This window comes from Mirounga leonina, unplaced genomic scaffold (assembly GCF_011800145.1).
Source record: "Mirounga leonina isolate KUSES-001 unplaced genomic scaffold, KU_Mleo_1.0 Mir_153, whole genome shotgun sequence".
Taxonomy (NCBI): Eukaryota; Metazoa; Chordata; class Mammalia; order Carnivora; family Phocidae; genus Mirounga; species Mirounga leonina.
In genome coordinates this window covers 2,293,180-2,406,169 of record NW_023270387.1, presented here as the reverse complement: position 1 = coordinate 2,406,169, position 112,990 = coordinate 2,293,180, and the positions used below count along the sequence as shown (strand labels likewise).

Sequence of the window (112,990 nt, the reverse complement as noted above, 5' to 3'; positions counted from 1 at the left end):
CATGTGCACACATACATACACACAGATACACATACGTGTGTGCACGCGCACACAGAGAGACACACACAAATACACCCTAGAGGAAAATGAAGACAAACTGGCAGGAGGACTTTGCTCCTCTTTCTATCCTGGTGCAATGCTTGGGTATCAATTAAGAGAAGCAGCTGGGCTGGATGAGTCACTTCAGCCACTTCATTTGACTCCCCTCCAACAGCTCCTGCAGAAGCTTCTCCTCCCCCTACACACACCAATCATCGTGGATATGGGCTTACTTAAGAGAGGAAAACAAGAGCGGGGGCAAGAGAGGCATGCCCAATATAACGCTGGAAAATTAAGTTTAACCCAGAAATCTGTTTTCCACTTTCCATTTGCCTTGCCTTCATGATTTTGATCTATCCGTACTTTCTTTTATAAAGAACTATACAGACAGTTCTTTATAAAATTGTGCACTTGCACACACATGTGGGCCCTTTAAAGAACATTAAACACATGCAAGAAACCCCTTGAAAATAGTATGTCTACAAAGAGCCTGGATTCAAAGAGCACCTCATCGACACACAAGCTTCTCGTCCTGCAGGAGCTAGTGGTCCATTGTGGAGGGGCAGGTGTTCTTCCAAAGTAAGGAAGTATAGTATCAACCCGAGCTTTACATGCCCTGTGAAAGAGATTCAAGGCAGCCTTCTTCAGAAGGACATTGACAAGAATATTTTTATCATGATGGCATTTAATTTGATATCTAGTGGTTCATAAATGTCTAGACATTATGTAATCCCTATAGGAAATGCAGGGCCCTAACAGCTGGGATATGAAAGGTCATGAAACATACACTTTACAAAGTATCTTTTTCAAACAGATACTTGTAAACATCTGTATGATAAAAGTGATAGATAAAATAATCTCTATGATAAAAATGATTAAAAAAGCATATACTTTTATCTAGTCACAGATTTTACTTGTCTAGCTCCTGGGCCTGGAAAATCCAACTGACCTATCACTGTATAGTAATTTACTTAAATAGTTGTGAACATGAGCTAACCTTTATTTTAATTTTTTAATAAAGATTTTATTGGGCACCTGGGTGGCTCAGTTGTTAAGCGTCTGCCTTCAGCTCAGGTCGTGATCCCAGGGTCCTGGGATCGAGCCCCACATCGGGCTCCCTGCTCTGCGGGAAGCCTGCTTCTCCTTCCCACTTCCCCTGCTTGTGTTCCCTCTCGTGCTGTCTCTCCGTCAAATAAATAAAATCTTTAAAAAATAAAAAAATAAAAAAAATAATAAAGATTTTATTTATTTATTTGACAGAGAGAGAGAGAGCACGATCAGGGGGAGGGGTAGAGGCAGAGAGAGAAGCAGGCTCCCCGCTGAGCAGGGAGCCTGACGTGGGGCTCGATCCCAGGACCCTGAGATCATGACCTGAGCCCAAGGCAGATGCTTAATCGACCCAGGCGCCCCAGCATGAGCTAATTTTTAAAGAAAGCTTCAGTGGGACAGACTTGAAAGCTCTGCGCAGACTGAGCTGAGCAGGGATGTTCAAAGGTATGTTCCCACTTGAGTGGACACCACCAACCTTGATTGGAGGGCTACTCTCGTGATTCTACAGAAGGCTGGGTCATGGCCAAATTGCAAAGTGCAAACAAGCTCTTCTTACCTTCTGTACTTATCCAAACATATCCGTTTCTGTGGTGCTATAAATGCTCTCATTGGAAAACCCCCAAATTTCAGCCTAACACAAAAAATGTTAATGCTCTGCTCACTTGAGAGACCAATGTCAGTGTTTCTTCTCTGCAGATGGCTCTTTCCATCTTTCAGCTCCACTACTTCTGAGAACCCCCGAGTCCACCACACCAGTGGGGCAGGGGGGTGAGCAACACGACGGACATGCATGAAACGTTTATAGGGTTCATAGGGTTCAACCTGAAACACGGCACACATCACTTCTGGGCAACTTGCACCAGCTGGAGTGTGTTCATATGGCCACAGCTAACGGCCAGGGAAGCTGAACAAAGGCATCTGGTTATGGGACCAGTAAGAAGAGGAGACAGGACTGTGAGCCATTAGCAGATTCAGCAACACAAAGTACTACACACCTTTCCCTAAAAATAACTCTCTGATGATAATTCATCATTGCTCAACCATCAAAAGGAATGAGATCTTGCCATCTGCCAACATGGCCAGACCAAGAGGGTATTATGCTAAGTGCACTGAGACAAAGAAAGGCAGACGGCATGTGATGTCACATGTATGTGGAATCTGAAAAAGAAACCAGATACATAAAACAGAAACAGACTCATAGATACAGGAAACAGACTGCCGGTTACCAGAAGGGGGAGGTGGGGAGGATGGTTGAACTAGGTGATGGGGATTATGAGATACCAGCTTACAGTTATAAAGTAAGTCATGGGGATGAAAAATACAGTACCGGGAATAGAGTCACTAATATACTAATACCTTTTACATGGTGATAGTGGTAACCAGACTTAGCAAGGGATCATTTCATAATGTAGAGAAATATCAAATCACTGTGATCTATACCTGAAACTAATAGGATATTATATGTTAATTATACCTCAATAAAAAAAAATTATGCTTGGGATCTTAAGACATTCAAATGCAATAATTAAATCATGTTTATATTTAATGTACAGGAGATAAGTACTTGTAAAAGGGGGAAACAAGAATTCTTTTGGATAATAACAATTACATTTTGCTTTATTATTTTAATTTTAGCATTCGAGGACAGTATGTGTATTTCTGGAAGGCATTAAGTGTTAAAAGAAAGACAGCTGGATCTCTTACACCAGAATTCAGGACCTGCATTTACCACTGTGGCAGGTACAGTTTGGCCCTCATGTCCCCATTGACAATCACCTTTTCATTGCTGTCCTTTATCGTGGACCCTGAAAAGTTAAACACTAACCTTCCCAGGATCATCTGAGGCTAGAGATTGCAATGTGGCCCAATCATGGTCGGCTAGGTCTCCACAGAAGTGTGCTGGAAAGTTCAGAAAAAGACTTTACTTCCCTGATACTGGAAGCATTCTTTCCTCTACTCCTTCTTCTTTATGCTGCCAGGAAGACAAGCATAAGGGCTGGAGCTACACTGCCACTTTGTCGCCAGGAGGAAAAGGAACAGAGAGTCACAGAGAAGTCAGCCCTGTTATTCTCAAGCCGCCAAAAGGCAATGCCAGCAACTATCCACATCTGTACTGTTTTCTCTGAGAAAACTGAAGCCCCTGTGGCCATTTAAACCCAAACACATCTTCTGCTGACAGTCACACCACTGCCTTCAATAACCACTAATCACCATTCTGTAGTCCTGTCTCCTTGGGAGTGTCAGTTAACCTCTGTGAAATCCAACTCTACTGTCATCTTTAAAGTGGACATAACAATATCTCCATCACAGTGCTGCTGTGGAAGCTACATGAAGTGAACATATGTTTAAAAAGCATAAAGGGGAACTTCAGTACTCTTTATTTTCAGCACTGTTATAATCATCAGTACATGAAGAATATCTCCACTGTGCATCTTACCAAAATGTTAACATGATAAAATAAGTAATATTAATTCCTTCTGTTTTGTATTCTAAAATTTAGGAAATGAAACAGACCACTCAGCTTCATAGCTTGACTATTAAATTTACACTGTGTTGCATATATTCCTGATACTACTGCATTGTGGTATGAATTATTAAATATATGTTGTCCTCTTTTTATCTTGTGCTCTAAGAAAAAGGACTCAAATGTGATTTCGAAGATTTTATAAAGGATATAATTTCACTTAATATTTACTTGTCTTTAAATAAAAATGGAGAGAAAACCTAGATTACCAAGGTACAGCAATGACTTTTATTAGATACAACACACCAAAGGTATGATCCATGAAATAAATAACTGATAAGATGGACTTCATTAAAATTAGAAACTTCTGCTCTGAGGAAGTCAACGTCAAGAGAATGAGAAGACAAGCCAGATACTGGGAGAAAAAATTGCAAAACGCACTTCGGAAAAAGGATTCATTCAAAATATACAAAGAACTCTTGAAGTTCAACAATAAGAAAACAAATAAGCCAGTTAAGAAGTAGGCCAAAGACCTTAACAGACACCTGGCCAAAGAAGATACACAGATGACAAATAAGCATATGAAAAGATGTTCCACATCATCTGTCATCAAGGAAATGAAGATTTAAGTAACATGAGATGCCACCACACTCCTATTAGAACAACCAAAACCCGAACACTGACAGCACAAACCCTGGGGAGGATGCGGAGCAACAGGAACGCTCATCCGTCAGTGGTGGGAACCCAACATGGTACAGAGAGTCTGGAAGAGAGGTTAGCAGTTTCTTACAAAACTAAAGATGTCCTTACCATCTGGTTCACAATCACCCAAAGGCACTGAAAACTGATGTTCACACAAAAACCTGCACACAGATGTTTAGAACAGCTTTATTCACGATTGCCAAACCCTGGCGAGACGTCCTTCAGTAGGTGAGTGATACATCCATATGATGGAATATTATTCTGCACTAAAAGGATAGGAGCTACAAAGCCATAAAGACACAGAGGAAGCTTAAATGCATATTAGGAAAGGAGCCGATCTGGAAAAGCTACATGCTGCGTGCTTCCAACGACATGACCTTCTGCAAGAGGCAAAGCCATGGAGACAGTAAGAAGCTCAGTGGTTGCCAGGGGCAGAATGGGGGGACAAACAGGAGGAGCAAAGAGGATTCTTAGGGCAATAAAACTACTCCATATGATACCATAATGATGCATAGGTATCATTTACACACTTGTCCGAACCCACAGAATGTACAACCCAAGAATGAACCTTAGAGTAAACCATGGACTTGGGGTGGTTATGACACATGAACGTAGATTCAGCTGTAATACACTTATGGCTCTAATGGGGGATGTTGATAATGGGGAAGTCTATGCATTTGCGATGTCTTATATAAATCTCTGTACCTGCCCCTCAATTTTGCTGTGAATCTAAAAGTGCTCTTTAAAAAACTGTGTTAAAAAATGAGTATCTTTTTTTTTCAGCCAGAACTGGAATTTGTCCAATTAATTTGGAAAATAAATTATTATCTGCACACAAGTCTAAAAATAATTTGGCAAAACTAATGGCTTGACAAGTAAAGAAACACTGGGGACGTTATTCCCATGAGTTCTGGGGATTATTACTTGCTAGCTGTAATTCTCAAATGGCTTACCGCTTAGGAAAAAAATTACGGTCAAGGGAGAGCATCAAGCAAGGTTTTAGAAGAGCAAATGGGCCAAATATTGGTGAATGGCAGAGGTGGTGGGGAGCCTCAGGAGGAGAAATAAAAAAAAATTAACATTAATCTTTTATATTTTCCTAGATTGCTTTTATATTTGGTAAAACCTAAATATTAAAGATATAATCCTTCTTAATTAGTTTTTTAATACTTCCAAAGGCTGAGCCATACTATCTTTGCCTTAGGGTATAACATAGGAATTCATACAGCAGCTAATCACTGTCCACATGATCATTCCTTCCATTATTGTGATGCTTCTAACAACTCAAGTGATTAGTATTCCCTTTTAGTGATTATGTTTTATAAGGTGTGTATGTGTGTTCAGTACCATCCAAGGAAAGCTCAGAAAAATATTCAGAATTTAGTAATGCACCCCTAATTCTGAACATTTTGTGACCCGAATCATGACGTCGTGAACAGGCATGGGCCAGGCTTTCTTTCCACCATCATCTCCTCTGACCTGCCCCCCTCACTCAGGTAACACCCCCACGTGTCTGCCATGTGCTAGGAGCGTGGGACTCCGCACAGGACACGGGGATCTTGAGCCCGCTCTCTCGGAGCTACCATTTAGCCTCAACTGAAAAACAGCTCCGCAAACAGACCATCCTCTTCCCAAATCCCTGTCCTCAGTCACTTAGAGATAAGACACTCATCCTTCACAGGACAGAAAGTGAATGGCCTTTTTTAAAAAGATAAAAGCAGCTTTATAAATGCTGAGGGCTGAAGCCTAGCTTCCAACCTCAAAGATCCTATTCTCTCTACCTAGATAAAGAAGATTAAGTCACCCCTCTCCCCCTTGCTAGCACCTGTCACACCACCACACACACAAAACACTCTAATGGCTAAGATCACAGAAGTCAGAATCAGAAACTCTCTAATCTTGCTGTGAGCTTGAACACCTTATTTAACATTCTGATTCTCAATTTTTATTATGGAACTGGAACAATAAGAGTATCTGTTTCATAGGGATCTCAGAAAAACTATAAAAGATACCTAAAGGGAGCGCCTGGATGGCTCAAGTGGGTTGAGCGTCTGCCTTCGGCTCAGGTCATGATCCCAGGGTCCTGGGATCGAGCCCCGCATCGGGCTCCCTGCTCAGTGGGGAGCCTGCTTCTCTCTCTCCTTCTGCCTGCTCATGGCCTCTCTCTCTCTCACAAACAAATAAAATCTTTAAAAAAATTTTTTTAAATATTGTTTTAAAAAAAGATACCTATGGCCTCAAGAATACTGTAAACCAGACACCTAAGATCAAAATAAACATACCTCTTAAACTTGATCATACTTCTGGGTTAATAGATAGCTTGGCATAAGGAAAAGGGAAAATACAATGATAACAGATGAAGAGGGAAAATTAAAAATAAATTTTACAAAATGGAATGGTGGATTACATGAACTGACTAGAATATGGAAGGATGGTGATGAGTCCTGTTGAAAAGTGATAGGGTACTATTAAAACCACCACACGTGGTTCATCTTGAGACTGTTCACTGTTCGCCCTGGTTTCTTGGGTCAGTGGTGGGTCTGATGGTGAAGAGCGTGATCCTGTTGCCAACAAAGAGCAGAGAGTTCTCACAAGTGCTTTTTATACAAAGTTCAGTGGCACCCTTTTGTCATGGCCACAATGACCCATCTCTAATCAAATTTTCATTCCCGACTAAAATGATTCCTTTGGTAGAAACAGCAATTTCTTCTGCCAGGGTAAATAGAAAAAAAGGAAGACGACAGGATAAGATAACTCGAGCAGTTTTTAAAAACAACTCCACACAATTCTAGCTAGTCAAGGTATCATCATCATTAACTTTGTCAGTAATAATGGAGAGACATGGTGCTGAAAGCTTTTAAAGGTTGTGTTCTCTTGGCCTGAGTGGGAGATTACCCAAATAGCTGAGTATTAAGATGTTTTTTTCAAATGGAATTTCATAAAGAAGTGCTTAGTGGACATTTCAAATTTTGATTTAACATAGTTTTCAAGTTTCCCAGAATACTAAAACCTTAAAAACACAGTCATTCCAAAACAGCAGAATATCATTAAAATTCCTGGGTTTAAAGACAAAGCTTCCACTGTGGAGACAAAAGTAAAAGAAATGGATTAAATATGAAGGTATGCAAGAGGATTAGCAACTGGCCTTTAGCAGAAAAGAAAAAAATGGTAAATTTGAGAGATTATTTTTTAAATGTCATTACTATACTGGGTATAAGTAAGCAAATGTGGTAGGTACGCCCATGGTATGATTTATGAGGCTCTGGAAAAGCTGTTCTGTTAAAAAAAATATGGTTTTCTACTTTGAATATCTGGAATATTACAAAGTCAGAAAGCTTCTCATTTCTCATTGTGACATGTCAATTCCTTTTTGAAAACAGATACATCAAAAATTAAGTTATTGTAAGAAAGTCTGAGCCCTTTACTTAGAATGCAATGAGTTTAATGTGTGGCTTCCCCTCTAACAGCTCAGCGGGGAAGTAGGTGAGGAAAAAGGAAAAGAAGGAATTGTGGTGCAGACTCCCTTGGAGCATGATAGGAGAACTGCAATCGGAAAAGCACCTATCAACAGCACTGAACACCTGCACTGGGAATGCTGGGAGGAGGGCAAGGAATAAAAACAAACACAGAGAAAAAAGAGAAACATTAACAGCCCAACTGCCCATCCACAGCCACAGGTCCTAAATGAACTTTCCCGTTCTTCTTGGTGGAGTACAGCAAAGATGGGTACAGTTGATCCATTATAGCCTTGGTGGCAGTGGCCAAGGCAAACGGTAACTACGGGTCTACTCGAAAGAGGAAGGTGCGTGGTCATACTAAATTTTGAGCCACATTCCTTGCTCCTCTCGCCTGGAACCCTGTGGTTCTTTGGGTTTACAGGACATATTCTGGGACATAAGATTTGCTTTGATTTCATTGTTTCCATGTGGACTGGAAGATCTTAACACATGGTCCCAGGCAGCAGAAATAGAGAAGGGATGCATTTAACAGTGAAGCTAAGATTCTGGGCTTCAGGGCACACAGAGGCACAAGTAAACTACCATATTCCAGAACAAATCTGACTTTCCCAAGCCTAGACTCCAGGATCAAGAGCAGTAAAACCCTCTCATCATCTACCACTTTGACAGATGAGGACACCAAGACACAGAAAAGTGCTGTGACTTGCTTAAGGTAAGACACCTAGACCACACAGGGCAGAACTCAGCATCTACTGTCCCAGTCCATGGCTCACGAGCTAGCTGACCTTTCTCTAAAGGCTGCCAGGAAAGGGGCCAGAAGAAATCTTTGGCAGAACATCTCTACAGAACGTAGTTCTATCTAGTATCAAACAGAGGGCTTAATCATCTTTTGACATATTTCAAGTATTTGGATCAGTCACTGACGTTCTTAAATACAAAATATTTACCTTCCTGCAGATAACCAGAGTAGCTTGTCAGAGTAACCAGGGACACAATATCCAACAACAAAAAGACAAGGAGTAAAATCACAGTGAAGTTAGAAGCCAGAACCCCAGAGTCCAAGAATAATATGAAACTGACACATCTTGAAAAAGCGTATTTTACTGGAAAGGGCTAAGGATATTGAGTCCAGAGATAGATCTTTATGCCAATTCAATATAACCAATGTAAAAGAGAACTACCTTAGTCTCTTTCTCATGAAGACTTCTCTCTTTACAAAATGGTGATAATAATAACAGACCTCATTTGTCTATATATGTTCCTCTGAGAGATGGAGGGAAAATGACCTGATAGGCAAGTTTGTCAACAGACCAGCACTTGAACTGGCTTCCAAGGGCTGGAACTAAAAGCAAACCATAAGACAAGTCCAAGTCTGTGGCCATGAGCCAAACTCCAGGAAGGCGAAGTATAAACACCACAGGGCCAAAAACAGAATGAGAGCTAGATTCCCAGTGCTAAGCCAAGGTTTATAGCCACATAAAGACTGCAGAGGGAATGCAGTATGAGGGAAATATGAGAAGAATCCAAGGAAATTACCTAGTAGTTTCTATAACTTTCTTTTTCTGTTGGTGGGTGAAGGTTCTGTGGTTAAAAAGGAAGGAATATATATATTTTATTGCATTATATTTTGTATTTCCAACATATACTTTATTCATATTTTTATATATTATATAATGGACATTTAACATTGTCCTAGGAACTATATTTCATTGTGTCAAAATTTATCAAAATGGATATGCAATATTAGCTGATAAATTCCAATTAAACATTTGGTAAACTGTGTGGGATTCTTATATTATCAACACAGAGGATGGAAAGAATAAGACAATAAGGTACAAGTAAACACAGTAACCTACTGGTAAGCCATTAAAACAAGGAAAACACTGACATACCTCTTACCACATCATTTCATTCCATTCAGTTACTTAAATGCTGAATCCTATGTGAGAATTCATTTTCAGAAAGGTGCTAATACCTCTGTGCACAATATTAACTAGTGACACTAACAGCAACATTTATAGAAAAGGTGAAAGAAATGTCATTTGCAGGACTCCTTACAAATCCTTACAGAGGATTTTACCTTGAAGACCACAGCTAAGTGCTCACTGAGTTTAGCACTTTCCACCAAAAGATACCCAGTTTTCAAAACACAAGGATGTGAAGGGCAAATGTTCTATTCCCAATGACTAATAGAAGAAAGACATAATATATCTAAACATTTTTTATCTTTTCTTCATGAAATTAATAACATAGTTATTGGATTCTGGCAAAGAAACCTTTGAAGCAAATTCACCTCTAATATCCCTTAGATATCTGTGGCATTTACAAGTTGTTATGAGCACATTACATATTTGAAGTAGGTAACTACTCATTTAACAAATATTTTTTGATCATTCTCTGGATGAAGCCATGTCCTCAACATTGAGTAGAGACAGGGATAAATCATTTTTAAAACTTAAACAATTGTCTGAGTCCCTTTGGGTTGCTGTAACAAAATACCATAGACTGAGTGGCTTAAGAAAGACAGAAATGGGGCGCCTGGGTGGCTCAGTCGGTTGGGCGACTGCCTTCGGCTCAGGTCATGATCCTGGAGTCCCAGGATCGAGTCCCATGTCGGGCTCCCTGCTCAGCAGGGAGTCTGCCTCTCTCTCTGACCCTCCCCCCTTTCATGCTCTCTATCTCATTCTCTCTCTCAAATAAATAAATAAAATCTTAAAAAAAAAAAAAAAAAGAAAGACAGAAATGTATTTCCCGCATTGTGGCGCCTAGGAAATTCAAGATGGAGGGGCCGGTAGGTTGAGGGTCTGGTGAGGGGCTGCCTTCTATTGTCCTTCTGTTGTGCCCCCGTAGCAGAACGGGCAGGGGCTCTCTCTGGGGCCTCTTTTATAAGGACACTAATCCCACCCACAAGGGCTCTGCCCTTCAGGACCGCTTCACCCCTCGACACCTAGTATCACCACGCTGGGGATTCGGATTTTAACATAGGAATTTGGGGATTCAGACCACAGTAGCAATGTACCTACAAACAGATATTTAAAGAACAAATACAAAGTAATTCTGAAATCTACCAGCAAAATTAAATAAAAATTTATAATGCAGTTTTTATATTTAGATCACATACTGTGACTCTGGAATGATTTTTGGCTAAAAATAAGTGAATTACAGTTTCCAGCTTTAGATAATCACTGAAGTGATTTATTCTTTAAAAAAGGTATTTGGTGGCACTAAAATATTAACCATCTCTAAAGCAATCAGTCTTATAATTTGATGGTTAAAAAGCATTCTCACATATATGAAGGAATGTGCCCATTAGCCCTGGACTAGCACTACAGAGATCTAACACACCTTTCTCCAAAATGTATTCTTTTTATTAGGAAAACAATTAAATTCTCTCCACCTGCTCAAATGCTTCATGGCTCATTGACCCAGACAGTAAGTGACACCCTTAGACACGTGAAATGTGATTTGGCTTCTCCAAGACACCGCTCCCTACTCTCGCGGTCTAAAGACAGAGGGGGCTCCCTCAGATGAATCTCTCTCATTAATTGTTAACATACCAATTCGTTTATTTTTCACAGTTATCTTAGATAAGCACTATAAATAAAATACAGCCACGTCCCAGTCACAGCACAGTCTGGACACAATGATGACTGAAGAGTCACAAGACAACAGTAACTAAGGGACATTCTACGGTTCTCACAAAGTGCTGTCATTGGGTGTGGTGGCCAGACAGGTGCGCTCATCAGAAATGTGAACCTGCCACAAGGGGAGCCATGACTGAGAGTCTCCAGATGTAGCACCTTCAAGATCTACTCTAACCTCCCCCCCAAGGCCATACAGAAAATGCCTGTCTGCATCTGGTGTTGGTACCAGGCTTTGGCCATTTCTCCTAAAAGTTGACTCATCTACAGGCAATCTCAGGCCAAAGCTCCGCATTGGGCTGACTGAGACTTTACCCACTCTGCTCCAAGGTCTGAGGCTTTCCCTCCCCAGCCCTCCCCCTACCCACCCTCCTCCTCCCCGCCCCTCCTCCTCCCCAGCCTCCTGACCCCACATCATGGTCCAGTGTTTTTCCCTACCTACTCCTGCTCCCCCTCCCCACTGCCCTGCATCTTTCACAAGCCACATCCCCAGTGAATCCCTTATACCTCAAACACCATCTTTAAACTGTGCTTCCTGAACACATACAGTTTTAGGCAGCATACTATGGTGGAACCTGAGATGTTTTATGTATATATAAGACCACCCCTGAACTCAAGCAGCCGAGAATGAAGAATCATCTAGACTAGTACAGTTTATGTCATGCCATGTCCGCTAAGATAATTTTTCCCCTTGTCATAGAGGATTATTCTGAATAATCAGGTTGACAAAATTTAGAATTTTCATGGGAAGGAAAGGAGCTTGTTTCTCTCCAATATTTTTTCAATTGTCTATCATGGTATCATATTCTAAAATTGCTCTAAATAAGATAAATTTTAAATATTTTTTGAAGAAAAATAAGCTATTAATAGTGGCTATCTTAGTATCTCTCACACACACCAGCTCTGTAACTTTAGAAAATTTTATCTCTTAGAGTTTGAAGAAATACAGCAATTGGTACATTATATACGTTCGCTAAGTGGTCAGTAGGATTATGATAACTCTACTTACCCCAGACACTAGGTAACCAGAATTACCAAAGAAGTTAGTTCTTTTCCTTCATTTATAAAAATATTGTCATAAGCTTTTGATATGTTTTTAAAAAGCATGAGAAGAAAAGGCTCTCCACAGACAAGGAAATATATAGAAAAAAATCCAAATTATTCTGCATGTTTTCAGCATGTTCGTTGATTTATCTACAACCTTATGCACATGCACATGAATTAAGGGGATTTTGCAACCTCCACAATAGATAACATTAGCTATTTATGAAATCTATCCTAGATAAATGGGTAAATATATCCACCTTCCCATTTTTTTTCTCATTGGCTTCTGATTATATTATCAAACTCAAAAAAATAACTATTTAAACATTTCCTATTAATGGGTACTTAGGTCATTTCCAACTTTCCCTATTAGAAGAACTGCTGTGATTAAACATGGGGGGGGCAAATATGTAATTTCTTTCATAGAGAGGGAGAAAGAAAACTCACATTTTTTATTTTAATAAAATTTTTTTTTTAAAGATTTTATTTATTTATTTGAGACAGAGAGAATGAGACAGAGAGCATGAGAGGGAGGAGGGTCAGAGGGAGAAGCAGACTCCCTGCCGAGCAGGGAGCCCGATGCGGGACTCGATCCAGGGACTCCAGGATCATGACCTGAGCCGAAGGCAGTCGCTTAACCAACTGAGCCACCCAGGTGCCCCAATAAAAAATTTTTTATTCCTTTCTAAACAGATGTGATCAATATTTGAAAGTTACAATCTACTTTTGCTTTTGTTTCAACTCAAAGTTACCAGGTATTTTCTAACTTTTAAAAATGGGATGATTAAATAAAATCTTAATCCTATTACAATTCATGTATCTGTCCCTCTAGGTCAGTTTGAGAAACTTGTCATTTTCTGTGAATAGTTACAGCCATTGCCTATTTTGTTTTTTGGTTTTTTATTGTTGTTGTTGCTACTGGGTGGTTTATTTTTCCCTTATTGATTTAAGGAGAAACCCTCTCTAAAGGGTGATCTTAACTCACCATCTTTTCTATAAGATAGAGAACTTGGTTGTTTGTTTGTTTTACTTCAGGGTATCTTTCTTCCTACAAAACTGCTTAAACTTATACTTACAACCATGATTTTGAAAATATATCTCTTTATGCTCTGTTTTTTAACCTGCAAAAGGCCTCTCATAGCCAAATATTGTGGGTATATCCTTCTAGTTATTTTTTTATAGTTAGTTTTATGTTGGTATGCACTTTTTAATATTGTATGAATCACAAATTTGTTTCATTCAACGAGATCAGCATTTGCCCCTCAATATCCAATCTTTTTCCATTGGTTCAAAATTGCATTTCTCTGAAAACATGTCAGGAACTCCATGCATTGGATAGGATTCAAGAGGCTTTCATCTGCTCTCATTGTTTAGTCCCTTTTGTTATTGCCATGCTGTTTCCATTACTTCAATTCTGTAATATGCCTCAGTATAGGACCATCTTTGTTGCTCTTTGTTTGTTTTACTTTGCTATTGTCCCCCATTTCCTCCTCTACACGGTCTAGAGATTTAGTGTGACTGGGATTGCATTCAATATACAGAATAATTTAAGAGAAACGGATCATAATATTGGAGATTTTCACTGATTAATCTGTATCTATAACCTTTAGTAAATTTTTAAATTTCTTCTATTATTTCTCCACATTTTATGTTTATCCTTTGGTATGTGATATTTTTGGTTGTTATTATAAATGGTAATTTTGTCATATAGATCTCAACTAATTATTCCTAGTAAGGAATGAAAAAAAACTATTGATTTTTTATGTTGATACTATTTCAAAATTAATCCATTTCTAAATTAATTCTAAAAAATTATTCTCTAAGTTTTGTAGGTTTTTAAGATTATAATATCTGGGACTAAGCTTACCTTTCTTTTTCAAATATTTATAATTCTTGTTGATTTTTCTTGATCTATTACAATAACTCCAGCTCCATTATACAGTTAGACAACCCAGTGCCGCCTGGACACAGCTGTTTTGTTCATGACATTACTGAGCATGCTTCCAGTATGTAGCCAACAAATATAAAACTAGTGGCAGATATATATATATATATATTTACAAGAGGTAGGCTATTTACAGCTTAAGAATAGCTTGAGGTTTGATTTTTTAATTGTTTTTTGAGCATATGTGTGTTCAGATGGATTTTCTTTTTAATTCAATGCAATAAATCATATTAATAGATCTCTTAATGCTGAACCATCTTTGCATTCATCTGATAAAGCATGATTAGTCATGATTTGTTAATATTTAAAGCACTATACATACTAAACACAATTTGCTAATATTTTACTTAATACTATGGATCTATACTCATGTGTGAGTCTGTCCTATAGTTCTTTGTCCTTAGCAAAACCATTAAATATTCTTTTTAGGTTCCACATACTCTACAAATGCTCCAATAAGCCCTTTAAATTTCTGCAAGTTTGATTTTAATGCAAGGTATTATTCCAGACATTCTCAGTAATTAAGTTAACCAAGTTAACAGTTCATTTGGTTGTCAAGCCTTCAGAGCACAATCCAAACCATCTTAGGATAAATGAGTACTAAAATTTACCAAAATGTTTCAGCCTTTCCTAATGTCTCAAAAGACACTTCAATATTTTTCCAAGAATCTTAAATCCAGAGTCCCAATGGAAAACAGATGGCAACACTTAAATTAGGTTAATTTATGAAGCATTTATTTATGAAGGACTTACTAGAAGGTTCAGAGCAGGGGTAGAGGAATCACATGGGATAGTTAAGGATCCCCAGGACTAGTAGCAAAGGACCAACTCCTGCCTCCAGGTTTCAAAGGCTGAGGGAAGGGAAGGTTATAAGGACTAAGAAAAAGAAAGTCATGTGGAACAGGCCATCAGGAGAAGTCTGTGTGTTAAGAGACAGTCAGCCTAAGGTAGCCCTTCAGAAAGGCCAACTAGCAGCCAGAGAGTGCAGGTGCTAGTGGATGCAGTCTACAGGGGTCAGCTCCTGGATGGGACAGCACAGTGGGAAGGGGTGGACAGCAGGTATGGACAGGCAAGGAACAGAGTCAGCACATCTTTCCAAGGAATCAGAGATATCTGTGTTTTGTTCTTCTTTGTATTCCTACTGATGAGAATGGTAGATATTCAATAAGTATTTGCTGAAAAAATAATGAACAATGAAGTCATAAGAAACATCCAGTGGACAACTGGTTAAGATGGTTTACAAAAGCATTCCTACCTGGAAACATTTTCCATTTACATGTCATATAATTTCCTAAATCTAATTTGTTAAAAGACTGATATTAAAATGTCCAACTTAGTATATTCTTTGTATCTAAGTAAATATAAATTAATAAAATTTTATTTTTTAAAGTAATACATCAGGTGCTTTCTTACAAGATCTCAAATGAACTAAATCTCTCCTCACAAAGCTCCTCTGTTCCCCCCAAAATACAGATTCTGCTGCCTATGGCCCATTCAGTACTAACGGCCAGGGGACAGCCCCACTTCTGGTTCTACGGCTGAATCTGAATTCACCGAGAATGTGATGTTTGCTTGCAAGTCCTGTTGTACTTGCAGTTTAAGTATATAGTTTAATTTAAATGGATGTAAAAGGTGATATGCAATACCAAGAGCTGTTGTGTCTATGAGAATTAAGTTGAATCCTGGGGAAAGACTGAAACTGAGTCACAAATAATGGTCCTGAATTGGGTGTAGAAAAAGAACACAAATCCAGATGCCTCTGCATAATTACTGATTTTCAAGTGTTTTTTAAAGTGTTTGTTCCATATTAATTTAAACTGAAGATCATTGATGACTTATTCCAGAAAGGTGATATCAAAATACAGTCATATTCAAGGAAAATCTATAGAATCACTCAACCAAGCCCTCTGATTGTTTATATATTAATACAATATTATATATTAACATTATTACAACTCCTCATTGGATATGAATTTCTAATCATGTCAGTTAAGAACTCTTCTATTAAACCTGCACTTTTATATAAAACAAATCCAGAAAGCATTACCCGACATGAAATTCCATGGCAGGAATGTGTTCTTGACATCCATGTCCTATCCATGTTTATTCATCACATATTTACTAAGGACCTACTACTATGTTCACATCATGTTACAAGCAATGAATACACAGCCATGAAGAGGTAAACAGATCCTTCCCCCTTCTCTAAAATTTACTTGCTAACAGAAAAAGAGAGATGAAATTATGTGCATACACAAATACATATATACATATGTGTATACCACACATATATAAACAAACAAGTACTGAATGGAAGGAAGGAAATAGTATAATCTCAAATATATGAAACATTATGTAATAAGAGAGCACGACGGGGGTGGGATCTCTTTTAGGTGAAGGCCTCTCTGAGAAGGTGACATTTGAGCACTGACTTCATTACAGAGAAGGATCCAACAATGGGCAAGAAGAGAGCCAAATACAACCAAGTTTTATCAATTTGGAAGCCATGCATGGCATTCAAAAAAGAATGTAATTTGTAATGTGAGGACATGCATGTAATTGTGAGGACAAAACCCTGATTATTGGAGGTGGAGAAGAGAAAGTAAGGATGTGGAAAGGGTGAAAACAGATCACTCTAATGAGATGAACATGGAATCAACACCCTGATTCTACCAACTGCTCAGTTTATTCATCTGGGAAGATACAAAGATAGGGGATCCTAACCGAGTTCTGTACGTGGGAAGGACTTCTACGCCAGGAGATGCCAGTGAGAATGTATGATCACAAACTAGTAAACACCGACCCTGTCACATCCCCTTCCCATTTGTTTCTTTCCATTTCCTTAAAGATGTTAGGTGAGAAAAGGCCGGACCTCACCTACAACTGAGAAGCAAGAGGGAGTAAAACCAGTGTACTTTGGGGTAAAGTTGAAGTAGTGAGTCCCAATGACCTACTTTTCTATGGAGGGACCTCAAACCATGTGTGCAAGTAAACGTCTAGTCACTTGACTCGAACATTCCATTTCATAGGTACCTCGTTTTTGTCATGGTCTAATGGCATGTGATGTCTATTAAAAACACAGACTGAGAGAGCAAGTCTGATTTGTGTTCTTCTGAGAAAGCGGCTCCACAGGGTCACTCTAACGTATTCCCCTGGAAAATGCAACTGAAGCAGGGGACATCGCTACGGTGTGATTTATAGCATAAATTAAAAAGGACTCCCATGTTAAAGAACACCAGGCCACAGAACATCAGTGTCTATTATTATCTATATTTTCCTACGTGGCATAACCCAATCAATATTCTCTTTTTATTCCTTGAAACAGGTAAACCATTCATGTTTGTTCTGTTTCATAGTCCGTTTTCATGTTTCCTTGCTCCTAACTCTAATCCTTCCCTACAGGCCTGGATGAGAAGGAACGGCAAGACATAATCCTCATCAGTGCCAAGTGCTCGTGGCATCCTTGCCTTGCCTGTCGTGGCGGCACTATTTAACCAGGAGGGCGGGCAGAAGACTTACAAATAAAAGCCATCCTTCATAATGGAAAGACATCAGTTTTAAGGATTATGCTTTTTTGTCCCCCTGCACGATTCCCGGGGTAAAAACAGGATACAATTAGTGATAAATAATTCAGTAACATGGTCATAAGAAAGAAATTCCAGGAAATAAAAATGTCCCCAAATGAATGGGTCACTATTGTAAGGTGTTGAGTTCCCTCCTTGACCATTGGCCAGTTTTCAAGGACTTATAGAAGAGACATGGGATCTGCTCCCATGGAGGGTTTATAAAACTCTCTAAGGCAACAGGATCCTAAGACAAACTATCATGAAAATGACAGCAGCACCTTTTTCTCCACTTTGTGGAAAATTGCTAAACTAGGAAGTGCTCATAGTCTTGTTTCTATGGTCTCAAAATTTTCCAATAGAAAATGTCTTGTTAAGTACTCCACTGACAAATGTCATTTAGTTCTGGCTGTGCTTTACTTGACATAACCTAGAATACAATAAATCATGCCCACACATGGGGTTAGGCTCCACAGTTTTCTGTTTTCTTCAATCAAGACAAATTTCACTGCATTTATTTAAAAAAAAAAAGCTTAAGAGATCCACTTGATATCCAGTCTAGAAAGCTTAGTCATATTAGATAATATATATAGACAAAAATGAAAGAAAATTCCTGGGTTTTCAAGCATATGAAATCATAAATGCCTTTGAGACAAAAATGAAAATAATTGCACGAACATGTTAATGGTGTCTAAATGATATCCCGGCAGTGATGGGTAATAAAGGCAATTTATGAGTAAATAATTTCCTTTGAATATTAAATATGGTAGACCGAATAAAACAAAAAATAGCTCTGCCAAGCTTTCCGAAGTTCTTTGTTTTAAAACCAGCTCATAGAGTATGCTAGTTAAGCACATTGGTGATGTTAATAATCATATTCATCAGATTATTCTCAGAAGTGTGAGAACAAAACATCACAGTGCACCTCTTACTTTATGGTCAGAGAAGCTTAAAATCATAAATACGATGTCAGACACAGAATCATACAATTTTATTAGAGGAAGGAATACAGAGGAAAACAACATGGTATTGTGAAAAAGCCACTGGTTTCAGAGACAGGCATGAGTCTGAATGCTGGCCCTATATCTGTGCATGACAGAAGAAGACTCTAAAACAGGAACGTGGCCCCCCAGGCACTTCTAACTGACATCCGTGGTGGGAGTACCAAGTCTGTAAAACATACAGGCAGGTGTCTGCCGCTAGCAAAGCAAGATCACAGAGACAGTGACAGACCCTAAGGTCAAGGGGGTCGCACTGGCAGCATCCCGCTAGGGTGACCTCGAACATCTACAGAGCTTCTGAGTCTCAGGTTCTCCACTCACGACAGAAATGACAGGATCTTCCTCTGTCATTACTGTGATAATCTAGGGACAGAGGGGAAACACCTTCCACTCCATGAAGGTAACAGACCTTCCAGATGTTTCCATGCCCACCATCCTGGGGCAGCTTCTCCACACCTCAGTCCAGCCCTAGATTAAATTATGCTTTTCAGTCATTTTCCACCAATGCACAAAAAACTTCAACTTAAAAAATAAAAATACATGAAGTACTATTTAAATCAAGCATTGGGTAAGATTTTTTTTTTTGTACACTAAATATAAAGTAATTGCATTTATTTCTATAAAATTGTCCATTTTAGTCTATTAATCTAGCCTTTCATATCATAAATATCAGATTAAATTCATTTGCTTTTTTCTTTTTTCCCCCTCTCCATTTGAGGGTTTCTCTTCTCCAAATTTTCTATTGCTCCTGTTTCTCCACTAAGATGAACGGTCAGCTAGGTAAGTCAGAAATGTATCTCATGTTCTAATTTTCACAAATACCACTAGGTGCTATCCAAATGAATAAAAGTTCCCACCACTATCTCCTCGTCTGTCATGCTTCTTTCCTCATGGGCAGCACTAACTGTGCACCAACATGGGGCAATAAAGAAATTTAACAGGGAAAATACTACAGTGGGGAAAAGCTTGACGATGTCACGAACCCTAGTCCGACTAGGAGGATGGTTTACAGCATTGGAGAACTTTCCGAAAGGCAGCTTGGTCTATTTTCATACTTTAGATAAGTCACTTAACTGTTCAATAAATTTAACTTAGTTATATTTTTTGGATTTACAATGGAAAACTTCATTGTTTTATCCTGTACCACAAATATTTCCAACATTAGCTATGGGATTTTAAAATATTATCGTATATTACAAAAAGACATATAATTCAATAATGTTACTATCATTGGTATGCATAGTATTTTAATAGGAAAAAGAATTTTGAAGAGGAAATGACTAGGGTCAAAAAGCACAGAAATTCAAAACTTCATTGAAGAATAAAGCATATAAGTGTTTCTATTCTTTCCAAGAGAGATCCACCTGTAAGGCAAGACACTGATAGACCTCGAAGCTCTCTTTGGCTCCCTATTATCTTGGCAGCATCCAAAATTCACAAACATTAGTTACAGTAAAGTAACAAGAGAGGAAATGGCAACAGATGGCTTGGTGTTCCACTCTCTTGAATCCTAAGGTATTTACCTTTAAGGTTAAGTAAGAAGTAATTAAACAGTAAGAATAGCTTATTGTCTTGTCATTTGTTCTAACAAAGACTGTCATCATCATTAGGACTCCTGTCAATTAGCTTTGCTAAGTGAAAGCCTATTACCTATCAGTACTCAGCTTGGGTAAGTCATGAGGGTTCCTTGATAAATCTTAAAAGCAAACTGGTCCATTACAAAGATATGGCAATGAATCAAGAACTCAGTCGGCAAGGAAAAGCACTAGATTGAGCAGAAAATGAGTTGGGGGAAAAAATGCACCATGAGTTTTGAAAGGAGATTTTTATTAGTGCCAGAATTTTAGTTTTAAGTATTTTAGTATTTAAGTATTTTAGTTTTTAGTATTTTGAATTATTTTGTGGAAAAAACAGCATTTTTAAAATGTAAATTCTTAATTCAGAATTAAATACATTCTTTATTATAACTACATAATATCCCATAATATTTTATGCCAAAAATCTATTACCTCAAGATTTCATAAAATGTGTCAAAGGTTATATACATCTTAAGTTTGAATACTTACAAATTCCTTTCCAAAATTCCTGCAGGACTTTACATTCCCATAGATTATTTGTGATAAGGCTCATTTCTATACGCATTTGCCAGATTTGGAAATGACTTTTTTCTCCAGTACAGTGGGTAAAATATGTCATGAAATTGTTATTTGATATGTCTTTCTTAACTTCTCAATGGTCATGCTTATCAATTAATTTCTTCATTTATTCAAGAAGCATTTTGGGGGATCAATTTTCAAGCATTACAGTTATTCTAAAGGACATTTTGTCCTACACTGGCACCTAGTAAGGTATTACTGAATAAATATATGAAGTAATAGCATATAAAAGACATATGTTTTCCCTTGTAAAGCTAAGGAGTTCATATACATTTGATAACCCTGAGAACAAAAATCCAACTTTCTACATGTCAAAATAACAATAATTAAAAAAAACTTTAGTTACCCTATAATATTAAAAATTAAGCTGGGTAGGGGCGCCTGAGCAGTTCAGTCAGTTAAGCATCTGACTCTTGATCTCTGCTCAAGTCTTGATCTCAGGGTCCTGAGTTCAAGCCCCACCCTGGGCTCCATGCTGGGCATGGAGCATACTTATAAATACATACATACATACATACATACATACATACATACACACATACATAGATGGATGGATAGATAGACAGATAGATAAGTTCAGTATACTTTCTTCTCTAACAGCAACCCAATATCCTTAGGTGAACTGCATTATGTTTCACTGACTATCAAGGTAATATTAGTAATTAATTCCTAATGTTAATTACTGAATAATTGGCAATTAATGCTAACAATACTAACATAAAATTAATATAAATCTCTACTGTATTTCCTGACAAGGAATGAGAATGTACCATGAGAATGGTACATGATCATGTGGGTATGAGCACTCTATTACAAATACATTCAGGCATACACATTTTTAATAAAAATTAAATAAACTGGGCATTATTGATAATGGCTTCCTGCACCCTTACAGAATGGTCTTTGCCACAGATTCTCTAATCTTTAATGTTCTTAAAAGGCATACCTAGAAATTTCTTTCCCTTTGTTCCTACTCAATTTCAGTATCTCTATCTTAACCTACGAAATTACAACATGTTCTTTTCAAAAATAGATAGAAAAGATACTTCCTCATGAAGCCTGCTCTCATCACGCGCTCAGAGCTGGCCTCGCCCTCCTGTGAATCCCTCAGTCTTTTACCTATTACTGTTCTCGTCACAGTCCACACTGGGTGTATATACATATGTATCTGTCTCTCACTCATGTGTAAACATTTAAGAACAAGTTTTATATGGTCAAGAAATATGTTTTGTGTCTTAATTGCCTTAGAATCACTTCAACATGTAGCACTTCCCAGGAATTCTTACCGAATTATAGTTAGAAGCACTTCCTTCTAACTTTCCAGGAATTCTTACCGAAGAATTAGAAGTTAGAAGCACTTCCTTCTAACTTCCCAGGAATTCTTACTGAAGAATTAGAAGTTAGAAGCACTTCCTTCTAACTTCCCAGGAATTCTTACCGAATTATAATCACTTCAAGTCTCTGTCAGTCTTTAGCACAATAACTAAACAACTAGGTGTGCAACAATGTGTATTTAACAAGTGACCCTCTAATAGCCGGTGAACTGGGACACGGTGTGGTCTGCACTGTGGGGCTTCAGTGTGTGATGAATAATGCCCTTTAAGATTCGCTTTCTTCCTACTGCCTAACTTGTCTCACTTTAGAATCTAGAACTTCAAGTTTTTTGAATTTGCTTCAGGGTTGCTAAAAGCAAACAAACAAAAAGCCCAAAGAGCATATTTATTCCAGGGGCTGATCATGGAGACACCTGCTTCTACAGCAGGAACGCAGATGCAGTCCTGGTTTGATAAAAGCTCACAGCATAATATTAAAGCAGATAACTAGCTTTTAAATGCAATATGAAAAGAATCTTTATTCCTGAGAGCATGTAGCCTAAACATGTTCCATAGGTCGAGTGGGACATTCAAGTTCAAAATCTTCCTACTTTATTACATGAGTACAGTTCTGAGTTCCCAGCTCCTCACAGTAATTGTTTAGTTGAAAACAATTCATAAGGAAAGAATTTTTTAACACTACATTAGATATAGGTGACGTATTGATTTTATGGCCCAGTATTATTCATTTAAGAAACATTTTTCTATCTACTGTGCTAGGTGCTGGCTGCTAAAGAAAAAGATAGAAAGCCAGTGAGCTCACGGGGTGCCTTCTTTATGTGGCAGGGGAGGGTCTCTTACAAGAAAGAGGACAAAGAACACCAGAGTTGAGGCATGAGGGTGGTATGCTTTGGACAGATTGATCAGGGAAAGGTCATATGATACGATGGCATTGGAGCAAAATCCAGAAGGAAGGAAGGAAGGGAGGGAGGGAGGGAGGGAGGGAACAAAGGAGCCACAAGATACCATGAATAGGGTAGGGTAAGGGTAGGAAAAACCAGAGGTAGGAGATAAGAGCCATGCAATGACTTTGCTGTAGAAGTGGGATTGATACGAACATGAGACAGTAAGGAACCCATTGTAGTTAGAATAAAATGGGCGATGGGGAGGAAAATGGCAGAATAAAAAGACAAGAACACTAATAGGACCCACACCTCTTAGGATAATACGGGTCTGGTGAGGATCTCTAATTCATTCTGAGTGATATACGAAGCCACTGGAAGATTCTGAATTGAGGAGCAACATGAGCTAAGTTAGAGCTTCAAAGATCTCTCACACTTCTGTGTGGAGTATGTTCTGTAGTGGGGCAAGGATAGAAGCAAGGGGATAATTTTAGAAGGCTATTGGAACTTCTAGGTTTAGAGATGAAGGTGGATCAGTCAGAGGTGGCAGGGAGTGGTTAGAAATGCTACGATGCTGACTACATTCAAATATTTTTTCCTTGATGGTTTGAGTTTGGACTGTGAATGAAAAATGGAAGTCAAGAATGACTAAAAGTGTTTTGAGAATGAGATGGATGTTACTAAAATAAGAGGTGTGAGAAGAAAAAGAGTATAGGACTAGAATTAAGAGTAGATGAAAGTCTTCAGCATAGCTATGAAAGGGAAATCTTTGAGGCTGGAGAAGATCTCTCAGGAAGTGAGAGCAGACAGAGAAGACAGGATGTCCAAGGACTGGCGTTGGACTATTATGATATTTAGGGGCTGGGGGGCACCTGGGGGCGGGCTCAGTCAGTTAAGTGTCTGCCTTCAGCTCAGGTCATGACCACAGGGTCATGGGATGGAGTTCCGCATCCTGCTTCTCCCTCTCTCCCTGCTCATGCTCGCTCTCTCTCTCAAATAAATAAATAAAACCTTTAAACAATATTTAGAGGCTGGCAAGATAAAAAGAATGGAGAAGACAAAGAGTGGCCAATGAGGAGGGAAAAACAATCAAAGCTAAATGAAGAAAATGAGTCAACAACTGATCAACTGTGGCAAATGCTTTGGATGACTTTAGTAAGACAAGGATGGAATATTGGTGATTGGATTAGATACTACATGGGTCATTAGGGATTACCAAAAAAAAGATAGTTTCATGATGGAGAAGGAAGAATCACTGGGCTAGATTCAAAAGAAAAATGAGAAGATAAAGTAGATACAGTAAGTATTGGCAGGAAAGGAAAGGAAAGGGAAGGGAAGGGAAGGGAAGGGAAGGGAAGGGAAGGGAAGGGAAGGGAAGGGAAGGAAAGGAAGAAAAAGAAAAAGAAAGGCAGAGAACTTCAGTGGCAGTCATTCAACTGGGTATTTGGTCACATGTTTTAATATCTCTCATAGATATTAGAATATATTTATACAATGATAAGCATTATCCTATTCAGGGAAAATGATAATCATGCAGAAAAGATAGAAAATAATTCCAGGATCAAAGTCTTTGAGTAGGCAAGACTCTGGGACCCAATGCTCATTCGAAAGGGCTCGGCGCAAACACAAGAACAGATAACCCATCCATCAAAATAGGAAGAGAGAGTATATGGTTTCAGATATAAGTGTATTAGTAGATTTAGTGAATTAGTAGATTTAGATTACAGGCTCCAATAACTTGGAAGTAAGAGCTTAATGGTGGCATCCTAAGCAGACTATTTCTCTGACTGGATCTTGCCCCCAAACCTGGTTCTGGAGCATTCAGATAAATACCATGATCTACTCAACACCTGTTTTATTTTTTGTGCAAACCAGAAATGGTTTCTGTTATTTGCAACTACTAACCCTATGTAAACTGGCAATCTTTAGTAGGAGTTACTAAAGAATCATGGCAAATATCTAAGCCCTAAAAGAAATTTTGTCATAAATCAATAAACCATAGTCATGTGTTTTTTCACAAAGTTTTCTTAATCCAATTAACTGGACATTCTTTTCAGCTAGATAATTTCCTAACATAGCCTGTGTCTAAGTGCTTCTAAAGCAATGGGTATTACCAAGGACATCAGGTGGTACATTTATGAATTTAACCATGGCTGTTAGGCATGGGATGGAATTTTAATCAAATCCTACCAGAGAATATTGTAAGTAGGTCAAGAAAGAAACATACTTCCCTCTAAGAGCTGTATCATATAAGCCCCTCCCAGAGATCATATAAGGAAAGGCACCCTTGAGAAGTATTAGCTATTACTCTATAATATTCCACAGAGAACTCCTGAAAATTGAATCACTTGTAGTTTAAAACTGAGAAAAGCAGGGAAGCTAAATCTGATTCAAACCCACAGCCAAAACACAATCAGGAATAATAACATTTTCTTAAGGCTGGACTGATCTCCAGTAAACCCACAATACTGTGTCTGTTATACAGAAGTATCAGTAACCAGCTCCTAAGAACATATGTCTTTTATTGTCCAGGACAATCCAGATGCCCTAAATTTTATCCCATCCCCCCCCATATTTCCCCTTACACATCAAAAATTGAAAGGGTCTAAAAATGTCTGTACCTGTTACATCAAACTGTATCTCCAAGACCCTCTGCAAACCAGAAGAATACAAAAATGTTTATCATATTTTGTTATTCAATTTAAGGATCTGAAAAAAATGTGATATTTTTCACATAAAGATATATTTTATTTAAAAATGCATTGGCACACGGGCGCCTGGGTGGCTCAGATGGTTAAGCGTCTGCCTTTGGCTCAGGTCATGATCCCAGGGTCCTGGGATCGAGTCCCACATCGGGCTCCCTGCTCCTTGGGGGCCTGCTTCTCCCTCTGCCTCTCTCTCTCTCTCTGTCTCTCATGAATAAATAAATAAAATCTTTAAAAAAAAAAATGCATTGGCACACATCCCGCTCCAGTATTCAACAGTGGCGCTGTCATCATCTGTCCTTAGCAGAATTTACTGGGTCTTCAATCATACTTTTTTGATATCATTATTTTTTAAAGATTTTATTTATTTGAGAGAGAGAATGAGAAAGAGAGCACATGAGAGGGAGAGGGTCAGAGGGAGAAGCAGACCCCCCCACCGAGCAGGGAGCCCGATGCGGGACTCGATCCCGGGACTCCAGGATCATGACCTGAGCCGAAGGCAGTCGCCTAACTGACTGAACCACCCAGGCGCCCTAATAATCATTCTTGAATGAGTATTTGTTTTCAGGCTTCTCCAAAAGGAAGGTGATGGCCTTTTTGGTTCCATCATTTAAAATTGTTTTTCACTTATCCCCAAATCCATTTTTATTTTGCTTTCTAATTATAAAAATGCTTATTTCACCACAAAGGACATCTTCACTTGAAGTGCAATCAATAGAATATGAATTTGACTTCAATAATTTTCTTTCATCCTTTCTGAGCAAAATTGCTGACAGCAAAAGACAAAACTGGGCACAGGCCAAATTGAGAAATGGAATATAATTTGATTCTAGTGTGGGTCCAGGGCTCAATCTGTGACTCCCCCATGGCTAGTGGTTTGGGGACAAGGCTGCCGTATTAACGATTATCCCTCTCAGAGCAGTGGCCCAAACTCCAAAATTAAGATCTCTTTCTCTATCCCCTTCTTACCCGTTCAAGTTAGGATTTCAAATGACTTTTTTTTTTTTAAGATTTATTTATTTATTTATTTGAGAAAGAGAGCGAGACGGAGATAGTGAGAGAGAGAGAGAGAGAGAGGGAGAGGCATACTCCACACTGAGCAGGGAGCCCGATGCGGGGCTCGATCCCAGGACCCCGGGATCATGACCTGAGCTGAAGGCAGACACTTAACCCACTGAGCCACCCAGGCATTCCTGAAATGACTCTTTAAAATAAAAATGATAATTGCAAATATCGCCTTGTCCCGAACGAGGCACCCCAAGTATGTTACATGAACCAGCTCCCTGAATGCTCACAACCACCAGGGACGTAGGTACTATTATTCCCCGGTTTACACATGAGCACTCTGTTCTAGTTTACAAAACTGAATTCAGGGGAAAAAAACACACGATTGTGGTGTTTTCACAGTACAGTATTTCTAATACTATTTGTAGATTTAAAAGTTTTGTAAATAAAGATACACCATGAGTGTATCCCAGCTTTTTTGCTTAAAACAAATGAAGGGGATTTTTAAGAGTTAGAAATAAAATTTTCTGCTAAGCCTACTTCTTTACAGAAATGGTAATTTTAGTATTTCTCTGAACCATTCTTAAGAAAATATATTGCTTCCTTTTTTTCCCCCCAAACTTTTGTGGTCAAAAAGTTTCCAAGTGTTCAAACACTAGAATGCCATGTTCAGACTGAGTCCCCCTTGCAAAGTTCTTTCTATCTAGGGTTTATGTAGTTTGCAAATAGGTTGATATAAATGGAAAACTCACTTTCTAGCCAGGATTTTCCTTTAAACGAGGTCACCTTTCTTTAATCCTCTGCAGATAAAGCCTCAGAAGACTATATTTGGCCAGGCCAACTCAGACAGCAGACCAGAAAGGAAGCCATACAGGACAGCCTGATGGGGTTGCCAAAGCTCATTTCAGGGCTGTGCACCTACGTCCTGCCCACCGGCTTCCTCACAAAGAAAACCCACAGGGAATCAGGTGAGGGGAAAACACACTATGGTCTCTGATCACTGGGTCTATTTTGTATTAGCCTAAGCTAAAGTTTATTTTTCACTCTTCCACTAAAACCTTTACCAGCAAAACAGTTTCTCTATTTCTAATGTACATTTGATTTTGGCAAGGGCTGATCTAATTTCAGGTATTCCCATTCTGACAGTAAAATTTTGGAAGATACAATTACTGCTTTCTCTGAAGTTACATCTGCTCAGTACAAAACATAATCAGCTACTTCACATGATCAGGTTAGACAAATAATTTAAATAAACAAGACCTAAATATGAGTATTTTTTTTAAAGATTTTTATTTATTTATTTGAGAGAGAACACATGAGAGGGGGGAGGGTCAGAGGGAGAAGCAGACTCCCCGCCGAGCAGGGAGCCCGATGCGGGACTCGATCCCGGGACTCCAGGATCATGACCTGAGCCGAAGGCAGTCGCTTAACCAACTGAGCCACCCAGGCGCCCGAGTATTTTGTGTTTGTAGTTGTTTTCCATGATTCTCTAAATTGAAACGCTGCATGACAGAAAACAATCAATCAAAATGCAACAGCTAACTTACCCCTTCTCGTTACGCTAACCTGAGCAAGGAGCTACGCATATGAATACAGAACCAGCTACTGTGTAGCATGAATCTTTGTGACAACAAACTGCTGAGCAATACTGATCCGGACATCCTGTCACGTGGACGGCGAGAGGACCAGCGTTTTTGGCGTACAGATACACTACGAGAAGGCTTTATTCACTTCACTAAATATCACACTTTCTTCAATCAGAAACACAACAGCAGAAGCATTTTCTGCAAGTACCGATGTGGTAAGAGACTAACCTTTATGGCAATCTTCATAAAACAAAGAATGTGGAGCCATGATCTTCCCTCTTCAGATAGTTATGAAGAACCACAACTGGATACTCCCAGGGGAGGCAACGGATCAAATGGAAAAGATTTTGTAATGCCAGACCTACTGGTTTCCAAAGAGTTATTCATGATCTTGATTTGTGGTTTTCAGAGTCACATTATCAAGTCGGGATTCATGCTTCTGTAGTAGTCACCTATCCTCGAAGAATGAATGTGGGTTTTCTATCCCTCTCACTATATAATGATTCCATAAAAAGAAATATGTGACATCATTATAGCTTAAAGGTCTAAATAATTTGACACATAGTTTATTTGATTCTATAATTTGGTGGTAGAAAGAAAACCTTTAAGAAAATCTTTAATAGGGGCATCTGGGTCGCTCAGTCAGTTAGGCATCTGCCTTGGGCTCAAGTCATGCATGATCCCGGGCTCCTGGGATCAGGCCCCGAGTCCGGCTCCCTGCTCAGCACAGAGTCTGCTTCTCCCTCTCCCTCTGCCCCTCCTCCCCTGTTCTTGCTCTCACTTGTTCCCTCCCTCTCTCTCAAATAAATATAATCTTTAAAAAAAAGCTTTAATAGATGCATGCATTTAATGAGACAACCTCCCTTAAGAAGAAAGTTTGAATAATCTGAGAAGAATGTGCAATTATAAAAACATTTGGATTTGTATCTTATTACTATCTGTAATATCCCCATATATCCTGAAAATAGCTTTCTCTCACAATATACCTTTACTTTTCTATATACCCTTTCTCCACGGATATGCAGAGCTTATCACCCTCCTATTTTTGAACTAAGTAAAATAAGCCTAATCTTTATTCCATCACAAAAGCCTTGATTTAAAAAATCTTGCTTTCCTAAATGAACCACTATTAAAGCTGACGAGCAATACTAAAGTATAAACTAATTTGAGAGGGGCATTAGAATAGTTTTTTTATGCTGTTTTTAATTGTTCCTGAGGGCATAATAACATGCAGACATGTTGGAAAGCCACTGAACTAGAGACATCAAGCACACCTAGCTGATCGAAATGATTGTTTAAGTGAAATCACAGATCTACTGTAACATCTATGTTTGTCTCTAAATCATAGTTAAACAAGGTAAAATACATTTCATTAGAATCTGTAATTATAAATCAGTGTCAAAGGTTAAGTACCCATGAATATAAACATTCCTATGTAATGGGCCACTATATACCCACAGATGTGCAGAATCGGAGAGAAGACATTCATTTCCTATGATTCTTACCTTTATCTTCTCTCATGAATCCTTATAATCTACATGATTAAATCTGGAAGAATAAATGTATCTGTAATATTAAAAACATCTAAATTTCTTCTTTTTCTTTAAATGACTTTCAGAAAATAAAAGTCATATAAGCCCCTTAGCAAAGCCTCACTTAAGATGAAAAAGGAATCTCCACAGAATTTGTGCACAGGTCATCTATGCGACTGTACTTAGGCTCGTGTGCTTTTTTGGCTTATAATTAAAAGTAAGCAACAAATTTACGAATTAGAAAATACTGTCGAGACTGCGAAATCTGACCAATCAAAACCTTCTCTCAACCTCTTAATCCCCACACAGTAATTCTCCTCCTCCCTCCTTCCTTATCACACACACACACACACACACACACACACACATTTGATTCTCTTCCTTTCAGTTCTTAATCTCAAGAAACAAACTGAGGGTTGCTGGAGTGGAGGGGGGTGGGAGGGATGGGGTGACTGGGTGATGGACATGGGGGAGGGTATGTGCTATGGTGAGCGCTGTGAATGGTGTAAGACTGTTGAATCTCAGATCTGTACCTCTGAAACAAATAATGCAATATATGTTAAGGAAAAAAAAGAAGAAGAAGAAGAAGGTAGCAGGAGGGGAAGGATGAAGGGGGGGAAATCGGAGGGGTAGACGAACCATGAGAGACGATGGACTCTGAAAAACAAACAGGGTTCTAGAGGGGAGGGGGGTGGGAGGATGGGTTAGCCTGGTGGTGGGTATTGAGGAGCATGGAGCACTGGGTGTTATGCACAAACAATGAATCATGGAACACTTCATCTAAAACTAATGATGTAATGTATGGGGATTAACATAACATAATAATAAAAAAAATGATTCTCTTCCTTTCATTCTATCTTTCTACCTGGGAATTCTCAGCTGGGCTCCAGGATAGACAATCCATTCTCTGTTTACAATATTATTATTCCTCTTAGTTCAATTAACATAGGTTAGAACTGTCCAAAGGGAAAATAGCTATCAAGAATCAAGACAGTGGAATGAGAAGAATATATGATTAATTCCTGGCTCTCCCTTTTCACTTGATGATCATGGGTAAATGAAATAAAAGTGCTGAATCTCTATTTCTTCATCTATAAAGTGAAGCTAAAATTAAATCTCTCCCTACCTTATAGAAATTGTGGTAATAACAAACGAGATAATTTCCCTGTGAATTTCAATGTGATGGTAAATTTTTAGTTACAGTTCAAATTTTGAAAAGAGGTATAATAATGGAGGCAACCTAAATTTTAATTCCTAAACTGTGCGTGTGTGTGGGGGGGGTGTGTGGGGTACACAGTAAAAGCAATTCAAATATTCAGATCACCCATAGTTCATACCTACAGTATAACTAGGATAGAGTTTGCTGTGATAATAAATTTACATGTAACACGGGATATAAAAGGCCAAGAGCAACAGAGCAAGCTCCGAGAGTCAGGTAGAACCTGCCTTTAATAAGGGAAAGTGTGGCAAGTTTGTGGTTTTATAAGAACCACTAAGTAGAGTTTATTTATACCCAGAAGCAGAGGGTGCCATACTGAGTGCTATCATCAAAACCTAAAACTTGTGTTCTTTTTAAGACACTATGATAAAAGTAAAAAGGTAATTCACAGGGCGCCTGGGTGGCTCAGTTGGTTAAGCGACTGCCTTCGGCTCAGGTCATGATCCTGGAGTCCCGGGATCGAGTCCCGCATCGGGCTCCCTGCTCGGCGGGGAGTCTGCTTCTCCCTCTGACCCTCCTCCCTCTCGTGCTCTCTGTCTCTCATTCTCTCTCTCAAATAAATAAATACAATCTTTAAAAAAAAAAAAGGTAATTCACAGATGGCGAGAAAATATTCTCTCTCATATATTTATAAACTTCTAAGCTCTCTCTCTACACACACACACACACACACACACACACACACACACACTTATCAGTCCAAAGACTTAACCCAGGATATGAATAATCACAGGAGGACAAGCAACCCAATACAACATGAACAAAGATTACAACAAGTATTTCATTAAAGAAGATATATTAATGGTCAATAAACACATACAAAGCTGCTTAGCATCACTGGTCACTGAGAAAATGAAAATGAAAAGTACAATGTGATACTACCGCACACCTATCAGAACAGCTGGAATTTAAGAGCCTGACAAAACAGGTGTTGATATGGACATGCAGTCACGGTGACTTTTTTTTTTTTTTTTTTTTTACATTGGAAAAGATATAAAATGTTTCAACCACCTTGGAAAAGAAGCTTCATAGTTTCTTATAAAGAAAAATATATGCTTGCTGTATTACTTGGAAATTCACTCTTAATTTTCAACCAAGAGAAGTACAAATGCATATAAAGACATATATATATATATATATATATATATATATATATATATATATGTATGAATATCCATAGCACTTTCAAGATTTTATTTATTTGAGAGAGAGTGAGAGATTGAGAGAACAAGTGGGGGGAGGGGCAGAGGGAGAAGCAGGCTCCCCACTGATCAGGGATCCTGACATGGGACCGGATCCCAAGACGCTGGAATCATGACCTGAGCTCAAGGCAGACACTTAACCGACTGAGCCACCCAGGCCCCAATCCATAGCACTTTTATCCATAATAACTAAAGGCTGGAAATAACCCAAATGTCCATCAAGAGCAGAAATTTACGAGCAGAAATTGCAAGAGATGCAAGGAAAAGAATCTAGAATAGCACCAATAATTGTACTTAACATGCCACTCAGTCCGAGACACATCACATGGACAAAAACAGTAAAAACATATAGAAGTCACAAAGCACAGAGTAAGGAAAATAGATATTATGAACATATATCTAGCTTTGCATCCTATGATAAATTATAACTTTCAAATCCATACTAAATATTTTAAAATTTTAACATTTATTAGGGTTATTAAAAAGCCCCAATAACTATCATAAATTAAAAATTATAGAAATCTCAAAGAAACAAAAAAAAGAAACCATCTTTCTTAGAAATTTATATGCGTATATGTGTTATGCATGTGTGTATTAGCTTGAGTTAACAGAAGTATAAAAACTTACATGCAGCCTTTCTAGAAAATAATGATAAAGGTAATACATAAATCATAATATATGGAATAAAGTTAAAGCAGTGATATACAAGAGTCATAATTTTAAATTCATAATTTAAAATACTCAAATCAAGAGAAATTAGGAAGAAATAAAAATAAAAATAAGTTATATCTTTTTGAATAAGAAGAAAGAAAGCATAAGAGAAAAAATAAAGATAAAATAATAGAAAGCAGATAAGCAGTTAAACAAAAAACCCAATCAAATAATTAAGCCACAAGGCTGTTTCATTTAAAAAGTCACTGAACAAGATAAACAGGTAGAAACCTCATTAAAAATAAATGGAAAAGATTCTACTGTCAGAAACAAAAATGACAAGGAAAATAACCATTGAAACAAGATTTAAAAGTCTACACTGCACACAATCTATTCGAATATACTTGCAAACCTAGATGAAATGTTAATATTATAGAAAATTATAGTTTCCCAGAACTGACCTAAGTATGGAAGGAAAGTATGAAGAGACTAATTTCTATAGGGAAAAAAAAATTAGAACTTTCTAAAAATCTACAACACTAGCCCAGGGAATTTTACGGTGGAATTCTATAAAATCATCAACAACCAGATAATCCCAATGTTCTTTAAACTCTTCCCACCAAAGAAAAAGAAATTTTCCACAAGTCTTGTTGGTAACTAACTGAAACACCAATTCAAACCTGATAAATACTGTTAAATATAAATATAAGAAAAAATGAAAGGCCAATCCAAATTGTAAATACCCATGTAATGATAAAAACACGTAAAATTCTAAATAAAGTGTGAGCAAACAGGACCCATTAGTGTATATTATCACATTACAAAATAATACATCTTGATTTGATGGGGTTTATTCCAGGATTACAAGGATGGCTCCATATCAACAAACCCTATACTTCTAAAGTTAAAAACACTATGATTACCATAGTCAAAGGTCACTGAACAAATTCAACACCCATTCCCTAATAAAAATAAACAGATTTCCTTACTTAATGCTGACACAGACAGAACTTCTGCTAAAATCAGGAAGAAGACAAAGATGTCTGGTAACACTACCTTTTTTCAGACATTTTATTAGAGATTTTAGTCAAAGCAATCAGCAGAAAACAGAGCATTTTTACTAGAAAGGAAATGACGCAGTAAAACCAGGTGTACTCACAGGTGTTACGATCCTATACCTGGAAACCCCACAGATTCATCAGACAGAAGAAATAATGTCCATTCTAATTGTTAGCAAGTTGTGTCTCCTTAACAACCAGCAGTATGTGAAGCCACATAGAATAAGTCTGAATCTTCTTCCATGTAACAGTTTTTTTTTTTAATTTGATAAAAAAAAATTTGCCATTCCCCAAAATCTGTTTTTTTTATTTGTTTGTTTGTTTTTTAAGAATGCCTGAATCTGGGGCACCTGGGAGGCTCAGTTGGTTAAGCGGCTGCCTTCGGCTCAGGTCTTGATTCCTAAGGGAGCCTGCTTCTCCCTCTGCTCCTCACCTCGCTCACTCTCACACACTCTTTCTCTCACACTCTCGCACTCTCTCAGATAAATAAGATCTTTAAAAAAATAAGAATGCCTGAATTTTTCAAATAGTCCTCAAACAGTTATCAGTCTTCTCTCTCTCTCTCTCTCTTTTTTCTTTTTGATGGACTATTTGGTTAAGATCCCTCTTAAAATACTGCCATCAAACTCAGCATAAACTAAGAACTAGCCTATTGCTCTCCTGAATCTTAACATAAACACATAACTTATATCTCAAACTGTGACACTTTCAAGATTGAGAGGCGATGTTATAATAATTATGCTGGGACAACAGGAATGAGATGAGCCTGTCCTTTTCAAACAGGGATGTCTACTCCTCCACGATGAATCTGCATTCTGTATCCCTGTTCATGGACCCTGCACTGCGCTTCCCCATTGATGGGAGGCACAGGATTAGAGGCAAAAGAATCCAGTCAAGCATATTGTGTGCAGACAAGAGTGCATGACCCTAAACCAGTCTCATTGATCTGAGCCTGTTTTCTTACCCATAAGATCTGAAATAAATTTCGAAGTATTTGTGAAATACAAGCTTCATATGAAAAATTAGAAACATAGATTTCCAATGGCCCGATATCACTGATTTCCATCTAACGAATGTGTAGTGCATGTGGGCAAATTGTTATTAGTAAGAGTAATGGAGCATCACCATTGGGGACGGTCTGCCAGGATCTCTGTCATCTCTAGTCCTCACGAGGATGCTGAAGACAACAGGGGACTGTCCACGCTCTAGCTGCTGGAGAGTAGTGACAGCAAGTGACACCTGACATTTTTGTGCATCTTTTTTAAAACTATGAGATAACTCAAATATTCAAAAATAACAGACAATAATATAATAAGCATTAACGCACTGGCCATCCATCTACAATGAACCCTACAATGTTACTGCGTTTGACTCCGTTATATTTTTTTAACACACACATAGTAGGTACAGATAAAACCCCTCTGAATTTTACCTAAATCGTACTCATCAGCAGCTTTCCTAAAAGCACCCGCCTATCTCTATTTGTTCCTACTCGTTCCATGAACGTCTGCGCAGGGTTATTCAAGGTTTGTGATGTTACATAAGTGAACTGCACTTCACACGCCCTTTAGCAATTTGCATTTTTTCAACTTTCTATTTTTATGTTGATCCACTTGACACATGAAGCACTAACCTACTCATTTTTTTCCGTATTTCTCCATGATCTTGTTGAACATTTAAGCTGCTCCCAGTGTTTAATAAGTGGAAACAGCGGCAAGGTCAATATCCACGTACATAGTCCCTTCTTGTACATGGGTCAGAATCTCGGAGCCGTCACAGACCTGACATAACCCTTCTTCACTCTGCCTTGCATTTCAGGAGCTGGGACCCCAGGCCTCCATGTCAGCTGGCTTTCTCAATTTCTGCCAACACAAGGAAGTGGCAGATAAATTTGAAAGGGAGAGGAAAGAGGAACGGGGGACATCCTTCCTGCTTTGAGGTGAGTCCTGCATCTCTCCAGCAGTGGAGGATGGGAGCAGGACTCCAGTCTCAGACTCCTTTCCATCTCCCCAGCTGTGGGCAGAAGCAGCCGCTCCGGAGAGCGAACCAGTATGGTACTCTGGTACCAGAATGTTCATCCCACCCATCGTGGGCAGAAGACCAGCCGTGCCGTACATCAGAACACCAGCTGTACATCATCTCTACCGTAACGGAGGTCACTCCGGATCCACAGACCTGTACAGACGCACGCAGGCATGTGCCCCTTACTAGGTCCCGTAGTTCTCAATATTTCTATGAGGGCCTTATTAAGAAGTAGGTAAATTATTTGATCAAGGGTATACTCAAGATGGAAAATTACAGGCTTCTGTAAAATGAATGACCTAAAAATTCAATACATCAATTTATGGAAATTTCCTTTACTATTCATTGCCTGAGTGCTAATGACATGCAACAATGAATATTTTTATTTATTTATGTACCTAATACTTCACACCCCTTGAAAGTATTTCAGAATATTCAGAATATGACAGGCCCATTAATTAAAATGGTAAAGAACATTTTCTGCATGCTGATATTTTAAAAGGACTTCACATCATGAAATGTGTGTTATTAGCTTTGTTATGGAATCAGAATTAAATTGTTATTTAAAAAAATGATTGCTGAAACAAAGAGTGCTATTTAGTTTTTTTGAAAAGTAAGCCAATAATAGGATATGAAGTTTAGAGATGAGTAGAGTTAAATAATAAAACAAAATGTCCTGTAGAACATTACATTTATGATGGTTTTATTATGACTTTGTAAATATGCCATGAGTGCTGAAGTTTGAGAGGGGTTGTGATGCAAAGCCGTCCACAGCTCAGTGTCTCCCCCATTAGGCAGGGGCCCCCGCACCTGTCAAGGGCAGCCTGCAAGACATACAGACGGTCCTACCTGCTCGGTCCAGGTTCGGTGAGAATGACACAGAAAATCAGTGCTAAGACCTCACAAGAACACAAAGCTGCCAGAAGGAGTGGATCTTCAGTGGGAGATTAAAGAGATGTGAGTTCAAGAAGTGGCCAAGCAGAAGGCTCCTCTGCTCTCCTGCTCTTGCCAGGCATGCTCATTCACACACTGGATCACTTACACACTGGACCTCTGCGTACTGAACATAAACCAACAGTTCACAGTTCTGTAATGGGATCACGGTCCTGTCTGGTACCTGCCTCTGCTTCGCAGTCTCATTCCCCAAAGGAACAGGTTGTTTGTTGAAAATGTAGGGTTTTGGTTATGGCGAAATCAGTGTGTGCGTGTGTACGCACCCGTGCACGAGTGGGAGGTGGAAAAAGGGGAAAACTTCACTGTGGAGTGTGTTAATCCATGTTAGTTTTCTACTGAGAGGGGAAGACAGGCCTGGATGAACACATATTCCCCAAGGCGCTCATCAAGAGTAACATGTCAAAGCACACCTACTCATGACATCAAAAATAAAGGTGTGGGAGACTTGAAAGAATCAAAACGAAGTATTTGCAGAGTTTGTCCTTTTAACAAACATACCTCTTAAAGAACATCTGCTCCATAGTGAATAAAAGGAGGACCAATGAAAGGAATAAAACAGAGGAGAAAATGCTCTGCGTTAAGAGTGTCCTGGGTTCTAATTCTAATTCTTCCCTCAAATGTCAATGGGACTTTGCAACGAGTCACTTGGGTTAACTTCCCTAATCTGAAATACAAAGCAGCTAAAAGAGGTGGTTTCTAAAGATTCTCTGCTCTGACACCATGAGACCACTAGCACCTAGATATTTCTTTTTGTGTTTGGGCTCAGGATCAGAGTCGGTACGCAGGAAATCTGATGAAATGTACGTATTTTATACTCTAGCCGAGAAAGGATAAGTAACAACCACATAGGAAACATTTAGTTGCCACAGGCTAACTACCACTGAGCATCCCAGTATGGCCACATTTTTATATCCACCCCACTGGCCTCGAGACTTTTTAGTTCCTAACTTCCTTTCTAGTCAGTGTAGCAGAAGAAACTGAGAGGCTGAATATTTTATTTAAATCCTAATCAACCTAATGCAAGATGATATTTGGATTTTGCCTTATCACATATCCTTTCGTTCAGTAAAAACTCATGAGATTTTAGGAAAAAAATATTTCAGTGGTGATTTACTTCACATTAGATCATAATAACCTCAGCTTAACATTTCAGATGATTTATGAATGTAACCAAATGATGTGAGAAAATGAAGAAGAGATTGATGGTTTGGAAATTTCGATGCTAAAACACTTTCTATGAAATATTCTCTCCTGAAAATCTCTCATACAGACCGAAAAGCTGTAGCTCATGAGAAGAGATTATACTCAAATTGAGAGAGCTTTAGGTTTTATTAGGAAATCATTATTACACTTCAAATATATAAAATATGTTTTTGAAGTTCTTTTCATGCTCTTTAAATTTTATGATAATTTCATTACTGTGATCTTTCTTTACTAATTAATGATTGCAATTTCTTTAGGGTGATTAACAGTTCTTTTTAAAAATTCTGGCTACCTTGAGTGCTTCTGAAAATATGGTTATATTGTCTTGACTAGTATGCAATGCAAGAGTGGAAAATGCGGACAATGCCCATTGCACCATCACAAAAGTCAGGCTTAAAATGACCCAACAAGTTGTTGTTGTTGTTTTTCCCCAGCTGGTGCAAGACAGATTTCTAATGATACCTTAATATCTGAACTTAGTTCTTTATGATGGCCCTGCTACATTCTGAGAAGAGGTTGTGAAGCTTAGCTCAAGATGATCATTTAAAACATTTTGTTACAGAGATGTCTTGCAATCGTTATTTCTTCATGAGCCCTCATGTACCCATCATGTAGATTATCAACATGATTCCTTCTTTACATCATCAGGATTTTTTTTTCCATATGGAATTTCACATTTAGATCCTCATAAAGAACAAAATAAATGGGATTTTGAAAGAAAGGCAGAACATTTCCCTCAGATGTGCTCAGGTCTAGGTAATCAACGTAGCAAGTACCAAGCTGTGGGAGGAACAGGGTTAGAACAGTTAGTTGACAGTATGAGGGCCTACATGAATCCATAACATCTCAGTGTTTTTACCTCAATAATGAAATAAGAGTAGGCATCCTACTGACCTCACAGAGGGTTGTGAAGGTAAACGGACTTCAGAGCATCATAGGAATATCTTCAAAATAGTGCTTAGCAAATGACATTAAATTGCTTTACTTACCTGCTTTCCCCACCAGGCTGAAAGGTTCTCGGGGCCAGGGATTATGTCTCATGCTTCTTCACAACCCAACACATTGCCTGAAACACAGATGGTTTGATAAACAGCTGAGTGAATACATGAACCAAATGGGTTCTATATAGCAGGCTACTGAAACTCTGAAAGGGAAACAAGTGATCCCCTAAAGTAAAAGCTACCACTCCTGAGTTCTGGGTGCTGGGTGGTCAGCCAGGCTTCTTCACTTACAAAATTAAGGAACAAAAGTGAAGACAAGCAAAACAATCACTTGGTGCAGGAAAAAAGTATTAGAACTTAAATTTTTTTTCATCCAAATTTTAAAGACAAAAGTTTTGTGACATTTAATATTCTGATTGAAACATGAATCCTCTGTTGGTTATTTCATGTGAACACACGCTGGTAATTTCGGAAAGAGTGGTCATTCCTGGAGGTGTGGATGACCTCACACCTCCACAGGTTTTGAGCACATGGCTACGCATTGTAACCATCACACAGATTTATGTATCCTTTTGTCAGGTTTCCTGAAATTAATCCTCCAAAAATGGACAATTAGCTTTAAAGTAACTTTGTAAAGAAACTATACGTTAAAAGTAATTCCTAATAATGCATATGAAAGCAGGTAAGAATTGATGCTCTTTTTGTCCTAAAATGAGTTTTTTGTCAGCCCACGTTATGAAATGAAGACAATAAATATCTAAACACTCTATAAAGAAGTTAAATAAAAAGGTTCTAAAGTACCTAGGGCACCATTAGAAATAGAAATTTACACTCACTAGTATTAAATTATGTACCATTAATATATAAAACTTATTAATTTAAAAATATTATTCATCTATATTTTGATTGTATTATATATTTCATGCATTTATAATATATGTAATATACTGGTACAATATAATTTTTAGAGTAGTGGTACTAACAATTTAAAGATTATATATGTTAGGACCATGTAAAGTGTTTTGGTTTTTTTTTTAATTAAAGATTATATATGTTAGGACCATGTAAAGTGTTTTGGTTTTTTTTTTTAAGATTTTATTTATTTGACAGAGAGAGAGATAGTGAGAGCAGGAACACAAGCAGGGGGAGTGGGAGAGGGAGAAGCAGGCTTCCCACGGAGCAGGGAGCCCAATGCAGGGCTCGATCCCAGGACCCTGGGATCATGACCTTAGCCGAAGGCAGACGCTTAATGACTGAGCCACCCAGGCGCCCCTGTAAAGTGGTTTTTACCAATAGAGTTAAAAACTTTAAGACCTCTGAGAGAAAAGTGACAATAACAGCTAAGATTTACTAGTCATACTATATGACAGTATAAAATAATTTCCCCTATTATCTTAGTCCTCATGAATTTCTAAATATATTATCACTTTATTTTTTAAATATGTAAAATCTGACATATCAAGGGCTAGCATCCAAGATCTATAAAGAACTTATCAACTCAACACCCAAAAAATAAATAATCCAATCAAAACTGGGCAGAAGACATGAATAGATACTTCTCAAAGAAGACATACAAATGGCCAACAGACACATGAAAAAATGCTCAACATCACTCAGCATCAGGGAAATACAAATCACAACCACAATGAGATACCACCTCACACCCGTCAGAATGGCTAAAATTAACAAGTCAGGAAATGAAAGATGTTGGTAAGGATGTGGAGAAAGGGGAACCCTCCTACACTGTTGGTGGGAATGCAAGCTGGTGCAGCCACTCTGGAAAACAGTCAGTTAAAAATAGAGTTACCATATGACCCAACAATTGCACTACTAGGGATTTACCCCAAAGATACAGATGTAGTGAAACGAAGGGCCATATGCACCCCAGTGTTCATAGCAGCAATGTCCACAATAGCCAAACTATGGAAGGAGCCAAGATGTCCTTCAACAATGAATAGATAAAGAATATATGGTTCATATATACAATGGAATATTACTTAGCCATCAGAAAGGATGAATACCTACCATTTGCACCAACATGGATGGAACTGGAGGGGATTATGCTGAGCGAAATAAGTCAATCAGAGGAAGACAGTTATCATAGGGTTTTACTCATATGTGGAATATAAGAAACAGCACGAAGGATCATAGTGGAAGGGAGGGAAAACTGAATGGGAAGCCATCAGAGAGGGAGACAAACCATGAGAGACTCTGGACTCTGGGAAACAAACTGAGGGTTGCTTAAAGCAAGTGGTTGGAGGGATGAGGTAATAAGGTGATGGGCATTAAGGAGGGCAGTGATGTGATGAGCACTGGGTGTTATACACAACTGATGAATTATTGAACACTACATCTGAAACTATATGTTGGCTAACTGAATTTAAATTTAAAAATCTGATATATCACTTGTACACCTTTTAGGTAAGTTATGAATTATAATAATTAAAGTACCATTGTGAACTCACAACCTTAGAAAAAGAATACTACAAATAACCTTTAATCCACTGTTGTGCTACTCCCTTGGCCTTGAACCCCAGATGATCACCACTGTGAAATTCAGTATTGATCATCACAAAGCCATCTCTGAATCATAAATGTGTGTATCCTTTACTGCTGGGTTGAGTTTTGTGTGCTAGGATGCTGGGTGCAGTCTTCTGTGACCTGCCTTTCACTTAAGATGATGCTCCCACACTTACGTCATAGATGTGCCTCATTTACTTGCAGCGCTCTATTATGTGTGGACGTACCAAGGGATTTTTCCTTTATTTTTCTATTTTCATTTACATTCAGTACTGCTATGAACATTTTTGCACATTTTCCAGTACATCAATATGACAGTAAACTTAAGGTGTATTTTTAGTAAAAGAATGACCAGAGAGTAAGAAATGCTCATGTTCAATTTCATTAAAAAAAAAAAAAAAGTGCTCAAGTATTTTGCAAACTGGTTAGGCGAATTTCCAGTGACTAACAAAGTCAGGCGCTTTAGTTTTGCTTATTGAGTGGCATCTTGCAGTGTTCTTTATCTCATTCCTTTGCACAGTGATCAAGTTCAGTGTCTGTTCATTTATGTCTCATCAGTTCACCATAAAAACTTGACGGAGTCGTCTCTATAAATTGTACCAGTAATTATTTCTAATATTCTTTTCCTGTCTCTTTCTCTCTCTCCCCACATGCCTGGATTCATTTTAACAAATTTTGATTTTTTTTTTCTTAAGTAACATTGATTTCAATTTCACAGATTTCGGTCTTAAACTTTATTAACCTGTCCTAATTTCTCTAGGTTTATTATCCTATGTTATTCTTATAGAAATGACTTCATTTGACAGGCAGAAAAGATGTCCTAGTTTATGATGACATTTCTATGAAACACGTAGAACAGGTGAATCCATCGAGGCGGAAAGTACATGGGTGGCTGCCAGGGCCTGGGTGGAGGGCAGAAGGGACAGGGACTGCCTATGAGGAACGGGGTTCTCTCAGGAGTCACGGAAATGAGGAGCAGAGGGAGAATGGAGTCTGGCAAATCCAGGAAGGTGCTCTGCACCACTGAACTCCTCACTTCACAATGATTATGTCCCTGTTACATGAATTTCACCCCAACCAAAAATAAGTTAAGCCATAAGTTCATTAATTTTCAATTTTTATGTTTTCTAATATGGCCCTTAATACTATATATTTCCCCTAAAAATACTGCATTGCTTTTATCACATAAGTTTGAAATGTATTACTTTTAGTATCATACAGTTCTAAGTACTTTCAAAAATTCCTTTACGCGTTATTATTTGACCCATGCATTTAACCACAGAAACATTCTGCACACCAATAAAATGCTCAGGGATTTTCATGCAGGAGGTTCTTCAATTTCTGAAAGAACCCTATGGGATAAGTGTCATTGTGTCTGTTACGGATGCCAACATGGAAGGACCTCCTGTCTACACATATTTAAGCCCAGATGTCTTACATTGTCCAGTCCCAGAGCTCTACCTACAGCAGTTACTGAGAACCTAAATGAAAAGGAGTGTTACAGTGTGACCAGAATATGCATTTTCCTAGCATAAAACTGTAGTCCCATTACCGTAACGTAATTTTTAAATGCTATCGAAGATGCCTAAGAAACACTTCTCAGCTATGTTCTTAGATCCACTGGATTCATCTTTCCTATAACCAGTTTAAAATGTATCTAATACAGTGTAAGTGTTCAATAAATTTGCACTGAATTTATTAGGTCAGGGGAAAAGACTTAGAAATGATTTTCCACTCTGAAAACTAAATGTCGATTGTTCAGGTTTAACCGTTAAAACACGAGACCCTTAAAAACAAAAGTAAAATCAAAATTTAAAAACCCCCTCATTCACCCATTCTTCCATATTTGCAGTTCATGGGACACTCAGTTTCCTTGACAGCAGGGACTGAGAGCTTTCAGGACTCCTCAGGAGGATCCGTCTTTGACTCTCACCAGAGATCCTCTGCTGCCCACATTGCCTCTGACCACGGCCAATGACCGTCTGATCCCAAGTTTGCCTTTGCATTTACTCCTCCTGACTGCTGATTTCTTAAGTGCAAATTTTCTTAACCAGATCATTCATTTCTGTGGGTGTAAGGCAAACATCTGGAAGAACAGAACTAGGGTACTTACTTCAATAACTACATTTTTTTCTCTGTAAGAAGTTTCTAAAAGTATTGATTTTAGCTTTGGATATGGTTATGACTCATTCCTCTTCACAGCTAATACAGATATTGGATTGTTCAATGAGTGGGAAATGGACAAATTCCATATTAAGTCAACTCAGATAACATGAAGAAGAGAATCATGAAGATGGTTTTCTAAATATTCCAAATTCAGTGTAAAGCAAATACTACAAGTTAGATTAATATCTATTCAAGAAAAGTAATTTAATAAATGTTTTAGAAAAAAACTGGTTAAATTTCATTCATAACCAGGTATCTAGTTTCATTTATTTACTTTTTTATGTTTTGTTTAGTGGTAGATATACTATTCTAGTAGGAAATAAAAATGTTTTAAAAAATATTTTAATTTATTTATTTGAGAGAGAGAGAGCATAAGCAAGGGAAGGGGCAGAGGCAGAGTGAAAAGCAGACTCCCCACTGAGGAAGGAGCCCGATGCGGGACTCGATCCCAGGACCCTGAGATCATGACCTGAGCCAAAGACAGATGCTTAAGCTACTGAGCCACCCAGGCACTCCAGCAAATAAAAACGGTTTTAAAAATTGCTTTTTTGAGAAATTAATTCTTTTTTTTTTTTAAAGATTTTTTATTTATTTATTTGAGAGAGAGAGAATGAGAGACAGAGAGCATGAGAGGGAGGAGGGTCAGAGGGAGAAGCAGACTCCCTGCCGAGCAGGGAGCCTGATGCGGGACTCGATCCTGGGACTCCAGGATTATGACCTGAGCCGAAGGCAGTCGCTTAACCAACTGAGCCACCCAGGCGCCCGAGAAATTAATTCTTAACTGCAAATCTATAATTAATGTTTGCTAGTATGTAAAATAATGTTAGTAATGACTAATATTGGTTTTGCTTCTAGAACAAAGAGTAAGAAACACAGCTACTCTACTCAAGTCACTGTGTTAAACATTGCACTGTCTGGTCAATTTTTATATTCATTTATAGAAAAACTCCTTACCTGGAAATGTGTTTATTCAATACAGTCTACAGCTTAGAGAGCTTCATGTTTTGTAAACCTGTTTATTTGGTGTCACGTAATAAAGAACTATTGTTTGTAACTACTTGCTCTTTTTTCACTTGCTTTTTCCAGTGTTTGAAAATATCAGCATTGCCTATGCCCGCAAATGACAGCATATATACTGGTGATTTAATCTGAGAGCCATATACTTACAAAAGCAACTTCCAGGCACAAATGTGTCTAAAAACAAGCCCCAAATGAAGAGAACATCAATGTGCTATCAACTTTAAGGTTTGAAAAGTACCTTAGAAATGGTCAAACCAAATACTTTCCTCAATCTATAGATGAGGAAACTCGTCTGTATCATATTACTTGTATAGCCAAAGATAGGGAAATCTCAAGCAACACTCATCCTATGGCATCAAATTTTTTTTTTCTCTTTCTCTGAATGTCTTAGTTTAGATTGGGAAGGTATTTTCCCATGATAATTACAAACACTGAAAACGTAGAGTTGGAATAGAAAGAGAAGCACAATAACAACTGATACAAATTTCGTTGGCACATTGTAGAATTACATGTGATGCACACGATATATCCACAGATATTAACAAACGGATGAGAGAGAAGAGGGAAAAAGAGCTAATACATAAATGCAATTCACCAATCTGAACATTCAAGATTATAAAAGCATACTCTATACCGGTCACTACTGGTCTACAGAGGTTCTGTAAATGGATAGAGATAAGCAGTTTATGAGATACTAATATGGAAGCTATGATGAACTGACAATATGTACAGGAAATGCACTCAGCTGTGGGATCTTCCACTCATTACTTGCTAAGTATCCTAAACCTCAGGATTACTTTTTCATCTTGTAGGAAAGGAGTCTGAGATCCATTATCCACTGATGCTCCAGGGTGTTAAAAAAGTTAAGGTAAGGGCGCCTAGGTGGCTCAGTTGGTTAAGCGACTGCCTTCGGCTCAGGTCATGATCCTGGAGTCCCGGGATCGAGCCCCGCATCGGGCTCCCTGCTCGGCAGGGGGTCTGCTTCTCCCTCTCCCACTCCCCCTGCTTGTTTCCTCTCTCGCTGTGTCTCTCTGTCAAATAAATAAATAAAATCTTAAAAAAATTTTTTTTTAAAAAGGAGCTCTGCTATGTCAGGTTCTGGGAAACAACAATGAGAAAAGCATAACACCGTGCCTTAAAAATGCAGAGTTCATTGTGTGCAACAGATACCCAGACGGTTCCCGACAATATTATCGAAGTGTGCCCTAAAATCAGCGTGTACAGAGTGCTATGGGAACAGACTTTGTGTTGCCCCTCTAGAAGGTAAGGTGCTCTGTACTCAGGCATTGAGCGGTACCCTACCACACACTTGTTATTCAATAAATGTTTGAGAGCTTAACAAATCTACAAGTCTCCCTCCTGGTAAACACTGTAACAACAAAATTAGGATACATATGACAAAATATTCGCTTGGCTGAATCCAGTTTATATGTTCAAATAAACCAAACCCCGTAAAGTATCTGTAACTCCATGTCCTTGCTGAGATTATACGCAAAGAGAGTGCCTTTTGTAAAACAAAACAAAACTTATATTTAGTCGTTTGTCCCTCTTAAAACTAAATTTTAGGATTTAGCTTTTTCATTCTTTGGAAGCCTTTCAATGCTTTATAAACTGTATTTTTCAATTTGAGAGACAGAGTTAGCTGCTCCTAAGCACTGTGGTCCTTATTGACAATTGGAGGTTTTCTTTTCCCTTCTTCCCCTAGTTTTCTTTACAAGTATAAAGGTCACTCCATACAATTTTTAAGATCCTCACCCACCACAGTATTCCCTAGAGAAATGTAACTCTCACAAGCAGGATGAAGAATTCTTTACAGGTATCAGGACTCAAGCACACAGTCTTATTTTATAGATCCTGATAAAACCCTCTCTCCCTCCAGTCAAATGCCTCCCTCTCTTTCTATCCCCCTATTTTGGTGCAGGCACTCAGTCCAGCAAACACAGCAGGACATTTTCCAAGAGCAGAAGGGGGTTTTACACACAAGCTCTCTGGGATTCAATGCTTAAGGTTAGAAGCAGTTCCTTCTGAATCCTCCTCATCCTCATTATACCTTACTCTATTATTACCCTGTCCCATGCATGTGCTAAGCATTCTGCATGGATTACCCCATTTAGTTCTGACAACAACTCTAGGAAGCTGGTAAATATTTTAGACCCAAAGGGTTAAAATCACATGCAAGTCCAATGAAAAATACAAAATAGAATTGGAATTCAAACTCTCCATTTCAGCTTCAATATCAACTGCTCAATCCCTATGTTATACCAGCTCCTTACTAGATCATGGAATCTAAATCACAATGTTAAGAAAGTATCATGGACTTATGGAATAAACCTTGCTTTAGAACAATACTAGGATATTTGCTTATTTATCCCTTATGCAATATCCCTCAGGAGTCTAAACCTGATTGATGGTCACAGGAAGGCAGGAACCTCAGTTAGGCAATGCCATATGACTCCTTTCCCCTCTTATCACCCATGTTCTTTCCTGTGCTAAGCTGATTAGGGCTTTAAGAGGACTATATTAGTTAATACCATGATGAGAAAAGAGGAAAATCAACAAAAATTGTTCTAGGCTGATGAATCTAACAAAGTCCCTGCAAACTAAACCAGTCAAGGGGCGCCTGGGTGGCTCAGACGGTTAAGCATCTGCCTTCGGCTCAGGTCATGATCCCAGAGTCCTGGGATCGAGTCCCACATCGGGCTCCCTGCTGAGCAGGGAGCTTGCTTCTCCCTCTCCCTCTGCCTCTCCCCCTGTTTGTGCTTACTCTCTAATAAAAAATAAAAAAATCTTAAAAAAAAAAAAACTAAACCAATCAAGCCTATCTATAAGGTAAAAAGTGATTTAATGTTACGATGCATTCAGTTAGATACATTTTCAAACAAAAACATTCTATGAGTATTGACTCTTACACTGCATAAAGACCCAACTTTGAAAGAAAACAGAAAGTATATGTTTACCTCCTTTACATTTGCTCTGTAAATAAAAGTATAATTCTTAAAATCAAGAAAAGTCATGAAAGCAGATGTGCGGTATCTGTGTTAAGGCCAAATAAAAGAAGTGTATTTGGATGCTGTTCACTTAGTAAGTAGAATTTACAAGAACACGGGTGGTAGTGTTGAGTAGCTGAAATAGCAAAGCGAGCACACCTTTCAGGTGCCTCAATTCCAAGGTTGTTCCAAAGCATACTGCACAATTTTATCACAAACTAAGGACAAACGGTTCCCTTTTGGTGTTGTGAAGAAAATATGAATGCTTTGCTTCGTGAACAGTAAATCTTTTCCAATTACCATTCTTCTATTTTTTATTATGCAATGTTCCCTCATTAATACAAATCACATGCAAAATATTATTCTAGCTCTCTATAAAATTCTGATATAGAATGGGGTCAGATATATTTTCCTGCCTTACTTATAATATATGAGCGAGAAGAGCCAGCTCCCAGAATCTGTACATGAAAGGGATATAAGTCAAAGCAAATCTAATTGGAGGGGTATATGCTGGACCCAGAGTCCAACATCGTTAGGTGATCTGAGTTCAAGGCCTGGCTTTACCGCTTACTAGATCTGTGATTATGGATATGTAACTTCCCTTATGGGGCTCCAGAAGGGACAGATGATCTCTATGGTGTCTTACAACACTAGAATTTCACAAATTCTGAATATTTGGGGCTTGTATAATTGAGCCCTGCTTGTCAAGTTATAACCCAAGTCTATGTGTTGTGACATAGTTCCCAAATATGCTGTGTTTTCAGTAAACAAGACTGTAACTGTGAAATCTATATGGAAATCAGATTTGTGAACCAGATACTTAGCTTGTAGAACTATCCTACAGTAGATTAATAATCCTCACTGGGGAAACAACAGTAATTGGATTGGCATCTACACTTCCAGGCAGAAACGAAGCCTGCCCTGATATTACTAAGCAGAGTAATTAGGAAACCTCTAGATTTACAGAGAATCCACAATCATGTATATAGAGTACTTGAAAATGAAAAGTTTTTTAATTAGACTTGGCATTTATGATCTCCCAGCTGCTCCTTTTTATTCCCTATAAAGTGACTTGATTTTGATACCAGGAGGACAGGAGTCTATAATACAATTCTGGAAGGAAGATCTTATTTGGCTACGAACAGAATTACTAGCTTGATCAGAATAAAAGCTTCCCTAAGGCACAGCTCAAGACTCAGGTAAAAGTTTTAGCTGGGGGTGGAGGATTGGGGGCTGGGGCATGGGGGTGGGGATTCAATTTGGTTAGATCAGTGTTAATGGAGTAGAATTATTTGCACATATCGTAATAAAAGAAGGTAAATCGTGAGCATACACCATAGGAAAAAAACAGGAAAAGTGACTGTAAAATTACCAAACATAGTCCAGAATGTCAGAGGTTTTGCAGTAGTTTTAAGGAGGCTGAATCAGGCCTTAGCTAAGCACACCAATGGTTTTTGCTAGTACCTGAGCCGGTTAACAGGAGGTGGGCTGGCCAGATTAAAGACCCACATTTAGGAGACCACAAGCCACCAAAAATCGGGGGGGGGGGGAGGCAGCACAGAATCACAGCTAAAAGACATTTTATATGAGACTTCCAAAGAGAGTCAAAGGAAATTAATCCCATTTACATGGAAGAAGCAAGAAAACCAAAGGAACTATGTGAATAACTTGCAAGGAACGTTCCAAATCTATGCTCCTATACACTGTCAGTAACTGTGCGGATTGAAAGATAAGCCCTGAATTATACTGTGAAAATGGGGAGTAAAAACAGGCAGTGAATCACTGTCCTAGGTTAATGGTTCAGGACTGTTAAATGGCTAATCAAATATTTATTCAACTAACCATGCGCAAATACATAAAAAGAAATGAAAAGAAGCCCATAAAAATGTTTAAAAAGACTTATTTTGGGGGGTGCCTGGGTGGCTCAGTTGGTTAAGCGTCTGCTCGGGTCATGATCCCAGGACCCTGGGGTCTGGCTCCCTCCCCACTGAGAAGTCTGCTTCTCCTTCTCCCTCTGCCCTTTCCTCACCCCCCACTCCCATTTGTGCACTCTCAAATAAAATCTTTAAAAATAATACATTTTTTAAAAAGACTTATTTTGGAGTAATGGGAATGGGATTTTTTTCTCTATTTTCCAAGTTTTCAAACTTTCTATGGCAAGAGTTTGTAATACAAAAATATACTTTGTATCTCAAAATACGTATCAGCTAATTTCCCAAATAAAGGGGAGAACACAAGAACTGACAAATGAATAAGTCCTTTCTATTATGTTCTATGCATTATATTGGGATGAAAAATAAATGTTAAGTGAAAAAGAATGCTAAGAATAAAATCAGGCAGAATGACACTTGGGAGTTTTCTCTGGACTCTGATGCATCTCAAACAGTCTGATTTTATTGCTGAATTTCTGAATCTGAAAAAGCATACTTCATAATGATCTCTTGAAGATACACTGTATGCTCTTCACTATTCCCAGGACTTGACATTATTAATTTCACTTCATCTTTACCCATAGTGGAAGGTAGGGACTGGTACCCTGGTGTAAAGATGGAAACATCTAGATTCTAAGAGGTTAAGTCACTTGCCCGAGGCCACCCAGCCAATGAGCTGCATGGTTAAGGGTTAGGCCCACGCTCCTGGACACAAGTCTCCACTGCGTAAGGAGAGAGTAATGTTTTATCTAATCAAGATGAGCTTGTTTATGGAGAGACCTAGTTTAAGTTTCAACAATTTCTCAATTCTCTGTGGTTTGTTCTGAGTAACATGCACGCACAATGTCCAAATATGATTTTCTTTTGCAATTCAAAAATTCATATAAGTAGATGATTAGAGGTCCCAAGCAGTTTTATTCTGGGTTCTAAGCTGTATGCTTTCAAGTTTCATAGGGGTATTTACCTTCAAAGACTTCCAAAGCAGATCACTGTGGTCTAATAAAATCTTGGTGGTACCCTTAAAGTCCTTCACAGCATCCCTTTGAAGCTGAATTCAATTTCTCTATGCTTTTACAATCAAAATTGCTATTTCATTTTTTTTTCTGTTACGTCAGTGCATTGGGTTTTGGAATTACTACTTTATCAGTGTATTTTTCTGAGACATATGAAATTTTGTTCACTTAAAGCCATTTTGGGAAATGTCTATAAAGTCACTATGGATGTCAATAAAAGGTCAATTAACAATTTATTTCCTAAACCCAGCAACTGGAAGAATCTATTCATTCATAAGTGACATGACCAAAGTTACAGACTTGAACTTCTTATACTATAACGGGGACATCTGCATTTCCATCCTAACAGTAAGGCATAGGAGTTTTGGAGTCACAGAGACCTAGGATCAAATCTCAGTCCTGGAGTTTATAAAACAAGTGGACATAGGCACATTTCCTTATTTGTAGAATGGGGGCAGCATTCATTACCTTACTTATTCATTATATATTAACTGAAATTAACTTAACTTAATCTGAACTGAAATTAACTTAACTTAATCTGAACTGAATTAACTTAAATCATTATTTAAGTGATTAACTACCTGCCTGACACCCAGACTCAAGAAAGGGTCACCATCTTTGTTATTGTTATTGTCGTTATTAGTACTGCTGAAGGACTGCTATTCCATGTATACTTTTTCACATGAAATGACCCTAAGTGAAGGTTTCAGAATAAAATAGCTGTGTAAAAGGCGAAAGGTTTATGCGATCTGCGCCCCCAGCTGTCACACCTTCCTTCCACATTCCCTCAATGACTTCAAAGTATGGCTGCTTTTCTGGGGCTGGGATATCATTTGCATATGAGACAATGAGCCTGTTTTGAAACCTGTGGAAATGGTTTCCCGGCTGGGAATGGAAATTAGGAAAAGAGTATATCCTGCTCCTTTGTCAAGAGGACAAAATACCCTCCCACTCCCCAGACAGCAAAGTGTCAGGGAAAACTGTTGGGCCGGTGAGCTACATGTCAGGAAGCACCTGAGCATCAACAGAAGTGCAAAAGGGGCCACGGCAAAGTCACACGGCCGGGGGCTCCTGAGAGAGAGGGCGCATCACAGGCTGCGCGCGGAACGAGAGAACACGAGAAACGCACACGCGGACAGGGCTACGGGAGTGGAGAACTATCTCCTGGGTTGGATTCAGGACTAACTGTGTCATGTCATTAATTTCAAGTGAACCGACGAGAGCTTTCAGAGTGCAAGTACGCTTCTAAGGATGTCAGCAAAGACAGAAAAACTCTAATGATAATAAAATAACGAAGAACTGTCAGGCTCTGTGGCATATATGTGTATGTATGTTATTGCCAGTTACTGTTTATAGACAAATAGTTATTGTTTCTTGTTTACCACACTCTTGTCAGATAGATAAATGGCTCCTAGCTTTATTTTAAATGAAGAAAACAAGCTTCATAAAAATTGAAAAGGATTGTGCAGCCTCCAAAGTGAAAAGCATGGAAACTAGCATTTAAACATAATTTCTCAGGCTCCAGACCACCATCATCCCTAGAATACAACTGAGCAATGAATAAGCAGCTGGAATACTGAAGGACCCTGAAACATTCCTACCAGGGACAGAGAAAAAGACACCAAGGGAGCCTCGGCAGAACCCGAGATACGACAGGGACTGCTCTCATAATCAGCGGCTGCTACTACCTGATCACCTGCTCCTCCTGTGGACGGAATAACACGTGGTTTTCAGCCTGTCAGACCCAACACCCTTTACCGTGTTAAATATTTCATGTAATATTTTGTTTTACTTACTTTGTGCAAAAATGAAGTTAGCATATAACATAACTTAAATACCCACTTAGTTTCTTTAAAGGACAATATTATGCTCTTACTATAACTTACAGGAGAAGTAAATGAAAACCATTTAGAAAAAAAATATGCATTACATTGTATAAATTATCAGGCATGACTATCCTAGGTAAAATGATGGACTAAGCAGATTCTTGCCCCTCTAAGTAGAATCACGGGGATGTGAGAGCTTCAAAGACAGAAAGGTATGAGCGAGCCTTATTGGCATCCTAAATGCCACAAGCAGTTTGCGATCCATGAACAACACTTAACAAAACTCCAGCCCCTCAAAAAAAAAGCATGCTCTCCCTTCCAATTTGTATGGTGATTGCATCCTTGAAAATTTAGTGTATATTAAAGTCATGCAAGAAACTAAAACACTGTGCGCATACATGTAAGGTGGGATTAGGCTTTAGGCTCCGATAAAAGTGAAAACATTTTCACCTTCATGTATATCTGAATTTCAAAATTCAGCAGGTCATGCGGAAGCTCTTGGTTGGATGAAACTGTCTCAAGAAGTGCAGGACATCCAGCACCCTTGCCAAACACTCCCCCTACCTCCACTTCCACCAAGAGCACCAAGTACCAGGTGCACCCCTCATAACCATTGCCACAACCAAAAAGTCATCTATGTGTCTCCAAATCACCCCCCAGGGGACGAAAACCGTCATTAGTACTTCATAAAACAGTTCACATAGCCTTTCGATGATTTGATTAGCCTCATGTTTCATTGATCCCTAATTGAGATGGACAATGGACTCCAGAATGAGTCGGCCCTAAATGTGAACCCCAGCTCTGGAGCTCCCTGTCTTACGATCTTGGGCCAGTAGATTCACCTTTCTGGACCTAAATTCCCCACTGAGAAATGAGAATAATGCAACTGTCTCACAGAATTTCTGTGATGATTAAATAACACATAATATACTGACCGGTACAATGCCTACCGCTCCGAACGTTAGGATTATTGCTATTATTTGATATATCATTAAACATTCCAATATTTAACAACAAAACTCGGCAACTATCTTCGGTTAGCACGTCGGGGGAAGCTAGACAGAGGGTTTGGAGTCGCTTCCGGAGGTGGACTGGAGGGGTGGTCTAACCTGAAGCAGGGGTAACGAGATCGTGAATTTCGGTTCAAAAGTTACAATAAATCAACTCTGTCTATATCCCATAACTGTTTAAAAGCCAGCATATGACTGACAAAGCTTGCTAGTCACATGCCCCCTTCTCTTCAAGAAGAAAAATTAGTTTTGGAACGCAGCTGCTGTTTTTATTATGATGATGATTTTTCTTGAACTCGAACAATTTGATCGGGGATTAGAATACATTTTGAAGTAGAGAGTTATTTCCAGAAACAGCAGGATTGGACACGTAAAATCCATGAACCACGGACGAGCTTACAGACACAGGGAAATACCTAATAATTGTTAAATTGTTAAAGCCTTCAAAATAATCTGGTAAACTGTGCAATCAAATTTGCTGTTTTACTTTATAATTGGCTTTAGGATGAACACCACAGCCTTTATTTCTTCTTTTCTCATTCCTGTGAAGATTAGCATTTTTTCCATCCCAGTGGAAATTTCCATTATTTTTGTTTCGGGTCTCAATAGTAAAATAATCAATAGAAACAATAAGAAATGATTTCTTATATAAAAATAGGCAGCTAAACTAGGAGATAATGAAGAAATAACTGAAATAGTCATATCTGACTAAGTCAAACAGTTTCTAAAAATGCACTTCAGTAGAATACGCAATATATGATAAAATGATTTCCATGACAATCCAAGGTATCACAGTATTAAAATGCTTAGAAGAAATAAGCAACACAGGGTGATATTAATTTCCTAATAATTCATTTTATTGTTTTAATATGTAAAAAATTAAAGCAATCTATGATGGGGAAGTAACATTTTAGTTAAGTAAGCCATTTGGAAAACGTTTTCTTGAAAATATCTCCTAAAGGATCCCTATCTGAGATAACATAGTCACTGTAGCTCATTCACGGGAGTGAAGGGGGCAAGACTGAAGGTTTGGGGAAAATCTTAAGGATGGTACAGGACAGAAGAAGCCACACTCTGCACTTACCTCCTGAGAGTTTCTATTCAACACAGCATGCGTTCAAAACTAATTCCAATTCATCAAAAATGGGGAATTCCAATTGCAAAAAGTAATTCTTCAGCTAACTTTCATCCCTATCACATGTTATTTTATAACCAAAGGCACAGGTATGCAGGCAGAATGTGTCACGCAGCATCAGAAATGTAAAACGTACATTTCTACTTAATTTCTTTGCCTAATGCAACATTATTTGTGATTGTATGTGAAGCCTGTAGACAGAGCAGTCGTACGCTGTCAGTAAGAGACCTAATTCCCACACTACGACGTCTGCCTCAGGCTAAGGCATAATATAAAATATATTACATACTGTAAAGCTTAATAAAGCTTACCTGCCTGTCTACTTGGGGCTTTTGTTCAACCTTTGAAAACAGGAATAAAATCTATGAAAGGCATTTAAGAAGAGAAATAGGTTGTAATAAAGATCATAAGAGATTGCTTTGGAACTCACAACAACGTGAAAATTAAAATTAAAACAATTTAGCAACTAGCAATATTTTTTTTACTATAGCTTGATGCGTGATTATTTGGGCATTGCTTTCTCCAGATTTTTCTACATAAGTGAATTAATGACAAAACACAAATTTCTAATGATCTTCAAGCCGATCTTCAAATGTACTAATGTGTTTCCTAAATTATTCAATTAACATCTCCACAATTTCCTAACAGGCCTTAAAAAAGAGAAACAGAAACGCCTCTCAGTATACACGCTGCATACTTTAAAACTGAGTGAGCTGCATGAAATCCAAGAATGTTACAGAACCCAGGTTTTAGCCCCAAAGAGGAAGTCTATTCCAATTGTGCACACTGGCAGCTCAGGTAACCTAGAAAAACTGTAGCGTTTCCGTGTGTTTTATCGTTTCTGCTGCTGCAGTTGGGAACGATATATTTTCTACAACAGATTCTTAGAGCTACAAAGGAACTGTAACACTACACAGAAGAAACAAACTCTTTCATTATGAAGAATGGAACTTCTTTCACACTCTCAGCTCAAACTTGGGAGGCACAGATAAAGGACCCCGGCTAGCTCTTTGGTTCCAGAACGTGGAGACAGGAGCCCTGCTGTCTCAGCCTGACTTGACTTCTGACTAACTGCTCAGTCCAAGAGAACTCAATTAACAAATCTGGGCCTCCGTGCTTCCCATGGAGAAGGAAGAGCTTTTTTAAGAAAAGGCTTTTAAAGACCTAGACAAACTCTTTTTTTAATTTTTTCTTTGGCACTTTGTATTTATATTAATTTTTCCATGTATTTTAGATATGTAGAGAGAACGTCTCAGAACTTTATCAAAATATGAACTATCAGTTATCAATCTAGATTTTACCAAGTCAGTAACATCCCAAGGTTTTCTTTAGTTTATGACTTTTCTATCCGGCCTCCCGGAGGACAGCTTACACAAAAGCAAGCCCTCCTGGGGCGTCGGGGACACAGGTGACAAAGTATTTACTCAGTAAATTATACTAATTAGGGCGCCTGGGTGGCTCAGTCGGTTGAGCGACTGCCTTCGGCTCAGGCCATGATCCTGGAGTCCCGGGATCGAGTCCCGCATCGGGCTCCCTGCTCGGCGGGGAGTCTGCTTCTCCCTCTGACCCTCCCCCCTCTCATGTACTCTCTCTCATTCTCACTCTCTCAAATAAATAAATAAATCTTAAAAAAAATTATACTAATTAATGGGTATTGTCAAACAAATTAAAAGTCACCTTGTAGTCATCAAAAGTTTTAAACAGTCAAGTAGAATCACAGTCCTAAAATATGTGAAAAAATTATAGAGCATGATTAGAATAGGGCGACAGACGGAAGAAATAATGTCAGTTAATGATCTAAGCAAGCGAGGCTGCTGTCGAAGCTAGAGCAGGAAGAAAGTCAAGTCAGATGGGTGAGGAGCCCCCGTTTCCAACAGACACATAGTAAAGCAAAAACGGTATCCATGGCAGCACCAAGCTGAGAAGATTTGTGTCTTCCCATATTTACCATAAAAGATGATGTACGTCACAGGGCCCTCCCCGATACTCTGTATGTGACACCACAGAGTTGATCTGCTGAAGACTTTCTTTGGTAACCTGGCTCTAAGTCTGGGGGGCCCTTTTCATGGTTCCTTTAAGAAACTCAGCAAGGAGGAAAGAACATCACCTGTAACGGTAAAGCACAGCAGGAGAAGGTGGTCCCGGGAAGTCACGGTTGCATCTAACACATACTGAGCGAATCTCTTCAGGTGTGTCCCTTCTGGTCTATTTGTTGTGTTATCAAGAGTTTTAACCACAGCCACATCTCCAGCAACCATGTTGGATGGACCCCAAGAAAATGACCACTGGAGATTTTCTCTGGAATCTCAATTCCTTTCTTCTAACCCCCAACACAGCCTTTCCACACTGGTCATTCAAGTCTGCATTCATAGGCTAGAATCCCGAAAGCCCAGAAGCCCTCAGCATGGAACCCTACAAAGGACTCTGGCCGGAATCAGACCCCTCCTCCTTATACTGGCATGTTCTAGCCTGCCATGATCCTGTCAGATCAAGGCTCCATGATCACCACAATTTTAAACCTGGTAGACTCTTCAGGATCAGGACACTAGGCCGTCCAAAAAATGCTCAAAAACATCTGTCCACAAAAATGTACTGAATCCACCTTGCATCATTTCACTGCCTTGCCATCCATGTCTCCCAGTTAACTTTTGCCAGATTTTTTACCTTAAATTTTATAAAGGATCTAACTTTCACAGGTGTCATGCACGAATGAGGTCCCAGCATCCCTAAGACTCTAATCATCCTTCCCAGACTAAATGTTGGTGTCGTGACCAACACTTTGTATCTGGCCCTCACCTATGCCTATGACTTTACTATTCCCTACTAGCAACTGAAAATTATGAAGACCTTACTCTGCTACGTAAGCATCATACCCTGTTGTCTCCCTGACAGAACTCTGGGATCTAATCAGTTAAGATGGAGGAAAAAGATTTGTCTATTAAGTCTTCCAAAAACATCTCCTTGAATATTTAAGTTGGAATTCCTCATGCAATGGGGACTACCTGAAGTTAATGACTCAACAAACAATTATTGAGCCCCAAGATGGTGCCTACAATTATTTTAGACACTGAGAGTGAAAAATATGAGACTCCAACCTGGAAAAGAAAACACACACACACACACACATACATACATGAAAAGTAGATATATGACAATTACAAAAATAGTAGTGAGAACCAACTATTGGGTCAAAAGAGGACGTGCCTAATCTTCATGGTCATGGAAGACTCCAAGAGATGACAAACTGAGTTGAATCTGAAAGGAGGAGAAGAAAGAACATTCCCAGCAGAAAGGACAGTATTATTATGGATACTAAAGCAAGAGACAGCATAGAACTTATGGAAAATTCTATACAGTGTCACTGGGAACATAAAGTGTAAGAGAGAGTAAGGAATGGGGTGAAAAAGGACTAAATCATGGAGAATTATGGTCTCAAAGGGACTTAGTTACAGCAATAGCAACAGAAAAACAGAACGTATAGTTTCCCACTTGGCAGTGTTCCTTAGGCCAACAGTTAGGTTATCCATGGCCTCAAAATCCCCTCTCTGCTAACTGTTCGTTCTGGTGAGACTAAACGTTCTGGTGAGGCTATAATTTTAAATCCTGTACGTCTGTAATTACCTTTCTGTTGATTAAATTCAAGGTATGATGTACGGTCTGCTAATAATAATTACAGTGGGATATAACCTCCCCAAAGGCATGAAACAAAGTTGGATTAAGTGAACATTTTATGCAATCTATTTTACTCAGGAATGCATGACAAACCACAAGGATCCTAAAAGCTGGTCTTACAATATGCTTCTAGTCCTTCAGGAAATTCTTCCAGCTCACTGGGCTGTGAGCATCCTCACAAGTTCCTGGACCGTCATTTAGGGACTGCTGATTGCTTAGGACTATGCTCTGGAAACACAAGCTCAAGTAGATATCAGGCCAAACATATGTAAAAGTTTACTAAATATTTGAAATATTGATATGCAAGAGAAAAAGAAGACCTCTATGCTAAGTCAGCACAATGCGATGAAGTACAATGAACCAGAAGCAAACCAAGGCCAGGCAGTAGCTTTAAGTTTCACCGGAAGACCTTTACAGTGTGTAAGGATCAGAACACCCTTCTGATGCATTATTCATACTGTTAATGCACTGCTCAAGATCCCATCCTGAATTTACCCATTCTCATAAAATGGCAACTTTTGAGCCTAGAATTTAAGATCTTTATTAACCTTCTTTCTGTCAACTGGGTCCTCCCTCCAGTCTAACCAATCATTTACTTACAAAAACTCACCTAAAATGTACAATCATGCCTACATGGGCATGTGTACACACACAGCTAATTCCCACCACTTTGGCAGACTTCCTGCTCTAGAGTTCCCAGGTATCCACTTGCACAATTAACTCAGGCAAATATAAGTGCTTTCACTGAGCTTGCCTTTTCTATATGTACATGAAGTTGTATTACTGAAAGAACATAAGAAATCCTGAATTCTTTTGCCATCTTCATTTATAAATATACCCTAATTTGGGTCCTGGGAATGTTACTTTAAACGAGTTGGTCTATTTTTCACTTTCTATAAAAGAAGACTAACAGATTTCATCCATGGGAAGACTGTGATGAGGACTAGCTGGGAAATGAGCAAGAAACTGCTTACTACTAGCCTTAGAACAAATATTCAAAAAATGCTAGGTGAATAGAAAGGTACTATCTTACAGAAAATGTGTGTTCATTCAGTTGATAAGCATGTACTGAGTGTGCTTATCCTATATCAGGTACTACGCTAGATGCGAGGGATGGTGAAATAAATGGTAGGACTCCTGCCCTCAAAATAATTGACCTCTTTGGGCTCATTCACTTAAAAAAGAAAACACGCATGTATATTTATGTTGTCCACAGATAAAAGAGAGATCGGAAATAAGAATATTTTTAAAACTGTAATAGTCTCAACTCTGACCCACTGATACCGAGAACTAATATAAATTGAAAATAGTCAAGAAAAAAAATCAGAAGGTAATACTGCTTGCATTTGATTAAAATTGTTCCACTAAGGAATTGTCTATTATTGTTTGCCACAAACTGCCAGCTATTAGAAATTACAAGTCAACATAAATCTCCTCTATTGCTCTGTTCACCCTGCTTCACCCTATTCCAATGGCTACTAGGAATAACATCAAAGAATCTTCATCCTAGTGGACCATGAAATTAAAGCTCAGCAACCTGAAACAGCCAGTGGGTCTCTTCATTGGGTAAAGCCCAATCTGTGAAGTCAATAAAGAATGCAATGGGAAAGACTAATGTCTCTAGGAAAATATTTAGGTCTTGATATCAGGAGAGTCTGATGCTAGGAAGAGGTAGCAGGCCTACTCAGAGGAGAGCTGTGGGATTTTGAGTAGGTACTCAGAGAGCAGAGAAGAGAATGTCTACCCGGAGATTTCCCTGCCTTTGTTCATATTAAATAATCAAAAACAGCTCCTTCCCAGAGGAAGAAAAAAAGAAATGAAGAAAGTCTTTTGAATATGGACTCTGTACGTGTTCTGGTCATAAGGAAATCTCTTCTAATCCTCCCATGATAGTAAGAACTTGAAACTTTCATATATATGTGTAAGACCATAACATCGCTTATCATTTTCCTTTTATTTACCAATTCAATTTTACAACAATAGAGAATTGTCTAAAAATTTATTATTTATTGAGCTCTCAAAATAGGCCAAGCCCTGTTCTAATCAATGCACATGTATGGATTACTGTTTTTTAAGATTTTATTTATTTGAGAGAGAGAGTGCACACTAGTGGGGGTGGGGGGCAGAGGGAGAAGCAGACTCCCCACTGAGCAGGGAGCCTGACGTGCGACTCGATCCCAAGACCCTGGGATCATGACCTGAGCTGAACCCAATGATGTAGGCATATAATTATCTTTATTTTACCAAACGGGAAGTGAGGCACAGGGACGTTAAGTAATTGCCCTCTGGTCACACAGCTAGTCTACGAGCAAACCAGCATTTAAACCATGGTAGGCTGACTGCAGAGTTTCCACTCCTAATCACTGCATGGCACGTATCAAGCACACTACATACTAGGCTGTGTTAAGTGTCAAAGATCCACAGATGAATAATGAAGTATTTGCCCTTTAAGATATGCAGGCTAATAGCAGGAGACAATAGGTAAATTGTAAGGCGTGATAAAACGTGAAATGTGCTATCACGGCCGTATTTGCCACATCAGATGGGGCTACATGGAGAGAGCGGTTCCTTCTACCTCGCCATGGAGATAGTCAACAATCTTGAGCTAAGTCTCCCTATTAATATCCTCTAGGAGTAAGAGACAATAACATTTATTAAAAGTGCCCCGAAGTCACACATCACTCTAAGCATTTCACATGAATTAGCTCAATTAGTACTCATAAAACCGTATGAATTCACAACTATTTTCCCATTGTACAGCTGAAAAATTTGAGGCAAGAGTGTAAGAGTAACATGACCAAAGTACAAGCAGGTGTGGCCTGGAATGAAACTCAGGAGGTCTGATTCCAAAATCTGAGCTCTTAACTACCGTCCTTTTAACTGCACCTTTGGGACCAAGAGCCTATGTGCAGACTGTGTCAAACTCTAAGAGGCAACAGGGTCCTGAGAACCCCCAGGACAGCATGGTGATTAGGCAGAAGAACAGATCAAATCTCAAGTTTTGCTCTCCTTGATGCCAAACTCTATAATGGCCTAAGACAGTATTGAGAAAAAAGACCAATTATTGTTTTTCTCTACCACAGTATAGGGGAACGGACAGGCAGTCGCTAACAATCCTAAAAATAGTCATAAATGAATAGTGAGGAAGACAGTATTTATTGGGCATCTACAATGTTTCAAGTACTGTACACATTTAAACAATCTAATTTAATCCTTGCAAATAGCTATCATTATGTTATATAGAGGACATATGAAAACAATTTACAAAGGATCACAGCTAATAGATCGAGGGTTCAAATACAAGTCTATGTGACTCAGAAAAATCTTTGATTATTCCATTATACCATACTTATACTTCTTAGACATCTAAACACTGAAGGCATCAGAATAAATTCTAGAATTGTTCCCAAAAGTCTTCTGTGTTTCTAATCAGTATGAACTGAAGCAACACTTAATATATCCTGAAGCACGAAGAGATGGTGCAATCTCTCTCCCTGGGAAAGATCTGTCAGGAACAACTCAGCTTCCAGTCCCCTCATGCTCACCCTTGTAATGGACTGGATAATGGACTGGATAATCCACTGTAATGGATTACTGCACTGACCTCACAGAGGTATCTAATAATTCACAAGTCCTCAAGGTTCAAGGTTGTTTATGTATTTTGGCTAAAAGCAGTGTCTTTAAATCACTGTTTAAATCTTTGGAGTCAAGAAACATGAAATTTATTTGCATTGTTTACTTCAAATAGACCAAATCCCAAGCCATATTATAACAGGGGCAATTAAGAAAAAAGAACTGGGGAATAAAAAAAAAGAGAGAGAGAAATAAAATGGGACTAAAGATGGCAAAATAAATTAGTATTACAGAATTTTCTTTCATTAAAACATTGATGGGCAGATGGAAGGATGAATGGATAGATTTTTTTTTAATATGTGCAGCAATTAAAGAAAGGGAAGAAACATTATTACAGAAGATTTGTAACTGAAAAAATTCAGAGTTTTCGTTGAATTTGCTCCAATTTGTAGATAGGCCAAGGGAAAGAATAGGAAATTCTAAAACACTAAATCAATAAGGCAAACCCCTTGGGGCGCCTGGGTGGCTCAGTCAGTGAATAGTCTGCCTTCGGCTCAGGTCATGATCCCAGGGTCCTGGGATCGAGCCCCGCATTGGGCTCCCTGCTCCGTGGGAAGCCTGCTTCTCCCACTCCCACTCCCCCTGCTTGTGTTCCCTCTCTCACTGGGTCTCTCTCTGTCACATAGATAAATAAAATCTTTAAAAAAAAATAAGGCAAACCCCTTAATATACATTAGAAGGCCCTACATGTCCTAGAAACATCTTAGTAGTAAAAGGAATGCTAACCAGGACTCGCCAGTTTCCAGGGCCCAGCTCCCAGAGCTGAGGCCTGATGAAGCACTGTGTGGAGTCACACCTAACAGGATCTCAGAAGAGAGAGCCAACACCAGGTGCTCAGTCAGCCGAGCACCTCCTCTGCCCCTCGCACACCCCCACACTGCAGAACGGCTGGGTCTAGCGCCTGTGGCTCAAAAACAGGATGATAAATTGATCACAGCATAAATGGGGGCTGTGTCGAGGAGAATTTACCTATAATCTTACCAAGGAGAGGGCTAGAATCAGAGCAGAAGCAAGATGAGAAGAAACAGCATGCCAATTACACGCATGGCGCAGCAGAAATCATAAGTCAGAAGAGAATGACAGACAAAGGAAAAATGAAGAACCAGTCCGGGAAGAAAAGATAACTCAAGCAAGAGAAGTTTTTTTTGCAACTGCCTCATGTTAGATAACTTCCCAAAAATGTAAATGTAACAAACAAAATCAGATCTCAAGAAAGAAAAAAGATAATACAATGGGAATGACAAGATAAGTAGTGGACAAGGGAAAATGTTGAGAGCACGCACAGCATTGTGTCCTACCTAATAAGTGACAATGAGAAACAACGGACACTCCTAAAAATACAATCAATGACTGCTTCTCCGCCTTTTGGCTAAGCTCAAGTCTAAAATCAAATCAATGAGAAGGAGAATCAGTAAGAGTAATCTCAGTAACTACAGAGGCAAAAAATGAAGTAAAATGAATGAAAATGATCGGAAAGATGACAGAGAATGACTCCACATGAACGTAATTCTTATATTTTAAATAAAGAGTCATGAACACACGTCCCAGGAAAAGTGATCACAAATGCCCACTGACGCAAGGGAGAAATGAAGCTGCAAAATACAACAAAACACACCAATCAGGATTAATTTCAAGATATATTCTGGTTAAATCACTGAGATGAAAGGAGGAAATACTGGTGAGGGGGAGGATAAAAAAATGAATGGGAATGTTAATCAGTTCACTTCTTGGAGCAAGTAGTTTAAAAGAGACATTAAAAAAATAAAGATTCTGAGGCACCTGGGTGGCTCAGTCGTTAAGCGTCTGCCTTTGGCTCAGGTCATGATCCCAGAGTCCTGGGATCGAGCCCCGCATCGGGCTCCCTGCTCGGCGGGAAGCCTGCTTTTCCCTCTCCCGCTCCCCCTGCTTGTGTTCCCTCTCTCGCTGTGTCTCTCTGTCAAATAAATAAAAATAAAATCTTTAAAAAAAAAATAAAGATTCTAACATGTTAATGATTTTTATAATCTCTTTTCTTAAAAGAAGGGTTCTTTGTTAAATATTAACTGGTGTTGAATAACCATTTATCCGAAGTTTGCCAAGTCCATCAATTACACTTTCATCTATTAAATTCAAATAAAATTGTATTTAATGCTTTTTGATTTTTAAAAACCATGTGCAATAATACGTCTTATGAAGTTGTTTTCCTTTCTAGGTTGTGATCTATTATTTTTATACATATTCAGAGAAAATTCTGAAATAATGCTTCACAGAATGTTATATCTTGGTGATGAGATTTTTTTCTTTCAGTGTGTGTAATTCATTGCTTCCCTCTTTATAATTTTCAGGATTGTGAGAACTTTGTTCACTGAGAATTTATTCATTTCCCTGTTTTATTACAGGAAAAACATTTACATAGAGTTTACGATGTTCCAAGGATTATTCTAAGAGCTTTACAAACATTAACTCAATTTTCAGACATACACCATAAAATACTGCTATATCTATTTTTTTTTTTAACGAAAGAAGAAACCGAGGCACAGAGGCTAAATAGCGTGCTCGGGGTCTTACATGTAGAAAGCAGCAGAGCCAGGATTCAAGCCCGGATACCTGGCTCCGAAGACTATGCCCTTACCTACCATACTGCGCTGATGCTAATTGATCATATTAATTAAATTTTTATTTCTGAAAAGTAATATAAAAGCCTACAATAGGGAAAGTCAGCATTTAAAAATTCTGATGAAAAGAACTATAGTACTAATCAGTCATCTTCAACACCCTGTGACAATCATTTCTTTTGACATAGCCTTTGTGAATAACTGTTACCTATAAATTCTCACGATTTGCAAAACTTAACCCTGGTCAAATGGTAATTCCTTGATATAAAGTTAAGATACAGTTTGGGAAATAATAAAGTGACCTCATAACCAGATGTATCCTAACTAAAGACAAGTATGCCTATATTCTGGAGGGGGTCTATGTATACAAATCAAGTTGACTCAATTCTCATAAAATAATTGATTTTTAAATCCATTTAAATTTAATTTTTTGCATGGGTATAATGTAACAACTGAATAGTTGTATTTTTCCATTTGGTATTTTGGCGTAGATACAACCTGATAAAGGGAGAAAAATAAAGCGGCTTTGACACCTCATCAATCAATTACTATTTATTAAGTTCTCACTAAATGCAGTGTACTGCACTAATTTCACCCATGGCTTCAGATCCTGAAACAAGAATGCACTCCTCAGAATACCAATGAAGGTAATGACTTTATTAAGGATTATTATATGAACAGCAAAAAAATCTTCACCTTCTGAAATACTTCATATTTTTAAAAGACTTACGTTTTTGTGCAAAATTAAAGCATATTGTCAAAACGTATATTCCTTGATTCTTGTATTTTCTCAATTACCTAGAAATTGTCTTGATTAGTGATACCTCTCAACTTTTAACAGGAAAAGAGGGGCACCTGGGTGGTTCAGTAGGTTAAGCATCTGCCTTGGGCTCAGGTCATGATCTCAGGGTCCTTGGATGGAGCCCCCACATTGAGCCCCACATCAGGCTCCACACTCAGCAGGAAATCTGCTTGTCCCTCTCCCTCTGCCCCTCCCCCTGACTCCTGCAGGCTCTAGCACTCTCTCTCAAACAAAACCTTAAAAAGAAAGAGCAGGAAAATAATGTATACTTCATTCCATGGAGTGTTCAAGATGCTAGAAAGTTATTTCATTTAATCATATAAAAGATATTACCACTGAATAAGGCTCTTTAGATGTCAACTTTAACACTGGAACTACATCTAATATTATTTGAGGGCTTTGGGTCTTTGTTTTATTTTGGAAAGTCTGCAAGTTAATCATAAATTACTTTTAAAATTTCAAAATAGCAATGTATGGGAAAACAACAACAACGTATCTAAATCAACATCTGTCCTATACGTAAAATTGAAAATGTAACTGTATACTTGTTAGAGTGACCCAGTATGCTACTGGTAACCAGGAAATGAAAACACAGTAGCAATTTTAAACATTTGTGGGATTTGCCTGTGGTCCCCCTATAGATCAGTGTTATTGCAAAAAAAAAGTTACTTCTATTACATCACCTAACATAAACATTAATGGTCAAAAGCAGCCCCTGGGGCACCTGGGTGGCTCAGTTGGGTAAGCATCTGCCTTTGGCTCAGGTCACGATCCTGGGGCCCTGGGATGGAGCCCTGGGTGGGGCTCCCTGCTCAGTGGGGAGTCTGCTTCTCCCTCTCCCTCTGCCCCTCCCCCTACTTGTGCTCTCTCTCTCTCTCTCTCTCTCTCTCTACCCCCCCTCAAATAAATAAAATCATTAAAAAAAAAAAAAGAAAGAAAGAAAGAAACAGCCCCAGATACCCTGAATCCAGGAGATCCAGAGACCCAGGATTCTAGGAACCTTCTGGAATCCAGAAATGTATATCCAAAACAAAACTTTTGAAAAATACCGAAGAGTTAAAATGAGAATAGATGTTCACTCACCATCAGGGAAATACAAATCAAAACCACAATGAGATACCACTTCACACCTGTCAGTACGGCTAAATTTAACAACACAAGAAACAACAGATGTTGGCGAGGATGCGGAAAAAGGGGAACCCTCTTATACTGTTGGTGGGAATGCAAGCTGGTGCAGCCACTCTGGAGAACAGTGTGGAGTTTCCTCAAAAAGTTGAAAATAGAGCTACCCTATGACCCAGCAATTGTACTACTAGGTATTTATCCCCAAAGATACAAATGTAGTGATCCAACGGGGCACCTGAACCCCAGTGTTTATAGGAGCGATGTCTACAATAGCCAAACTAGGGAAAGAGCCCAGATGTCCATCGACAGATGAATGGATAAAGAAGATGTGACACACACACACACACACACACACAATGGAATACTACTCAGCCATCAAAAAGAATGAAATCTTGCCATATGTAATGACGTGGATGGAGTTAGAGAGTATTATACTAAGTGAAATAAGTCAGAGAAAGACAAATACCATATGATTTCACTCATAGGTGGAATTTAAGAAACAAAACAGATGCACACATGTGAAGGGAGAAAAAAAGAAAAAAAAGGAGAGAGGGAAGCAATCCATAAGACTTAACTGAGAACAAACTGAAGATTGATGGAGGGAGGTGGGTGGGTGATGGGCATCAAGGAGGGCACTTGTGATGTGCACTGGGTGTTCTGTGTAAGTGATGAATCACTGAATTCTACTCCTGAAACCAATATTACACAATATGTTAAGTAACAAAATTTTAAAAAATGAGAGAGACTGGCATGAAGAGTTAAGAATACTCAAAGGGAACAAGAGTGAAATGTGAACAAGTTAGGACTAATCAAGGAAAGTCTGGATAAATTCTAAGTATGCTGAAACATCAGTTACCCAAGGCTCAGTTTAAGGATTCTCCATGACCTGATACATGAGTTTATCAGGATCTTCAAGATCGTAAGGTTTATACAGACACCCCCAAACCCACTCAACACTGCTTCTTTGCCCCTACCCCCACTCAAATCCCAAATCACATTCACACCATATTCAAGAACTATATAAAATCTCTTGCATTTGACCGAAGAAACTAGTTGTTCCATGCCTTTGCGCTATGAGCTGTCCTCCAAGTTTAAAGTTCTGGCAAACTGATGCTCATTCTTCAACAGTCTCCCAAAACTCCCCACTCCTGATTTTCAGATGCACCCCACAGCACTGTCACCTGCATCTACCTTTTTCTTATATCCAGCATCCCATGGTTACAATTACAACTGCCTCCCCTACCACTCCCTGAACTCTTAGGTCACATGTATTGACCCCATTTCCCTTCACAGCGCAGGTGCCTGGGCATGACTTGGCACGGGAGTCACTCCATGCATGACAGGAGACCGAAGGAGCACACGTTCTAAAAACCCATGGGGCATCCCACTGGACTATTAAATGCAAAGGAAAGTATCCCTGTTCACCGTCCAAAGTACGCACCGAACTCTTCGGTATCCTGACCGGTAACAGGTTGAGATACACACAGAGAGGGAGGCTGGAGGAAGTCCGCGAGGGGACGTGGCCGCGGGATGACCATGCGCTGGACTCTGGCAATCCGAGGCTCCTCCCCGTCCCGTCCTTGCTGTGTTGGCTTCGTCCAGCGTCCCTACACCGGGACTGTCGCAAGCACACGGCCCTGGGAGAGGAAGGTGCTCACGAGACCATCTGCGTGGCAGACGAGCCGGGGACGGCCTCTGTGCAGGCCCCAAGATCCCGGGGCGCAGGAGGGAGGTCTGCTGTGTTGCAGGCGCCCAGGACCAGCCGCGCACGGAGTCCCCACGGAGTCCTCGTGCTTCTGGCCCATGCCACCTACCGAGCTGGGCGGTCCGGCTCCGTCCTCAGTCTCCCCGGCGCTCCAGGAACCGGGAGCAGTGCGGCCGCCCCCAGGGCTTGCAGACCCTCAGGGGTGAACATACAACCGCCCCAGGGGCCCAGCTCCGCACGCGGAAAAAGCCGCAGTTACGAAACCGTCGGGGGAACAACTGCGCGCAGGGCGCTGGGCTGGCACGAGGGGCCTTAACGCGCCGCTCCTGGGGGCAGGCGCCGCAGGACGGAGCCGCGCGCCCCGAGGACGGCAGCGCCCACCAAGGGGACCCCGGGGCGCCTGCAGACTGTGTCCTCGATGCGCCCCTCCGGCACGGTCGCCGAAGCTGGGCTGGGGCCGGTTTGCGCCCGCGGCCCCCTCGCGCTCCGCCGGCCCCCGGCGCCCCTTCCAGGCCTTGGTGCCGGGCCGGGCCGCCCGCGCGCGGGCGCACCTCACTGCCGGGCTGCTCCGAGTTCCGGCCACAGCCCTTCTCCGCCCGCCGCCCCCGCCGCCCCCGCCGCCGCCCAGGCCGGGCCGGGCCCGTGGGCCAGGTGCCCCACCGACTGGCTCTGATTGGGGCTTTAGGCGCGCGAGGGCTCCGGGAGCTGTGAGGTTGCTCGCCGGGCGGGGCGCGGAGCCTGCGAGGAGGCGCCCCTGGCACCTGGCCGGCAGGTGCTCCCCGTTGCGGGCGTGCGGGCTGGAGACGGCCCGGCCCCGCGGAAGCCGGCGTGCCCCGCAGGACCGCCGGCTGCGGCGCCTCAGGCCTGACCGCCCCGCTGCGCGCTCGGCGCCTCCGCGCCCGTCCTCCGCGTGGCCGCCAGCGGGACGCGCCCGGCCCGGCAGCCACGCAGTGCGGCCGGCCGCGCTCGCTGCGCCCGCGTGCCTTCCCGGAGGCGCAGCCCGGGCCCGGCCGGCCGGCGACGCTGTGTCCCCAGGGGAAGGAAGGCCGGGCCGGGGCCGGCCGGCCCTTCGCGCAGGTGCCCAGGGCCGCGCGCCGTCCCAGGGAGCCGATGCCCCGCGGCGGCTCTTGCGCTCTTCCAGCAGAGGCCGAGGGGCGCCCCCGGGGCCTTGCGGACCCCCTCGGCTGCCAGGACGGACGCCTGCCGCAGGGTGCCCCTGCCCGGGGCCCGCTCCTTCTCCTTTTCGGCTTTCTTTCCCTTTTTGTGTTGGGGGGGGGGATGATGGAACACGGGTTTCGATGGCTTCCTAGGAAAGGATGTGTGGAGGCTAAATGGAGCCTTGCTCCTCTGCACAAGGTCCAGTCGGTCTTTACTCGCACTTAAATAGTAGTTTCCGGTGAACAAAATACCTTTTTGGAAGTAATTGTCCTTCGAGAATTTGAAGCTATGTCTTTTTTAATGTTGCAGCTTCCAGTGCAGAGTTGACCTCTGGAGCCAATTTGATTCTTGACTCTTTCCATGTAGGCTGCTTTTTCTCTCTCTGGAAAATTTTGAGAATATTTCTTTTTCCTCGGGGCTCTAACATTTACCTCCCATGCGCCTGGGTGATCGTTTTATGCATTGTGCTTGTCCTCAATGGCCCCTTTTACTCTAAAAATTCAGAAGGTTTTAATTATTTCTTTGCCGAGTTTTGCTTTGTGTCCTCTGTGTTCTCTCTTGGAATGCCTATCATTCACATGTTTCACCTCCTAGAATTAGCTTTTAACTTTTATATTTTATCTTTTCCATCTGCAAATATACATGAATATATTCTATTCTGTGGAAAAACTCCACAACCTTACTCATGAACTCTTTACTTGAAATCTATTTTTTTTTTTTAATGTGTATAATAGGGGCGCCTGGGTGGCTCATTCGGTTAACCGTTTGCCTTCAGCTCAGGTCATGATCTTGGGGTCCTGGGATCGAGCCTCCAGTCGGGCTCCCTGCTCAGCGGGGAGTCTCCTCCCTCTACCCCTCCCCCCCCGCCCCCGCTCGTGATCTCTCTCTCTCTCGCTCATGCTCTCTCTCAAATAAATAAAATCTTAAAAATAAAAGAAATAGTTAATGTTAAATGAGGTCATGAGGGTAGGGCCCTGACCTGATAGGATTAGTGTCCTTAGAAGAGGAGACCAGAGACCTTGCTTCCTCTCTCTCTCAAATAAATAAATAAAATCATTAATAAAATAAAATGTGTATATTTTTAGTTCCAAAAGTTTATTTTTGCTCTCTGTTGCTATTTCAAATAGCATCCTATTCTTATTTTAGAGTTAAAATATCTCCTTTTATTTCACCAGACAAATAATGAAAAATGCAGGTGTTTCTGCTTCCTTAGTCTGGAAACTGGGCATGAGGCATGTGGCAAAATTTGCACTATCATGGTAATTTTTTTGTAAATCTGCAACTGTTATAATAAAATTGATTTAAGATAGTGAAATAATCTCTTTTTATTCATATGAGTTCATATGTACATAATATATACATAAACTATGTATGTTGAATTAGTACATATGTGAGTTCATATGTACATAATATATACATAAACTATGTATGTTGAATTAGTATCATTGAATATAGTTAGGAAAGGGATAAACACAAGTGGCCAGTCCACTCTCCTTACCTGGAAACATCTGATACTCAATTTTAATTCATCTTCTCTGTGGATCTGTGATAATGACTGTCACTGGATTGCCTTAAACCCAAGCACAGCCTCTTCTGTGAATGATAATGTAGGGAGGGCACGAATCAGAGTACTGAAGAGAGCCATAGTCCATGGATGGGCCACACCAGGGCATGGTAAACCTACCGTAGCATGTTGTAAATTAAATGAGAATTCTGTAGAAGCTGGAAATCCAAGCCGGAAGTTGCTAGATGGACCAAAAATATCCAGAGATTTTTTTTTTAAGGGGGGGGGGTGTAGAAAAGTGCAGATTATTGGGTAATAGTATTACATCTTGGGTGGGCATTTAATATAATTTCACTAAAATTCCAGGGTTAGGGGGAACCTGGGTGGCGCAACTGGCTAAGTGGCCGGCTCTTGATTCAGGCTCAGGTCATGATCTCAGGGTCCTGGGACTAAGCCCAGTGTGTCAGCCTCTGTGCTCAGCATAGAGTCTGCTTCAGATTCTCTCTCTCTCTCTCCCTTCCCCCCACCCCTATCCTCTCTCTCTCTTTCAAATAAGTAAATGAATAAATCTTTAAAAACTAGTAAAATTTCAGAGGCACCTGGGGGGGTCAGTCGGTTAAGTGTCTGCCTTCGGCTCAGGTCATGACCTCGGGATCCTGGGATGGAGCCCCATGGTGGGCTCCCTGCTCAGTGGGGGATCTGCTTCTCCCTCTGCCTCTGCCTCTCCCCCTGCTCATGTTTGCTGTCTCTCTCTCTCAAATAAATGAATAAAGTCTTTTTAAAAAATAAAATAAATTAAAATTTCAGGGTCAAGATGACCTTGCTGTGCTAAAGTGTTGTAACACTCAGTTCTTGTAATAAACTTTTTGAGGATAATGACTGTCTTCTATTTCTTTTATATGATTTCTCCTGTGCTTGATACTGAGTTTACAACAAAACGGATATATTAAAAATCCTTCTGAATGATAAATGAAGAAAATGTTCCTAAAATTAAGAATGTGCTGTGTACTTGTCCTGCCCTGACCATAGTTGAATATCCTGTCTCCCCAGTTTTTGCTAGGAGCACCTCCATCCAATGAAAGGACACATGTACCAATGACTTCTGGAAGTATTTTTTTTTTACTGGCAACTGAAAACTGTCTCACTAATATCCAATAAAAAATTATTCTTACACAAGTAGTACAAAATAATATCCTCAGAATGACTTGATACATTAGCCTAGAATAGCCAGGAGCGCAACAATCCAATAGCAATTTCAACTCTCTTTCATCTTAAGACAAAGAAAGTCCAATGTTTTATTGTGACGCTGACCAGAATTCCAAAAGGCACATTTAGCACCACTGTATAAAATAGGAAGGATTCCTAAAGATACATTCTATTTAACTTTTCAAAAGTTAACTGTTAATTATCAGATACTTCTGTTCTAGATTCAACTTTGCAGTTTCATGATGCATTTTGCTGTATCATACCCTTTGATTACCTCCATGATTCCAATCTCTTCTGTCCCTTTACTCTAGAAGTTTGTTCTCTCCTTCATTCTGTCAATATACATATGCACGTATGTCACAGATCAAGACCCTTTGTTTACCACCAATTACTCCATCATTTCACATCCACCAAACCATCCTCTTCCCTTATATTCACATCTAAACTCCTATTTTCTTCATTTGGAGAATCTATCTGCATTAGTTGTCTCAACAGAGGTTAAGATTTTGATTGATCAAAGACAGAACACATTCTTTTCACAGTTTAAGACCATAAAAGTCCTAAAGAATATGTTTTGTTACTCATATGATTATATTTAAAGTAAGGTGAAAAAAATAAGGTAAAGAAAAAACAAGTAAGGTGAAGGAACTAAGGCATTTTTTTTCAACATATGATATACTTAATACCTGGCAAGTTATAAATGTATGAATGGATCTTTATAGTCCCAGCATATGTTGGTACTAAATTACTGTATATACGTTCTGCCCTAGGCCATAGTTAATGTTCCTAATCCCTGTTTTTCTCTAAGATATACCTTAATACGCAGTAATTCAGGAAAATTCTAAATCTGGAAGAAAATATGACCATATATGTATGGCCATTTGACCCACTGGCCAAGGTAACTTTATGAAAGAAGAGTTTTTTGAAATAACTTAGAAGGCACTAAAGAATTATGAAGTAGGATGGGATTCTACGTGGTCATATTTCTTTATGGCACTGACTAAATTATCCCCAGAATCTTCCATCCAAATCTCACCAGCTGTGGAACTCCTGGAATCAGGGGCTACCAAGGGTTCAGCTCCCTGCTGGTGTCTAAGAAATCGGGCCTCAAAGGAATGGTAGGTCGTAAATGGCTCTTTTTAGCTTTAGTTCTAGCCTCATCTTCAGGGATTTGTAGGAGTTGAGTCATTATTTCCCTCTCTGCACTCAGAGACACATCTGCTACTCATCAGTCAGAATTGGTCACATTGAAACCGAGGGTTCAGAACTGCCCACAAAGAAGCAAGTCATTCCTGGCAAATTCAAAGACAAAAAAAGTAGCAGAATTTTAAGCAGAAACAAGTATCATTGACTAAGTTCTCCTCATGGGGCAGCTCTCGGGAATAGTTTCCTATATCAAACATGTACAACAACTTTATTAAACATAAATAATTCCTATAACTTTTACATTATCTAATATGATTTACTGTGTGAAGTTCTGTAAATATGCGAGAGACTCTGGAAGTTCCAACAAAGATAAAACACATTATTGGTAACAATTATTTACAGTATGAGCATACAGAGTTAAAAATCATCAGTATAAATGATGGTGTGAGCATTTCAAGAAGGGAGTGAGTCAAGTCTCCCACGGGCTCAGTGTCAACCATAAAACATGGCTTTCTGTATACAATGACATTTAATAGTCAGAGCTATCCCAAGACGTAAGAACTGTACCATTTTGCACACGTGGAAGTAGTTTTGGAGAGGCTAAGTAGCCCTGGACAAGTCAGTACAGTTGATTCTCATTATTCATAGTTGTTATGTTCTAGAAAGATCCTGTGGCCACTTAGCAAATCAGGAACTCTTCCTTGCTCCTAGGGGAAATATAGGTTTATGTTCCTGCAAGCCTCTGGCCACAATGTTTTTATTGACTGACCAATACTTAACTTTGTTTTGTAAGTGTTTCTGTTTAAAGATAACTTATTTAACGTATATTATTGATATGTTGACAATGAATTCGTGGCAAACAAGGACTCATGCTTGAATGAAGCTTATCTAACACATGTATTTTCTCTGTAAGGTACATGACAGCCTTCTTGCACTTAAGAATGCTAGACACCATTTTGGCTCTATGCTCAGGGCCAAACAGAGAAGTTACCAACAAAAAACACAAAATGATAAAGACACGGCACTAAAGAGACCACAAAAAGGACAGCTGTTTACACTACGAGAGCTGAAATAAGAAGACAAATTGTCAACTTGTTCACTGTCAACTAGGAACATGCTCTTTGGGCAGCTCAAATATTTCACCACCCTGCACGTGTCTGTGAGCAACTGGGAAAGTGTCTTGAGAATTGACTTTGGGGTAACAAATAAATTTTAGCATATAGGCAAATTTGCAAACACAGGATCTATAAATAATGATGATGACTGTATTTGATATTCTATCTTTTGAACACCAATGCATGCCTACTGTCTGTGTTCCTTGTCTCTTTCTCTTGGTTATAAGAGTAATGCATTCCATGTAGAAAAAGAGCCATACAAAAAATTTTGTCCAAACAATTTTTAATCAATGAAAATCATATCATCATAAGTTAATGTCATCTTTCTATATATATGTAACTATGTGCATATCTACATAATGCCTGTGAAAACATCATCCTGCTTTAATAATTCTGGAGAAGGGTAATTATAGACCTCTTTCCCTTAAGTATTAAGTATACTTAAACATCATCATTTTAGGGCACCTGGGTGGCTCAGTTGGTTAAGCGACTGCCTTCGGCTCAGGTCATGATCCTGGAGTCCCTGGATCGAGTCGAGCAGGGAGCCCGCTTCTCCCTCTGACCCTCCCCCCTCTCATGTGCTCTCTCTCTCTCATTCTCTCTGTCTCAAATAAATAAATAAAATCTTTAAAAAAAATCATCATTTTAAATGCCTAACATATTTTCACTTGTCTCCTACTGATGGACATATAAGTCACTTCTAATATGTGTCCATTTATCTATTAATGTTTATCTATTTATCCTGAACTGTGCTGAAAATTCTCAACACATCTCTGTGTATGTGTCTGATTATTTTTGCAACAATTTCTTTTTTTTTTTAAGGTCTTATTTATTTGAGAGAGAGACAGAGAGCACAAGTGGGGGGAGGGGCCAAGGGAGAGGGAGAAGCCACTCCCCCCCACTCAGTGGGGTGCTCAATGCGGGGCTCAATCCCAGGACCCCAAGATCATGACTGGAGCTGAAGTCACACTTCACCAACTGAGCCACCCAGGCATCCCTAGTTTTTCAACAATCTCTTAAAAGTACAAGTCAGATTTAAATGCCTATTAAACTGCACTTGAGAAATGGTTTCTCTAGTTTCAGCCATGTTCTATTTGCTGTCCCATCTGCTGCAATGTCATTTTTCCTTTTCGGTTTGTTTGTTTGTTTGTTTGTTTGTTTGTTTGTTTGTTTAAAACCTAGGCCTAAGAATCTTAATGATTAAAGATTTATTTATTTATTTGAGAGAGACAGAGAGAGAGAGCAGGGGGAGGGACAGAGGGAGAAGGAGAAGCAGGCTCCCTGCTAAGTGTGGAACCTGACACAGGGCTTGATCCCAGGACCCTGAGATTGTGACCTGAGCCAAAATCAAGAGTCAGACGCTCAAACGACTGAGCCACCCAGGTGTCCCTCAATTTTCCTTTTAATTTGATGTCAGGACCTCTTACCTAAGTGAACACCATACTCTGTCGCTGTGGGCAAAGAGATGATCACATCTCATGATTCACAACCAAATGTCCATAGGTGACATGGTACTAAAAAATAAGCATCTGAAGAATTGCAAGAATATTTAAGTTAAGGAGCCAGTACTGATGGATTGTGAGAAGGCGACAGTGGTGGTCGCATCATTTTTGAATCTCTCCAAATCCCCACATACAAAGCAGTCACAGAATCTAGATGACAAAATCAAAACTCTGTGGAGAACACAGCAAAACACATTCTCAGCTACAAGCCCTGAGAGTCAGTAGCAACTGCACGGGAAAAAGAGGAAACCAACCAAGGAGGATGATGGACCTGAAACAGAAGAATCTGACAATAGCAACGAGGATTTGCTAGAAAACACATCGGGTCCATCTGGGCCCACCGTAACATGGGAAAGGGGACGTCCACTTCAACACGGGCTTCCCCCCCTTCTTTTAGAGGATAGGATCTAATACTGAGGAAAGTCTGCTGGAAGTGGGATCCAAATTGAACAAGCTGGGATAGTGGAGGAGGAAGAAAGAGACTATCCAGGGGGAAAAGGGGGGCATGGGTGGGAGTGAAGCAGAGCTCAGCCTTCTCACAATAAAGTCCCCACATTTCTGAGCACTATACAGAACAACGGAAGTTCTGTGAAGCTAACAAATCTTCCCGGAAACACATCGCCTTCCAAAGTTCAGCAAAACTGATACCACATCAGAAAGAACAACAGAAATGCATAAGCTTAAATCCCATATGTATTATCATAAAAATAAAGGACAAGAGACAACAAGGCGCTCCTAGCAATAAGCACACCCAGCACCCAGACAAACACGCTCAAAAATGAAACTCAAAGTGTGACTATTATTTCAAAATGAGCTAAATTACAATTTACAAACTCATTATGAGATGGCAGGACACAGGACATAACTAGATATAAAAGAAAAAATGATCACTTTAGGTGGAAAGAATAAAATAGAAGGAACACAGGAATGAATACATCAGAAAATGTAGAAAAAAATAAAAATGAGAACATGTTTAAAAACAAAGAAAGTGATCAAAATTATGTGAAAGGTACAAATACTGATGGTAGACAAAAACAATTCAACATACAGAAAACAGAAGTCTCTGAGGAAAGAAGCTAAAGAAAATAAATAGTAGGCAATATAATTTAATAAAAATCTCTTGAAATAAAAAAAGAAACTATATATTGAAAGAATACACCACATATCTGAGAATACTTGACCTGGCCAGGAAAAAAAAGCAAAATATATTCTACTAAATTTGTTTTAATTTAAAGAACGAGAAAGGGCGCCTGGGTGGCTCAGTTGGTTAAGCGACTGCCTTCGGCTCAGGTCATGATCCTGGAGTCCCTGGATCGAGTCCCGCGTCGGGCTCCCTGCTCGGCGGGGGGTCTGCTTCTCCCTCTGACCCTCCTCCCTCTCATGTGCTCTCTCTCATTCTCTCTCTCTCAAATAAATAAATAAAATCTTTAAAAAAAAAAAAAAAGAAAGATTCTGGGGGTGAAGGCATGTGACTTCTAAAAGAAAGACAATGAGTTGGTTATCATCAAACTTTTCATTGATATCACTTTATGCCGCAAGAAAACGGGAGTAGCAGATTTTAGATTCTTGGGGGTTGGGAGGGGCAAAAACATGAGTCCAGGGCGTCATACCCAGCAAATTACTTTAATATGAAGAGCACAGAATAACGGTATCTTCCTGCCAGAATTCAGGAAACATTGTTGCAAAGCACTCTTCCTGAGAACTCTGAGCGGATGCGCCCCAGACAACCCAAACAACTAGAAGAGTCAGTGACACAAATGTTAGTGATAAATATTAAACATATAGTTTAATATGTTTAAGAACGAAGAAGGTTCCAAGGGAAAGAGGTTGTGCATAATGATGATAGTCACAGCTAAGGTAGCTCATGAGGACCACTTAGAAGCATTTCTTTGCAACTCTCTTTCCAAGGATTTCACCTGGGTAGCTTGAATTTGGCCACTCATGGCCAGGAGATTGGCAAATGCTACAAATCATTTTTGTTTTGGTTTGGTTGGTTTTCAGAAAGGTGGTTGGTCAACATTTACTGTCTTGGTCTGCCCTGGCTGGGCTCATAGCAATACCCCAGTTTGGGGGGCTTAAACAAAAGACATTTATTCTCACAGCTCTGGGAAAGTGCAGCTACGGAGCCCGCAGGGTTAGCACCTGGTGAGGTCTCTCTCATTGAGTGACTGACCGCCACCCTCTTCTCATGTGCTGGCATAATCTTTCCTCAGTGAGAGAAAAAACGAAGGCGAGAGGGAGGGTGTGAGGGAGGGAGAAAGGGATATCATATTGTTCTGGAATATTTTCTTACAAGGACTGTACCATAAATATTAACCTGCAAAACCCAAAGTCTATGGAAAACTGTACAGATAATATCCTGCAGGCAAAGAACTAAATGCTTACCTAAAGCATACATTAAATTGAAATTTTAAAATGGTGAGTTTAATCTATGGTGTCTAGGAATGCATGCATGGATCAAACACACACACATACACACACACACAAAAGTGATTACTATAAAAATCAGGATACTGGTTATGTGTGGGGAGTAATTAGAATGGGTCACAGGAAAGAGCCTTCTAGAGGGACTGGCAGTTACTTTCTTGACTTTTTGGCTTCACCATACAGTTGATTGGTGTGGTTTTGTGTATTTTTGTTTTATCCTACAATAAATTATTTTTAAAAAAGAGATAATCCTTCCAAGTGTATGACTAATCTCCCAAAAGATATGGGCAAGAATAGGAAGAAATATGAATATCAAGCTAGAAACTAATATTTGTTGTAATTATATACTTTAAATATAAAATGCAATTATTGAATTAAAATCTGTAAATGACTCTTACAATATGCCAAAACAATTAACTAAAGTGTAAGAATTTCCACCAAAGATTTTTTTAAATACAATCTTGCCAAATAGTAATTTAACTGAATTTCATTAATTTTTTTGCTGATTTGACTGAATTAATTATTGTTGGCATATTTGAGACAAAAACTCAAGCACTTGACTAAATGGCCTTCAATAACATTGTCTACACTCTGTTTTTTTTTTTAAATGAATAACTACAGGAATTAATATGATAGCACATATAAAACTCTCTAACAGGTAAAGAGCCCCTACTGTAAGAAAAGTTCTCCTCACAAAGATCATCAAGTAAACTCGACCTACAGTTCCTCAAGCAGGTTTATCCAAGAGTAGAGAATAGGCTGCAAGGGTTGCCATCCTGATGTCCGAGGAGAATGTTTCCATCTGCATGGTGATTTATTAACTGGACATTGGTCAAGTCAAACAGGAATTAGTGTGTGTACCTCCCTCTCATTCCCCCACCCCTCTCCATCCCCATCTCCACCTTTAACAGTCCCACTGCCACACATTGAAGGAAGTTGAAGTCTCAAGGTGTGTTTTGTAGGATTGAGAAAGGAAAGCCAGGTCACTGAGCCAGAGTGCTAGGAAGGAAAATATTTTGGTCTGAGACCATTAGCATCAAGTAGAGCCTGAGGCGCCAGGTTAACAGCTTTGGACCCTCATTAGGGAATCTGCCAATGCCCTGACGGAGGTAAGGAAGCCATTAACAAGGATTGTTCTATCTCAGGATAAACTGGTTGTGGAATCTTGCAAGTTCTCCAACGGTCTTACTATTTGAAGCAATGTATACAATTCTGAGCTCTCCAAAGATTTAGGACTTTACATTATTGTGGAGATTTTATCAAATTTAGCCTACATTTTTCTTCCAAATTTCTATTCATTACATCCTGTGATGGATGGACAGAGCAAGTTCCTTCTGTTGCCCCACAGCACTCTGTCCTGTGCTGGTCTCTCCAGTGTTGCCTTCCTGTGAGAGCTCTTAATACTCGGTTAGTCTGGCTATGCATCAGTTTCCAAATTTTAGATTTTCAATGACTTTTTCGATGCCTTCAATATGTTACTCAGAAACGTTTGCTACTTGCTTTGTTTCTTAACTTTGTAAGGGATTTCCTTTCTTCTTTGTGCAACTTGCTGCAACATTTTCCTAGCAAGCAGGCTTTTATTTAAAAGTAAAAATTTACTGAAAGGTCAAATTCCTCACTGGGGCACAAGTTACATCCTGTGATACCAAAAATTCATTCTTTCCTTGTAGCTTTGACTTTTAAATAGTTTACCACCACTTAGTGATTGCTTATTCGTGCTGTGTGTTCACTTAGCTCTGCTTCTTCTAAGTCATTCTCCTTATTGCCTTAATCATGGTGGTTATGCTTCTGTGAATCACCTTCCTACCAATGACACCACTGGTAGTAAAGAGCCAGATCTCAGGGATAATTATTATTTTGCGTTTCTATTATTATTACTTTGCATTTATATAGCCTCCTTCTTCATCTGATACTTTATTCACAACACGCCCTTTCTGGAAATTCCTGCTAAGCATATTAAAGAAATCAGAGCGTTGTATAAAGAGATGCAAGGAGAGATTTCATGGATCATTTCACTCCATTCCTTTATTTTCAGATGTGGAAACTGAGTTCGAGAAAGAATGACTGAATTGCCCAAAGGCCCTGGTTTGTAGCAGAGTCAAAATTAAAGAACATTTTTCTTGACTTAGCCATCACAAGTTAATTTTTGATAGAAGGCAAGATACAAGGGCCTTAGTGAATGAATCAGTTAATTAATAAACTATGATTCATAATCTACAGTAAAATCTATATAATTGTAGTTACTGCTTGATGAATAACTCCTATTAACACGACATCCTCTGAGGTAACACCTGTTACCTGAATTTGTTCTCCCAGGGCGCCAGAGGCTTGACAGATGAATTCACCCAGGGAGAAACATGTATGCATACCTTGTCTAAGGGTGTGGGCAGCATGCAGAGTCCCTCACTTTAAGGATGGACAGAGCAAGTTCCTTCTGTTGCCCCCCAGCACTCTGTCCTGTGCTGGTCTCTCCAGTGTTGCCTTCCTGTGAGAGCTCTTAATACTCGGTTAGTCTGGCTATGCACCAGTTTCCAAATTTTAGATTTTCAATGACTTTTTCGATGCCTTCAATATGTTACTCAGAAACGTTTGCTACTTGCTTTGTTTCTTAACTTTGTAAGGGATTTCCTTTCTTCTTTGTGCAACTTGCTGCAACATTTTCCTAGCAAGCAGGCTTTTATTTAAAAGTAAAAATTTACTGAAAGGTCAAATTCCTCGCTGGGGCTCAAGTTAGAAACAATTTATCATTGGGCAAAATTATAATGTCATGTAGTGTAACACCTTTAAACTTGGACTTGGTTGCAACAGCTAAAAGAGAATCTCTGGTTAATTACTTCATGTCTTGAAATAGTAAGCATAAAAATAATACTGTAAATGTTGCTTTTTAAATTTAGAAATGAGAGGAGATATACTGGATCTACTTAAGAGTAAAATGGTAACAGTTCATCAAATGCATTATTTTGGGAAACAATACTTGATTCGTCTGTTGGAGCATTTTGGGTGCTGAAAGCCAAAAAAACCTATTAACTAAGCAATTAGAATTGGTATTTATTAGATATGCATTGTGTAGTTAACTCTTTGAGAAATTCTGTGGATCAGCAAAAGAGATATAGGATATAATTTATAACCTAAAGGTGTTTACAGTCTAACTGGAAAAACAAACAAACAAACTAACATACCTGAAACAATTAAAGGGGAACTAAATAGTAAGATGATACATTGACTTGAACTTCATGGATTGAAATAGTTCAAAATGGGAGAGATTTATGGAATGGGTAAGATTTGAGCTATGTCCCTAACATATGGATGGCATTTACATATTTAGGTAGGATGGAGATGCCAGATAAAGAAGACACTACAAAAAAAAAAAAAAAAAAATGAGGAGGAGAGAGAAGCATGTTGTATGTTGCAAATAGTGAGATGCCACACTTGACTGAGCCTGCATTTCCTAGAATAATAGGAAATTATTTATTTGTGCCCTTGAAGGCATGCTAATGACTTAGAGAATTCCAGGAACTCTTGTATCCTCAGCACCTGGCTGCTCAAAAAATACTCACTGAGTTCAAGTGAGCTAAGAGATGTGTTACAGAAAATGAAACAGAGAGTCAGAAGATCAGGGTATTTGAATAAGACCTCACTTCTGGTGAACTGCACACCCTCACTCTCATCTCCAGAACCAGAAAGATGCAGATGGTGGAAGTCATTTGTAAGTTTCCTCACCCAAAATCCACACAAAGCTTGCTGTCAAGTTTCTGTTGAAGGCAATATGTAGAGAGAGAAAATTAAACCCCTTAGAGATTTCAAAAGGAAGGGAACCTTGTCATATGAGCAGCCATGGCTCCACCTTGACTTTCCGTATGGTCCACAGTACAAAGAGGCTGAGCATCTTCTCAGACTGAGGGTTCAAGCTCCATCAGCAGCTTTTCTCTCAAGGAAAATAGGTAAAAAATAGCGCAGCTCAACTAGCGTGTGCTAAGTAATGGGATGACCTGGGAAAAGACGTCCAGTCTAATGGACCACTGTCGGCCCGAGGACCATACTGTTCATGCCCATCACAGTGTGGAGGGGCAAACCACACATTGTAAACCTTTATTTACATGTCTTCTCAAGGAAATCCACATGTGTTGATGAAAAGTGGAAAGTGCTCTTCCATCATCAGCTAATTGCTCCCTAGCCTTCCAGACATCCAGCTTTATCAAAACATGGCAGAATGGGACAAATACCATGGTTTCCAGATCCCTTCACATTTTCACAATGAACATCTGGCTAATAAACTGAATTTCTCAATTTATAGCCACATGAGTTTTCGGTTTTGGTTTTCTTTCATAATGTAGAAAACAGCTTTTAAAATATTCATCTTTCTCAAGGTAAATCTCATGTTACTATTTTTATTTCAATTTAGTTGTTCCTTTAAGTTAAGCTTTATCTTTGTTGCACTATAATTGTTTGCAGTTTATCTATTTTAGCCTAAAATTCATGAATTAATAAACTAATACAGCAACTAATGAAGCTGTAACACACTGAAACTTAACAACATCCATATGCTGTCCCTATTAAAGAGTCCTTTCTGTGTTTAGTTTTGATCCTGCTATTTTGATTTTGCTGCATGCACAGGGCCTCATACCAGAAGGTACTAAAAAATGTGCATCAAATGAATTACTGAATTCTTGTTCTTAAAAGTAAAGCACAAGGAATGCTTGGTAGAGGATGGAGGCTGTAATTGCCAAGAAAAAAAAAATTAAAATATTGAACTCTTTCGTGCATTAGATCACAAGAGGACAAATGTGCTATGTACATTAAATACTTTCAGTGTACATTAAATACTGTGTACTTTAAAATACTTGTAAATACATTAAATACTATCACTTTTTATAGATCTTCCAAGATCCCTATCATCCGGGGAAAGCAGGTATTTCATAGGCCCAAAGAAGGCTACTGACTAAGGTCACAAATTCAGGAGACAGAAGTGTTCAGACTCCTGATTCTAACTTCACTGTTCTCCCCACAATAACATGCTACACTGTCAATTGTTTGGGGCTTCATGGGCTGTAATAACTTGTCCAACAGTCCAGAATTTTGTCTTTTGCAGAATTAATTGATATGAAAGCCAATAGCTTCTGGACTATGAACATTTAACTGGTGACCTGCTTGAGAAGAGAGTCGTTGGCAGTCCTGAACATTTTTTTAATGAGAAATACAAACAAAATTTAGCAAGAAGTGTCATGAGTCAAAAAAAATTCATGAGGTACGTTCATAGATATTTTTGTTTACGTATTCCCTCCTGCAAGAAATGCCAACCTTTGTTTATTTAAAGATGTGCAACTTTCCAGCTTATATCATTTTAAGTCAGACCACATGATGCAGGAGGCAGTACTAGGAAGAACATCTGCAGAGCAGACTTGCCTTCCATGACTAATGTTGTTCCACAGAGATATGTCATAGACAATATACCTGCTAGAAATTCAAATAGCAGCATAAATAAGATATATCCAGGGAAGGTTCTGAAAACTGTAAAATAACCCTCCTGTATGTTCCTAAACTTATAATCAGGCATTGTATTTGTCTTGCTATTACAAAGATGTACATCCAGCAGTGAGCAAATATCAAGGAAATAATGAATTGGAAGTGACAAGTGCCTTCAGCCAAAAGTCCAGAGGGAATTGTCATCTTGAAATCATACCCAGCAGAAGGAGCCAAAGAAAGAATGACATGGCAGAAGTACCAGTGTTCATCCAAAAATTAAGCTCAGGGGTTGTATTAGGCCAAGCCAATTGAGCCAGCGATGATCTTTCTTTCATTTTGAATTAATGTGTGTTCAAAAAGAGAAGGCATGCTGGAATATCCTCAACTGGATTAGGGGAAACAAGACAGCTGAATCAGCAGCATAATCAAGAAATATTTGTTAGAGTGATGTGGATTTATTGAGCAAGATAAATACATATGGCTCCATCCCTGTAAGAGGTTACAAATTGGGACCGACAGCGCTATCTAGGGAAAAAAAACTGTCAAAAACAAAATATTGACTTAGTGACATTAGCTAGGAGCACTTTAAACAGTTCTGTGTGTACATGAGATTCCTTCCTGCCTTTTGAAAACTTAGAGTCTAAGAAAAATAATAATAGCAGTATTAGAAATATTAGTAATCACTCTCATCATTGGTGGCATTTCCTGAGCTACTGCTGAACGCTTCACATGCATTGTCTTTTCAGTCTTTACAAAATCCCGGAAAAGTTACTGGTACCTCCATTCTAACATTGAAGAACTCGCAGCTTAGCTTTAATAACCTGCCCCAGTCTCATGGCTATAGTTGGTGGGTGGCTTCAGAAAATCTCACACCAGGGGCGCCTGGGGGGCTCGGTCGTTAAGTGTCTGCCTTCGGCTCAGGTCATGATCCCGGGGTCCTGGGATGGAGCCCCGCATCGGGCTCCCTGCTCAGTAGGGAGCCTGCTTCTCCCTCTCCCACTCCCCCTGTTTGTGTTCCCTCTCTCGTTCTCTCTGTCAAATAAATAAAATCTTTAAAAAAAAAAAATCTCACACCAATGTCTGTGGGCTATTCTACAGTTGCTACCTCCTAAATTAGCCACAAGTATACTGGATTCAAAGAACATTAGTCATCCTAGATGGAACTCTACAGTGAAGAACAGACAGCAATTATACCACAGAAGAGACAAGAGCAATTGCTACATTTATCAATGGAAGTACTATTTACGGTTGCATAGAAAAGGGATGGCTTGGGGCGCCTGGGGGGCTCAGTCGTTAAGCGTCTGCCTTCGGCTCAGGTCATGATCCCGGGGTCCTGGGATTGAGCCCCGCATCGGGCTCCCTGCTCCGTGGGAAGACTGCTCTCCCTCTCCCACTCCCCCTGCTTGTGTTCCCTCTCTCGCTGTGTCTCTCTCTGTCAAATAAATAAATAAAATCTGTAAAAAAAGAAAAAGGAAAGGGATGGCTAGCATGTGCATTTAACCCCGATCCTAATTGCTATTGTGTGGAAGCGTGACATGTGACTAATTTACATCAAGAGATGTAAAATGAAAAACTTGACTCTGTTCTCTCTTTATGCCAGGCCACCAAAGACTGCAAACGAGCCAAAGAAATCTTAATACACAGCCCATCAGTGTTTAATAATTAAAAAGAGTTGTTAAGATAAACTTAATTAATGAATTTCCTACTGATGTCTGTTTATTTAGAAAACTCCAGTCTTTAGCCAACAATAGAAACAACAAATCTAAATTAAGGGCAGGCATAATTTGTTCAGAGTTTCTTCAGTGATCATACATGTAATAAGCCTCAGTTCAGAAGAATCAAGAGCCATTTCAATAAACACGAAGACACATTAGGAATTTTCAAAGAATCGTAAATGATAAAAGGGGTAACAGCTCATCAGCCCAACCACCTAAATGAACTCCATGAGCCTATGGAACAGAATATGTGAGGGCTAGATCACTCTTTATTGAGTGATTGAGAAAATGAGGAAAAGCCACACTAACACACATATTTAAGGGTAAATTTTTCTATTGCAATTTCTCTAGGAAGACTGTGAGAGTAGGTAAATTTAGTCAGTTTCAGGGATGGAGAAAGCGAGCCTTGGAGCATTCAGTGATTTTACAGAACTCGGGTAGCCACTCACGGCAGGCATAGTATTTCAGCTAATTTGTTTTTCTGAGTTAGAGCAATTTGCCTTAAAAATGAAAGAGGAGGAGAAAGTCAAAGAAAACAGCGATGGCAGTTTCAATTTTTGTTTAATCGAACTGCCCATCAGTTGAAATTGTGGAAATCTGAACAGTGGGTCAAAATGGCCAGTCTTACTTGGTAACCCGTTTTGGTCCAAACACATCTGTGAGAATCCTGTGAAGGTGCCGTGACTTGCTCTCTCATCAGTGTTGTGATAACATGGTGTACGTTTCAAAACCCAGAAACTGATGTTAGAATAACATGTGTGTTTGTATCTACGCCCATGTATGGTTGTGTAACAACACTGTTCCATCACCACAAAGATACCGTCTGTACTCCGCCTTTGAAGTCACACTCAGCCCAAACCCCCAACCCATTATGATTCCTAATCCCTGGCAACTAACTAATCTATTTTTCATCTATATGATCTTGTCCCTGAGAATGTAATATAAATAGTACGTGACCTTTAGAAATCAGCACGATACCCTCGGGAGCCACCAAGTTGTTGTGTCTATCAAGAGTTCACTCCCTTTTATTGCTGAGTAGTAGTCTATGGTTGGGACGTACCACAGTTCATTTAAACATTCACACCCTGAAGGACATCTAGGTCATTTGCAGTTTGAGGCTCTAACAGATAAAACTGCTATGAACAATCACATACAGGTGTTAGTGTAGACATAAATTTTCATTTCTCCAGGACAAATGGAGTGCAACTGATAGGTGGTAGGGAAAGTGTATGTTTGGTTTCTAAGAAACTGCCAAACTATTATTCAAACTGGCTGTACCATTTTATATTTGCACCTACAATGTATGAAAGATCCAGTTACTCGACCTCCTCACCAGAAATTGCTACGGTCATTTTTTTTTTTTAATTTTTAGCTGTTTCAATAGTTGTGTAATGATATCTCCTAATGGTCTTAATTTGCAATTCCCTAATGGTTAGCAATGCTGAACATCGTTTCATGTGCTTATTTGCCATCTGTACACTCTCTTCAGTGAAATGTCTCTTCATGTACTTTGATGATTTTCTAATTAGATTTTTGTTTGTTTTTTTCCATTGTTGACTTTTGAGATTTCTTTACTATATAAAGGTCAACAACAGGAAATATTATTTAGGAATGCGTACACGGGTAGAAAAACTGAAACAAAGTGGAAAATGTTTTCTATACAAGTCTGGAGAGTTGTTAAAGCTAGAGGGGAGGAAGGAAGTTGTAACCAGAAGGCTACAAACACAAGCTCCTGGGTTGCATTCACTGCTCATTCTTGACCCAGGGGTTCCTTTCTTGACACTAATGTTTATTTTATAATAATTTATTAAACTTTCATTTAAATTTTATGCCCTTTCCTTTACATTAGTTATGCATTAGAATATTTTTAAAATAATAACAATAGACACTAAAGGTATGGAGCATTTCTTGTCAGGTATTATGCCAAATAACTTACGGAATGCATTAGGCTATTTAACCTACCAACCCTACCAACGATCCCAAGATACAGGAACTATTATTATCCCATTTTATAGTAAGAAGACTGAGATTCAGAATGGCTAAGTAATTTCTTTAAGACAACATGGCTAGTAGGTGTTATCATTCAAATAAGCAACTACACTCATCTGGTTCCAGTGGTCAAGCTCTTAACCATTATATAATACCAACCACCATATTTATGGGAACAATGGTAACCACTGTTTATTATTTCTTTTTTTAAAGATTTATTTATTTATTTATTTATTTATTTATTTATTTATTTGAGAGACAGAGAGAGAGAGCAGGAGTGGGAGGGGCAGCGGGAGAGGGAGAGAGAGAATCTCAAGCAGACTGCCAGCTGAGTGCAGAGCCTGATGTGGGGCTCAATCTCATGACCCTGAGATCATGACCTGAGCCAAAACCAAGAGTTGGTTGCTCAACCAACTTAGCCCTTGTTTATTATTTCAGTTACAACTGGTATTTGGGAATTTGAGCCACTGTATAAACATCGGGATTTATAATTAATACATTATGTTTCAAAGGCTATGGGAAAGCAGTTTTATAGACAATCTTTTTATTTTAATAATCTCTAATAATCTGGTCTGATGAACTCTAGCTCTTACAATTATAAAAGAAAATAACTATTCTACTACCCTATGTTGCTTCTACTAAATGAATTAAGACCTCATATTCATGCTATTTCCTATTATAGTAAAAAATAAATATCATAAATACCTGTTGTGATCATGTCACATAAAATTGACGGTGAGGGTGCAGAAAGAAGGTTTTGCTTGAAAACTGATAGTGGCATTAGTTGAGAACTTGGTGATGATGCATTTGGTTCTTAAATCTCATCAATAGAAAACCCCCTAACCAGCCTCTACCCAACTACGTTCTTACTGGATTATGACTGCTTTATTCTACAGGCTCTTCTCCCAGAAATTCAGGAAGATATATATATCAGTTCAATGTTACAGGCCATGTAGTAGTTCTAGAATTGGGGAGATGAGTAAAACTTTACTCCTACCTTCACAGCCTAGTGAAAAGATAAACTTTTTAAAGTATAATTATAATCAAATGTGAGAAGTGTGATGAACAGGCTATACACAGGGTTTCATAATATACCAGATGGCTCCTAACTCAGGCTTGAGGGGCTAGAGATGTATTCTAAGGGCAAGAATAATTTAACATATTAAATAACAATCCTAAATAATATTGCAATGGTCTGAACATTTGTGTCCCAGTTTCAAAACTGTGTTCTCAGTTCCAACATTTATGCATTAGCTTGCCCTTATTCCTTCCTAGAAAGAACAAAGGATCATTTTCCAAATGGATTTCTCCCTCCCCTTCCTCTTCTTCTCTCTTAATCCCTTTACCTATTTTGCCCTTCAGATTTGTTTCTTTTAAGTAGTCTAGAAAGGACAAGGAATCTAAATGCTATTTTTCTTTCACATCTGGATATTATAATAAGAAAAGGGATAGAACAAGAATCACCATTAGGGCATAGATGGCTTACTCAAAGTTTATTCATTTTAATAACTAGAGTCAAAAAGAACCAAATCCTCTTGTTAAAACCTGCATTTAGTTCCTGCAGTCCACAAATGTGTGTGCAAAACATATTAATTATACACCTGAGAAAAATATTATTTAAAATTATTTGGCATCTTAGAGATTTGAAATGAAAACAAAAGCACCATAATAATCAAAAACATAATAAACTTGGAGATATTTATCATCATTATGAAAACAACTTCAAGTCACAGGTGCAAATTACAATTGAGCCATGAACTAAATTTATAGAACTCCAAATAGACTAGACATTTTCTTTATAAAAACATGGTACAAATAACACACAGTTTTTATTAATTTATTCACCTTTTCTCCCCCAAATGCTCATGAGACTCTCAAATGAAGAATGGTTTTATTCAAATTCCATTTTTACTTATGAGTGTAACTTAGCTTTGCATAAGTACATTTCTGTCTCCAGCTAAAACACATTTTTGTTGTTTTGTTAAGTATCATTTGAAAAATTTAGTGAAGTATGCTTCAAATTTCAATGTAATAAAACAGTTTGTAATTATCTTACTCTGATTTTTTAATACCTATAACATATTACCTGATTTAAAAATCAACTTATTCAGGTATACTTTATATTAAAAATGCCGCCATTTTAAGTATATAGTTAATGAATTTTGGCAAATACAGACACCAACACAACCCATTCCAAAACCCATTTTTATCACCATATAATGTCCCCTCATATTTTTTTGCAGTTAAATCTCCTACCTTCAGCCATAAATAATCACTGATATGCTTCCTATCACCATAGATTAGTTTTGTCACTTTAGAATTGCATATGAATGGAATCACAATATACAATTGTGACAATCTGTTTTTGTGACAATTTGTTTTTGTTTCCAGATAATGATTTTGAGGTTTGTTCATGTTGTGGCATGCATTTATGTATCACTGAGTAGTATTTCACTGAATGGATTAAACCACATTTTGTTTATCCACTCATCTGTTACTGGACATGTAGATTATTTTCATGTTTTGCTTATTAGAAATAAAGCTACTATTAAATTCATGGGCAAGTTTTTGTGCAGATAGGTGTTTTCATCCCTCTGGGTAAATATCTATGAAGGATGTTGCTAGATCAAAAGGTAAGTGTTTATCTTTACAAGAAATTGTAAATAAGTCAGTCAGAGAAAGACAAATACCATATGATCTCACTCATATGAGGAAGTTAAGAAACAAAACAGATGAATATATGGGAAGGGTAAAAAAGAGAGAGAGAGGGAAGCAAACCATAAGAGACTCTTAACTAAAGAGAAAAAATGAAGCTTGATGGAGGGAAGTGCGTTGTGGGTGGGGGATGGGCTAAATGGGTGATGGGCATGAAGGAGGGCACTTATTATGATAAGCACTGGGTGTCATATGTGAGGAATCACTAACTTCACTTCCTGAAACCAATATTACACTATATGTTAACCAACTAGAATTTAAATAAAAATTAAAAAAAAAAATTTGCTGGGTCATAGGGTAGGTAGCTCTATTTTCAACTTTTTGAGGAAACTCCATATTTTTTCCAGAGTGGCTGCACCAGGCTGTATTCCCACCAACAGTGTAAGAGGGTTCCCCTTTCTCTGCCTCCTCACCAACATCTGTTGTTTCCTGAGTTGTTAATTTTAGCCATTCTGACTGCTGTGAGGTGGTATCTCCTCATTATGATTTTAATTCGCAATCCTCTGATGACTAATGAAGTTGAACAACTTATAGTTGGCTTATCAGCATACATAAGACTTAGAAGTGTCTGTCCATTATTTTATCCATTTAGAGTTGGGTTCCTGGCCTTTTGATTATAGAGTTTAAAGATTTTCTATTTATTCTGGCCTATGCTTTGTGAAGAGATTCTCCTACTAGTTCGTGATTTTTCATTTCATTTTCTTAACAGTAGAATTCAAACAGGAGTTTTTACTATTGCCAAAGCACAATTTAGCAATATTTCTTTTATGCTTCATGATTTGGGAACTTTCCTAAAAAGGGGTTGCCTAGTCCCAAACCACAGTGATTTTCTTCTAAGTATTCTTCTAGGAGATTTATAGTTTTATATTTTATGTTTAAGGCTATGATCCATGTCACCTCATTATTTAGAGATGATGTGAATTAATGGTTCAAGATATTTTTTTGTACATGAATATTCAATTGCTCCAGGACCAGTTATTAGAAGGACAATCTTTAACATGGTGAATAAGCATGTAACATTTGTCAAAAAAATTGACCAGGGGCACTTGGGTGGCTCAGTCACTTAAGTGTCTGACTCTTGGTTTCGTCTCAGGTCATGATCTCAGGGTTGTGAGATCGAGCCCTGCATTGGGCTCCACACGCAGTGTGGAGTGTGCTTGAAATTCTCTCCCGCTCCCTCGTCCTCCCCCTCTGCTCCTCTCCCCACTCACTCCCTCTCTCTGAAATAGATAGAATCTTTCAAGAAAAGTAAAAAGAAATTCATTTAAAAAACAATGGACCAGCTGCTACTAGAGTCATTTAGCAGAACTTCTCCCAGCAAAACAACAATATAACTAATGAAAATTATAAAACAATCTATCATTAAAGTCTCTGGGAATTGTCCTAAGGGCATATAGCCAAAGGAATAACATTAGTTCAAACATTAGTTCTCAGTAAGAACAGTGAGAATCTGTGGTACTAGAGCTACACTCAGCTCATTTACCAGCACAACTCTTGTGTTATGGAAGTTCAACCACAGATGCTCTACTCCAGCAAGGTATGGCCAGGAACACTGGAGTTTCTTCTCATGCCAGTTTGCCAGTCTCACTATGGTTTTACCCAAGGAGGGGCAGACTATCAGTGGTGCTTTACAGCTCTACCAGTCCATTTTTGCTGAAACTTCTTTTCCAGAAAATTGTGGTCAAGAGGACAAGCTCTCCCTTCCCCCACCCAGGCTCCACTCATAGAGCAGAAGCTCTACACCAGGTGTAGCAAGCTGAGAACAATTGAGTACTGATCATCACTACCCCCAGCCCACTAACAGGATGAAGGCTCTATTCTGGGATAGGTAAAACAAGACCAGAATGTGCCAACCACCCACTTCACTACCTACTTGGAAAGCAGGGATGTCACTCCAGGAGTAGCAGGTCCCCATCCTCAGTTTCCGTGCACGGAGTGCCTGCCTAGGAATAAAGACCATAAGAACCAACAGTTACAAAGCTCTACCAGAGGGGACTGACTTCATTTGGTAGGAAGAGTGGAGAACTCCATGCTTAAGGGACTTGTCAAAAATGATGAAGATCTTGTAGAAAGCAATTAAGAGAAGGCTGAAGCTCCATGATATAAGAAAAATAGCAGAACAGTCCTATTTTTATTAGAACCAAGAAAAGAAACAGGCAAGAAGAGCCTCCTGGGATCACAGTCACTCTGGGGGTTGGGAAGTCCCTGTACACATTAGACTGCACCTGCTCAGAAGGAGTTCAAATGGCATGTACAACAGACTTGAAAGCTTTCCCCAAACTGCACACAGACTATCAACAGAGGATGAATCCTCTATGGAATAAGCAGCTTAAACAAAACTCCTGATAAATCACACTCATCCCTGAAGACTATGTCCTGTCACACACAAAACAAAACAAAAAACCCAGAAAAAACAAAGATGGAACATTGAGACTACTAATCACTGGCTGAATGGGAGGCAAAAATAGAAACTCCCTGAACCATGACAGCAGACTCCAAATCACACACGTACAAATAAAGGGTAAAAATCTAATCTTTGACCAGTAAGTGGCATACCTACGGGCAAAACATAGGTAGCCAGATCAAAACCTAAAAACAAGAAAAATAAATCTGAACTGCAATATCAGAGACCACACACTGCTGTGGAAATAAACTGCATGATTAGTTTAGCCAAGTCATTAAACAAATAAACAGAGGTTCAAGCGAACAGCAGCTACAACAACTCCTAAGGATGGGAGGATGAGGAGAGGGAATCAGCATCCAGTGTTTCTACAGTGTATTATCTAATTTTTAACCAAAAAAAAAAAAAAAAAAAAAAGTGTATGAGGCATACAAAGAAATGGGGAAAATATAATCCATACACAGAAAATAATTTGGTAATAGAAAGTACCTTTGCAGGGGTCCACAGGTAGATCTAGAAAACAAAAATTTCAAAGCAGTGAATGCAAATATGTTCAAGAAACAAAGATTTCAAAGCAGTGATTGTAAATATGTTCAAGAAAAGAACGGAAACCATGTTTAAAGAGTTAAAGGAAGATGTGATGACAATGTTTTGCCAGAGAACATAAATAAAGATATATAAATTATAAAGAAGAGCCAAATGAAAATTCTGGATTTGGAAGTATAATAACCCAAATGATAAACTCACTGGGAGAGGTTAGCATCAGATTGGTGCTGGCAAAAGAAAGAATTAGCAAACTTGAAGACAGAGCAATGGAGAGTATGCAATATGAAGCACAGAAAGAAGAAAGGGTAGAGAGGTAAGAAGAGCCTTAGAGAAGTGTGATGCACTAGTAAGTTCACCCCATGTGTAATGGGAGTATCAGGAGAAGAGACAAAGAAAAAAATATATTAAAATTTTAAAGAAATACTGGCTCAAAACTTCCCAAGTTGGATGGAAAACCTCAGACTACACATCCAAGAAGCTTAGTGAACTCCAGGTAGGATAGACACAAAGAGATTTACAGATACTTCATAGTCACAGGGTTGAAAGCCAGAGAGGAAGAAAATGATCCTGAGTGTAATAAGAGAAAAATGACTCATATGTATAATGAACCCCAACAAGAGTGCAGCTGACTTCTGAATAGAAAGATATGGAGGCCAAAGGGAATGGGAGAACATATTCAAAATGCTGAAAGTGAAAAAATGCCAATCAAAATCTTTTTTTTTTTTTTTTAGGAAAACTAACTTAAAAAAGAAAGGCTAAAGACATCTCCAGATGTAAAAAAGCTGAGAGAATTCATTGCTAGTATACATGACTTCCAGAAACAACAATAGGAAGTTCTTCAGGCTGAAAGCAAGTGACACTGAACAGTAACTTAAATCTATATGAAAAGAAAAAAAGGTACAAGAAAAGGTGAGTATACATATAATTAATGGAAGACAATGTATATTTCTTCTCTTTTCTTGACTCATTTAAAAAGGAATTATATAAACAGTACATATGTAATTATATTATTTGGTCTATCATATATAGAAAAGTAACATATTTGACAATAGTGCAAAGGGGATAGGTGAGAGTAAAGGAGTAAGGAAATGACACAAGAGGGAATGTAAAAGCTATAGGAAGAATTAATAGAGCTAGAAATGGTAAATAAGATGTTAATAAAACAAATTCTGTAAGTACATACATGCTCTATTTTCTCAACTCCTTTAAAAGATATGATTATATAAAGTAATAATTATATCAATGTATTGTTAAGTGTGTAACACTATTTAATTCAAGTCAATGTTTAATTATTTTTAAATTCTAAGTGCTGTTCTTTTTAAATTTTATTTATTTTAGGCAATCTCTACACCCAACATGGGGTTTGCACTCACCTCCCCAAGATCAAGAGTCACATGCTCTTCACATTGAGCCAGTCAGGCATTCCTAAATTCTAAATGATATTCTTAATAGCTTATTTTCATATTAATAGTATTAATACAAAAAGGATTTGCAGTAATGGAACAATATAGGACTAAAATTTTTATATTTAATTGGATCTAAGGGAATATAAGAGTGAAGTCAATTCTGATAGGTGAAGATGTTTATTGTAAGTCGTAGGTCAACCACTAAGAAATAACTCAAAAATTATAACAAAGATTTCCAAACCTGAATTGATCTAAGATAAGTAAGACAATTAATTAGGAACAGTATCCCTGTCAGTGAGACCTCTGTAGCCATGATACATTGAATTTATATTTAATAGACAAAGGATAGAAAAGTCTATGTCTACCTAACATGACAAAATTATTGTGGTAGCCCCTTTTAGAATATTAATTTATGGCTAATAATATTAGCAAAATGAAGTTCTATTGTCAACATAAAACTGAGTAATTTTGGACTGCATGTTATAAAATATATTGGCCATTTGATGTAACTGATTCTTCTGATTTTGTGTTGTATTCATAGTCTTTACTATTCCAAAGTCCAATGAAAGTTTTTGTTTCTCAGAAAAGTCAACTCTTGGTCAGGAAATCGATTCCTTGAAAATCAATTATAAATATTTAGCATAATTAGAAGCATGAAACAGATGGATGAGTCAAACATTTCCAAAAGAATGTTAAATGTTAAGTATTTTCCTCATCTTTGGGATTTTCACATTATTTTGATTGTGTAAATTCAAGATTTATCTGAATGTTCTATTGCATAAGTTTGAGTTTCTTGTAATATCCATTTCCCTGAATAAAATAAAAACTCTAACATTGTGTAAAGTTTGGGGTATTTTTGATAGTATTATAAATATCTTATTCTAATATAACTTCATACCAAATTTCATTTAAATTTCATTATCATTGTATTCTCTGTGATCAGAAGCAATGGTATAGAAACAAGAATTCTCTGCTTCCTTCTGTATTGTGCCTTTAATCATAAAAATGTTTCTGTTTTGATTATTTTGAAATTAATTCACTGTTTTCCTAGATTGTATCTTTCTGTGAACGAATGGATCAACAAATGAGAAAATGAATTATTCTATTTGTTTTACTAACATCTAAATGGAAACTGAGCACATCAAACAGAAAAATATTTCTGATACACACACACTTCCCAATTCTTTCATTTTGAATTTTGTTTTTGAAATGAATGAATCCCTGTCCCATGAAAATTATACTGACACAGTTTTTTTAACATCTGCCCTCAACACTTAATGTTGCTCTCAGATGGATTTTATTCATTTGGTAGATACATATGACCCCTTAGAGTAAAATGAAATGAGACATAATTCCCAGAAATCACCCTAAAGCTAAAACTATTGCAAAATTACAGATTTCTTGTTAATGAAAGTGTGCACTGTTCTGTAATTTAATAAATATATATTGGGTACCTAATATTAAGCAGTACAATAGGTGCTAATAATAAAACAATAGAAAAGACAGACATTGCCTCAGCTCTCCAAAACCATACACATCAACACATGCTGCTAGATTGGGTTCCAAAGCACGTTCTGAGATACGGACATGTAACAAGATGACTGAGGTTTAACAAATACATCAAAGTTTATAAAACTGCATGCTGTTTGTTTCCTTCTGTGTAATGCATGTTCTCCAAAGTTGCCAATGTAACTGAAGTCATTTGCTGCTCTTCTTTTGAAAATCATTTTACAGTCTATATTGTGCATTCTTTTAATCTCCTGTGGTCTCAAATTTCAACTACTAAAGATACATTTGAATTTGTAAGTAATTAAACTGTAGAATTATGAAAATATTTGTAGCTACAGTAGTAAGGCAAGGCATATTTAAGTTTGAACTGGTTGAAAGAACAGCATTCTCTCTCTATGTACACCCTCTACCTCTTTCCAGAAGAAAAAGGCCATAGGACTCTTGAGGAACCCACAGCATGGTCTCTAATCCAGTTTAGGAATTTTCGTTTTCCCTTAGTTCAGCTTCTTCTCTAGAGAATCAATTACACTGATTTTATAAGCAACCTGCGCTTTCACAGAATGCCATATTCTATCAGGATGGGTGTACTTATATGTTGATTAGTTGTTCTATTAGTAGTATAATAACATGTTGAATAAAACAACTGAATAGATTAGAGGCAAAATGAGATTTTTCAAAAATGTTAATAATACTAGTCATTATCAGAGCCATTTACAAATTTGTCAGCATAGAATTTGACTTTTTTTTTTTTTTTTTTATTTGACAGAGAGAGAGAGAGAGCACAAGTAGGCAGAAAGGCAGGCAGAGGGAGAGGGAGAAGCAGGCTCTCCACCGAGCAGGGAGCCCGACGCGGGGCTCGATCCCAGGACTCTGGGACCATGACCTGAGCCGAAGGCAGCCGCCTAACCAACTGAGCCACCCAGGCGCCCCAGCTTTGACTTTTATAGGTATTCTCCTTGTGACCTTTAACCAAACGATAGTTGCCATATTGAAGAGTCATGATCTGGATTCAAACCAACCCAGATTTGAATCCTCACTCTACTATTTACTGGTTATGTGACACTGGGTGCATTTTTACTTAATCTTTTCATGACTCAATTTCCTCATCTGTGAAATGAGGATCATAATTATACCAATATTACTCAGTTTTTCTTGGAATTAAATAAAAACTGTATAAAGTACTCAAATAGAGTATGCCGCCTTCAGTCAAAGCCTAATCCATACACTTTAGCTTTGGAGTCTAACTTCTCTCATCCACTCAAAAACCTCTCTCTTGTCACTTCATTTTCCTTCTCCTATGTAAGGTATTTATCTTTTACTTCAAGGTAATTTGTATCATCTATAAACATACTCCCAGTTGAAAAAAAGCAGTAACACCTCACATTTCCTCTGAGCTAATGCCCCTTCTCTCTGTTTTTCAGGTGGAGGCCACGGTCACTGTCTCCTTTTCCTCACCTCTCAATCTTTCCCATTCCCCTCTAACTGGGCTTCCATTCCCATTAACTAAGAAAAGTGTGCAAATCCAAACCATCAATACTCATACTTATATGGCCAAATCCATATAACTCGGCACATCTTCCTACTCACCCCGTAAGCTTCTACTTGTCGAGATCCAGAGTCCCTTTCTTCGGCCCCTCTAGTCAGTCATCAGTAGGATCCCCTGCATACCCAGTCCTCTCTCTAACATTTCAATCTCCTTAATGTAGTAATTAAACTTAGTGTGTTACTGATGATCCTGCTTTCTGGAGGGCTCTCAAAAATGGACTGTTTGTTCTCCCATACCCTTCTCACCTCTGGACCTGGATTGGGGTAGGTGTCCCTTGTTCTAAGCTGGCATGACCAGAGAATGCCTCCACTCTTCTCCTCTACCCTTGGGCCTGTAGTATGGCAAGTGTCCCCTCCCGTCCTTCCCAAAAACTCCAACTTTGAATCCCTTATCATGAAATTAAAGCTCCTTATCTGAGTCATCTACTAACCCTAGGGACAACTGTCCTTCATTTCTTAAAGACTTTAGCTCAAGATTCAGTGTCATTTTCTGCAACCGTTCTACTGCCCTAATTTTTTGGTGATTTCACTATGTATACAGCTAATCCTTACAATAGAATGATTAGTTTTTTCTATGGTATGCCTATTGTCATGGGTTGGAATAGTTTTTGAGGAAACACACTCCAGGAAGCCATGGTCTAGGGCTTATGTGAGGCTTTAAATAGAAAATTATATATAAATTTGCTTTGAAGATAAAAGTGAGATTTAAAAAGACAAAAGGGGCTGAGAGGTAGAGGAATGAAGGGAGGAAATATGGCCAGAGAAAAATATTTAAGGATTGTTTCCTTAAACAGATCTCTAAAGTGTGCTATTTCCCCACTTCGAGTGTACCCCCCACTCTCCACCCCTACCCCCAGGATCTTAAATCCTTTCCTGTCTTCCAAGCCTCTGAGCAGATCTTAAAACCTTCATACACACATTCTCTGACCCCCTCGCATAAAGCCAGGCAGCTTGTGTTTAAATTCTGAGTGCTCTAGAATCAGGACTATCTATCAAACACTCCTCATACTTACCTTATCTGGCTTTTGTGTGTGTGTCTTCACATAACTTCCTTACTGTAGAGCATATATTATGTTCATGAAGGGAAGGAAAGTGTCTAGCATATTTCCTATCTCTCTTTTTAATTAATGCATAGGGTGAGGTAATATATAAAACCAAGAAAGAAGGGAATGTGGTCTTTGTAAAAAGAAAAAAGCTTTTACAACTAAAGGTTGTTAGGTATGCTTCTTGCAAGAGTGGGCATAGAGTTTGCCATGGATCCCATAGAATCACAGTGGTACAACTAAGAGGAGCCTAGCCGTTCCCTCTCAGTATGCAAATACACGCACAGAGGCTTATCAGAGGTCTGGGCTACATGCCCGTCACAGAGCCACAGGTCTGCAACAGAAATTTCAGTCTTCTAATTTCTCAGTTATTATTCTTACCCATACACCATTCTGCCTCTCAATTATTATAATAATTACTGCCATCATTGTCATACTTGATTAAGTATATCTAAAACCGAGGGGTTTTTTTGTTATTTTGTTTTTTAAAGATTTTATTTATTTATTTGACAGAGACAACAGTGAGAGAAGGAACACAAGCAGGGGCAGTGGGAGAGGGAGAAGCAGGCTTCCCGCCGAGCAGGGAGCCCGATGCGGGGCTCGATCCCAGGACCCCGGGATCATGACCTGAGCCGAAGGCAGACGCTTAACGACTGAGCCACCCAGGCGCCCCAAACCGGGTTTTATCAGAACCCTAAAATCTGTTCCCATGTGTCTAGACATTACTGTTTGTTACTCGTTTCACATTCTTTCCTGTTCAGAAGTGAATCTGGGTCAAGATGCGTTGCTTGACCCAGAACACTGTTTGCATTCCTCAGTGCCCATATCTGCTTGCTGGAAAATCCCAAACTCTGGTAGGAAAACAACTGGTTGTATTAGATTTGGGTACTAGAGATGCGGTGTAAATTCTGCAGAGAAATTTCAACTTTTCCTCAATAATTCGTTTTACTTACACGATTTTAAAAAGCACAATTTTTAAATTCACTCTTTATACTAAAAGAGTATCCTTACTACCACTTTCCTTACTACTTACTACCAGTACAAAGGCCATTGCAATATTCCTTACTACTACTCCATCAGTGATGAAGGTGTCTGGAAAGTAGAGGTGTTCCCTGTGTGGGGTAAATCCAGACCGGGTCACCGCAGAGCCTGCCCTAGTCCTAGCTCAACAAAGTCACCACAGGCAGAAGGAGAGGTGAGGCGTGCGTTTGTATGCTCACCCCATGTCAGCTGTGTTTTCTTTTCCCCATATGCACAACCTTTTATACCAATTTGTGTTTGTGTATTCTTATAATGAGTATAAAAAGAAAGGTAGCTATTGCTTTATGAATTAAGTTGAATATTTTGTCAAGATTCAATTAAGTGTGAATTGCTACAATAATCATCATGGGATTATTTATAGGCAAAACAACTGTTAAAGAACAGGGAAAACTATAAAACCTGGAGGGATTCTGAATTCCGATTGCCTCACACATGCCTTTAAGTCAAAACAGGAAATCATACATGGTGCAGGAAACACGGCTTGAAACTCTTTGATCTAAATCAAAGATTGGTGAAGAAAATTCCATCTGTATAATTTCAGTAAGGTATTAGTGGAGCTAGACCTCAGAAGTCCATTAGGAAAAAACAGCCAAATATTTTCCCAATCTTGCTTATATAATGTACGACATGTACATGGTAGGTCTAGTAAGTAAATGACTGTTACATGGGGATATGAAATTCACAAAACAGAGTATAGACCAATGTAAAGAGTATAAAAGCAGTCCTGTAAAATTCATTCATTCAACAGATAATGTCTGGAAAGTCTCCCAGACATTAGTGGATCCTGGAGACATGAGCAAGATACATGAGTATCTCCTTCCCAGAGGTTCCTGGCAGCGTGCTTTCCTTTTTTTTTTTTTTTTTTTTTCTTTTCTCCTCTATACAATCTAACCTACTTCATAGAGTTTTGCTTAAGGTTAAATGAGATTACATTAAGTGTCTAGAAATTCAATAAATCTATTTCCTCCTCCGTACCTTTGTTCAATATACAATGGAAACCATTGAAGCTTCTTGAACAAAGGATTTCTTGATCAGAGGTGTCTCAGAAAATCACTTCAGCTTGGAAAACAATTAGTCTAGCTAGGAAGTAATGAAAGGTGTCTTGTATTAAGGAGATGGAGACGATTTACAGTAAAAACTCACTTTTCCCAACAGAGAAGGTTCTTGACTAACCTCTTTAATTCATCCTGAATCTTCAATCCCTGCTCCACCCTTCCATCATCTGAATCGCTTCGTTCTTGACATATATTACTCCTGCAAACAAAAAGCAAATAAAATCTCTGGATACACAAGTCACATCTTCTATGTGATATTTTGAGAACAATATTTTGTAAAAATTAAACTAGTCACATGGACAAAGTTCAATAATCTGTAATCACACCTAAACATAGTTTGTTACCTCCCAGAAAAATCCATAACCCACCCAGGACTTTCAGTAACGCCACAGCCCACCATATGCCCCCACATCCTGTGGTCACTCTCATGCCTTTCTAGAGTCTCTTTCAGTGGCTCCCAGCTCTCCACAAGGCTTCTTTAAGTTTAATGGACTTTATCCAATGTTTGTAATTATCTTCTTATTGTATAGATACTCATTAGAAAAGGAAGATATTTTTCCAACTAAGCCAAGTTGCTTAATGATTTGAGAACTATTTCAGGAATAGAATTTATGTTATAGGTCTGAGAATTTTAACGAATTCATAAAATAACAAAATTAACCTTGCATTCCTTAAGGCTTTTTGGTTTGTTTTTGTTTGTTTTGTTTTGTTTTTAATTCTAGAAAGACTGAGTTCAATGTACAAACATCTAGGATGCAAAACGCTCTGCCAAGTTACCAAGTTATAATTCAATGCTTATGATTCTGTAAGCCCTGATGCCCACAATGTCCCCCCATGCACTCTGCATCGTCATTTCTTGACACTTCTCTGATGTGCCATGGTTTCCCTCAGTAACTGCTTAGTCCATTTTCCCCCAGCAATGTCAGAGCAGATATATGGTTCATATTTACCTCCAATTCTGAAGTAGTCAGTCAAAGGAATCAGGAAATGGAGCAACTCAAAAGCAGCATTCTCTTAGGAGTATGTTAGTTATAACTAACCAATTAAATCATAAATATTGGCTCAAGTGTTATATGAAGGAGGAAGCAAATGTTCTACGAGTGGGGCTATATGACAGACTTGTTTGTGATTCCGGGCTTAATTAAAATGCAGCATAGAGAAAAATCACCAAAGCCTTCCCAAATTCATCAAAATGGCAACATCAGTAGCTTCTACCAAGAGGTCTTTGAGGATTAAATATGTAATTCTAGGTACACTGTAGGTTCCAAATACACAATACTTATTGTTGTGATTTTATTTATTCCTTTTAACTGTTAACAACTTAATGTGCTCATTTCTTGTCTTTTACCTTGAAGAAGAAACAAGAAGAGTTTAATTTCCGTCTCTCTACCGTGGGGTCAGGAGCCCGGTGTATTTCCACTGTGTGTCTCTGCTGACTTCATTTATTCATGTTTCCTCCTTTTATTTATTTATAAAATATTTGAGCACCTGTTAAATAGCACTTGCCATCTGCCACCCCATAAAATAGAGACATTTTTCTTCTCCAGTATATTGCCTCAACACTAGCAAAAAGGAGTAAGTTCCTGAAAAGACAAATCCATTTTCCATTTCACTTATAGACACATATATCACTATAGACAAAGTTCACCTTAGCCTGAATACAGTCCAACGGGATCTACATGCAGTCTCAGTGTATTTGCTCTAGGAAACACTAGTATTCTCTTAACCCAGAAAAGCCAAGAGCAATCGCTACATGGACAGGATTTGACACCATGTGGTGACAGATGACAGTGCAAATATTACTGACTATTAAAATTTTCAGTAGGCCCCAAGGCAGGTTTAACTACTGACAAGAATGCCAAAACACGCAGTGAAAGGTTTTTTTCTATTTGTATTTTAAGCAGTCAGATGGTTAGAATAATAAACATATCACACATTAAATATACATCACAGATTATAAAATGAACATTTAAATGATAGTTATCGCATCCTGTGGTTAATAGGCATCAAAAGGAACTACGGATTTAAATTATAATTTCAGTACAATGAAAAATTAATAATTTAAACTCAACAACATAAAATTAACAAAACTGTAACATGCATGTTTATGCTAAGTAAAACCAAATTCATTAAGATAATTCACAGTCAATGCCTCCTTCTAGGATTTCTTTAAGAAATAATGCTAACCCACCGTTTGCTGCAATAGTTTATCCTTTGTTATGGTATTAATATGGTTCTATTAAAATCAGTAAATATTTTAAAATTCAGCTCCACACTTGAGCCTGTACATGTCATGTATTCATTCTCCACTTGATAGCAAATCATTCAAGTGAAAACACACCGCCAAAATTCTGAGCAATTTGAATGCAAATTAAATCAATACAATAACTTAGAAGAATTTGCCCTTGGAAAGAGTGCAAGTTCAGGCAGCTGCTCAGGACCCTTATTTTGTTTAGTCAATCTCTGGTAGTATAACTAGACTTCAGACATCCACTGCACTCTCCAAGTTCAAGTGTGAAGAAACCCAGAGCAAGAAGACTTATGTACCACAAGAGGAATGTACTGGGAAAAGTGAGCAATGGATAACAGGTTTTATTCTAAACCTTGTCAACATAACACATCTTGTCAGATAAAAATCAGGAAATTCAGTTGTGGAAGTAGATAGGAAATGCTCTTATCTGTGCCAATCATTTTTTTTTTATATATAACTACCACAGATTGAGTAAGTATGATTATAGCTGAAAAAGTATAATGTAGCCATAAGGCTTTTTTCCAGAATATTCCATTGAATAATTCCAAAAGATAAAGATGTGATTCTAGGAGCCTCTTTTTCCTAGCTTTTTCTGCAATGAAAAGGAACAACAAAGAAACGACACTGCGAAACCAAATCACAAACAGGAAACAGGAAATAAAATGTTTTTTGAGACCAATTTCAGAGACTTCCACATTTTTATAGATACGCCACCTCTAAAGAATAGCAATATTATTAAATAAGTTAAACGTTTACCTTAGAAGCTTTGGAAACATGTTACGCAAGTCCAAAAGATTGTTAGAGTCAATTCACTCGATAAGTATTCTTAAGGACCTATTATTCACCAGGCCCTGGGTCAGGAAGGCTTTGGAAATGAATACAGCACTCATTTCCGATGGTGTGGTAGACCTGGGGCACACAGGTAAGCAAGGAATGACTACAATGTGGCTAGAGACACATACGGACCTTGACAAAGAGGAGGAAGTCCTGATCTATACCCAACAACAGGTCAAGATTCTCACAAAAGGGAAGATACTTGGGCTGAGAGGAAGAAGGAGCAAGGAAGGCTCTTATTCTTGCTTCAAAACTATGCAGACTGTGGAGACGCTCAGAGGCTCCCAAAGCCCAGAGACCACCAGTGAGGGGGACTGCTTTAGGGAGGTTAGGGTCTCCAAGCAAATTAAAAAGAGACAAACACTGTGGGTGACTCCCTTACAAGCAGTTGGGGCAGAGTTGCGATATTTACTGGTAGGAATCACCTACTTGGAAACATCTGGCAAACCCTGTAGAAATCCTCCAAGCCTGGGCTTAGCACATGGGGGAGTCTGGACTCCACAGGGTCAGTACCCACTTAGGGCTAGGTCTCTACCTGGCAATAACCAAACTGACAAAATGTATTCTGGATTCCTACCTTCTCCCAAGGATGAACGATCTTTCTCTGTTGACATACCACTAGTGTTCTCCAAGCCATTCATTTCCCCCTGACGTCTTCTGAATTAAAATCTCTCTCTCCATTTCTCATTGCATCCATAAACTTGCAAAACTCCAGGTGTCAGAGGAGGAAGCTGTCCCAGCTACAGTTTTTTGTTTTTTTTAAATCTCTGATATTATAGAAAAGAGAGCTAAATCATCAAAATCAAGGCCAGAAAACAAGTTAAAATGTTCTTGGAGAATTGACTTTTGGGGCAGAGGAAATTACTGATATTTAGACAAAAATGAGTCAAGGCAAGATCCAAAGTCACATGGAGTTGAGTAATCAAAGCCAAAGTCAGGAGGAACTGATAGAAAGGGATTTCATCATATGAGAAAGCACAAGTGTATACAAGGTTAGGTCTGTAGATTAAATCACGACCTTTTAAAAGCAAAGCACCTGTTCTAAACTCCTTCTTTATACTGAGTTAAGACACTAGGTATAAAAGTATGGAATCATTCTGGTTTCTGCTGGCTAAATGGATAAACTGTTGGGTCAGTGATGGATATTTTGCTTAGAAATAAATACACATTCAAAGTCTTACCATTTATGTAATACCCATTGCAGTAATTTCGGGCACAAGGGCAAGCAGATGGTGAAGCAATTTTTGCATAAACTAGACTTTTCTCCATTTTTAAAAATCCCCTGTACACATCATAGTTGGAAAGTAGTAGTTCTCCCGGTGTCAAATTCTCCAGTAGCCATTCAGTCTATGTAGGCTGGGATGGGAGCAGGGAGAGGGTGGAGTGCATAGTAAACATTATCCGATGTTGGTTCACAGTCATCCTAAATAAACAGACCCACTAAGAGACGAGCAAGAAGTCCGTGTGAACCACAAGAGAACTGTTTTCTGGTTCTATTTTAACCTGCCCAAAGGTTGCTTCATTCTCCAAATTACGTTCAGTTAGCAATGGGCAGCAGGAGAAATGATTCACTTACATAAATAATGAACAGACACATCTATGCAGTTGGATGCCACCTACAGAAATCCCTAGCTCCAAATAAATGAAATACAAATGTCGTCTCTTTAACTACAAATGAATGTCCAAACAGACCAAGGTGTTCCTTTCAAACAACACAGGGTTAAGAGTATTGAGTAGCAGCCTCAGAACTCGTATCTGGTAGAAGAAGTGATTATAAGTATTCTCTTCTGTACCTGTGTGTTCCTGGGAAATGCAGGCACGAACCTACCTGTCACACAAGATGTGTCTCCTTTGGGCTTTGTAACCGGCTCATCAGAACGTGTTCAAGGGGCGCCTGGGGGGTGCAGTTGGTTACGCCTCTGACTTGCTTTTGGCTCAGGTCATGATCTCAGGGTCACGAGTTCGAGCCCCTTTTTGGGCTCCGCGCTCAGTGCGGAGTCTGTTTCGGATGCTCTCCCTCTCTCCCTCGGCCCCTCCCACTTAAGTTCTCTGTCTCCCTAAAAAAATAAGTAGATGTAATGAGCACTGGGTGTTACATGCAACTAATGAATCACAAAATTCTACCTCTGGGACAAATTAAAAAAAAAAGTGTTTCAGATTAGAAATGGCACTCAGTAAAGTATTAGTTTGGCTCAGAAATAGCAAACATTTCATGACTTGAGGGGCCTAGGCCTGTCCTAACTTTGAAGGGAGTAGCAATCCCCAGACAAGTCCTATTATACCCCTTTCCTATGTGATGTCAATCACAAGCGTCTCCGCACATAACATTTCTGCACACAGAAAGACTAGATCAAAGTGATCATCTTAGAGTATCTATTATAGGTTTCTGGAAGGTGGAAAAGTATCACCAACAAATTTAAGCTTTTTTTAAAGGAGATCGAACTTCAAAGCTCAGCAGGAAATTTATAATCTCCCACCCAGTCATCTTTCCAAAGCACTGCTTCTCCTCTGGACCCCAGAGAAGGAAGAAAACCTTCCATTCCTCTGAACTGTGGAATAAGCCAACCAGGCCCTGCTTCTGTTCGACCTTCACTAACTTAAAGGGATGGTAAATTCTGCTTCCATTCATTATCTGGTGGTAGATCATTTTACTTACCTGATAAGTTACTGACTTAACCAGGAAATCAACACAGTGAAGACTTGTACAAGCTTAGGAACAGATAAGAGAATCTTTTATGAGCATCTGGGGCTACGTCCCTGGTGGCTCAAGGATGGGCATCTGAGAACTTGTAATTCCAGAGCAATGTCCCTGGGCGAAACAGAAGCAAATTTCCTCCCACCATGTCCGGTATAATGGACAAAAGTAATCTTTCACACTAAGACATTGGGACCATCGGGTTTATCAGTTTTTCATGGAGCTATGTTTCTATCTGGAACCTGTCAAAAAAGTTCCATTTATCTATACTCAGGTGAAAGATGGGACTAGAATTACAGCTGGTCAATGTCTCAGCTTCTCCCAAGGTGGTTCATTAAAGTTACAGGATGAATGAACATTTTGTGGAAATGTGGAGAGAGGCAGGATTTACCTGAGTGATCAGAGATAAATGGAGACTATTGGCATAAGGATAAATCTCTCGAGGCAGAGAAATCGTAGGTACGGGAGGGAAGGACGGTTGGAGAAAACCTACCTTTCCAAAGGACCCAGAGCTCCAGAAGACACCTGCATTATCCGAGGAAAGCATGATCATGGCTGGCAGGAAAATAAAAATAGACTTTGAATCACAGAGTTTTGCTTTCACTCCCGAGTATGCAAATGTTAAATTTCTTTGTGTATGATCCGTTCATCCAATAATCACCATTCAGTTTGATAAGACCCAGGATCTCTTGTTAATTCATCTTCCTTTCTCTAACAAATAATTCTTCCTTTTGGATAGATTTTACTATACTATCCCCAATATAATTACCTGAGGAAGAGAGACAATAAAACCTCCATCAAAAGTGTCTAACGGGGGCGCCTGGGTGGCTCAGATGGTTAAGCGTCTGCCTTCGGCTCAGGTCACGATCCCAGGGTCCTGGGATCGAGCCCCGCATCGGGCTCCCTGCTCGGCGGGGAGTCTGCTTCTCCCTCTCCCACTCCCTCTGCTTGTGCTCGCTCTCTCGCTGTGTCTCTCTCTGTCAAATAAATAAATAAAATCTTTAAAAAAAAAAAAGAGTGTCTAACGTAAGAGCTACATTTTAAAATACGTACAGGGAGATAGCACACCAAAGTTTAATGCCTACTGGGGCTGTGCTGTAGAGATACAGGTTTTGTGGGGCTGAAAGATAATCCAATTAAAGTCAAGTCCTAAGAAATATAATCAAAATAACAAATGCAAAATGGCATATAAAAATAAATGTGCACTTAGAAAATAAGATAAAAGCAAATTATCAATTTTTAAAAACTGACAAATGTATCATAAATTCCAGAAAATAACATAATATTTTATTACTAAATTTCTAATACCCTCTGGAATACTCTTTCTTTCCTACAGTTTCTGGCTGAATACACTGGATCTTCTCTTCCTATGATGAAGCTCTCATAATGTAGTTTTCGATAGAGAAAATAAAAAGATAATTCAGCTATTCCTCACTACGGCTGTCATTTGTTTTTAATTATTGATAATTTAGAAAATTAATCTGAAATTAAAGCCTGCACAAGAGTAATCCAAAAGCACTTTAAATTGCCGCCCTGTTGTACTGAACTACATAACGTTGAATCAAGTTACTCTTCTGCTGCATACGATCATCTGTTGGTGGGTATGTGTAGGAGTTCTGTTGCTAGAACTCTTGCTTCCTCAGCTTAACTGCATTGATGGTGCTTTTGCAAGGCTCTTTTTTTCTAGAAGTACGAGACTTCATCAGAAAAAAAACCAAAAACAAAAAACCCTGTCAGATATCCTGATGCAGTTTGAAATGTTGGGATATGTATATAATTAGCAGATCCACACAAGGTTATATTAGATATTCATAGAATTGCTACAGGTTGGTGCCCTACAAACACCATTATGATAAAATTCTTTCTCAGAAATTGCACATATAAAAATATGTTACATTTGTAACTATAAACATGGCTACATCAGTTATAGGACTAAATGTAGAAAATTTCCATTTGAGCACTTGTCGAAGGGAACAGAACCCTCCACTTATATTTTATACATCTGACGGGTGGAAAACATACCCCCAGGCCAGCTGTGGCACATACATTTTAAAACCTTGGTCCTCTCCCACTGCTCAGAAACTTCTGGTACCACGTGTCACGGGCGTGTTTATGTCCAGGCCTAGCATCGGGACCTACGCTTCCCTGCCATGACTGCAGATGTGGTACCAGAAGGGAGCTACGCCCACCATGGGAGAGCAGTTATAACTCACACACCTGCTCTTTCTGGTGCCCATCTCTTTCTTGCAAAGATCCGGATTCCCATCTGCTGTCATCCTCCTTCTGCTGCGAGTTCCTCCCTTAACAGTTCTCCTAGTGCAAGGCCGCTAGTGACGGATGCTTTCCCCTTTGGACGTCTGAAACAGTCTTCATTTTACCTTCAGTTTTGTTTTTTTAAGATATGGTCACCGGGTAAAGAATTTTGGGTGGTGGGGTTTTCTGTTCCTTCCCCTTTCAGCACGTTGCTGCTCTGGCTACCGGTGGGCACTGTCCAGCTGCCACGCGGGTTTTGGGCACGTGACGCATGGCCTGGCCAGCCCCCCGTGCTCTGTGGGCAAAGCCCTCCTATGTCTCGTCCCCCAGAGGCTCTCCAAAGCGTCTTCTTCCCCGTGCTGCTTTCAAGATTTTCTCTTTAGCCCTGGCTGAGAGGAATCTGTCTAACATGTGTTTCATTTTCTTGTGCTTGAGTTTCGTTGCTCTCCTTGGATCTGTGAGGTTCTGTGGTGAATCAGACTTATAACATGTTCCCCTACTATTTCTTCAAGTATTTTTCTTGGCCTTCCTCTCTATGTACGTCAGACTGAGGTTGCTCTGCAGCTCCCTGACGCACTCTCCTCCCTCCCTTCCTCCCTTCCTCCTTTCTTCCTTCCTTCCTCCTCCCTTCCTTCCTTCCTCTTCCCTTCCTCCCTCCCTCCCTTCCTTCCTCCTTCCTTCCTTCCTCCTTCCTTCCTCCTTTCCTCCTTCCCTCCTTCCTCCCTCCCTCCCTTCTTTCCTTCTGCCTTCCTTTCTCCCTCCCTCCCTTCCTCTTTCTCTCTCTTTCTTTCTCTCAAGTATTTTTGCTTCTCTGAATCATATCTATTGCTATGCCTTCAAATTCATGAATGTTTTGGCCCTTTTTAAAATTGACATCCAGCACTGAGTAAATTTAAGTTGTATAGCGTAATGACTTAACTTACATCTAGAGTAAAGTGATCACCACAATAAGTTTACTTAACACCCATAATCTCACATAGATACAAAAAAAAAGAGAGAGAGAGAGAGAGAGAGAAAACCATTTTCTTTGTGATGAGAACTCTCACAATCTACTCTCACAACAACTTTCAAATGTACCATGTGGGCTGTGTGAGCTAGAATCATCGTGCAGAGCATTATGTCCCCAGTATTCAATGATCTTATAACTGAAAGTTTGTACCTTCTGACCACCTTCCTCCAATCCTCCTTCTCCCCACTCCCACCTCTGGTAGCTACAAATCTAACCTCTTTTTTCCATGAGGCTTTTTTTTTTTTTTAAGATTCCACATATAAGTGAAATCACACTAGTCTTTCTCTGTCTGACTTATTTCACTCAGCATAATGCCCCCAAGGCCCATCCATGTTGTCACAAATAGCAGATTTCCTTCTTTTTTATGGCTGAGTAATAGCCCATTGTGTGTGTGTGTGTGTGTGTGTTTGGGGGGGTCCGTTTATCCATTCATACATTAGTAGCACTTACGTTGTTCCTCTGTCCTGACTGCTGTAAATCACGCTGCTATGAACGTGAGGGGTACAGCTCTCTCTCAGACATAACGTTTTGTCTCCTTTAGGTATATACTCGGAAGTGCACTTGCTGGGTCATACGGTAGCTCTATTTTTAACTTTTTCAGGACCCTCCATACTGTTTTCCAGAGTGGCTGCACCAGCTTGCGTTTCCACCAACAGACCAAGAGGGTTCCCCTTTCTCTGCATCCCCACCAACACCTGTTATTTCTTGTTTTTTGGGGGGGTTGTTTGTTTGTATGGGGTTTTTTTTTAATGATAGGCATTCTAACAGGCATGAGGTGGATCTGTGTCATTTTTTGATTTCCTCATTATTAAGTATTTTTCTCTCCCTTTGCATGCCTGTTAATTTTTTTGGATACTAGACATGGTGAATTTTATTTTGTTGATGCTAGACAGTTTTTGTATTCCTTTAAATATTCTTGAGCTCTGTTATGGAATGCAGTTATATGGCAACTTTGGTTTTTCAAGTTCTTTTTTAAGAGTTCTCAGGCTATGTTCATCTGTTTTGCTTCTTAAATTCCACATATGAGTGAAATCATTTGGTATTTGTCTTTCTCCGAATGACTTATTTTGTTTAGCATAATACTCTCTAGCTCTAGCCATGGTGTTGCAAATGGCAAGATTTCATTCTTTTTGAGTAATATTCCATTGCATATATATACAACACCTCTTCATTATCCATTCATCAGTCGATGGGACACTTGGGCTCTTTCCATAGTTTGGCTATTATTTAATGCTGCTATAAATATCGGGGTGCATGTATCCCTTTGAATCTGTAATTTTGTATCCTTTACATAAATACCTAGAGAGGGAAGCAAATCATAAGACACTCTTAACTATAGAGAACAAACTGAGGGTGGATGGAAGGAGGTGGGTAGAAGATGGGAAAGATGCGGGATGGGCATTAAGGAGTGCATTAGTTGTGATGAGCACTGGGTATTGTATGGACTGATGAATCACTAAATTCTACTCCTGAAACCAATATTACACTATATATTAAGTAACTGGAATGTAAACAAAAATTTAAAAAGAGTTCTCAAGCTAAACCACAACAGCTTTATTCCAGGGTCAATTTTTCTCCACCACTGAGGCAATGCCTTCTAAGTACCCTATTTGATGCCCCGAATATTATCAAGCACCCCCCACATATGCACACTGGGTCTTCCATGTAACAGAGAGTAGAGCCTGGGACAATATAGCTCTCTTGGGACAAGTCGACATTTGGGGAAATGACTGAGGAGGCATTTAAGAATGAAAACAGAGGAGTCTGAATTGCTGCAAGTTTAAGAAATCAAGCATGGGACACATCTGGCCATGCTTTTCGGAGAGGGAATGGGCTTGTCTTCCCGGAAGACCTAGCATGTATTAAGTATTCTAACACCAGTATTCTGCTCTTCCTTACTAAAGAACCAGTGAAAGCCCTTGGGCAGCATAAATCAAGCTTTAATCTAGCCTGGATTATTCTTCCGTTGAGTTCAACAGCATTTATTGAGTGCTTACTCTATGTCAAGTCCTGTACTTGATGCCTTCGATTATGAAGCTGAATGAGGTTTAGTCTCTCTCCTCATGAAGTTTATGGTCTCTTTTTCCTTAAATAGTTAATACATGTACAATATTATGATAGTGCTTGACTTTTAGTAAGTGCTTAAGTAGCCGTAAGCCTCGCTATGATGGCAGCCATCGTCTTGACGGCGATCCTGGTAGTTGAGCTGGGGGCTCAGATTCCACTGACTTCTGTCCTTCCCCTGTGCTCCTTTGGACCAAGCTGACTGCACCCGGATTGTTCTCCCCCATCAGCAGGGTTCAAAGAAGTGTTTGCAGATATTCTCAGTCACCACCTAGAGTTAATCCAAGTTCCTTTTAACTTTGATTACTTATTAATGTGCCCTAAGAGTTGTTCCTCCCAAAACATCCTGCAAAATATCTGCTGCTAATTACTCCTTACCCTGGAAATGGTTTTCTTTTACATATTCAAATCTCAATGACAGAGGCAGCGTCACGATGTTATATCAGATTTCCCTCATGTTCACACTCGGTGGTGGGCAATTATTTTGTGTCCCTTTTGGTAAAAAGAATAACTTTCTGAGTTTGATATGAGATAAAGAAAATTCTTGAATTTCCCTCCTTATGGAAACATAAGTGAACTATAATTAAACATATTCCAGTTGATTGGAACAGCTCAAGGGGACTACAGTATTTGGCAGCTGGAGCACTTTTACTGTCTTCGAGTGCAGACACTGAAAATCAGGGTGCTAAGACTTTCCTGATCAATGGGTCACAAATGTCCTCAATCATCTAGCTTTGCTTTTAAGTCTTCCAGTCTGTCCATCCTTCCTTCCTCCTTCCTTCTCCTTCCTTCCTTCTTCTCCCTTCCTTCCTTCCTCCTTCCTTCCTTCCTTCTTCTCCCTCCCTTCCCTCCTTCTTTCCTTCCTTCCTTCCTTCCTTCCTTCCTTCCTTCCTTCCTTCCTTC

General features: G+C 39.0%; 1 long non-coding RNA gene across 1 annotated transcript; it reads right to left on the bottom strand.

The window, feature by feature from the left end:
• Positions 1–39,406: 39,406 nt before the first annotated feature.
• LOC118013164 lies at positions 39,407–107,299 on the bottom strand. The gene is made up of 3 exons (XR_004679942.1): positions 107,255–107,299; positions 101,100–101,180; positions 39,407–39,481 (listed from the first exon to the last, which is right to left on the bottom strand). It is a non-coding gene; the product is annotated as an uncharacterized LOC118013164 (long non-coding RNA).
• Positions 107,300–112,990: the final 5,691 nt, after the last annotated feature.